The 144,179-nt window shown below is 45.0% G+C and overlaps 1 protein-coding gene across 3 annotated transcripts; it reads left to right on the top strand.

Annotated features, from left to right (window-relative positions):
• The first annotated feature begins 30,370 nt into the window (after positions 1 to 30,370).
• LOC135378880 (biotin--protein ligase-like) lies at positions 30,371 to 79,235 on the top strand. 3 transcript variants are annotated; one of them, XM_064612029.1, is made up of 10 exons: positions 30,372 to 30,487; positions 30,886 to 31,092; positions 39,883 to 40,236; positions 41,274 to 41,456; positions 41,526 to 41,803; positions 47,647 to 47,702; positions 57,324 to 57,484; positions 57,980 to 58,094; positions 69,010 to 69,226; positions 79,009 to 79,235. In XM_064612029.1, the coding sequence occupies exons 1-10, from the start codon at positions 30,482 to 30,484 to the stop codon at positions 79,172 to 79,174; spliced, it is 1,743 nt and encodes a 580-aa protein (XP_064468099.1). In that variant the 5' UTR covers positions 30,372 to 30,481; the 3' UTR covers positions 79,175 to 79,235. The 3 variants fall into 3 exon arrangements, with proteins under 3 accessions (XP_064468101.1, XP_064468099.1, XP_064468100.1); XM_064612030.1 differs by having other exon boundaries at positions 30,389 to 30,444; XM_064612031.1 differs by lacking the exon at positions 69,010 to 69,226 and having other exon boundaries at positions 30,371 to 30,487.
• Positions 79,236 to 144,179: the final 64,944 nt, after the last annotated feature.

Here is a 144,179-nt window from a genome sequence, read left to right as displayed (position 1 = left end):
CCGCGACGCTGAAAATTTCTTCGAACTCGCGGGGTCGCCTGGCATGCGTGGTCTGCCTCTCGGACGCGGTGTAACCTGACACCCGGTTTGCGCGTCCCGAGGGGGGCAGTCTGGACTGGGGTTCCGAAGGAACCGGACGCTAAAATAAACACGGCTCATAACGTAAAAGAAGTTGTCTTTCTTCTGTGACTCCAAATTCAATCTTACAACTGGTGACCCTCTACACTTCGCAACAAATTGGTGACTCCGGACTTGGAACTTTTGTGCACCTTCTCTCCACGCTTCTCTGCTCATCATCGTACGCCGTGTGATTCTGGGTTACGCTCCACTTCGCTTGGCTCTTTCCGATTTCTACTTCGTCGTCTTCGCTCCTTCATCCGCCACACATCGCCATGCCTGGTGACACCGAACCCGCCCATGGTACCGCAGCCCAGACTCCCGCCCAGACTCCAGCTCACGAACATCATATTCAAGCCGTGAGTTTGAAACTTCCCCAGTATTGGCCGTCTGACCCCGAACTTTGGTTCTGCCAAGTCGAAGCACAATTCCGCGCACGTGGAATTTGCGCGCAGACCACCAAATACGGACATGTAATTAGTGCTCTGCCACCGGAGATTGCTGTAGAAGTGCGCGACATTATCGTGTCACCTCCTCCGCACAACCCATACGACAAAGTGAAAGAGGAGTTGATTCGACGGACAGCAGCGTCGGAGCAGCGACGTCTTCAACAGCTCCTCATCGCGGAGGAACTAGGTGACAGGAAGCCGTCGCAACTTTTGCGACGCATGCAGCAACTTCTTGGCTCCAACACACTGGACAACACGATTCTGCGGGAGTTGTTTTTGCAGCGCCTGCCATCGCAAGTGCGCATGGTGCTTACAGCAGCAGGAGATATCAGCATCGATGACCAGGCACGTCTCGCTGACCGTATCTTGGAACTTTCGATTCAGTCAACATATCCGATCGCGTCGGTCGACGCAGCCGCAGCGTCGAGCTCAAGCACCGGTGCGTCACACACGCCACCTATTCAACAGGTTGTGCCAGTGTCCGAATCCATCGCAGCACTTACGACCAACGTCGAGCAACTACAGAGCACTGTAGCACACTTGACAAATATGGTCGCCAATATGCAGGGATTCGGCCGTACGACACGCCAACGCGGTCGAACACCATCGCGGTCCCGTCGCACTCGCTCAGCTTCACCGGCCGCCAACAGTACCATGTGCTGGTACCACCGCACCTTTGGTGACGCCGCCCAACGCTGCCGCCCACCCTGTGCAAGATCGGGGAATGCCACTCCCAGCCACTAACGACGGCTGGTGCTGCCGGGGAATGTGGAAGCCGTCTCTTCTTCGTTGCTGATAAGTGCTACGGTACGAGCTTCCTTGTGGACACTGGTGCTGACGTAAGCATCATCCCGCCGACCCCACAAGATCGTCGTTTGCGCTCTCCAGAGTACAAGTTGCGCGCAGTGAACCACTCTGCCATCGCCACTTACGGAGAACGTTCACTGACTCTGAACCTAGGACTTCGAAGAACATTTCAGTGGATATTCGTCATTGCTGATCTACCCCACGCCATACTCGGTGCCGACTTTCTCAAGTTCTTCGATCTCCTCGTTGACGTACGCCGGAAGAGGCTCGTGGACAATTCCACCACCTTGAGCATCCGCGGCGTGCCATCTGCTTACTCCTCCATCGGACCTACGTTTCTGCTCCCTTCGACATCTACTCGATTCTCATCTCTTCTGCGAGACTTCCCTGATGTTGTGCTTGCTACACCATCTCCTACGCCAGCGCGTCACAACGTCACTCACCACATCGTGACGAGCGGTCCGCCTGTACACGCTCGTCCAAGACGGCTCCCTCCTGAACGTCTTGCGATTGCTAAGCGTGAATTCGACCATATGTTGGAGATGGGTATCGTTCGCCCGTCTTCCAGCCCATGGGCATCCCCCCTGCATATGGTCCCCAAAAAGAATCCTGGCGACTGGAGACCGTGTGGAGACTACCGTGCGTTGAACAACGTCACCGTTCCGGACAGATATCCAGTCCCACATATCCAAGACTTCACGTCTCATCTACATGGTGCCACAATGTTTTCCAAGATTGACCTCATCAAGGCCTACTTCCAAATCCCGATAGAGCCTGCGGACATTCCCAAAACGGCCATCATAACACCTTTCGGTCTCTTTGAGTATGTCCGTATGCCATTTGGCCTCCGTAACGCCGTTCACACCTTCCAGAGATTCATCGACGATGTGTTACGCGGACTCGACTTCTGCTTCGCGTACGTCGATGACATCCTGGTCGCCAGCACGTCAGAAGAAGAGCATGAACGTCATCTTCGCTTGCTTTTCCAACGACTGCAGGACAACGGCGTAGTGATCAACGCCGCTAAATGCATCTTCCGCGTAGATGCATTGGAATTCCTTGGCCATCGCATTGATCGACACGGCATAACACCTCTGCCAGAGAAAGTCGACGTCATCAAAGACTTTCCCCTACCACCGACCTGTCGGAAGCTGCGAGAATTCTTGGGACTTGTGAACTTCTACCGACGGTTCATTCCTCATTGCGCCCGAATTCTCGAGCCTCTTCACAACCTCTTGACGGGCTCACGCAATCCAACCAGTGCCGTGGAATGGAACCCTCAAGCGAAAAATGCGTTCGACCTAGCAAAACAAGCCCTTTCCGATGCCGTACGCTTGGCCCACCCTCGTTCTGGTGCTCCAACGTGTCTCATGGTTGACGCTTCGGACAAAGCTGTCGGAGCCGCACTTCACCAACGAGATGACTATGGACATTTGCAACCACTCGGATTCTTCTCCAGGAAGATGAAACCTGCTGAAACCAGATACAGCACATTCGGCCGCGAATTGCTCGCAGTGTATCTGGCTGTCAAGCATACCGTCATTTCCTGGAGGGACGTCAGTTTACCATCTTTACTGACCACAAGCCCCTCACATTTGCCATCAAGTCCGGCAGTTCGAATCATTCACCACGAGAACTTCGTCACATGTCCTTCGTGAGTGAATTCACCACCGACATCCAGCATATCGGCGGAAGTAGCAACGTCGTTGCCGACGCGTTATCGCGCCTCGACGTCAACGCCATCGCTGCTTCCCCGTCTCCCGCTGTCGATTTTGCTGCCATGGCTACAGCGCAACGTGAGGACACCGAGTTGGAAGCCTTCCGAAATTCACTTTCCACCAACTACCAGGAAGTCGCCCTACCTGTGTCCGCACAAACCCTCATTTGTGACATGTCGACAGGAACACCACGTCCATTCGTACCTGCTGGATTCCGACGCCAAGTGTTCGACTCGCTGCATTCCCTTTCGCATCCCGGGATTCGTGCAACGCAGCTTCTAGTCACAACACGCTACATCTGGCCGGGTATCAACACCGATGTTCGCAACTGGGCACGTGCGTGTATTTCTTGTCAGAAGTCCAAAGTGCAAAGGCACACCGTCACACCCTTGTCACGTTTCATACCGCCAGACAAACGATTTGATCAAGTCCATATCGATATCGTTGGACCTCTACCGTCATCTGGCGGACGCAGTTACCTGCTCACGATGGTCGATCGTTTCACCCGCTGGTTGGAAGCTGTGCCCATACCTGACATCAGTGCCGACACTGTAGCACAAGCCTTCATGTCGGGGTGGATATCACGCTTTGGCGTTCCCTCCACAGTCACGACGGACCGTGGACGCCAATTTGAATCCCGTCTGTTCCAAGCACTTTGCAGGACGCTAGGAACGAAGCATATCCACACGACAGCCTACCACCCTTCTGCCAATGGGATGGTGGAACGATTTCACCGGCAACTCAAGGCGTCCCTTCGAGCTACTGTGGATCAATCCCACTGGCTGGAACGATTGCCGCTCGTGCTGCTCGGTCTCCGTTCGGCTCTCAAGCAAGATCTTGGCTGCAGCGTGGCCGAACTCGTCTATGGAACGTCACTTCGCTTACCTGGCGAATTTTTCGTTCCCGTACCCTCAGACGCAGTTCCCGACCCAACCTGCTACGTCACGCGACTGCAGTCCGCTCTACAAGACCTTCGACCGAAACAACCACGACAACCAGACCACCGCACCGTGTTCATCGATGAAAACTGGAACACGTGTACACACGTTTTCGTTCGCCACGATGCAACCCGCAAGCCATTGCAACAACCGTACGACGGACCATATCGCGTCATACAGCGACGAGACAAGCATTTCGTTATTTCCATCAACGGTCACGAAGACACAGTCTCCGTCGATAGGCTAAAGCCAGCGCACATCGACATCACGCCGCATGAGACTCCTCCGCCCACGACAATTGTGACACGCTCAGCTGCCCGCCGTCAGACTCTTCGTCGTGTGCATTGGTCACCAGAACTGACAACATCATGCTGACAACTTTGCATCATGACTCTCAACTATTCAACTATTCTACTCTCTGTTCAACTCTCAACTATGCAGTGCAATATTTCATGTTAAATTATTTAATCATGTTATTTCTCGAGCATTCGTACGAATTTACTATATAGTGTATATATTTACAATGTACTATGTTTTTTTTCCCCCGCAGTTTCACGCTATAAGGGACCGAAAGTCTTCCCCTTCTAGTTTGAACAACGACCTTTTTCTTTATCGTTCACGTGTTCACTAGGAGGGGGACCCTTGTAGCAGCCGACAGGCTGTATTATTTCTCGAAAACCGACTTCCTTCGCGGCCCCCGCTTCTTCACAGACACACGCCGTGCCAGACGGATCACGTGAACCCGCGACGCTGAAAATTTCTTCGAACTCGCGGGGTCGCCTGGCATGCGTGGTCTGCCTCTCGGACGCGGTGTAACCTGACACCCGGTTTGCGCGTCCCGAGGGGGGCAGTCTGGACTGGGGTTCCGAAGGAAGCGGACGCTAAAATAAACACGGCTCATAACGTAAAAGAAGTTGTCTTTCTTCTGTGACTCCAAATTCAATCTTACAACTGGTGACCCTCTACACTTCGCAACAAGAGAAAGCCTGACAAGACAAAGCGAGACAAAGAGAGCCTGTTTAACGAGACCTCGGCTTATATACCTGGTTCGTCTGCCACGCCCCCTTGCTGTCGCCGCGGCACTGCGTGCCCTGTATCTTCTGGTTAGATATCCCCCACCCCCAGATGATTATACAGACATTAAGTCTTCCGGAAGATCGAGCAGGATGTCTTCCGCGTCGGGGGGCGGTCGTGGTGCATGCGGTGCTGGAGGAGCCTGAGGGTGGTGGGTCTCTGTCAGCAATTCAGGCCGGAGGCGCCTCAGTGTGGTCAGTGCACTGTTGACATCGGTGGCCGTGCGGACAGCTCCAGTACGGGCCAGATAGAGTGGTCCCCGGCGGTGGGTGGTTCGATGCACTGGCACACTGGACACAGTAGTCGCCTGTCTTCTGCTGTCGGGCGCTGCAGGGTGTCGGCATTGGCGCCGCTCGGAGAGAGTTAGTCCCCGGAAGGGGGCTGGGGTGCGGCTGAGGTCGTCCCCGTGGAAAGGTCGCGGCTGGGCAGTCCAGCGTGATCTGGAGGCCCAGGACACTGGCTGGCCCTGGGACACCCAGGTCCAGGTGGCCACGGTGTGCTGCCGGACGGTGGTCGAGCCAGTAACCCGAAGAGTGTTCTGTGCCGGGCGGGAGCGCGAGGCTGGCCGATGAGGTGGAGTGACAGGCTCATGGGTGCTCGCGGTCTGACGACGGGTTCCTGGAACCCAGCGACGCTGCATTTGTGAGAGGTATAAGGGAAACGGTAAGAGGGAAACCCCAAGCCGTGAATGCCTGAAAAAGGCAATCCCCAAAAGAGACATAGCGGAAAACTGTGGAACAGGAATCATACTAATAGAACACTAAATCACAAGCACTATGCTTCGCGATGAAGATAGCGGCAGCTATGTGCGCCGCCTGCGGGGACACAAGTTGTAGCGGCTGGACGCAGGTCCGGGAACGAGATCCGGGTCCCGATCCTGGAGGGATAACATAACCTTTCCGTACCATCACGTTTCGGAGCCAGAACAACAGGAAAGGCCCAAGGGCTCTGGGACCTTTGAACTGCATCGGTTTGGAGCATTTCGTCAAGAGCAGCGTCTAATAAGGTTCGCTTATGAACACTCAATGGTATCGGATTACAACGCGAGGGTCTAGCGTTACCGGTGTCTATGCTATGCTGTAACACAGACGACTTACCCGGTTTTTCTGTAAAGATTCCCTCAAAGTGCCGCAGTACTTGTTCAAGCTGACGTTGCTCCTCAGGACCATGGAATGACCCCAAGACAGTTGGCAGCCCAGACCTTTCAACGGACGCTGCCACAGCTTGCTGTGCTGTGTAGTGGTCCCGTGCTGCGGCGAAGCGGAAAAATCCCGACGAGCCGTGGTAAACATATATTTCCATTGGGTAGGTACAGGTATTGAACGATCCTCCTGGGCCAACGCCTCAAGGGTAGTGAAGCGATGGGCTCTTAAATGGGGCCGGAAGCGCGGGTGGCACTGACGGATAGCACGTGCGACGCACTGCTCCTCCGTAGCAGTGGGATCCGCTCTCCTATACAGATCTTGCAATGCCCGAACGAATTCAGGTAAGCTTTCCTCAGGATGTTGAGTTCGTTTATGTAATTCCTCTAGGACACGGTATTCGTAATCCGGGGGAAGAAATTCGTTTTTGAAGCGCTTCTTGAAGTCCTGAAAGGACGTAAACTCTGACTGCAACCGAAGGCAGTGGACAGCGTCTCCGACCAAACTTTACTTTAAAAGCGATAAAACACCCGTGCCGGGGAACAAGTCAAAAGACGACACAACACACAGGCACAGACTGACGAACAAGGATTTATTATTATCAAACCTGGTTTATATCCTCTAACCTAACCAGCAACGCCCTCTTCAGCAAGGTCCCCAGTCACACCCCCAGCATGCTTAGTGACTTTATCTTTATCAAAAGCATAAGACTTATCTTGCGTCCCTCCTGTTTGAATCTTCCAAAAACTTCTCGACTGGAGCAGTTATCAGCACTGAAGGCACACTCACACACCTGGACCCCGCATTTTTTATACTTAAAGCTTCGCGATATAATAAAGCACCGCCCTTATTACTCTTATATAAAATTTTTGTCTCATGGAATTTAGCAACACAACCCTGGCAACTTTTTAAATGCTCAACCAAGTTTCCATACCCCCTGCTAACCCAATAACGATGTTCCTTTAACCTAACATTAATGAACCGGGATGTTTGCCCAATATATTCACGCCCGCAACTAAACGGCATGCGATGAACAACCCCAACTATACAGTCCACAAACTGATTTTCATGACTTATAGAGCACCGAGGTAACTGCTCCTGATTTACCTTCCTAATCAGTGATCTTAAGCCGTGTTTTTTACGAAAGACTACTTCAACGCTGTACTTGCTAGCTACTTTTTTTTTTATCCTGTGGGAGGCTTTATGGGTATATGTAATTACCCCAAAGTTCCTTCTTTCAGAGCTTTCGGTTTTTTTGCCACTACTTATTTCTCTGATGATTCTGTTTAAGATATCCCTAATGATGTTCTCAGGATATCCTGCTACTTCTAACCTCTGAATTTGCTCTATACAACCAGCTTTCACCAGGTGGCCAAAATACCTGGCGTTCACGCCAAGCACGGTTTTCGCAAGCGCTGCGAATTTTGCTCGTGTCTAGCACCCGACACGTTGAGATTTGGGAAGAAATGTTTCGTGGTGTGTCGTTTTGCACTATTAGGGACTGTGAAAAAAAAATCCTAAAAATTCGGGATCGTTTTGTGGGGTCCGAGCAGGTCAGCTGGATCATTTCGCGTGGAGTCGCCCACCTGCTAGCATGGGTCACAAGAGCAAAGTGGCCTGTCTTCTGTGTGACCGCAGCAGAGTGACCATAAACAGCAAACCATATGGGTGTGATTCTTCTCAAGGTTTATTCCTGCTCACGTCTGACAGGAAGTTCCTCCATGCTTGCTAAGTGGACTTCAGATGTGCGTGTAGCAGCATCAGGCTGGTTGACGTACACTTGTTAGGCCCTGTGAAAGCAAAAAAAAAAAATATTTGGAAAAAGCTGTGGTGCTAGTGTGACGTCCCTCGTTTCCGATGCCGTAAGGGGGACGGAGCTCAAAATTTCCGAAGAAAAAGGGATACACTCAACGTGGGCACCCGCAGGGGCGAGAAGGAATGACAATCACACACTTCGTTAACAACAACGAAACGTGATTTAATGAAAGCTCAACTGCAACGGTGTTATTCACTTTACATGAAAGATTACAGGAATCGCGACAATGATACACATGAGATAAAGCGGACCCAACTTAACTATGTCGCATGATATACTCAAATGAACAAGTATACAAAAACGCGCGGGAAATGAATGCGCGAATTATGTACAAACGAGGCAGACAGAACAAGCGGCAAGAGTGACTGACCCTGATTTTGCGCACCCCGACGACACCACATCTTCACCAGGCCATGGACGATGGCGTGGCAGACGAGCTCTGAAGACGACTTCGGCAGTGACCTACGCGGCCGGCTTTCCATACTGCGGCTTTCGGTTGCTGCTTCCGTCGATCTTCATCCGCTCTGGTCTCCATTCTTGGTCCACGGCCGGGTCAAACAATAGCGAAGACGGTGACTTGGCGGCAGGCCTACCGTCCCACTTGGAGGCTCGGTCCCAGGAGCTCGGCTACCGCCCTCGTCGATCCGTCTCTTCGCTCGCCACATCGTCGTCGGGTGCACCTCTTTCCGGTCAGTCACCGCCAGCTGGGCCTCTTGTTCGTAACTTCGGTTGCCCGGACGTCAGCGCAGGTGGAAGGAGACTTCGGGGACGAACCCTCAGGTCGAAGGTGGGTTCCAGGCATCAAGGCGCCGCCGTCGTCCATCTCCCTCCGGGCATCCGTCCGGGCTCCCGCTCTGGATCACGTCTTGATGACTGTGCGCTGGTTCGGACCCTCGACGTAAACTACGATTGTCTGTTTCGGCGACTGTCCCACTCTCTCCCTCTCTCGAAGTCACCCATGGTTTATATAACCTTCCCGCGCCATGACACAGCCCGGGTCAGTCACGTACGCCAAACCAAAAACACATGTGCGTCCGAGACTGCATTCGAAGAACGCTGTAATTGCCACTGCTTCCGTTAACATACAGTTATGCTGCCCTCTACACAAAGCCGCCTCTAGGGGAAAACAACACTGTCCAAGGGGGAGCAGATGTCACCCCTCCCACGGAGAGACACTGCGCACATGCCAACTAAAGTTTTATGGTTTTCAACTGTGCGGGAACACGAGCTCTCGCAACCGTTTGGAAGTAACAGGGCGCGCTGTCCCTTTGGTGCTAGATAATTGGAAAAAGTCTGTGAAACCGATTTTGTCAAGAAACTCGGACCGTCACACTCGCTTACCCCTGAAAGAAAGGATTTTCATAAAGTGAAAATCCGCAAAATACACACCAAACAGTACAAATCGTTACGTCGGCCACCACAAAAGTTCGGCTACAATCTTCACAAAACACGCACAATGCACAGCCGAATCACGAAATAAAATTCACACACTCACGAAAATGTCCATTGTCCTGTGCTAGGTCCAACAACAAAACTGAACTGAAAACTGAATAATACAATGAACCTGCACGGTCGCGCAACAGATGAAACAATTAAGAGCAGCCGCAAACGCCTCGATAACCATAGAACGAAACAATAGATTCACCATTCACAGATTACACGCAAACCACACTTCAGATACGTACTGTCCCCGACTTATATGACGCACAATATACACACTTAACTATCACACAATGAGCAACAAATATTCACAACATCATCAAATTACTTGTGGACAACTTCCCACAATGAGCCACATTCGAACAAATGCGTCATAGTTCAGTCAAATCACCTCGCTGCATCCACAACAAGTCGGATGTGCGGCTACCGAACTTCACATGGTCATCCGGTCTGCCTACTTGCAGCCATGCTATTCTCTACACTACTGCAACATATCTTCGCGAATACATGAGACGTGTTCTCTACATTTCTTCTGCCCGAATAACGCCGTGACGGGCGCTCTACCGCAACACTACAGTTCCGTAAACTGTACCTTCCTTCCGTGCGAATAACGTCGCGACGGGTACCCTGCAATGCGGCTAAACAAATTCTAACATTTCATCCGTGCGAACCACGTCGCCACGGGTACTCTACGATGCTCAACGATGCATCTCACAACTTCAAATCCATCCGTGCGAATAACGTCGCCACGGGTACTCTCCTACACGCAGCAATGCAGCTAATCAACCTCAAACGTTCCGTCCGCGCGAACCACGTCGCAACGGGTACTCTACGACGCTAAAAATGCAGCTAAACAGCTTCTAACATTCCATCCGTGCGAACCATGTCGCCACGGGTACTCTACGACGCTCAACGGTGCAGCCTGCAACCTGTATAATTTCTTCCGCACAAATAACATTACAGCGGGCACTCTATGACACGCTACAGTACAGATCTAAAGGATGCCATTCCTCCTCCCCGCTCGAGGGCAAAAAGGGGTCTCGAACGGTTTCCTCTGCGGACTCACAGGAGCGATCCCACCGCTGCCACCAATTGTGACGTCCCTCGTTTCCGATGCCGTAAGGGGGACGGAGCACAAAATTTCCGAAGAATAGGGGATACACTCAACGTGGGCACCCGCAGGGGCGAGAAGGAATGACAATCACACACTTCGTTAACAACAACGAAACGTGATTTAATGAAAGCTCAACTGCAACGGTGTTATTCACTTTACATGAAAGATTACAGGAATCGCGACAATGATACACATGAGATAAAGCGGACCCAACTTAACTATGTCGCATGATATACTCAAATGAACAAGTATACAAAAACGCGCGGGAAATGAATGCGCGAATTATGTACAAACGAGGCAGACAGAACAAGCGGCAAGAGTGACTGACCCTGATTTTGCGCACCCCGACGACACCACATCTTCACCAGGCCATGGACGATGGCGTGGCAGACGAGCTCTGAAGACGACTTCGGCAGTGACCTACGCGGCCGGCTTTCCATACTGCGGCTTTCGGTTGCTGCTTCCGTCGATCTTCATCCGCTCTGGTCTCCATTCTTGGTCCACGGCCGGGTCAAACAATAGCGAAGACTGTGACTTGGCGGCAGGCCTACCGTCCCACTTGGAGGCTCGGTCCCAGGAGCTCGGCTACCGCCCTCGTCGATCCGTCTCTTCGCTCGCCACATCGTCGTCGGGTGCACCTCTTTCCGGTCAGTCACCACCAGCTGGGCCTCTTGTTCGTAACTTCGGTTGCCCGGACGTCAGCGCAGGTGGAAGGAGACTTCGGGGACGAACCCTCAGGTCGAAGGTGGGTTCCAGGCATCAAGGCGCCGCCGTCGTCCATCTCCCTCCGGGCATCCGTCGGGGCTCCCGCTCTGGATCACGTCTTGATGACTGTTCGCTGGTTCGGACCCTCGACGTAAACTACGATTGTCTGTTTCGGCGACTGTCCCACTCTCTCCCTCTCTCGAAGTCACCCATGGTTTATATAACCTTCCCGCGCCATGACACAGCCCGGGTCAGTCACGTACGCCAAACCAAAAACACATGTGCGTCCGAGACTGCATTCGAAGAACGCTGTAATTGCCACTGCTTCCGTTAACATACAGTTATGCTGCCCTCTACACAAAGCCGCCTCTAGGGGAAAACAACACTGTCCAAGGGGGAGCAGATGTCACCCCTCCCACGGAGAGACACTGCGCACATGCCAACTAAAGTTTTATGGTTTTCAACTGTGCGGGAACACGAGCTCTCGCAACCGTTTGGAAGTAACAGGGCGCGCTGTCCCTTTGGTGCTAGATAATTGGAAAAAGTCTGTGAAACCGATTTTGTCAAGAAACTCGGACCGTCACACTAGGATAGCTTGTTGAACTGGAACCAGTACGTATTTCGATTTTCAAAGAGATACTAATAACTTTTCTTTTCAAGTGAATAACTTTTCCTTTCAACTAAAGCTAGACCTTCAAAGAAATAGTCTTCGAAAACTAACTAGAGGTTTCTCTGCCTTGCACATTTCAAAAATATCCTTCAGCAACACCAATTACTGTCTTGTATCCAACAACAATAAAAAAAGCGATAGAGAGAGAAAGGGAAGCTTATACTTGTGCAAAAGCAGGACTCTTCTTGTCATGCCTGTTCAGAAATTGCCTTGGCTTTGAAAGAGAAACCGAGTTCTTTATTTCATGGCTGTGTTCGGAAACAATTTAGTTGTAATGCCAACGCAATCAGAAAGTTAGCTACATCTTGTTGAAGCAGCTGAAGCCAATACTTGAACTTTGCCAGACCACAATTAGAGCAAAGTGCTAAAAACACTCACTGATGGCAACTTTATTCTGAGTCTTGTCCTGTCATGTTAGTGTTTGCCTGTTTTGTGCACATGTCAAGGTCAAGACGATGTTACCCAGAACTTACCCACAGCTCCATACAAAGGAGCTGGGAGCTGGGAGTCTGTTACCCGTGTTGGTTAAGTTTGGGAGTTTGGGGTTAGGGCGTACGTTTCGATGTTTCTGTTTTGTAATGGAAAGCTCGGAGACGTATGGTCGCAACAAAGGTGTTTCGCGGCGGCGTTTACCATGTTGAGGAGGTAGCAGAACGTATTCTGGCGATTCTGGCGGACGTGATCGTTGTACTTTTAGTTAGTGTTCGGTAGTCGGTTTTGGCTGCGTATATAACTGCAGTGGTCATCGTTTGTTGTGCGTCCTGTGCTGTCAACTGCAATAATGAAGGTCGTACATCTCTCGATCGCTGGGGCATTCCAGCATCGTGTCTTATACATGTTCGGGCCAGGCACCGTGTCGGTGTCCGCTACTTGTGTGCAAGCGCTTCATCACGGTAGGCAATACAAACAAAAAGAAAATTGGTGCAAGAGTGGCCGTTATTCTGCATCGGACTCTCACAAGCATCAATTACTGTTCTGGTGTTATGGTTTGATGTTCTTTGCAGTGCGTCACAAACTTGCAACGCGTAACAGCACCTCTTCGCTTGCTATGTTTCTAAGGCCGCACGCCTCATATGCAGAAGTACAGAAGTTGCAGAAGCCCAACAATGTGTCTTACATGTTTACAAGCGTAGTGCAGCGTTCACAATGACTTGTGTGCAAGGGCTTTGTCACGATGTGTGAAATAGACAAGTCAAGAAACAACTTGTTCCAAGACTCTGTCACACACATACGGCGGTTTATGGTGGTGAATGTGGTGTTTGTGTGTTGCCGTATGCCATTCTTAATGTGAAGGAAGGCGGTAACCTTGGAAAGTGAGTGCGTGCACTGTGATAGGTTGAGACAGCACCCCTGTGCCTTTGTGTGTGAGTGTTTCGTACAAGAGCTCCTGTTGTTATCGTCCCCTGTGGTAAAATAAGTATTTAAAGAGATTGAAACATTTGTTTTATTGAAGAACAAGCTTTCGGACGGAGTCCGTCCTTCATCAGGTGCTCAGACCAGGAAGATTTTTCTAAGCATGCACGCGATATGACTAAAGCCTTCCTAGACCGTGGTTACCCTCCCCTCTAGTAAGTGATGCCCTCCCCAAATCAAACTTACAGGAAAGAGGTGTCCTACTAGCACCTAAAACTAGAATAGAAAGCCCAAACATAGTTTTCACCACTCAGTTCCATAAATCTCTCAATAACTGTAAAGCAATCCTAAACCGCCATTTAAATATCCTTCACGCTGACAGGAAATTGGAGGAAGTTTTCCCGCAGGCACCCACGGTCGCTTTCATGCGAGAGACGAACTTGCGTAACCTACTAGTATCGTCAAAGATTCACCATCAACCCCCTAGTTGTGCTCCTTGTTGCAAAACACCATGCCAGACCTGTAAATTTATTGTTACGTGTACACAGATTGATAGCTACAAAAACAACTTCACTTTTCAAATAAAACACTCGCTTAACTGCAATTCATATAATGTATGCTACATAATCTTCTGCACCAAATGTCACGTTCAGTATGTCGGAGAAACTTCTAATTCCATGCGGGAACGGTTTTACGGACACAAAGGGGACATTGTTCATCAGCGACCAACCCCTGTTTCCTTGCATTTTAACCTTCAAGAGCACGACTTTAACACACACTTAAAGATAGTCATCTTAGAATCGGGCTTTCCTGACAACAACAAACGCAAAAACCGAGAGTCATTTTTAATTGCTAAATTCCAGTCCTTGACTCCACATGGTCTCAATGTTTTTTCTGGTCCACTTTATCACCTTGTTTCCCCGATTTTCCCGAAGGGCCCACAAGATTGCCCGTCTGCTAAACATAAAAACTCTTGACCTGTTTTTCACCTACTGCAGGAGACCACGTGTGTATCGGTCGTTTGACCACCTGAAGCAATCCCCTTTAGTATTGTATAGTGCATACCCCCCCCCCTTTTTTTTACCAACTCCAGGGCCCGCTAACTTTAAACTGTGGTACATATACCTTGTGTTCTCAGCAGACATGTCAGAATTTCTCCAGTATTTTATTTTTCTTTGCTCATTACTTTTTCTTTTCTTCTCTTTTTTTTACCCATTTTAAGAATGTACAACTTTTGCAAGACCCCTAATAGCCGATAGCCTTTTCTCAGTTTCTGTACGTTAGAATGCAGGCTAAACACGAGTGCTGCCATTGTTTATCTTTCAAACCCCAGCAGTGTAATATTTCTTCCAGCGATCTTCTTTACGATGTTCGCTCACCTGAGATCTCTCAACGGTTTTGGTCTCCGGTAACGCTCCGACTGTACATCGCTTTCTTTTATATTTTCGTTTTCGCGCCCTCAGTCCTTTCTAGTAAGAATTTGTATCTCCTCCTCACCACCTTCGCTGTCCGCTTTCTCTGATGTACATTAGTATAAATATCTCTACCAAGTGTTCAACGTATCGCACCTGATGAAGGACGGACTCCGTCCGAAAGCTTGTTCTTCAATAAAATAAATGTTTCAATCTCTTTAAATACTTATTTTATTCACTTGCGAGTGCTAGACTTCTCCTATTTTTGCCTGTTAGCTCCCCTGTGGTAGTGTAATAGTGAACCTGACCTGATAGTGTACCTGACAATGTACCTGGCTTCTTGTAGAAATCATCGTGCACTGAATGGGTTGCTCTGTTTAACTCACGAAGATTCATTTTTTCAGGATGATTGTCTCTTGCAAAGAGTGAACTACTTCACATTAGGGTGCAGTTAGTACAAAACTTACTGCACCCCAATCTGTATACTCCTCACATATCCCACTAGATAATCTGTACGATATCTCAACATTGTTAAAATAAAAGGCTGCGCTAATGCCCTCGCAATAAATCAGAATAAATCATTTATTCAGACTAGATTAACTTAAATACAAGTTAGGTTCACCTTAACTACAGGCACCAAATATCTTGTAAGGCAAGCCTTACATATACTGTCATCAGTAGTACTATGCTAGTCGTTCCGACAGATTTCATATTTACTCCTATATGGTGTTATGGCCTGTTACAGTAGGTTGCCAAGTACAGTTCTTACACATAGGCATGTAAAATATGGGAAAGATTTACCACAGTACGTTAGAGAGCAATCTCAGTATAATAATATGTGGCGAATAGGAGCTCTAAGGTGTCTTCGTTTAAGTTTTCTTCTGGGGTACCTTTCTATGACAATCAAATCCTGAGCTGGAGCACAATAACGCTCAACAAGCAGGACCTAACATACATGACAACCGTGTGACCTCGTGCATGTTAGGTCTGAGCTTGAGCTTTGACGCAACAACACTCAACAACCAGTTCATGTATTTGGATGATGAGTGTTGTGCCCAAGCTCATGCTTTCTTCATCATGGATCTAGTCTACCAGCCCGCCTACTGGATTTGCTATTTTATCTGTAACCATACCTTTCTTCTTATGTGTGATTTTCATTGTATCGTGTGGTCATGGTTATATTTGCTTCTGATATTCTGACTCATTAATGCACCCCTCTCCTGCATAGGAAAATCGTTTGGCCTGCATTATATGTAAACAAGTGAATCGAAATATAAGTGATAAGATGATAAAAAGAACGACTTTCTCAAATGTTCTCTTCAGGGAGACTTAAAGAAATGTTGAATATAGGTGACTGATTTAGAAGAAAAATAAAATTGAGAGTTTGGCAGAACTACTTCAACTAACATTCTATTGATCAGTGAGTTGTTTATTACCAAAGGTGGGGAAGCATTTATGTACTGTAGTTGAAGGAGGCGTTCTATTTATTTTATTTTTTTTGCTGATATTTTGGTCTCTGTTATGTGTAATATTACTCCGGAACATAGTGACATTACCCTCTTTTTTTCCTCTTTCTCAAAGCACGGACTTTTTTTTGTATTCGTATGCATTGTGAAAAATATGCACAGCTTAAAACGTTATCAGATGACACGCACAGATGTTAGAGTTGTTCCGCACTCTTGTCAAGATATATTATTACACAGAATAATATTATTACACTGTACATATGGTGGCTGGCGTGCAATGTCCCTTGATCGTAATTTTTGCTACTTCAATGGTGTTCATTCAGTGTTACAGCTAGCACACATATACAATTTTTGACTTAAACCAGCCGCCCTGATGCACACAGGTAGACCCCCGCAAGCCGCTAGCTTTTGGTAGCATTTACAGCGAGTCATGCACGGAAATGACCATAAACGTTTCACCAGCTTTGCGAACCCGTATGTACTGTCTCCACATTACGCACACAGAATGACTATTTTGCAGAGAACAAAGCACAAGTACATCTATCTACAGGGTGTCCCAGAAAACGTGTCATTCAATTATAATAAAAAAACTACGCCACTTAGAATCACGCGGTCGACAGCATTGGTTCTTATTAGGTTTCTGCCACCTCCTAATGCGAATGTCATGTACTCCAAGTTTAATTATGTAAATATTTGCCAACTGAACTCGGAAATTTGCCAAGTAAAGGTCACTTTTTTACCCCACCAATATGAAGAGCGTGCCGAATTCACTCAAATGCATGATAATTGACAGTGATATTCACGAGCTATCCCATCGGAAAAAAAAGCCGAATATCATGCTTTTCGGAGCACCGGACCATAGCGCGCGATGACTTTTTGAGCGCAATCGCTCTCAGTGCGACGAAAGGAGGTTCCGAAGCCAGCCCACAGATTGATAGTAGAAAAGGTAACAGTTCCTAAAATTGGGAGAGGGAAAGCATTATCCCAGCGAAAGTCGGACGTGATAAGCCGTTCCTGTTTTATCTCTTTCTGCGATGTCGGGGAGGGCTGGGTTTCCAACCTCCTTTCGTCGGACTGACAAAGATTGCGCTGAAAAATTCATCGTGCGCTATTCTGTGCGACCCCGTAGAGCATGATGTTCGGCTATTTTTTCCAATGGGATAGCTCCTGAATATCTCTGTCAGTTATCATTAATTTGACTAAATTAGACACGCTCTTCACATTGGTGAGGTAAAAAAGTGAGCTTTACTAGGCAAATTTCCGACTTAAGCTCGCAAAAATTTACATAATTAAACTTACGTTACACGACATTCACACGAGGAGGTGGCAAAAACACAGTAAGAACAAATGCCATTGACCGCATGACTCTAGGTGGCGTAGTTTTTTTATTATAATTCAATGACACGTTTTCTGGGACACCCTGTATGTAGTATACATAGTATACAACAAAGCATACATACGCTCATGTTTAATATTAAAGCTTGTCAGTAAATGATATTGACACTATCATCGTGATGCACTAATATATATAATGTCAACGTAACGTCTATATCCTCACTGAACACATGAGCGTAGAAATAAATTATGTGGCCATTTGGCAGCTCTCGATTATGTGCAAAAAAGAATAAAGCACTATGTTTGTATTCACTGTATCTAACTAAGTATGCATGATGGTGTTGTCAGTGGTAGGAAAATAGGCAAACATCTTGCAATACATCAAAGAATAAAGCATAACGTACAGACACTTACATTTGTACACAGATGCATTATACACACTGAACACGAGTCTAGAAATAAATTACATGGCCACCTGGCATGTGTCAACAATGTGTAAGAAAGAATAAGGCACCAAGCATATATGCGCACATATTCACTGTCTAAATAAGTATGGATGCACATTGTTGCCTGTGGCAAGAAAATACAAAGACAGTTTACAGCACAACAAAAATAAATCAGAGTTGAGTTTGAGTTTGATTATAGAAAAAAACGGAAGATATTGAATTCGTCACTGAGGAATTCTGCTACTCCCACAAAGGAAATGAAATGAATGAAACGAGAAAGAAAAGAAAAGAAGAACGGGTTCCCAAGGTGAAAAGCGAAAAATAGAATAGACTTACGTCGTCCAGGCCTCATTCTTCTCCCTCAATTGGTGACCCGGATTTCGAACATCTCGCACAGCCGCTACCACCTCATCATGGAAAACACCAGTTCAGGTGACTCTTCTGCATCTCGTCTCAGCGCGGTTTCCATGAAGCTTCCCCCATACTGGCCCGCTGACCCTGCTCTGTGGTTTGCCCACATTGAGTCACAATTTGCAACCCGTGGAATCGTCAGCCAGCTCACCAAATTCCATTACGTCGTGTCAGCTTTGTCCCCCAATGAGGCCGCAGAAGTTCGCGACATTATTATGACCCCTCCCACGTCAGGCCCGTACGACAGACTCAAAGCGGAGCTTATCCGCAGGACAACAGCCTCTGAACAACGACGCCTTCAGCAACTGATTACTTCGGAAGAATTAGGCGATCGAAAACCGTCGCAGCTCCTTTGGCGCATGCAACAACTTCTGGGCGATCGCGCGACATCTCTCGATGCTTCCATCGTGCGCGAGCTTTTCTTGCAACGTCTCCCATCCAACGTTCGCTTGATACTGACCAGCTCTGAAGGCATTACCCTAGAAGCCTTGGCACAGTTGGCCGACAAAATTATGGACAACATGTCCTTGCCCATGTCAACTTCGGCATTGTCGTCTATATCCAAGGAGCAGTAAGAGCTGACGAAGTTGCGTGCGGATCTCGAAAAGCTCACCGATCTTGTCACAACGAGTCTTCGAAACCCCCGCTCCCGCAGCCCAAGTCCTGCACGCACGCGCAATTGGACTCCGCAGTTCTGCCGCCGCCGCAGTCGTTCAAGGCCGTCCGATCCCAACAGGAACTTCTGCTGGTACCACGCTACCTTTGGCAACCGTGCTCGCAAGTGCACCCCACCATGTTCGTTTGCGGGAAACGAACCGGCCAACAACTGGTGGCGACCAGCTCTGTTGGCACCCCTTGTCGCCGCCCATCCCTCTTTTTCATCATGGACCGACTCACAGGCGTCCGGTATCTCGTCGATACCGGCGCCGAAGTTAGCGTCGTTCCTCCTGCACCCGGCGACAAGAAACGATGCATCGCATCCACCCTCGAAGCCGCCAACGGCTGTCCCATCCCCACATACGGCGAGCGCTTGGGTACCCTTGACCTTGGTCTCCGTCGAAACTTTGGATGGGTGTTTCTTGTTGCCCAGGTTAAGAATCCCATCATTGGCGCCGATTTTTTGGCATATTTTTGCCTTCTCGTCGATATGAACAGACGCCGCCTTTTGGACACTCAGACGAACCTTACAGTGTATGGCATTCCGTCTTCTCCATCTATGCTAAGTCCCGTACTGGTCCGCCCAGCGCCCAAATCTAGATTTGAAGCTATCGTCCGAAGTTTCCCAAACCTCGCACCGTCCCCCAACACCGAACGCCCAGTCAAGCACGACGTCCAGCATTACATTGCCACGACAGGCCCTCCGGTATACGGTCGAGCTCGCCGCCTCGCCCCTGAGAAGCTTCGCGTCGCTCGGCTGGAATTTCAACATATGCTGTTCCGCGGACTGATTCGACCGTCATCCAGCACTTGGGCATCTCCACTCCACCTCGTTCTGAAAAAGACCGGAGATTGGCGCCCGTGTGGCGATTATAGAGCCCTGAACAAAGTAACCATCCGAGACCGTTACCCGCTGCCCAATCTCCGAGACTTTGCAGCCAACCTACATGGTGCGACCTGGTTCTCAAAAATCGATCTTGTGCACGCGTATCATCAAATCCCTGTAGCTCCCGAAGACATCCTAAAAACGGCGATCATCACCCCAATTGGGCTATTTGAGTTCGTTCGCATGCCATTCGGACTCCGCAACGCCGCTCAATCATGTCAGCGTTTTGTCGACCAAGTACTCAGCGGCCTGGATTTCTGCTTCGCATATTTGGACGACATTCTCATCGCAAGCACATCCGAAGCAGAACATGAACAGCACCTCCGGTTGCTCTGCGAACGACTCGACGCTCATGGCATTGTCATTAACATGGCCAAGAGTGAATTTGCAGTCTCACAACTCGACTTTCTCGGCCACCACGTCGACAGGCACGGTATCACCCCTCTCCAGTGCAAAGTAGAAGCCATCCAGAAGTTCCCCGCCCCAACCAACCTTCGGCAGCTGCAGGAATTTCTAGGGCTGGTAAATTTTTACCGCCGGTTTATTCCGGATGTGCGCAGATTTTACAGCCATTGCACGACCTTCTCTGTCACAAACGCGCGGCAGCCCCTACTGTCACCTGGACGGACTCTGCCGCCGCTGCATTCGCTTAACTCAAGGACAAGCTATCTCGCGCCACGCTTCTCGTCCACCCGAAACCGGACGCTCCCACAAGCATCATGGTTGATGCGTCGAACACCGCTGTAGGCGCTGTCCTGCAACAACACCTAGAAGGTCAATGGTCCCCGCTCGAGTTCTTCTCTAAATCACTATCACCACGAGAAACCCGCTACAGTACCTTCAGCAGGGAACTCCTCGCTATCTACCTCGCCATGAAGCAGTTCAGATTCTTCGTTGAAGGCCGCCCATTTTTCGTGCTCACAGATCACAAACCGCTCACCCTCGCTCTGTCAACTAATGCCGTTGGTTACTCTCCTCGTGAACTCCGACAACTCGCCTTTATTTCCGAGTTCACTTCAGACATCCGTCACGTTCATGGACGGGACAATGCTGTCGCCGACGCTCTCTCTCGCGTCCACATCAACAGCCTCCACGTTCCTGGCCTCCTCCGAGTCGATTTCGCTGTCATGGCTACCCAACAGGAATGTCAGGAGCTCGCTGACCTACGTTCGTCATCCTCCTTACGTTTCGAAGAACGTTCTGTCCCATATTCAGACACCCGTCTCGCCTGCGACACGTCCACCGGCTCTCCACGACCATTTGTCCCGCACAATTTTCGTCGTCTCATTTTCGACGCCCTTCATGGTCTGTCTCACCCAGGAGTTCGGGCCACTCAAACGCTCATCACCGCAAGATTTGTTTGGTCCAAGATGAACGCCGACATCAGAGCCTGGACACGAGCATGCATTCACTGTCAGCAAACGAAAATTCAGCGCCACACCCTCACACCTGTGTCAAGCATACCACTTCCCACACGTCGTTAGATGCACAATGCCATGTTTGTAAGTCAGCACAGCTGCTAGCCTTTGACAAGTACCATAAAAATTCCTAGGTGCAGTCGTCGTGAGATACTAGTCTGGCCTTCTCTTTCCAATATCTAGCCTTTTGTTTGGCCGCTTCCAGCTCGTACGTGTGTAACAGCTCAAGGTGGCGGGCGATTTTTCCTTCATTCTCCAACTGCTTTTGTAGAATTTCCATTTGTAGGGTATGTTGTTCATAATCATACGGCTGCTGGCGTTCCAGTTTTCGTGTGTATGCAGTCCATGCAGTTGTGGCAGACCCTGCATTGTCCCTGCCACATCTTCTCCTCCTCCTCCTCCTCCTCCTAGCAATATGATTAGTGATCAAATGAAATTTTGTGTAGTTGCCACACCATACAACATACACACATACATTCAACGTATGATATCTGCTGTGCTGTGATACAAAAACGAAACAACGAACGAATCGAACGGACACTTGTTAGACGACCCCTTAAGGGCCAGACATAAACAGAAGACCACGCATGTAACCGAATACGCGGCAGGTTGGGGCCTGGAACGTGACTTTAACCGAATTGGACTTGGTGATATCTCCCAATGTACGCACTTCTATTTCCGTCTGTTGTACAATAAAGTAGTGTTCGTCTGTCTTCCTAAGAGAGCAGTCGTGTTTTTCTCCTCTGCGGAGCAGAGGCAGTTAGAAGCGATTTTGTAGGAGTGACAACCTCACTAAAGAGTCACATTAATATACTACATGCTGATTTCTTCGTATACATATGAATGTGCTCTTCTGCTTCATGTGTGATGTTAGCCAGAGTACCAGCATAACACTGTAATTGTACTTCATAATGGCAAACCTGAGAGGGACAAAATTTGGATGGAGTAATTAATCCTCCAGTCTGCTGTGTCTATGCAATTTTATATGTGCACTCTGCAGTATTGTGCAGTGTTGCTTGTTGTTGAGTTTTGTCATTAATAGTTTTTAGGTGGAACTTTTGTCACATTGAGCAAATGGCTCTTGAGAAACAACTGGGTAGGAGTGCAGACAACAGCTGGGTGGGACGACTGCTAAATCATGCACCATATGCCTCACGTATGCATGACATGAAAAATTCAGTTTTGTATGTTCACCTTCTTTCAGTTACTCCCCTGACAGCATGCTTATGAGGATGCAATAGCAGGACGAAGATATACCCATGTTAATGTTACCTGTCTGCCTTTTACATAATCGATAGCTGCCAAATGGCCACGTAATTTATTTCTACACTCATGTGTCCATGTGTGGATGTAGACTAATGCTATAGCGGGAGAAACATATGTACAGCTTAGGACAAAAGTTTACGCAACACCTGGGTGTCACATTTCTCCATTGGAGTGACACCCTAGCTGTAAACCCGAGCGGACACAAGTACTATGAGAGGGCTAGAATTGCCGGGCACCCATTTCTTATTCGATCTCTTCCTAATAGCTAGCCTGAGGCTGCTTCAAAGAAGACATAAGCCAGTGCCGTGTTCCGTAAACTTTTGTCTCAAGAAGTACCTATATATGTATACCACCAGTATATCCGAAGTGCATGCTTGTGTGAGAGGGGTCATTCTTGCGGAATTGCGCAACAACTTTTATTCGCTGAAAGAAAAAGAGTTCACAAATACAAAGTTGTTGTGATGAGATTTGTCCATAAGATAACTGGAAAGCAATAAAATGATTCCAGGATGACTGTGCTTACACAATGCAGGAAAACTGCCTGTAATTCGTCATGGGTCAACCGTTGCACCCCGAGGTAATGAATATGTTTCCAGTTTCCTTTAGCACAATCAGTGACGTTGTGACGTTTGCAGAGGGATACCTACAAATGAATATAGTTAAATACCAGATGATGGATAGATGGAAATTAGTGCAAGGGCCCTATTCTCGTCAGAGTAATTGACCTCAATTGAATATCTCGCCCGTCACACCTTCCTCCTGTAAAGACCAATGATAGGCAAAGACACGAGTAATCAAGGTCGATGACTTAGAAGAGAACAGAGCCCAGCTGTCTACTTGAATATGTTATAATATCATGGTAGTAACACATACCTGTAGATGTTGTGGTCATTGGCATTTTTGACCTCTTCTACTGGGGTATGCCAACCTCGTTAGGCGCTTGGATATGCTTCCAGAAAAATAGGGACCTCCTGTACTTCTGTTTTGGTATTTCCATAATATTGGAACATGTAACCTGCTCAGATTTCAGTGTTTCCGTGTGACTGCAACAGCATGCATAATCTCCATGCCTCAATACTATACACTATCTCCGTCACGGAAGAAGAGGCAGCAACAACTTTATTTTATGATGATAAATGAGGAGCCGAAGAGGCAAATGCGCTTTATCATCGGTTTCATTGCACCGTTAACGCAACTCTGGAAACTATACTGACTGCCAAGAGAACACACCGTGCTGGTTGATCTCAATTAATAATTTATAACTGGGTCGTAGCGATACAACTATGATCATAAGCGACGCATGTTGATATCCTCCCATATTGTGTGAGAGCCCATTTCTCCGCTAGCAACGGCAATTTAACGTGTTATTGCTCTTGCTGTGCAATTACGGGTGCACTTGCCGTGTGTATTACAGAAAACGCCATTCACAATAAGCGCTGTCATCACCTACTCCGTATTCCAAGATGCACTATGATGTCCCGCCACCAAAAATATCTCCCTGCCTTGGATTGGTATACGGATTTTATCCAACGGTACATGTCGATGTCATTCCCTTCAACAATGTTTTCTGTACGTCTGAGTTCATAATAACGAGCACCGCATTTTTCGTGTCCTTCGCCACTGTTTACTTTACTCGCGATGCAATTACAACGCTAATTTTGCTTCCTTTTACCAGTTAGACTTCAAATCGGTGCAACAACACCGACCGCAACTACTCTACTAGGTTTGTCTCATGCTTTTTCACAACATACGCTCACAGCTGCAACGTGAATAAACCGACGTTCAACTTCCCCCTCCCTTAGTTCAAATTCGTCCCATTCAAATGCGTGGGACTTAAACCAGCGGTTTTAGATCGGTCTAAGTTGCATGAGCCGGTCATCGAAATGGAATATTCGAGGCAAACACTGGTACCCATTGTGAAAAAAATTCGCCGACTGTGAGTTCCTAATAGCTATATCAATCAAAACTTACCCAGGATTTGATGAAAAATTCTCCGTGAACCGGAGATTAGGCCTACCGGCCATCGTCGGCAGACTTCTTCTTCTGGCAGACTCTAGTAACAACAACAACTTTATTTTTGGAGAGTGGAAAGGTTCATCGCCGCAGGCGATACTCTACCCCATTGCTGGTGTGGAGGTGGGGAATAAAATAATGAGCCCCGACACAATAACGATCGAAGTCCGATGGTGTCCAGAAATGTCAGAAGGACATTGAGCGCAGAGCGTTGCTGAGCTGGATTAGGCCAGGACCAAGCTATTTCGATAGGGAGAAGGGGCGAGAGACCAGCTGACGGAGAGACTCGGAGAGTGTGGTTCGGGAAGGTTGGTAGTGGGAGCAATGAAGAAGAATATGCTCCAAATCCTCAAAAACACCACAGCTAGTAAAATGCGAATGCGCCGTACATGGAGGTCGCCATGGGCTTCACGACAGCGCAGATCGGTCAAAGTCGCCATCTTGCCATGTATTTCGGCCCATTCCCCGCGTAAAACAACGGAGATCGCCATCTTGTGGGACGGTTGAGGCCGACATCGCAAAATCTGCCACCTAGATTTGTACCGAAGTAGAAATTATATGCAAACGATGTGCACCGAGCCTGCGATTTCTCAAAATAGCCACTTCAATCCGTATCCAATCCAGCTTGAGTTATGGCTGCCGTCGCTCCTCAATGAATGTGTGGGATGTGTTCACGATATTTCCAATCACTGCTTACATACGATCCTGTGCGTTCTGCCCAGTTGTGTCTGTGGACTGTGATGTTCGTTAAATATTTTGATGCTCGCCTTTCAGCTGAGGCCGCTTTGGATGATGTAGAAGAAGGTGCCCAGCGTAACTCTACGACGACATTGTGCGAAGAAGTGACTACATTTGTACATTCATACTCGTTTGTCCTGCGTATGTTGGCAAAAACACTTCTTCGTCCGTGCGCAGATTATGTTTTGTAACTGCCAATGAACGGCAGTGCTTGAAGTAGGCAGCTTCGTTTTCGCTTTCGCAAGTGAAGAATGTTTTCTGTCACAAGTGCTTCGTGAAACAATTTTCTCCTGCAACGACCCTGAAAGCTATGTTGCGAAGGTTTGCCAGTGGAAATTGTTTGAAACGCTGTTCGTAACTACAAATATTTTTGCAACTGAGTTGTGGAATAATAACATAGAGTGTTTGGTAGTGGTAGATGTGTTTGATACTGGATTTATTCGCAATTATATATTTGGTAATCGGTTATATTTGATACGGCAAGTTGCATAATCGCTTCGAATCCCTCGCAAGTACTCCATGAATCAATTTCAACCTCCATGTAACTTTTCTCTTAAAAGTCTGGTTTGGAAGTGGAGCCGCTTTCATGCACCTCTTTTTGTAACCGTTGAGACGTTTTGTAGCCGTCTCGTTTACGTCATCCCCTTCCACACTCAAAGAAAGGGGCGTAAGGACGGTGTGTGTTCAGCTGTATCGTGAAAGACCTTTCCCACCGTCCAGTGTGCTGACATTCATATTCACGCGTAGCATATACCTTTCAGTTCTCCACAATGCAAGCATGTTGCCGTAACATGAAAAAGGATTGGTTGGTTATTCATATGAATTAACAGAAAGCCTGATTGACTAGATATAACATGAAAAACAGTTAAATCTTGGCCTAGTTGGTGACTACGGGAATAAATTTGCAGAATGCCGTATTCATATAGTTTACTCTATACCACCAAAGTGTGATAAGGTATATATCGGGCAATCATCAAGGTGCATAAACAGAGCGAGTGTTTGGGCTGCTTGATACAACACTTGGATGTTTCTTAATTATTTTTAATTGAAAGGTGCATGAACACTCGTTTAAAAGAACGTTCAACTAATACCTCTAATAGATACGGTGCGTTGGGGGACCACTTATTGATATGTGTGAGATACCAGGCAGAATTTAAAAAAAAAAAAAATTTTAGGTGTAAAAACAATGTAGCCTTCTCTTTCGAGAGGCGCATGGGATCAAAAAAGCAGGTAGTAACTGCGTCAGTAACCCTTGTATTTATCTTTCTCAAAACATATCCGCATTCATGTCGACCACTCAATGATAACGGTTGTATGTGCGAGAGATGGTGGTGTAAACAGGAAGTCCAACACGAGAGGGAATAAAGGGGGAGAGGAGGTGTCTCATGTATTTAAGGCTTCGTTTCACAAAATAAAAATTATTTGGTTGGCAGTTCGGTGTGGTGTCCTCGTCTTTTTTGTGTTCCGTTCTCGTCTTTTCCTGCACAGGGGGTTTTATCGTCTTTAACTATATTAGACGTAAGATGTGAAACAGTGATTACGTTCACAAAGCATATGCACAATGAAGTTTACTTTGTTGTAGATCACTGATTATAGATTTCTTAACAAACTTTGTTTGCTGCGCTTTCCCATGAGTCGAGGCATGCATACAATTAAGAAATATGTGCAGTAGTTAAGGATAAGTAAATTGTTTGTATTACACGTTACTGATATCTGCAAAGTTCATATTCACCCACCCATATGCTTGTCGCTTTTTTCACACAAACACTTCATGCTTGATAGAAGTGAAATGTGGAACACCGTCATTGCGTACACAAAATATGTGCATGCAGAGTGGCATTACTTTGCTGGACGTAACTACTTATTGGTTTGAAGTAAAATTTGTTTATGTACGAACGTGTACAACATATCTGGCCTGAGCACTGGCTTGTGCCATGATCGTTACCTGTGTCTGAATGGCACGTGGTTCCGAAGAACTTTGAAATCACGTGCACTGTGCCTTCAGTAAAATATCTCACTTCTGCACTTCCAAAGCGTTGTCTCTATGCGAAGATCTAAAATGCACAGGTGACAAGTGGTTTCAGAGCAACATATACGCTTTTCCTGTGTGTATGCTCATCACAGTGAAGAAGATTTTCTCCAATAAGGAGGGATGAGCTGTACTGAGACTGCTTTCCATAAGCAGAAGTATGCTGTTCCCTCGGTGGTCAACCATCATACCAATATACGCTTAGTGTAGGCTACTCGTTTTGGTGCAGGAAGAGGACAGGCTACTCACCAGTGTGTGTGAGAGTTCGTCACTGCTGTGCCTTAGAAATGAGTTGCTTGAGTAATCACGATAGAGGAAAAGAGGGGCCATCAAGTCATTGATCTGTAACATTTTGGTAGATGCCTTCTGTTTTTCTTTTTTCGCTATGCCTTCCCCCCTGGTCCATGGAGGCTCTACATCAGGATTATGCCATCCAGGTGTTGTCACATTTCATAATCTTTGGACGTCTGCATTTATCAATTAGGTTTTACCCTTAGCAGTATTCTAATGCGGAGTGTTTAAAGTTCCATCCTCCCCCCTCCTTTGCAAATATATCAAAACCATTTCAGAAGATTTTGGCTCAACATCTAGTTCCAGATGTGCCTGGATATGGATATGTAGCACGCCGAAACCCGCAACCACGAAACCGAAACTGTCGTTCTAGCTTGTGCATGCGTTACAATGCGAACGTTACAACAATCGCTAAGAATGTCAAAGACAACATGGGTTAGTTATTGCTATTTTTTTACCTGTTTACTGCATCATTTTTCAATAAATTCGTTTGTTTAAGCAAATATGACAAAAAGACATCAGCGGCGGTTTGTGCCGCCGCAACGAGCGAATTTCGGGCTTCCGGGTCTGGCAACTGCGATCCACAAGATGGCAGCTTCCGCTGTTTGACGCTGATTTAACGGCAGCTTGACCCACCTGCGACAGCGGCCTTCGGCGCACTGGGTGGTGTGCCAAGATTGGCGAGCGAAGGTCACACGTGATCGATTTAAACCCGACGTCACTAAACCGATGGTTTAAGTCGGTTGGTGAATACGCGTACCGGAGTTCACACGTGTGCCGGTCACAGTCCTCGATGATATGGCGCATCGTAGCTGGGGTGTGCCATCCTGGGCACAGCGCCGTGATATGTAACCCAACCCGGAACACCGGGGTGAATATCATGTTGAGTTGTAGAAGTGATGTAAGGATGCGAGGGAAGCCACCTGGCATCTTACACGATAATGACGATTCCACTACCTGGAGGAGTCATCATTCAACAGGCATGTACAAGCGCAAAGGTATTTAAAATAAGCTACTAAATACCCAAAGTCAAAATTATTTAAAATAGGGTACAACATACTCAAAACTGAAAGTAATTTCAGTAGAGTACTAAATACTCTAAGACGTATTTATGGTACTGTTTAAAGTACTTTGTATCAACAGTAAGTGAAACGCGTATTCTGAACGTGGCCGTACAAATAAAAGGCATAAACTGTTGATATGTTCTGAGCCGGACCTTCGTAATTCTTCCTGTATGTCAGCTTGGGTCTCCCCAACCTCTGGCGCGTGTTTATTCTTTTGGTGATTAAGGAAATAAATGGTGGAATTCCCTTGTACCGAATGCGATAGGATCCAGTATGGATAGGAACCGTTTTCTAACGAACTGGGTCGGGCTATGGACAAGCAAGGCCCAGCCTATTTCACAGGAAAATAAATGACACATGCGCGAATCCCCTCCCCCCACCGAAAAAAACAAAAAAGAATAGGGGAAGAAAGGGGGCTAAGTTCCAGTGAGCTGATAACAGTGCTGAATACGGCTTGACGAGGACGGAGAGTGTACTCCTCGCAAAAAGTATTGAGTAGAGTACCGAAATACCGGAAAAAGTATTTAGGACACTGGTTTTTGAGTACGTTCTCAAGATACGTACAAATCTGCCATTGGGTGATGTCATGGAGCCATTGCTGGCCGACCGATGGCTTCTTCGAACAGCTAACATGGTTTTCACGAACGAACGTCACTAACGGTCGCGACTTGCAAGTCCCCATATGAGAACTATGCTTCTTCTGTTTCCTGTGTACTATGTGTAGTTATATTCTCCACTCTGACCGTTCATCTTTGCTTTACTTCCTCAGCTATATTCAGTTCCCTTCATTCAGCTCTAGTTCATAAACTTATCGAAGTGATCCGCAAAGGATTGTAAGATTTCTAGTCTTGCAGTACCGGGATTATTACCGTAAATTAGTTTCATCTGCGTTTATGTTTCAGGTATTCTGTGTGCGATATGACAGTTTCTGTTTCTGTTACCCTGACCCGCGGGCTATATTTCTGGTATAATAGCGCTTACGTTACATTTCCCTGCTTATAACGACAGAGAGCACTGCATAGCCCGATTAAAACCTGGATCGGTTCTCCGTCGTATGTGTAAAGGGCAACCCGTGGAACCTAGACTTCAAAAGCCTGTTTTGTGCTTCATTCAACAACCTTATTACGAGGTCACAATCATCAACTACCTCCCGAAAGAAGCACATAAAGTGTAGGCTTCTTTCGATTGATCGATTGAATGATTTGTAAAAGAAGGACTTCTTTCGCCATCTCAGACGTTGGATAGTTTCCGTATATCGAAACTATTTAAAAGCATTTTGCAGCACGCATTACGGGTTCAATTTCTAAGTTAATTATAGAAAGGCTAAGAATTGAAAATTACAGGTTATGTGGCGATATACTCGAAACTAACTCGTTACTTTTCGAAAGTGGATTAAAAACTGTTTCGTTTTTTCTTTTTTTGCACAGCAGTCTAATTAGCTGGAAACGGGTTGACTTTGTCGAGTAACTTCCTACTCAAAACAACACAGACGACGTCGCAACTTTCAACCACTGTTCACTGCATGAAATAGTACACTCATAGAGTGGACTATACACCCAGCCAAGTTGCCTCCTCTCCCCTACAGACAAACCGCGTGACTTATCATCAGACCTTCCTGTGCGGCTGGTTCGCTGCGAGCGCATAGCACCGGACTTCCTGCACGCTTCTTGTAAGCCTTCCTGCATCGCGTATTCCTTGTACTGAATATGGCGGTAAGCACACCAGTCTTTCTAGCTCACATAACGTCGCCGACCAGCTCCCGTGGCATAGTGGTTAGCATGATCGCTTTCCACGCCGAGACTGGAAGGTGACGGGGGTTCGAATCCTGTCACCGGCTGCGCTGTGTGAGGGTTTTTCCTGGGCTTTCCGAAGACTTTCCAGACGAATGTCGGCACAGTTCCCCCTGAAGTCGGCCCAGGACGCATACTAACCCCCCTGTCCTCTACTCCTTCCTGCTGTCCTCTCTCCATGTGTCCACTTCTGTACGCCGCTCATAGCCACAGTTGCTTCGCGGCGCTAACACGGAATCTAAAAAAAAAATAACGTCGCCGAAGTTGTTGTCAAAATCACGTCGATGCGATCTGTGATATGTTTTCTTTGTCTCGTGCAGCAATCTCTACCCGGCATGGCCGCGCCTACAGGACTCAAGGAGTCCGTGAATCCCGCTGACGTGCCACATTCCAAGCCTCCGAACGTGCTCGTGTTCACGGGCGAGGATCCAAGCTGTCCTCATCCGCTCTATAACGCAGTCAAACAGACTTTGGACATGTGCGTCAACCCAGACATGTACGCAGTGTACATGCTCTCTGAGCATCAGGTACGTATTCCTTGGAAATGACACGTATTCAAGATAGGGCAAGCCGCCGTGAGGAAGGAGGCCAGCCGGAAGTCGCGCGTCCAGTACTAATGAATTGCGTTGTTATTCGTAAATTCGCAAGTGAGGTTAGTTGATGTGAGGTGAAGTTGGCGTGCCATGGCAGGGGCAGGCAGAGGCCAAGTCCAGGTCGGCAAACTAGTTGTTTTCGCCTTCACCGTCGTTTTCAAGCGATCTCATTGAAGCCAAAAATACAAGACAGCTGGTGTACCGGGTGAAATAAGGTGATCGAAATCCTCGTTGCGAAATAAACTACCGTAAATAAACCTTATCTGACTATAAAATGCACAGCCGCACGCGTGAAACTGCCAACGGCGTACTTGGCACCTGTACATAAACCTGTACATAAAGATGCAAACGCCGAACTTGGACTAAACTAATAATAAACTAACCAACATGCTGCTCCGTCGTGTCCGCCCTGCTAAGCCTAACGACTGCAAAAATGTGGTTTTCGTTCGCTGAATCGACTTGAACAGATATCGAAAACCCATGAATTGGAGTGGTTAATTAGTGATGTCGCGTTTTTCAACACGACATATCATCTTACGAATTAATTGGCGCTGAAAGTAGTTGAAAATAACTGGTGGTTATTTGTTAATGAATTATCATTCAGGTGCGGGCATTTCGACCATTGCGCTTCCTACGCAGTTTGACGCCACGTATCCTCAAACTCTATGACGTATTCAGCTGAATTGCTTTCCACGTATTGTCTGGGGTGGATTGCATTGCATCCGAAGTTTTGAAGATTCTAAGCTTTGCCTCTGAGGAGATAAAAAAGCGCAACGTTGCCTCATTTGTAAAATATGGTACGTTTTGGGAACCTCACAACTCGTCCCCCAGTTGTGATACCAGAAAGTAATCAACATCATTTTGTTCGTCTCGAAATGCCCTTTCTTCTCATAGCAAGTACATCGTATTGTCAATTAAGGCTACGCCTCAACCTTCTTTTTGTGGGTGGTGTCTACGGAAAAGGGGTAAATTCGACAGCGCATATACCATAAATTCCCACTCGTGACATCGTTTATTTTACTCACAAGCGTTCTTCATGACAACTCAAAACACGACATTAAAAAAAATTGCTTCACAGATAGTCGACGTTACGTTGCGAACGACGTTGAGTCACGAAAATAACTTCGACCGTCTCTGAGGTAAAATTCCCAACCGCTTGGAGTCATTGCAAATGAGAACGGTAGAAAGCTATCTCGAACTACATTGAAAATTCTTTTAGGTGCATTTTCCTGCCAGACTCTATCAATATTCGAAATTCTGGGTATCTCCTTGGTGACACTATGCCTTATGACACACAAACTTTCCGCTGTATGTCACTTGATATCAAGGACCTCTATTTTTCCCTCGACACCGCAATCCTATTTTCCAGACTAAGGGACATCATTGAGAAGAATATAGCTTGTTTTCAAACAAATGCAGGGATCCCACTTTCCTCCTTTCTCAAACTTGTCAAACTTTACCTTTCGTCTGCAGTTGTCAGCTTCAACGATAGTCTTTTCACACAATCAAATGGAATTTGCATTGGTTCTTCTGTCGCACCCAAACTTAGCGAAATTTACCTTTCCGCACTCGACCGATCACTACCCTCCTATTCCAAATCATGTCGTGGCACAACTCTTGTCCGACGATACGTTGATGATATAATTATTTTAGCCTCACATTCAGACTCCATAACCGAACTCGTGGCCTGTGCTCAAAAGACTTGTCCTGAATTGGTCTTTACTTCAGAAGTCCCCTCAACCGACCGTCTCCGTTTCTTAGACAAAACCTTCATCCTTAGTCCAACTTTGTGTAGGGAGTATGCCGTACTGACCCGAAACCGCAACTGTCAAGGTGGAGTTGTCATCACAAAGCCGAAATGTCAGGTATAATCAATTCCGTCTTGGATTCTGCTGTTAAAAAATCCTGTATCAATAAGGTCCCTGCCGCTGCGTCCCAACAAGTCAGCCGTCTCAAAGAAGCTGGGTTCCAGTCGGATGCAATATATACGCACCTGCAAAATCTTCTGAATCCCCCGAAACCCCTAAACCTTGAACGCCCTCTCAACCGCCACGTGGTCCTACCGTGTTACCACGGTATTTCACATGCCTTGGGAAAATTTGCAACCTCGCAGGGAATCAGACTAGCCTACTCTGTTGACAACAAGCTGTCCACCCCTCACACCCTTCATGAAATTTGGTCCAAGCCAGCGATGCACCACATCCCACACAAAAAATTCGTATAGACTGCAAAAAGTCGTGCGTGTACCGTATACCCCTTCGGTGTGGGGGTTCCTACATTGGCCAGAGTGGCCGTTGCCTGACCGATGGACTTCGGGAACATGCTAATAATGCCAAAAACAAATGAATCAAAGACTTCTCAACTTTTTAAACGTCTGGAGGGCTGCTCCGGTTGTTCGGCAGGCCTTCCCGGAACCGACTGTTTAATCTCCTGCAATGACAAACTGTCCCGCACTCTTCTAGAATAGGCCTAATAGCAACTACAAAAGGATGTGTGAACCAATCTAGCATTGTCCTCCCAGAAGTCTTGGTCACTCTTCTTAGTCCCGTTAGCCCCTTCTTTAATCTTGACTAATTTCATGGGAGAGACTCAAACACTGCTTATTCCGTACTTTGTTCACTTCTGAGTTTTACTTGTATGTTTATATTTGTATATGTTTTACTGTTACTGTTACCAACATTTTTACTTTTTATCGTCCTTTTAGTAATTTGTACTACTTTGGAGTACCTTTCCATTTTTTGCAAGCACACAGGTTCCCTTGTGCAGTTATCGATGCTACCACCAATCGTTAAGAGGTTCGTATTACGCGCCTCATATTCACCTACACTGAGACGCCGGAGTGTACACTTTCTTTTTACCCTGTCTGCCTTGGCCTTTGTGTATTAAAGCTTCATTGCCGGAGTAAAAGTTATTTTCTTCTGTCTTTATGTAATCCCCGCGGCTGGCCAGTTGTCGTAGACGATGACGGTTGAGTTGCAGGTACTCGACAGCAGACGATCTTCAACACTCGGTAACAGGCTTATTTACAGCAATATATTTTGTTGTAAGATTTACATTTTATGGCAAAGTCACCCCGAGCCTCCGAGCAGGTTCGTTTGCTACGGAGTCCGCAGGCCAGGTCCCTCTAATTTCCCAAACTCTCCCACTCTCTGTGTTGTTTTTCGTCCCCCAGATGTCCTCCTCTCCAAACGAACACTCAGCAAAAATATAACAAAACGACACCCCTCGCAAAACCGTTAGATCGACTGACCCAAAGTCTTGCAACTCAAAATTTATTACCTCCTGTCGTCGGCTACGGGCATGTGCGAGGCGCGGCTCCCGATCCTGCGTGTCTTGGAACCAGAATCTGGTGACTACTTCCAGAGCACGTGTGTGGGCGGAGCGACCGCAAAACCTCACAGTGGCCAGTCGTTTTCCACATAGCGCAGGGAGAAGTAAAAACAAAAATAATGAGCCATTCTGTCGCACAGCAAGTTTCCACTTTACACCTCCCACCACAAGAATGTGACAGGGAATTTTTGTTCTGACACAATAAAAACTACTTCCTGTGCGACTCTCTCTATAGTGACAATGACGAAATACATAGTATACGAAACACGCAAAGAGAACCAGCATATACAGAGAAGACCTCTTGCAAAAATTAGGGGTCCAACAAATATGCACAATATAAAAGACCGCCTCACACTAATCTAGAGAGCACGTTTGCATTCGTGTGTTTGCCTCCCCTCCGGTTCATAACGGTAGGGTTGTCACTTTTTGTTTTCCACCGTTTCCTACGGCGGCGTTGGGACCTCGACAGTATAGGCTTTGCAGTGCGGTCAGCGAGTGTAAGCGCACGCTGATCCTGTTGGCCTCAAAAGACCTTGAGGTAAAACTAAAATTTTAGCAAAAGGAACGCCGGAAGCTTATATAAGACGGCCAGCCCCAAAGGACAGCTCAAGTTCGCTTTGACTACTGATTTCCCTTTTCGCGCTTGCCGCCATACTGCTTAAAGTATGTCTATAAGTTTCGACCTTGTACACCTTCAGTTCCTTTTTGCGCCTATCCTTCCTTAGTACCTTTGTTAGTACGTTCTTATCAGTACCTCCCTTTGGATATCACCCGCTCTGTAGTTAAAGGGCGGGCGGTTGTATGAGCAAAGTCTAAGCTTCCAGTTCAGTTTTGTTTATGGTCACCCAGATCATCAGGGGACAAGGTTTGGTTTTTGAATGGGTTTTGGTTTGAATGGTTTTTGAAGCTTTTGCTGCGAGCCTCTTCAACGTTCCGCCGATACCGTCACAGGGACCCTCAACACGCGATATCGCACAAAAAGTGCAAAGAAGCTGATACCAAAGTCATATATATTGGGCGGAGATTGACGATTTTTTTAATACCATGACGCAGCACCATCTGTGAAATACTCAATGTGAAACTTTCTCAATGTGAGGATTGTCCGCGGTGAAGCGTTGTAGGAGTTGCCTTCGAAAAACGTGCACTGCTGCGTTGTCATGCGTTAGTGAGTCTGATATCACTTATAAGTCTTGTGCTGTAGGTCGTTGTCCTGACACTCGACATGGCGCGCATAAACAATGAGAGGATGAACAGTAGCTGGCTATCGTGCCAGTACGCATTTTCTGTCGCGCCTGGACCGAAGGCATACGATGTGCTGAGCGGCAATGCTCAAATCGCAGAACTGAAGTAATCCAGTGGATTTCACCGTGTGCGCTTATGGCAGTGCAGTGGCCCAAAGCTACACGACGGGGGATCATTAGCCTCATGCCTGAACACATAGACAAGAAAAAAAAGTTTTACAGAAACGACACGCACGATTAAAAAAAAACGCCATGGACGAAAATGGAGTGACTGTGACATCAGGAAGGAATAAAATCAAATGATATGTGAAGAGTGAGTTCTGATACACTGCAGGTTAATTTTAGGGGCAAATATATATATCGCCATATGTGCTGTAGCTGAATATCCTTAAAGACATACTAGTCGTTGTAATCCCCTAGACGAACTTTCACATGGAATGCCAGTCGCGAACAAATGGGAAGGAGAGAAAAGCCAGGTAATGGAATATGTTACTCTAATTCGTTGTTTCCCGTGAAACGGTTACAATAATACAAGCTACGGTAAAAGGAGGAGAGCGATTCGGCACCCACAGCTGTGGGTGTCCTTTGCTGGTGCTAGCAGTCGCCGAAGTGTCACCGGCGTCCATAGGTTCAAGGCATCCGACAGTGCAATGACGACCACCATCAAAACGTTGCGATCTAACAAACCAGCAACACAAATTGCACGTGTGCAAGTCTGTCGAAATTGAAACTCACTCTTAAAACTGCAGCTACTATAGCATACTCCTGTGCAGAATGTGTTGCGCGTGCGAGTTCCAAAAAGGAACAAAGACGGAGTCGAACTGCCGCCATAAAAGACTGTAGGTGTACCACGCTCCCTCCGACCAAGTCCGCGAGGAAAGATAAACAAGGCAGTGAACGAATGCAGAAAAATATAGGCGGTGTCAAGTTGCCGGTGATGAGTAGATCAAAGAGTGATATTAAACGGTAGGAGCAACTTCTTTATTTACACGTGGAAACAAGAGTTCCGTGCGTGTGTTGCTCCTATACCGTTTAATATCACAAGGCAGTGAACATGAGAAGCGAAAGGAGGGCCTTGGACCTACTGTGCGAAAGCATGTGAAGATGAGTCACCCGGCTTGGATCCCAGATATAATAACCGATGCTCCACACCGTGTCTACTTCCAGAATGCTATGAGACATATTCTCACAAGTGACCATTCTTTCGTGCATCTGATCGAATGGGTGGTCGGTAGTTTCAGCGAACTGTGTGCGGCCCCGATATTGAGATGGTCGAAAGAGCTCTAGCGAAATAGGCAAATTACCTCTTCAATGTTGACTCACTCTGCTTGTATAACAGCTTCCGGCATTCCTTTCGATAAAATTTCAGTTTTACCTCACGGTTTTTCGAGGCCAGCAGGTTCGCTACAAAGCGTACGTCGCGAGTATGGCGCCGAAAAAATATTTCTTCAGTTTATCAAAAAAATAAATAAATAAAGAGGAAGAAAAGACTCCCTGATATTTTCTCTACGCATAAATGAGGAGTTCTTCTACAGTTCTGCGGGAAGCGTACCTTCCTAGCTTGTTATGGCCATTAAAACTGTTAACCCTTAAATGTGCACTTTTTAAGGACATCGCGAATTTACGAATTTTTTACAAAACCTAGATCGTTGAGAAAAGGGTTAATATTTTTTTATTACAGACTACTCCTGAGGGGCTTCACACCTAAAAAGTTTCGTTCTGGTAGATAGTGTTGTTATTTTTATAAAAAATGTCGAAGTTGGGCAAACCGGGCTCCCAGCCATTTCACCTTGTAAAGCTCCTGGTTTGCTTAGCCATCCAACAAGCAGCTGCCTTGAAAGCGCTCCTACGTTTCGTTTTTGTAGATGGTGTAGTTATTTTTATTTCACAAATGTTGAAATTGGGCAAATTTCGAAGTGTTTCCCACAATCCTGCCAGTCCAAAATTTTGCGGTAGACTATTGAGACTCGGTCAGTTGGTGGCATTGTCCTTCTAGAACAGACGTTTCGGTGGTGTAGAGCGCTCACATCACGCTCCCAAAGGGGGTACGGTTTTTGCTCGAAGCGCGAACTTCAGAACCCCCTAACGTCGAAACGCCTCGCTATTCGAGGATAATATTTTGGATTTGGGAAACGTCTACCACCGTAATGATCCCTCACTTTTTTTCGCGAAAATCGGAGGTGGTCGAGCAGCATGGCTGGATCACTTGCCGTGCAATGACACTGCTACGAAAGGGAAAGTCATGAGCTGAAGCAGGAAAAATGGGCAGGCACCCGCAATCATGAAACCTTACAATGCAAAATACAAGGGAAACCGGTTCAGAACACGAAGCACACGAAGTATTTGGTAGTGGTGGTGGTGTCAGCAGACCAGCAATACTTGATTGAGCATGAGAAACAATTACGAAGCAAGGCTACTAGATATGTTGGAATGCTCAGGGTTGGAGCACTGTGGTCCTTTAACCGTTACGAAGTGAAGGGAACGTTAGGAAGTGGTCAGCCGAAAGTCGGGTTTAGATCGGAAGTGGAGACCCGGAAGCCAAGTATGGGACCGGAAAAGGTGCTTGATGCTAAAGCATTTCACGCATTTATGTGTCTGTGTGTCCGTGTATTAGATGATGAAGCCTCACCGAGGCCTCTGTCTTTTCTTTTTTCCTTAAAGGAATAGCGAGTCGGCCTACGCCTCACTAACCTTTCGCCCCTCCCTTTCTTTTTTTTTTTTTCAATAAACATGTCCTTCCCCCCTCGCCGAGGCAGCGGTATAATTGGACATGTAAGCGTACGTAACAGGGTAAATGTAAATGGAGGTAAATGTTTGAAATTGAAGTAGTCGAAGGTAATTAACAGTAAGAGTAATTGAAGGTAATTACAGGTAATTAATGGCAGTTACAGCAAGAAAGCTCAGTTTAAAGGTAATGAATGTAAGTTATATCTAATTAAGAGAAAGATTATATTAAATTAAAGATTACCGCATGATTACCGGAGGTAACTAAATGTAATTAACGTCAATTAAAAGATATTTTTAGACTAATTAAAACTAGTAAAGAAAATAAAATGAAATTAAATGAAATTCAAGATTACCTCATGTAACCCGGGGTTACCTTTCGTAATAAAGGGTAATTACATGGTAATTGAAAGTAACTGAGGCTAATTAAAGCTAATTAAATGGACTTACATGTAGGAATTGAGACTGTCGAACCGAAAGGCAAGTATAGACTGGAGGAAGGGAGTTGCCTCAGGACAGAAGCCGCCGATATTTCAAACAGAGATATTTCAAACTCTGTTCGAAACCCTCCTCGGTCCCGTCCCTCGGCCTACTCAGTGAGCCATCACCACAGCCCTGCTCCGCGTCTTAACTGACTCTGGCCGTGCGTCTGCCCTCTGACTGGACGTTCTTCGAACTTTCCTTCGTGCCTGTGCTGCACTGCACTGCGTCCTGTTTTTCTGTCATCTTTTCCTTTCTTTTGTTTATTCTCAGTTCCTTTCTTCATCTTTCTATTAGCTTATTTTTTTTTCTTTTTCTTTCCTTTTGTTTATTTTTCAGTTCCTTTTTCTTTTCTTTCTCGGAATAGCAAGCTGGCAATAGCCAGGCTGACATTTCCGTTTTCTTTTTTTTTTCACTCTCTTAAACATATCCCCCCCCCCCCCCCCTCTGTTCGAAGTATCGGCTGCTTGTGTCCTGAGGCAACTCCCTTCCTACATCTCTACCGGTTCGCTGGATTTCTACCCATCTAAGTATAGACTGGAGGTGGACATCCGAAAGTCACGTCAGACGGGTAGTGCAAACCCGGAACTCAAGTTTAGTCCCGAAGTGGATACCCGGAAGTCAAGCATGGACCGGAAAAGACACTTAATCCTACGCATTTCTCTCTCATTTACCTCCTCTAAATCCCCACTGGATTTCCTTTAAGTTCACCCTCCACGCATGCTGTTGGGTTATAATGCATATGAATCCTTAGCATGTGGTCTCTAGAACTCTAGATGGATAATGCCCAGAACATCAACGGTGTTCGTTCGAAATATCAACTGCTTCTGTCCTCAAGCTCTGTCTTTAACATTTCCTTATCAGTTCGCTGGATTCTCTACGTTTGTATAATCGGAGATGGATAAACGTGTTTAGTTTTCACCTTCGTTTCATTCCTATACATTTGCAGATAAACACTACTCCGTGGCTGCAGAATACACGACTGCTCATTGTTGCATGCACGGAGCTAAGTTACACAGCCAACAAGATATTTCTGGAGCATTATCTTAGTGGCGGGCGGCTACTGGTATTGTCGTCGAAGATCGCGTTTCCTGGCATCCGCTTCGAAGAACCTTTGTCTGAACCGCAGCCAGTGACAGTTCAGTGTGGAAACTTCACAAGTGCTTCCATCATGCATGGACGCATACGGTATGGACTGGACGATAGTGTTCATGGCACTAGTCTTGCAGTGGATGAGAAAGGACAGCCTGTTGTTCACGAAGTTCGGTGCAACAGCAGCACAGGGGTATTACTCCTTTCACAGGTGAGCTTCCTTCTGAAGTACAACTATGTATATCACGGCACCTATGTACAACTAGCGTATACCATGGTTTGCCAGTATTTTAGGGAAGTGAATCATGTCCTGATACAAGAGAGAGAGAGAGAGAGATACATGATGACGATGATATGGGGATGACTTCCGCCCATTGAGCAGAGTGCTACCCCATTGCTATTGGGGAAAAATGAGTAGATAGTGATGAGGATGACGCTGACGACGCTGACGGGGTCTTAGAGGGAGTCGATCAGGCTGGTAGTTTCAAGTAATTTGATAGAGGTCGCAAGACGGACATCTGCTTTCGTTTTTCCCATGGTCCCAAAACGAGTCTGAGGTGAATGGGCCGGCTGTCAATCCGTGCAAAGGCGTTTGCCAACAAGTGACGCTCCCTCCTGTAAGTGGCACATGCGATAATCACATGGTCCGCGGTCGCTGGCACACCACACTTCGGGCACAGGGGGCTAATGGCACACCACATCTTGTAACGGCAGTACGGCGTAAAGGCAACATTCAGCTGTAAGCGATGTAGGAAGGACTTAATGACGCGCGGTCAAGATGACGGGAAGCGGCACGAGAATGTTGGGTCCACCATTCCCAGTATGGCACTGACCGGGACATCCCGACGCCATTGTTCGATGGATGAGGAGGCAGCCCAGTCGCGAAGAAGGGAGCGTGTGTACCCGCTTGGGAGTACAACCGGGACGCACTTGCGCTGGTGGTGAGCGCCTACTGCCGCAGCGTCGGCAACGTGGTTGCCAGAGATTCCGCAATGACCCTGAATCCATTGAAAAGCGATGGTGCGGTCGTGGGCAGTTATGGACTTCAGTAGGCGTAGAATATTTATCACAAGTGTGGCCAGTGAGCCGCGGAAACCTACGCTTTTCAGTGTCCTGATAAAAATTTTTGCACTCGCTCTGTGAATTCTTATCAGGAACAGGCATGAAACCTTTAGGCTGTATTAATGCTGCTCCAGCTCTGATTGCTGCGGACAGTAGTTCCCATGCCTAACAAGTTCCGTGCTTCAGGTGCACCTGGAAGTTGACCCACTATATTTCTCCACATCTGAAGCCACTTTCGCGAAACTGAAACAATCCAATGAAGCTAGAATATCTATGCTACGACATCTGCTGTCAACGAGATTGGAAGTAAACTGTGAACCTAAACGTCCATGCAGTCTTTCAGTGGGTTACCTTTTTGCAGCTACAGAGGTAGGCCTCGCAGTTTGTGCTCAGTGATATCATTTTTCAACTTTGTCATGTACTTGCATGTTGTTGCAGGCTGAACTTAGCTCTCTGTTGTTGGAAATAGAGTCCCACAGCAAAAACAATGAGGTTGTAACTGAAGGAATCACGTTCCACTACGTGCTGACCGGTCCCATTGCAGACGTTAGAGCCACAGAGAGCTTCCTTCCTATATATGCATCACCTACAAGCCAGATGCCAGATATTGGTTCCTTCAATCACAAGGCATACTTTGATACGCTTCAAACAACAAGTCTTGGCCGAGTTGTCCTCTATGTCGAAAATGCAACCACTACGATGCTGACTATTAAAGGGTAAGTATCATCTGTATACAGCCCATCGGTTTGGGGCAGCACATGAATGGAGTATATTAGACAAGTGATTTTTTTCTTCTTGCGAAATAAGAACAAGAGTGTGAATAACGTGACGTTAACTTTGGTGACGACGTCAAGAAATCAAAGCTATGTTTAGAAATTTATAACATTACTTCGTGGTGCGTGGCGTTATACTGACTCACTAGGAAATACTCTGGGTCTCGAAAAAAAAACGAAAATATTCATCCCACGTGTGAATCCTTGACTTTCGCATTTGTGCAGGGCTAATAGGCTTGTGGGGAAACGCAAGTCCGAATTGCTATTTCGGGAGTAGGGGGGGATATGTTTGTTTAAAGAGAGAGAGCCGAGACTGCTGCTGGACACCAACTAGAGACAAAGTCCTTTGCAGGGAGAGTTTGGCCATTCTCCGGTCTTTTGCCGCCTCATGGGTGGAGCCTATTTTGACGTCAGAGTCGTCGTTGCGCCGCCCAAAAAGCCGGAATCCAAGCGGAATCCGCGTATCAGCCACCTAGTCCGCGCCATATACGCTTCGTGCAAAGCGTCCGCCGCGAATCCTGGCGGCAGCCGTAGGAACTTGTTGTGCGAGTCCGCTCCGTTTACGATGGCTATTCGTACGCTTTCAGTCGTCACCTTGCTTCGTGACGCCGCGCCTGAATTGATAGCTGCTCAAGGTAATGCCGTACCGCACAAACTGTTGCGTCGTTGGGTGCACAAAAACGTATGATAATGTGGGTCATGAAAAAAAAAAAAAGACCCCTTGTTGTGTAGGCAGAAAAACGGTCCCCCAGGCTCCTGTGCGCCCAAAAATACAGGGGTCTGGATGGGGTAACTGATGAAACACATCACAGCCGACCGAGTGTTACCACTCGCTCTCCCGATTTGTTGAAAAATGAGGCATACACCTTTTTCATCTGTTAACAGATAATAAAATCTGCACGACATTCAATGAGTAACATAAAAGAGACATCATTCGCTGCACTAGATCGATAGCGATATCGTTCGCTGGATGCTAGTATTTTTCTACTGGTGGTCAGACACGCGTGCTTGAATGTAAAAAAAGAAAAAGGACACACGGGCTTTACAGTTGTCCCTTGCAACTTTTCCGTTGTGATGTTTATGGACAATAAAAGCTGTCGCCCTCTCATTCGTTGTTTCATTGGCTTTACAGCTTCGCTTCTGCTAGAGATACGGTTCATCGACATAGAAAGTATGACAGAACAACTGTAAAACCTGTGTGACAAACAATTGGAAAACACTAGCATCCAGGTTGAATTGGGAACTGCACCCAATGACCCCCCCCCCCCCCCCCCGCCGTACAGAGAGTGTGAGGTCGGAGCCAGGCTAGTGAGCTCAGTGTAAAGCGTTTATGTGTGTTTTATTTTATTGGTACGAATACAGAAGGCAGCGTGCCTCTTTGCTTACTCTTCTGTAATCCGTTCAGTACAACAGGTGCAGAGAATATAATCGCTTTTATGTTTCTCATTGAATGGCGTGCAGCTTTTATTGTTAATTAACATCAATGTTAATTAAAAAAACCTTCGCCTCCCAAATTCAACAAATCAGGAGGGTGAATGATAGCATTTGGTCGGCTAGGATCCGTTTCATCGACCTTCCAGGAAGACTGCTGTATTTTTGGGCGCACGGAACCCCGCTGGACCATTATTTGCGCCCACGCAACCGGACACGGACACCATTTTTTTCGGGACCCGATTACGCCCAACGGTGTACAAGGTTCTAGAGTTTCCCGCCAAATCCACACGAAGTTGACATGAGAAGAAGATGAATGTCGGCCGTCAAACGTATGCGTCACAAAATAAGCTACTCCGTGGACTCTATCTGTCTTCTTTTATGCCAATGAGCCTAATTGCTTGCCATAATCAGACCGTATATCGTTCGTGTTGTTTTGAGCGACGTCGTGATACACTCAATTTCGATGTTCATGACGCCCGCTACATACACTTTTGACTGGTTTCGATATCGGACGACTCACACAAAAAGTTCGCTTTCTCACCGCTACGTGGCCGCGCAAAGCGCCACCTTTGGTCTGTGCACGAGGCGTATTGATGCTGTCTCCCAGCTGGTCGACAACTTCGCGGTCGCGCTGAATGTAATCTACAGGAATAAACGGCTACAGGCGCCAGTGATAAGGCTGGCTTTGTTGCCATACTGAAAGAGTTCAAGGACGAAAGGCTTTCGGAGCATGAAGTTCGCACGTGTCTTATCACCTTGGATTGGAAACAATGACCAGCATCAATATGGCGTCGGTGGAGAGTGAGGGTGAGAGTTCGGCCATTAGGAGGAGCCTAGCTTAAACCGCATCAAGAGTCGTCACAGCCCAACGACTTTTCTCGACACGCTCAACTGTTGTGCAGTCGTCAACCGGTCGCCGACACCATCTTGATGTAAAGCGTTGTTCACGATGCAAGAAGGAAGATACGTGCATATCGCGTCCTTCGAGGCCCCCTTCGTCCGTGAACCCTTTTAGTTTAGAAACGAAGCCCCCATAAGTCATAAGCCGGTGATTCTGGAAGGTTACATTGAGCGCGACAAAAGTGCCTGTCGAGCAGCCGGTTGAAATGCATCAAAATGGCGCCTACGTGGTGGCAGATAAGCGGATTCCGTTTGGATTCACGCTTTTCTGGCGGTGCAACAACGACTCTGACGTCAAAACAGGCTCCTCACGTGTGGCAGCGAAAGATCAGAAGATGGCCAAACTCTCTCTATAAATGGCTCTGACTACATAGGGGTGGTGGCGCTCCCTGGCGACCATTTTTTGAGTGCGGGGTGAGAGGAGGATAATGAGACCACAGCCTTAAAGTGGCTATCGCATCCGTCGCAGTCGACTACGAGGCTATTGAGCCGTTTTACTCCTCGTTCGTCACCGACAATAACGTCGAAAAACGACGCAAATTAGTGGAGTTGTTTGGCGTAATGCACGATAAGAGCAGACGAGGTACGTTCAGAGTATTCCGGGATGGACCATTTTCATATTCCCGTGTGCCCCGAGGAACTCAATATCGAATGTCGTAACTTTCTCCCCAACGATGGGGACGATTTCGGATTTGCGTAGGAAAGTAGTAAGAGAAGATTGCAAGAAGAATACAGTGCTTATGAGTACAAAGCATCGTCAACAGTCGAGCTTGAACCTCCACGTAACTTTGAAACCGGTTATCTCCTCAAATGAAAACGGTAGTCTCCTGCCGGTGGCTGCGCATGCGCATATGTTCGCCCGGAAAAGATCCATTCTCTCTCTGAAAATCAGAGGAAACTTTACTTGGACAAGCCCAATCGGGGAGCGGTCGGGCGGCCTTATGTGGCGATAGACCGGGCGGCCGTTGGGACGGCGTCTGCAGGTCGTGGAGTCGCGGAGTTTCCATCATCGGTTGTGGAATGTGTCATTTCTGGGTAACCGTCGCACGTTTCGTGCAGCTAGGAACATAACGCCGTGCTCCACGTGACAGGGTCACGTCAGGGCTGCCACAGGTGGGGTGCCTCAATACGAGCTCCCTCTGCATAGGGTGAAGACAACTGCGTCGTCTGCTACGAATTGCCGCCATATTGACTGCCACGCACAGTTCGCGATACGCTCACAAAGGTGTAGCGATACGCATAGCGACACACTACATTTTGGAGTTGAGTAAATTCGTAGCAAGGAGGTTTGAGAAAGCTGGTGAAATCCGTACACAGCCTTCATGCATGGTTACTCGTGGGAGTCAATATGGCAGCTTTGCAGCATTCGCTAGTGCAAAGGGTGACTCCATCCTACACAGAGGGGACTAGTATTCAGGCACCCTAGCCACAGGTAAGCGAAAGTAGTCGTATTTACTGAGGTCTTTTCACCCAGTACGTACACTGCGGTGCGAACATGAAGCAGACGACCCCGTTGACAGTCATCTGCGCTCCGCTACCATTTGTCTGCCTGACTTACGTCATCACGATGTTACTATCGCTGGGGCTTCCTTGGGCGCAGAGCGAGTGGCGAATCTTCGAAACTCGTTTTAATATGTAGGCTGTTTTCGGAAGATAAACTTGGCAAAGTAGACTATGAAGCGGTGTGGAATTACCGTATCCATGTCACGCACGCCATTTCTGGATGCGATAGTCTCTTTAAGGCATGAACGTAATGTGATTCCAATAAACCTCTACCCGAGAAACGTCATCATGACGTTGGTATACACACTGAAACCGAAACAAATCGGAAGGGGAGGGATGGGTTCCGCGAATGGGCACTTGTTAGCTGCCCCCTACTGAAAGAAAAGTAAGACCGAAGGTTGCGCCCCTTTCAGATTCAAGATTCAAGATTCCTTTATTAGTGCAATTTACGATTACAAAGTACAAGAGGACCGTGAGGGCGAACCCTGTAAAACGGTCCTTATACCCACGTGCATAATTTTACACAAATGACTTGCGGGAAGCAGAGAAAACAAAATGCATACATAACCTATTAGATAACATACCTCGAAGGAAAAGAAGAAAAGAAAAAAAAGAGAAGACACAGAAACTGCAAAAGGTAACGGATATGTACATAACCTATACATGATTATACATTTTTAAACACAAGGGTCAACATAACTGCCTCGAAAATAGGCTCGGCAAGAGTGTTTAAAGAGACCATACTAATCCCCTCAAGACCATGCCTGTCGGGCGCGGCCTTGTTCGCCCCTATCTTCAAGCGTAGTTCAACTCTACCGAGTTGGTGGCGCTGACGAACACTGTTACGTCATTTGTTTACAGACAGGAAGAGGTCTATTATACTACGATTTTAGCACACAAAGGCAGTCTTACAAATGCGTAATTATTTACAAGAACGTAGCTTCGTCATGCTACAGTCTGTCGCGATGCGAAACGAGGCAGTGCTGAATGCCTTACACCACCTTTTGGTTACAAAACAAAAATAATATGAATATCCTCACACCACTCGTAACACCATGCTTGTTGGTGATCACCCTAATGTTGTCATCACCCTAACACTGGTTAGGGTGATCGCTTTCCACGCCGAGACTTGGAGGTGACACGGGTTCGAATCCTGTCACCGGCTGTACTGTCTGAGGTTTTCCCCTGGGTTTTCTTGAAGACTTTCCAGACGAATTTCGGCACACTCCCCCCTGAAGTCGGCCCAGGACGCATACTAACCCCCACTCCTTCCTGCTGTCCTCTCTCCGTCTGTCCACGTCTGTACGCCGCTCATAGCCACAGTTGCTTCGCGGCGCTAACACGCGATTAAAAAAAAGAAACACCATGCAGTCCGTCATTTTGGGGTGGGATGAACCATTCTATGAGGTAGATTGCAATGGGGTAGAGTATCGCCCCCACGACGATACTCCCCAGCCACCATCCCGTAATAAAGTTGTTGTTGTTGTTGATGTTTAAACTGTGTGTAATGTTTTTCTGAAACTCTGTATAATATCCATATATACAGGGTGCGTCACGTAAGGCTCCCCAGATTTTTATTAAATTCGCTTTTTGTTTTTCTCACCGGAGATGTCGTTGAATATATCTATTCCCGATGGGGCCTACACAAAGGTGGTGGTGTATCAGTAATAAGTGCAGCCGTTAGTTAACTATCATAATTAATCTTCATAATTAGTCAAAACAGGATCAATAGGTCAATTGCAAAGTTGTAGAGTCCAACCCTGAGGAGCCTAGTCCCCTAGAATCGAAACCGCTGTGTCCTACTAAAAAATGAAGCTTACTTCATGAGAGTAAGCATTTCAGCTTACAATAGGTACAATAGTGCTCTGTATTGAACGAGCAGAGACTCTGTCTTAGCGTGACTGTTTCTTTGTTTCCCTTGCATTAAAAGTTTGCGGTACAAATTTCAGGTTACAAAGTGCACATGGCTCACTTGCAGTCGCAACACGTCAGCTACAAGGCAGAGGTTAGTCTTTGATGAAGAAATTGCAGTGAACAAATTAAAAAGGGAGGTAATGTGCGTTAGACAGAGGCAACGCTTCCTTGAGTGTGAAGATCAAACGCAGAATATACAAGGTGTCTTTTTTTTTTCAAACTGATTTTTTATTCAAAAACTCTAAGGGCTATAACATTTTTTCACTGTCTGTTTTCACTTCTATCACCTCTGGGCAGGCGGACGGTGTTGATCTTATGTTGTTCGACCGTCGAATGACTAATAACCTAAAAATAGTTTGTAGTTACTTTTTAATTATAAAAGCTACGAATTTGTCCCAATGAGAACATCTGTTCCTTTCGGTCACCTGATGTCGGATCTCTATATTTTTCTTTATTTTGTTCATTGTGCATCTCCGGAGACGAGTCTTTTCTTCACCCCCAATGTGAGAGCGTGACGGAGCGTCATGCGTCGAAGATGAGCTTTATGAGGCCATACCAGTCGGGGGGCAAACTACGATTCACGATTTTCCCGATTCTAGGTGGCGCCACGCTTGCCGTCCTTATCACGCCGTTCGCCTCCGAAATAATCCCCATTGTGCACGGTTGAGGACACTTTCGTCTGGGGACATTTTGTCCGGATGCCTTGTAAAGCCTGTGTCTGACCAACAGTAGAGAAATACTAACATCCCGCGAACGACATCGTTAGCGAAGCGAACTAATGCAGTGAATTATATCCATTTATGTTGCTCGTTGAATTGAAGGTAAATTTAATTATTCATTTACACATGAAAAAGAAAAAGAACCCCATGTCTCTCAATTTCAACAAATCGGAAAAGTGAATGATAACACTCGGTCGGCTGTTATGTGCTTCCTCGGCTATCTATGTCAGTTCACAGCAGCATATTTCAAGGGCTTTTAGTGACAGAATTATCCGCACTTTACCCACCACACACTTTCTTTTCGTAGTAAACATGATGCAGATTATTTTTTTAAATCTTCTCTGGCTAGTCTATTTCCGAGCACCAAATGCTATGCATTCCAGTTATTTGATTTGTAATACAAGAGCCACGACTTTTTCATAATCTGCACCATTCCATTCAGTGGTCATTGACTGGGGCGTCCACCCTGTGTATCTTTGGCCTTTCCATTTTCAGCCTTCTGATTTTCGGCCTTCTGAAAGTTCGGCGTTATGATTTTCTGCCTTTCGATAGGCTCAATACCACTCAATCAGTCTAAATAAATGCATTGCATTTAGCAACAGCTATTCAAAAAAAGAAAAAAAAAGAGAAGGAAGCTCTTAAAACTTCTTGAACTCCGTCTTTATGTATAAATAAACAAGATAAAATGAAAGGAACTTGACGCGCGAGAACGTCTCGGAGCACAAATTCCGTCTCATAATGCACTAATTATTACCCTGACACTTCAGTACTATATTTTTAGACACTCCTTGGTTTTCACAGGATACTTCACATTACACCAGACCTTTCGTTCAGCGTAGAGTCACTAGTGCAGCGGAGAATCCACAGTGACCCGGAGCTTTTCCTCATATTCGTCAGTAGGCTCCCTTTATTCGCGGTGCAAAAACAACGGATACAGGTTTTGGGTCGTCCCACGCGCAACCAGCAAGGAGTGTCTAAAGTTGAAAAATCCAAGGAACCGGTATCGAAAAATTGGGCGTACCTCAAAATAAAGTGATCGAAGTCCCTGTTGAAAAATAAACTACTGTAAATAAATGTTGTCTGGCTATAGAATACACAGATGTGCGGGGGAAACTGCCAAAGCGCATTCAGACTAACCTAAACATGAAAATGCAAACACCGAACTTTTACTAATCTGATAATAAACTAACCAGCGTGCTGTTCCGTCGCGTCCGCCCCGCTAAGCTTACGCCGCCAAAAATGTGCCTCTCGTTCGCTAAAATGACTTGGACAGACATCGAAATTTCGTGAGTTTGTGTAGTAAATAGTGATAGCGGATTTTTAAACACGTCATGTCATCGTACGAAGCAATCGAGCATTCTCGTTGGTTTTCCTTGTTTCGAGAACGCGAATTTGCGTTCCGGAGAAGATCGTTCCTCATCGCGTGGGCAAATATAATGGTGCAGCGGTCGCTTGATGGATTTTTCTTATTGGTTCACCTGGAACGTTGATGAAAAAAAGATAAAAATAAATAAATATATAAAAGAGGGAAAGAAAGAGAAGAGCAGAGAAAGCTTGAGTTGTATATGCGGTTATCCTAAGGAACATTTATCTCTGTGTAACCGCATGCCATACAGGTCTTTCATCCCTAGTCCCCATCCTCTTTTCAAGTAATAATTGATGTCAAATAATAAACATTTTTGACAAATAAATTAGTCAATTGAATAAATAATATCTTTGGATGACGCTCACTGGGTGGTGCTTCTATATCGCATATCGTATCTCCTGTATGGTATTTTCCTATTGTAGGTCAGACACAGACTTTGCAGCTGTTGTCTCATACTTTCGATGTCCATGAACCGTATCTTCAGCAGAAGCGGAGTTGTACGGGCCATGAAACAATGGGAGGGGGGGATATGTTTAATGCGAAGTTAAAAAAAAAGAGAAGGAAAAGCTTAGCCACGATGTGGGCCTCCTATTCCCTAAAGTGTTCAAGCAAAGAAAAGAACATACAACCAGCTGAGGTACAGAAAATTATTAAAAATACCGCAGAAACAGCTCCTTCACTAATCGTAGTGCATAGGACGTATCAGAGAATGCCCAGGAGTTTAGATTCCCGAAGGAATCGTGTCAACGCAGAGGTGACTTCCGCGTGCTGGGTAGGGTCAAGTAGCACCGTGAGGGAAAGCTCTCGGTAGCCTAGATGAGCAAGGCGGCGCCGGAGACTCGATCGGTGATCTTAGTACCGCTGGCAGACAATGAGAATGTGTGGCACATCGGCTTCTACGTTGCACGTTGGGCAAAGAGATGATGGCTGCTGATTCAGATTAAATAGGACGAGCGGTGTTCGTGCCACATTCAGCCGCAGCCGATGAAGCAACGATTCCTCGATGCGCGGGATGCGGCCAGGCACAGCATATGTCATTAAAGGGTCAATGGATTTAAGGAAGGCATTGGTTCGTATAGCTTCTTGCGAAAAGAGCTGTGTGCGGTTGGCAGTGAAGCGGAGGATTTTCAGCTGGGACATAGAGTGCGCAAGGGGAAAGACAGTTGGTTGCTCAGTGTCGTGGGCTTGCCGAGCAAGAGCGTCAGCACGATCATTGCCTGAAATTCTGACTTGGCTAGCAATCGATTGGAAAACCACTTCGTGTCCCAGCGATACAAGTTCAGAGTGCAGGGCGATGATCGTGGTGTAGGTGTCACTGATGACTGCGGCAGAGTAAGAGGCCAGCGCCTCCAGAGCCACTTTACTGTCTGCACTGTGCTGAGGCATGTCTCAAAGTGACCAGCTGTGCGAATGCCACGGCCTCAGCAGATGACATAAGAGGGAGCTTGAAGCCGTGCTCAGCTCCATCCTTTGGGATGCAGAAGGCAGCAGACGACCCATCTAGAGAAACTGAAGCATCAGTGCATATTTGGGTTCGATGCCGGTGGTGACTGTAGATGTGGTTCAAGGTCAGTTGGCAGGCCACAACTGTTGGCACAACCTTCTTTTTCCTAAGGCCCGGAATTGACGTTTGTACAATGGGGTAGTGGAGTGTCCACATGGGTGGCGCAAAGGAGGTCCGGGCGGAGGTTGAGAGGATGTTGCTTCGTAAACGCAAATAGCTTGACCGAATGCAGATGCGGGATAACGTTGCGCAATGTCACAGAGGTAATGGGTTGGATGGCGGGCAAAATAGCGTGTGTACGCGTGTAAGGCGACACTATCGCGTAGAATAAGCACCGGTGGCTCGCGTGCCTGCGCCAAAACAGAAAAGGTTTCCGTTCCGGCACTTCCAAACAGAGACGGAGGCTTCTGGCTGAATATTGAGCAGCTCCCGCTCGTGAATGTTGGAGATCCCATAAAGGACAGGCAGGCTATAGCGCATTACGCCAAGCAACAGCGAGCAGTGCACACGATGGAGGTAAGCACAGGACGGGCCCCATGTGGATCCACAGAGGTGCCGGAGCCCATTAGAGTACATGCGGGCGCTGAAAGTAGAAAGGGAGTTGATCTGCCGCGACCATGTCAGTCCCCTATCAATGATGATGCCTAGATACCGATGATGCGAGACGTAGTTCAGTCTAGAGCCAGCTAGCAGTATGGGGTATTTGGTGAAGGAGCGGCGCGTGAATGCCATAGCTACTGTCTCAGCCGGCGAGACAGACAACCCACAGTCAGCAAGATGCGCCACAAGGTGGTCTAAGGCATGTTGCAGACGACGCTGAATGGCATCACGGCGCGCTGCTGAGGTCCATATGCAAATGTCATCGGCATAGATCGTGGGTATGCATGGGCAGAAGAGAAGGGAGATGCGCCAGGATGACATTGAACAGGAGCGGGCTGAGGCCGCTCCCCAGTGGAACTACACGATGCACAAAGTATTTGGCACTGTCACCATCTGATGTGCGCACGAAGAGAGACCTGTCAGAGCGGAAGGCTTGCAACCAGGCAAGTGTACAGCCGCCCACACCAGCTTGTTGAAGCGACGCGACAACAACATTATGGAGAACACTGTCGTATGCTTTCGCTCCATCCAGAAAGACAGCGGCCGATAGGAGCCCATCAGACTTTGCTTGCTGGATGGAGGAGACGAGATCGATGACATTGTCAATCGCGGACCGCGCTTGCCAGAAACCAGCCATAGCTTCAGGAAAGAATCGGGTGCTCTCCAAATACCAGTTGAATCGTGCGGATATCATCCGTTCCATAACCTTCCCGACGCAGCTGGGGAGTGCTATTGGGCGAAAGGCATCAATGGCGTGTGGGGCCTTGCCTGGCTTGAGGAGCGGCACTATTATTGCATTCTTCCATTCTGCTGGGAAAACACCATCCCGACAACAATTATTGTAGAGCCTATGGAGTGCGTGTCGGCCATGGAGTGGTGTATTTTGGAGGGCCTTGTACGTGATACAGTCAGGCCCAGGAGAGGTGTGAGGGGTTGATTTCCTTAGGGCAGCCTCCAACTTCATGATGAAGAACGGAACCATTGCTCCTGCGAGGATTCCAGGACGACCGGAATGGCACGACCTGACGATCACTGCGACATCGGAGCTGTCGTTAGACGGGCACAGTATTAGTTTGCAACGTCGATTTCTGAACGTGAGATTGCTAGCGCGAGTGCTTGAAACGGGCGCCGTTGAGCAACAGGTGTGGAGAGTGCCCTGAGTATGCTCCATATTCTGGAAAGTGGCGTCCGCGGAGACAAAGAGCTCGCAAAGCGCCGCCAGCGGTTTCTTGCAAGGGTGGCCAGGAGTCTCTGTATGGCCTTCTGAATGCGTCGTGCTTCAGCGATATGACACGGGAGACCGGAACGACGAGCTTTCCGTTCAGCCCGACGACGAATAGCACGCAATCTTTCATACTCTGCACCAATAGCTGAGAAGGCGATGGGGACACGGCGCGCCGTTGTGGTGCGAGTCATCGCATCGGTTACGACTTCAACAAAGGAGGAAGAAGTCAGCTGCAGCTGCTGGTCTCGGTCTGCTGCGGCTGGACCGATAAGCGTTCCAGTCAGAGCTCTTGATGCAGCGTGTAAGCGGAGAGCGCTGCGCACCACGAATATTAATCAGCACAGGGAGGTGATCGCTGCCAAGGAGTTCTACACCAACTTGCCACGAGAAGTCCGCGCTATAGATGAAGACACTGCCGTAAGGTCCAAGCACGAAGACAGGCGCATTGCCTGAATGAACGTTGGTGACCCACCACTGAGGAGGCACAGATCCAAACGCGCAAGCAGAGACGCTAACTGCCGGCCCCTCGCACCAGAACGCGTACTTCCCCAGATGACGTTGTGGGCATTAAAGTCCCCGCAGAGCACGTCGGGAGGAGGAGGAGAGTGAAGTATTTCTTCGAGACTGTCTGTGTTGAAGGCTGACGCCGGCGGTAGTAAGGAGACAGAACAGTGACGTCCATAGAGCCCAAACGGACTGTGCAGCTGACGCACTGTCCTCTGCCATCCGTTGCAAGGGTCTATGTATGACGGGTATGTCAGAGCGAACGAAAAAGGCTGCAGAGCTTTGACCTTCACGAGGCTTGGAGACGTACGTTGTATACCCAGATAAGCGAAAAGACTCGGATATCATGCATCCAGAGATGCATATCATGGGGAACTTGTTCCGCCACACGAACTGGCGGAAATCGGGGAGCTTAGACGGCAAACTCCTCGAATTCCACTGAAAGATGGTAGTTGACTTGTACTCCACTGCAGCTAAGCTAGCTCATGCACTGTTCGCTGAAGATTCTAAGACAATCCGTGCCTACACAATCAGTAAGGAAGGAACAGTAGCAGGTAGGGAGAAGAAGAGATGCAGAAGACAGAAGAGAGAAGGGGGGACAAGGTATGGCCGATGTGATAGCCGTTATGACCAGCTATGTCGTTGCCTGCGGCCTCTTCGAGGCGACACCATCGTCCACTGAGCAGTATTTCAGTCCGCAATGTCGGACGAATCTATGTCGCCCGCAGACTTCAGCTCTTCGTTAATAAGGGTGTCGCTCGAGTGCTCCAAGGGCTCGCTGGGGGGTCAAGCCTTAAAGCTTTGACGACGATCCCAGCCGGTGACGTCGATGGCTTCCGCTTCGAAGAGCCATCACGGTGGTCCATAGTATCTGCCCACGAGGATGAACTCGTGCACTCAACCTCACCGGCGCATGAAGCAGGAACCAAAGATGCCGCTTGGGCCACTGGTTCCCGTGGAATGTTCAAATCACCAGCATCAGCATTCACAGCTCTCCCGGTTTCTGGCGCACATAGTACACTGGCACAGAGGTGTTCATTCACCACCTCCACACCCTCATCAGCATAGTGGTCCATTAGCTCTGTCCCTTGATCCTGAGCAGCTACAGCAGCCGCATAAGGTTGAGGACAAAAGGTGGCTTCACGTCCAAATCGTCGACAAATGCTGCATTGGGGAACGCGGCAGTCCCGACGAATATGTCCCAGGCGTTTGCATCGCAGACAAAGTTGAGGCCGATCTTTGCACAGGACCAACACTTGACTACCACGGATATTGATTAGATGGGGGACGTCCTCAGGCGTGATATCTCTCTTCAGGCGGAGCTTTACAGTTCGGGAAAGAGAACCAACGTTCCCCAACTCAGGGTCGGACCAGGTGATCTTAGCTGTCTCCTCGACGTTGCCGTAGTTCACAAACGCTGCTCGTATATCGTTATATCGTATTCCTTTACAGCAGTGGGAACCCTGTTGAATCGCAAATGAAGAACAGGATTCGTCGCCTCTAATACGACACACTTCTTGCCCTTAACTCTGAGCGCACGGTGAGACAAGAAGCTTGTTTTCGCTGCAGGGGTTCTGAACTGCAAGAGCCAGACGTGGGTGTAGTGGTACTGAACCAGATCTTCTAAGTCAGAGAATTGGAGAAGGGGCCGAAAAGCGAGCTTGAATTCCGTCACAGTGTAAGGCCTACCGGTGACATCGGCATCGAGAACGAAGCAGAGACTGAAGTCCACAGAGGAGTAGTATGGGAGGATAATTTTGTAGTCTTCAGAGGGTTCCACAGAGTCAGTCGAAATAATAGGATGGGAATTAGAAACAGGTTTTACTGGAAAACCTGGCCATGGGCCATTGAAATTGAGGAGCTCTGGGAGAGCGTGACCGCCATACACGTGCTGCTGTATGGTCCTGTATCGTGAATAAATGGATGTACAGCTTTCGTTGTAGGTACATAAACATCGACACAGAAAAGATGCACGGGACAGCTGCAAAACCCGTGTCTGACAAATTGTAGAAAAATACTAGCATCCAGAGGACGCTATCATTAGCGAACTAGTGCAGCGAATTATATCGATTTTATGTTACCCATTGAATTGAATTTCATATCACGAGAGCGAATGGTAACACTTGCATGGTCGGCTGTCATGTGCTCCATCGGCTATCTGCAACTACGCCTCTGTACTTTTGCCAGCGCAGGTGCTTGCGGGACCATTTTTTCCGTCCACACAACCAGGGACCTTTTTTTTTTTCTTATAGCCCGCGAATTAATTTCGACATCGTGGATTTCGGAACCGGGAATATCCAGATCCTCCCGATAACTTAAGATGTTCGGAGCTGACTGAGGCGTGCACTCGTAGCGAAAAGACAGGGAAACGGGGAATTATTATTATGGGAGGCGACGGTAGAATTTCTAGCATTTTTCCAGCATTACGAACATTACAGCACAGTCCTGTTGAAAGTTACTGTAATGAATGACTGTAAAGCCCGGCTTGCACTAACCGGAAATACGAGAGATTTTCGTTAGCCTTATGAGACCGTTCAAACAGTTGACTGAGTCCGCACAAACTCGGACCGGCAAAATCGGCCGAACTGACGTTTTCCGTGAAGCTAATAAACTCATCTCACTGTTATATACGCGCACTGTGCGCAGGTATTGATGTGATGCAGGCTCAGAGCATAATCCCTTTACGAGCAACTAAGCTACCTTTTGTACTGGCCTCCAAGGCCATGCCCTAAGCCCATGAAACTAATGAGAAGAGAGAGAGAGAGCGAGAAAGGGGATGCAGGAACCAGCAGGCGCACCGCTTGCGCGGCGGAAGGGTACGTTCCGCGTGGTTTGACACAGGATGACGTGTTTCACTGGGCTTTCAGTTGGTGTGTATCTGTACTCATGTTTACTTGTACTTCTTTACCTTTTTTATATTTATCTTTTACCTGCACTTCTTTATGAAAAGAGGAAGTGGTAAACATATAAATTTGGTATCTATCGATTCCTGAAATATTTTGAGAGAAAGTAAATGGGAAGTTTTTCGAAATGGCTATAGAAGTTTAATAAAAACCTGTTCAAAAAGGGAGCAGAAAAATTTGGTATTTTTTTCACATTCGTGACCGTAAAATACATACGACATGTATCAGAAATGTATCAACGTTGTCCAATTAATCTCGTCTTCCGCTTTATAGTGAAACCACTTGCGTTAAAGCCTGCGCGTTACCGAGAAAAAGCATAAAATATGTTCCATAGGAAATACATTGGGACGGAGAGCTGGTACGCCCTCTTAACTTGCGGAAACAAAGACAAAAACACGTCTATCGGGTGCCGCTATCGTACCCGCCGTTATCTTGGGTTGCAGTTTCTGACTTGCTTTAATCTTTTTCCAGGATGCAAGAGGCGACAGTGTGCTGTTTCACCTTCTCACATTGGGGGTGAAGGAAAGACGGGTCTTCTAAGAAGCTCAATGAAGAAAATATAGGGGAAAAAAAAGGTTTTCCTTCACGAATTTTTTGCGGGGCGATCTATCGAACGGATTTTTGTTCTGAAAACGGCTACGATATCAAGGGACCGAAAGGAACAGATGTTCTCATTGGGACAACTTCGTAGCTTTTATAGTTAAAAGTTAATTAATGAGAGTTAATGAAGACGTCGCCTTATGACGTTGCTAATGCCCTCCTAGGAGTGCGCTTCAGCATATGCTGTATTGCAATAGAATATGTTGGCAGTTAGCTTGGACACCGTGTATATTTATATACACTACAATATTTCTATATTTTCCTACTAACTCTCACCCTTTAATGCTTCAGGTCGTGGCGGCAACGTGTGGCTTAGCCCAACAGGTTGCGCCATGTTCACCGTGTGTGTACACATTTCCGTACAGTCCTTGCTTGGCTGTCGCAGCTCCTTCATACAACACCTGGTTGCTCTAGCCGTTGCCAAGGCAGTACGGGGTGCAAAGGGATATGAAGTAAGCTCTTTCCCACTTCAGAAGTGATGTTTCTGTGGGAAAATATAATAGCATATAGGTAGAAAGAAAGAAACCGAAACGTAGGTCGCACGGGTGCGACCAGCGACGTGTGAAAGCACCGAATGATTTAAAGGATTAGTTCAGCAAGTGTGTCATTGATGTATGTTTCTGTGGGGGTCGTGCTTTTGCCGTTGCCCTTTTGTTTACCTGACATTCTGCGCTACTTGTTGTTCAGCGAAAATTTTAAATAATTTTTAATAGCTAAGAATGCCACGTGGAGCTTAATTATTTTCTCAGGCTTGTTCCATTGATAAGCTCTGTGCAAAGCTTGTAGACCCGAAGAGTAGTAACACTGCTTCTTTACAGAAAATACTTTAGAACCTAACGAATTAACATTAATTTTTTTTACATATAAAGAAAATTTGTTACTTTGGCATTTATTGATGTGACATCTATAGATGCAGCACAAATTGATTTAATTATTATTTGTTTCAGATGGTCGACATTCGGATAAAATGGCCAAATGATATCTACTACGGGAGCGTCTCAAAAATTGGCGGCATACTGATTTCATCTACAGTGAACACAAATGAAATGTGCTGCTATATTGGTAAGACTTAGTTTTGTCCGAAATTGATTCATTCGATCATTGCTTGCCCTATGTCAACTACAATGGGTAGCATCTAAAAATTTCTCCTAGCAGAGTGCTTTGAGCATCTGAACAGACATTGTTTTTTTTCTTTTGTGTGTGTGTGCCCAATGGTTACAATAGTGTAATTAGACAATTATTTAGCATTTATTCCATTGCACAGTGTGTTACCTCTCGCACTTACAGGACAAGCCACCTGACACACCATATAAAATCACACCTATGTTTGCCATCATTTTTGGTTTTTCCTTCTTCCACTCACCAGTGCTTCCCAGTATAGTGTAATATTTTGCTTTGAAAACTAATGTTTTATTCACTTAGCTGATTACACATTTTACTATTTTATTGTTACTGAGGTTGAAGAGACACCCCCTCGGTTGCTCTTCAAAGACAAGCCCTCTCCCATTTCCTTTTCACGCTTTCAAGCTCAGCCATTCAGTATACATCATACTTCCTTTTCTCTATAACATCAATTAATTGTAGGGATGGGCCAACCGAATCCGCGAATCCTTGAATCCTAGGCGGGGATTCGAGATTGGCGAATCCTAATCCCAGTGCACAAAACGGAGAATCGAATCTTTCGAATCCACCAACAACGATTGTCTGCTGCTTTTTAAAATTCGCGCCTACGGAGTCCGCCGAAAACCTGATGAAAGCCCAGCGCAGTGGTTCCCAGACTTGGCCGTTCCGCAGTCCAGAAAACTATAGACAGACGCCAAAGCGGAGAAGCGGACTTTTCGTTGGCCGCTCTCCTTGGCCCAGTCGCCTTGCACCCTAACCAGTGGGCTGTCACTGCCGCCCTCCTCGGTGGTCTCGGAGTCTCGTGAACGGCATGTGAAATGCATGTGACGTCGTTCTAGTGTCTCTTTTCTTCTTCTCCCTCCCCCCGGGGAAGCAAAAAAGCTCGCTTAAGCACGTTGTCGCAAACGGAAGCAAAATTTTCACGGCTTACTTTTCTGGTCAATATGGCGGGTATTCCGTGGTTAAATCTGCTCAAAATTCCGAAAGTTGTCAGCGCGGAAACAGCAACCTCAAACTTGAAACGGAACTGAGGTCCATATGAACTGCTCTTCGTCTGCTGCACTAAAGACCTCGGGAAGAGAGATTGTGCCAAATAGATCCCCGATCCACTCATGTCTCTTGAACTGGCCCTGCGGGAAATAATTCTCAAGCTGAAGCTTTAGAGCCGGGATATGTCCTTTAATATGAAAGGGGACTTGAGCTGTGTCGTCACACAACTCTGCGTCACGACTGCGCGGTGCGCCGAGAAGGCAGGGCGCCTGTGTATGCCGCGATAGCCGCAGACGCCTGTAGCGAGGGCGAGCGTCGTTCGAACGACGTAGATTTTGGCATTCGTGCACGAATGAAATCAGGCAGCGAGGCTGCGTGATGCATCGAAAGCGTCGCGTACCTCGCATGCAAGCGCATTTATGACAAACCTCCAGGTCTGCTGCGACCCGGCCTTCCTGGTAACGCAGAATAGCCAGCGCAGCGTGGCATTCTTTTCTTGTGGGCCGCCTCACGACCCGTTGTTCCGCAACCACTGGCCCACCGGTTAGGTGTTTTCTTGTTTGTTTCTTAGCTGGTTTACATTGATCTGGACTAAAAGAGTTCACGCAGGAACTCTTATATTACACTTTAAAAGTAACATGGTTTTTCTTTGGACTGTCTCTTATTTTTATGGATAGAATTCAGACAGGAGTGGTTATGTCCTGTAGCCAATGGACAGCACGTTACACATATTACATTTAACAGGAACCGTATGCCGGCATGTTTTCTCCTGAAAGTAACCTATTATATAATGTCTTTTTCGTTAGACAGAGATATCAAATTCTGCTTCAAAACACTTTTCAGTAGAAGCATTTTCCCCCTGGCTTCATAACCACTCTTTAGAGGAATGATTCGTAAGATTCGTGGATTCTCAGGACCTTCCTTGGATTCTGATTTGGATCCGAGTTGAGAAAATTCTCTATTCGCCCGTCTTTACTCAATACACATTATCTTTCAACCTCGACAGTCTGTGTGAAGGAAATGTACTGTAAAACCTTTATTGTTCGCGTGCCCATAAGTTTCGGGAATTTTAAAGGTACATAAAAATGTCCAGGAGGATTTGGCACTTCAAACTGGTAACTATGCTGTCAACCATTTCAACTGCTCTACCGCACAAGCGAGAGTGATGTCGATTTTATCAAATGCGTTTGGGAACAGCCTTGGACTCGTCACGAAGGAAGCCAATTAAGCTACAAGTTTTAGCATTCCGAAATTTCCAATTTAACTTCCTTCGAGTATGTCCCCTCTATACGCGATTCACGAGAAACTGAATTCGCAAAATTAAAGGGCTATACAATATCCATTTGCCTTTACTACTAGCAGTCGTAGAATGATACATTTGCCCCTCTTAAAGAGCCACTCTGGACTGGGAAAACAGCGTGTATTTTATTTAGTTCAAGAAAAGAAGGCGTCTCCAGGATTCTATACGCGAAATTTCAACCCAGTTTACGAACGTTGTGCATTACTGTCAATTTTAAGACCTGATGAGCCTCCACACGTTTCGATGACGCAATGAGCGAGTGACGTAATCATAAACTCACAAACTGCAATGATGTCATGTTCTGGAGATGGCATTCGTCTCCCAACACCGGCTTCCGGGGAGGGTCACGTGGTGGACAAGTCATGTGAGGCTTATCAAAAGTGGGGAAAATGGGAAATATGTCTTCTCCCTCCTTTGTGCTTTCTCCAAGGTCGGAGCAGTTGGACGGTATGTCACGTGGGGCTCCGCTACCGGAGTGCAGAAAGTGAGCCCCCCGGAAGACACAAGGGCAACAACGTTGCCAGATAAGAGCCGGGCGCATAACATGACGTCACAGATCTGAAAAATAAAAATTTAATTTATCTAGCTTTCATAGTCACGTAGAGCCGAAATATTTTGCAGGAATGTAAAGTGAGGCAGGAGGATGTCAGTAACATAACTATGGTGGGATTCTGAAGACACGAGATTTAGTCCGCAGTGGCACTTTAACTCATTACACGTTGCATCCATGTTATATTACATACACCCGGCACAGGACTTGTGTCCACCTCCTCGTCCGGCTCACCAAGCGGAGGCCTTTACTACTTTCCTTTCACTGTTGTGAGTTTAGTACTCCACTACTCTACCCCATATTTGTTAGTGACAACTGACGAGGCTAGGTACCGGTCTCGAAGGAGGAAGAATTAACTCTGAAACGCTCCGGGAGGAGCTCCTGGGATTTGAACGTGGCCAAGGGTGTCAGCAATTTAAGAGAGAAGGCTAACACAAGTGGATCTCAGCCTCACCCTGCTGCAAAGCCTAAGACAAGCGTGTGGGAAACAGAAGACACCAAGAAAAGGGTCAAAAACCCCGTGCAAGCCTCCGAGACGTAAAAGGCGCACTCAACTTGAGCAACACAACAGAATACAAAGCAAAGAGGCATGCAAGACAATGAGGCTGTAGCTTCACACGACAGCCGCCGAGATGCCCGCCAGCAAATAACCCCATTTGATGGATCCACACTGGTTATGCAGATAATACCCCTCGTAATAGCTGCACTCAAAGCAGTAGTAGCCTCGCTCCCAAATACACGGGATATCCCAGAAGTCAAGCAAGTTCTCGCACTTGAACCGGAGCTTCTCAGAGTATTCACCGCAACCCATCACGGATAGCTCTACTCCACAGCTTTCGCCGTCCAATGGAATACAAATGGACTGCAAAACAAGCTCAAACGACCTACGAAACTTCCTACATAGATACCTCGTCCCAGTCCTAGCTATACGCGAAGCAAACAGCAAGGGGACTATTCGCCTGGCTAACTATGAAGTGTACCTCTCACAAGGCAACAACCCTCGTACCTTACTGGCAGCTCGCAAAGACCTCCCTTCCTGCCTCCTCTACGTCTCCAATGCATGTGATATCGAATACGTCACCGCAAAGATCAAACTGAAAGGGAGAACAGTCACCGTTATCAAAGTTTACATACCCCCTCATTGCACAGTCTCCCTACGGGAAATAAATAACCTACTTGGGAATCTACCCTCCCATACTGTCATCTGCGGAGATCTAGACGCTCACCCACAGCTCTGGGGGGGGGGGGGGGGGACACAAGACAGACAGAAGAGGACGGCTAATCGAGTCCGCAATTGAGCAAAACGACCTCTGCTTGCTCAATGATGGCTCCCTAACATACTTGAAAGGACCCACATATTCTTCTTCACTGGACCTCACCATATGCACACGTGACATTGCGGCACACTTAGGCTGGACAATTGACGTTGAGACAAGAGGAAGCGACCATATACCAATCCTCATCTCCTATGATGAATACAAGCCAAAGCCTCACAGGAGAACCTTAAGAATATACAACTGGAAAAACTTCAGACAGCACAATACAGCATCCCTTCATGAAGGACACACGCCGAAAGAATTTGCCCAGGAAATTGCAAATAACCTAAAAGCAACCAGCAAGCAGATCAACGTTCCAAAGTCGTATACAAATATCGACATAGAGTATGAACGGCTGCGAGCAGTTTGCCGCCGCGCAGACAGAAAATACAGGAGAAACGGGGACATAAACTGCTGGATCGAAGCCAAAGCTACAAAAGCCAAAATAAAACGACACTTGAAGAAACTATCGATCAAGAGCTGGACAGATACCTACAACAACTTGTCCCCGACAACTACCGCGAATAAGATGTGGACCATAGTAAAAAGCCTCAAATGTGTCCCCTCCCAAGCAGCACCCTTCCGCACCATCTCTCTGAAAACGAAGAGCACAGAAAAAGCAATTGCCAACAGTTTCCTGGTAGCCCTAAACAAGACGTCAAAGGCCTCCACAAGTGCCCTTTACCACCAGTTTCTACGGTCAGCAATTGTGGACAACAGTATGCAAGGCAAAGCCGCCCCCAAAGAACTTAAACGTGCTATCCAAGCAGCCTCAAAAAAAAAAAAAAAAAAAAAGACAGCCCCAGGCACAGACGGGATATCCTGTAAATGCCTAGCAAACATATGACCCAAAGCCTTGAGGATCCTCCTCAAAATCTACAACAAGAGCTGGAGGACAGGTATCGTACCAGAAGAATGGAAAACTGCACGCATAATTCCAGTCAGAAAACCCCAGAAGCCAAAGGAGGAAATTACCTCCTACAGACCAATCAGCCTCACAAGCTGCATTGCCAAAATCACGGAGCGAATGGTTCTGTCTCGAATACAATGGTGGTTGGAGCAAACAAACTACCTACCCGAAGGATTCGCCGGATTTAGAACACCTCACTGTACAACAGACTGCATCACAGACCTCGTAACGGCCGTACAGCATAACAAAGCCTCGTCCATCGTCACAGTAGCAGTCTTCCTTGATATCAAATCAGCGTTTGACTCTGTCAGCCATGCCTACGTACAGAAAGCAGCAAGAAAATCAGGGTTGAATGGAAAAACATTCGCATGGCTCATCAGCTTTCTAACCGACGGAAAAGTGTTTATGGACACCAACGAAGGGAGTACACCCCCAGTCACGCTTGTAGAAGGAGTTCCGCAAGCAGCAGTTCTCAGCCCGACACTCTTCAATCTGCTCATGTCGGAGCTCGCCAGCTTACTACCACTCAAAGTCAAATATACCATGTATGCCGACGACCTCTGCATATGGAGCAGTGGAAGACAGGTCCAGGCAATAGAAAACACACTTCAGCATGCCCTAGTAACCATCGTCATCTTCCTTGAAGAAAGAGCCATGGACCTCTCAACCAGCAGAACAGCCTACTTACCCTTTACAGGAAAACGGCTGAAAAACCTTAAACTCACAGTGGCCGGAACCGAAATTAGGCGGGTCACCAAGCACAAATACCTGGGAGTCACCATCAATAGGAATACAACATGGGGTGACCAAGTTCAACACCTGGAAAAATCCACAAGAACCTACACAAACATAATGAAAATCATTGGCGGATACCGATGGGGTAACAACAAGGATCTTCAAACAATGCACCGTGGCCTCATCAGACAAACAATAGCCTACAGCATCCCTTGCCTTCCAAATCTCTGTCCGTCTCAGGATAACAGACTGCAACGTATCCTAAGTCGCAGTCTACGAATCTGCCTGGGACTTCCTAGAACTGTCAGAACGGATATAGTACTTGCCGAAAGAAGAGAGCCACCCATCCAAACCCTTCGCAAACAAGAAACTGCGCGCCACCTTATCCGTCTCCTCACAAGACACTACGTGCACCCACTCATCGACAAGATAAAGCAACGCACCAAATGTAGCATCTACAAGGCCATCCGATACAGTGACCGCATCTTTCCTAAGCATCGAGCAAAAATACACTATCAGGACACGGCCCCCTGGCTCCTACTCCCACCAAAGATCTCCACTGAATTACCAGGGATAGACAAGAAAAACGAAACACTACAAGTGGCCCTAAAATAATAATAATAATTGGTTGTTTACGTCGCGAGACAACTGAGATCATGAGCGACGCCACAGCGGTCGGTCTGTGGAAGTGGCCCTAAAAGCACAAGCCATGACACATATTGAAGAAAACTCCCCGGTAGCAATGCAGGTGTATACTGACGGTTTCACATCGAAAAACAGATCAACCAGTGCTTTCGTAACCGACGGCATAACAAAAGCGTACAGGTTGTCGCACAAGACAACATCCACGGCAGCAGAGCAACACGCAAATGTGAAAGCTCTACGCCACATCAGAAAATCCCAAGCCGGGACATGGGTAGTGTGCTTCGACTCCAGAGCGGCCCTCTACTCCATACAAAAGCAGGGCCCACAAGACCGTATTGTCTACAACATCATGAAGGCGCACAGCGAAGCCGAAGCCTTAGGACACAATATATCACTCCAACGGATACCGTTTCACTGCGACATCTCCGGAAATGAATGCGCAGACAGAGCTGCAAAGGAAGCCCTTAGCAAAAGTAGGATATCTGCACAAAGCCAGATCCCAAGAGCCTTCTCCGTAAAAGTACAGAAAGAAGACCACGCACAATTTGGAAACAATCAATGAGACCAAAGGACTACCTTGCATTCATCGACCCTGAAGCAGACAGCATAATTCCAAATGGAATTGAACGATCAGCCAAAACAGCCATACATCGCACACGACTTGGAGCGCTATACACAGGAACTACAAGGCACCAGCTATGGCTCTGCGACTCAGACGTTTGCAAACAATGCAAAGTCCCAGAGGATACACACCACATAATCATGCACTGCCCAGAATATAGCCAAACCAGACTCTAACTCCAACAGACTCTAGCGGCACTGGACAACAGACCTTTCTCCTTTTGCAAGATTACCGGAAGATGGCCCACAAGGCACCAACAATCCAAAGCACCGACAGAGGTCTTAAAAGACAGCGGTATAAAGGACCACTTCTAAATTCCATCACTCCCGATTGTTATATTTTAACACGTAAGAACTGGAGCTGCAGGCGCCCTTAGGACAGCCACCTAGCTCCAGTACACCACAATCCAGTTAAACTTATCTATCTATAAGAGCATACTAGAAATCGCTTAGACATGTTGTCCTCCATCAGTGATGTGAAGCGTGATGTGCAATGTGCACGTTAAGTGAAATCAACTCACGAGTCAACCACTGTTGGCGTTGCTCATGATCATGGATATCTCGTGATATAGAGGCATACTCGAAAAACGTTATCATGACGTTTGTAGACACACTGAAACCGAAACAAATCGGAAAGAAGGGGGCTGCGTTCCACGAATGGGCACTTGTTCGCTACCCCCTATTGACAGAAAAGTAGGACCGAAGGTCGTGTCCCTTTCACGGACCATTGTAATCCCCTCAATACCGTGGCTTTCGAGCGCGACCTTCGTCCTAGCTTCGAGCGTAGTTCAACTCTACTAAATTGGTGGCGCTGTCCAACGCTATGACATCATTTGTTTACAAGCAGGGAGGGGTCTACTCCTATGGATATATTCATGCCATAGAGCCAAGTTTGTTGTATACTCGTTATCTGATAATCTTGGTGGTTATTTCCCTTGTATTGGGTGAATAACGGAGGGTAACACACAAAAGCTACCATCACAGAAGTACACTCGCTTAAAGGGACGGTCGTATCTGTTCCGGTCGATTTCGAAACTATAGTGTCGTTTAATTCCTCGCGGACCAGTGACCACGGTATCGAAAATCCCACTCGAGAAATCGCGTGGTGTAGTTTGACTGTTCTTCCACGGAATGCATGACAAGACTAGAAGCCGGCTGTTGAAAGCATGCCGGAATTCCCTCTCTGGAACAACGGGAAAACGCCATTCTGTAACCGGCCAATGATGGCACGCCTTTGAGAAAAGGAATCCCAGTCAGAAAATTATGTCCCACGTCCCAGAATTATGTTCAGACAATTATGACCATTAGGTCCCAGATTATCCCACGGCTGTCCATCGGTCCCACTTTCACGAAGATACGGATATCCACAGAATCCAGCGGACATCCTATTGAGATTCACTTGGCCGGGCTTCGAACTTCTTCCGAATGTCCACTTCGCGGACATAGCCGGGAGATATGGGAACAGGAGCTCTCTTGGATGCAGTATATGTATCTTAAGTGAATGTTACTTTTTATTTTTTAAATGTAAGTACGCCGTGTAGCAGAATATTTAGTGTCTTTCTGCCATTTTTTACCATCTGCCACCGTCGCCGGTCCCTTCATTTTCTCTTGCTCCGCTTTGTTTCCCATGAGGGAAAATGAGCGCGGCTTTTCAAACCTAGAAAAAGAACAAAAACAAAAATAAAACTACACGTGATTGACCACCCAGCGAAAGAGTTAGGAAATGAAGTGCCAATCCCTTGCAAAAAGAATGCATATACTATACATTGGTGTTCTCGCGAGCTTCTACACACTCGAGAGCCCTGTTCGCCTGTGAGTCAAAATGAAGGGTTAGATGTCTAAATTAGTTCTATTGCGTACACAAACAATGAGGAACTGCTTCGCGTACTAAGTCACCATGGAGATAATGTCTGTGTTTCTTACTCATTTGGTTTGAGAAAGTGAGTTGGTCCATGAAAAGTCGAATATATGCAGTGCCTACATCGTCTCGCGTTTATCGCTCTCTTGCAATAAGTGATCCATACAGCCTCGTATCCCGGAGCTGAGTAGGACTATCCGTGGATATCCCAGTATATCCCTAAATATCCCAGGGAAGTCCCACGGAGGTTGATTTTCGGACATTGGGATTGGGATCTCTTTCGGACGTCCGTAGGTGATGGTGTTCTGTCTGGGATGTGCCACTTTTCGAAGGAAAACAATAGCCAGGTTGGTTTGCGGCCTATCCTGAACATCGGGGTATCGCTTTCATGGATGGGTTTCCGGATGCAAGCATCCCATTAACTACAACTGCCACTACGATATCCCAGAGCTCGCTAACTGTTTCGGAACGTGACAATTTCTCTTTCTTGTGTAGCAAACAGCGTTCTGCGTTGTACTGACATCGCAATTCTTCGGCGGAGTTCCTTGCGTCCTCAAATATCAAAATGCCAGAAGTTATTAAACAAGTCGAACACTTTGTAAAAAATGTGAATAACATGCACACCTTTTTTCTTAAACGCTGCCTCCCCCACCCAATCATTCTAAGCAATTTGGAAGGGTACATTGCCCGTACATAAGTATGGAAGATGTGAAAGACCAGTCAAGTAGGTCATGCTTGCTCTTAAAGGTACTGTCAAGCAGCAGGCATGCTGTTAATGTTGGCAGCGGCATTTGAAAGCTTATTACTAGAGAAACCCAAGCTGCAAATTTTATGTGCGCCAGAAAACTCTTAGTATTTTTAATCACGACTAAAATTGGTGTGAAAAGACGAGGGGCGACGCCTGGTGGGAAAGAACCGCACATTCGCCGAGCAACAGTGTTACATATCCTCAACATTCTAACGAGTCCTTTGACCACCACCACCATTACCCTCTATCGGCTAAGTCTTGGGCTAAGCAGCCGTCTTCTTGAACCTTCTTTGAAAAGTTCGTTCAAACGAGATGTTTCCTGACATATATTCTCTCAAAATGCGAAAACGTTGGTGTATCGTGCGCATGAGTAACAGAACTGTCAGCAGAATCACCATGAGAGTCACCTACGCAAAAATGCACCACGTCCGGCGAAACGGCGGGGTGATGGCAGCGGTCCACAGATGTCGCTGTACGCTCCCATTGTTATTGGCATGTCTATGTTCGCCGCCCTACGTGGCGGGAAGTGCGAATTTCTTATGTTTTTTTATGAAGGGGTTGCAATACTGACACGTATGGTCAAGCGTAGGACTAGCCTATTGTACAGGAGATGGCACCTGCGCAAATAGACGAGTTCAGAAAATCCCAGTGCTCTTTGCGCACGCATTGCATCCTGGGCGCTTGCTGAGCGGGGGAACAGGGAATAATTCTTTACATTAATTACATTTATCTTTACATTAATTACATTTCGCTTTCGCTGACCTTGACACGTCGTGGGCAATGGACCGGCAGGGGAGAAATCGGAATCGTTTGGAGGCCACCCCTTTCTTTCGTATCAGTAATCTCCCACAGTTCTAAGCGATGCTAAGCGCTCTGGGATTTTCTGAACTCCTCTGTTCGAACTATTCAAAAAAGAAAGAAAGAATGAAAGAATATAACTTAGCTGAAAATCTGTACACGGTGGGGAAGTGTGCTGGATATGGCTTGACGAGGAAGGAAAGTATTCTGTGCACCGAGCTTGAAATACTTTAGCAATACTTGTTGCCGAAAGTATTAAGTAGCAAAATGCCGGAAAAGTATTTAAAATACTGTATTTTGGGTACGTACTCAAGATACGTACAAGTCTGCATTTATTATATGCTGGTGATTATAAATACTGATCATTTCCCTGTGTGCTTGAAGGTTGCGGCATTAATGTGTCAAACAGTCAGCCAACAGTATGCATAAACGATGTTGCCAAAGTGGTGGCAGAGAATAGACAGATGCCAGCACCCCAGCTGCTGCTCCCTGAAGAAGTCATTGCAAGAATACTGAATGAACTGGAGATCCTTATCGCCCGTTTCCAAAGTGGACAGATCGATTCTGTGTTACAAGATTACTACAGTGTCTGGCTTCACAGGTGAGTGAAATGTTTTTCGTGACACATGAAATCTGTCTGAAACAAAACATAATTGATGGACAAGGGCGAAAAACAGCCTCCAATACTTGGAAGTTGAACTTGTTGTCAGCCTCAGCCAAACAGAACAACCATGGACTAGCTATTAAATTGACGAATGAAAATTTGAGACATGATGTTTTCTTTCCTTTTTTTTCTTATTGGCAACACGACAAAATATTCTGAACTTAGTACCTTGGAACATCGTTCCTAAGACTTATAGTCTTTGCTAGCGTGTTGTCTTCTTTCGTTTTTGTAGAAAAACGTTGTAGGTTTGTTCCTTCCATAAAAAAGCGTACGTGGACAAAAAGCAAATATACTCATACTAATAAGGAAAGTACATTCCTCCTGTCGAGCATACAACGCAGCACATTATTGTGATATCCAGTGTCAATTACGTCAGCACCGCCGCAAGGCTTTGGTAGCTTATCCAATATCACTGCGCCGCCATTCCCTTGATATACTACCCAGTGTTTAAGTTCTCGACTGCGCGGCGTACCTTTGTGTTGATCGCGTTTCACTCTTCCTTTACGAAATAAAGTTCACGCACAGAGAGCACGACGTTGCAGTTGCTACGCCGTGGCTCGAAGGCATACAACTCGCCATGATGTCTGTGTGTTTCTATACTTACGCCATCCCGCGACTATGATAATTATGTGTTGCGCCACCTTTTAATAGTGCAAATACAGCATAACAGTGAGAGCAATCTTATTGCTGCATTTCATTAATTTTTTACCTTCAAATGTTTTTTTTTTTATTTGCGCTGAGTCTTCCTTGCAACGTTTGTATAGAATCATGATTTACAATCGCCTGATTTAAAAAGAGGACACTGAAAGAAAAAAATGTAAGATGATTCACACTTGTGTCTGATGTTCTCAGGAAATGGGTAGTCTTCATTCCTGTCATGTAAGATGTGCGCTCACATAGGTGATCACTTCATGGTGTGCACAACAAAAGGCACCCTGTGCACATCACATGGGAGTCATCTATGAGCTCTACAAATGTGCCATGCTCACATTTCTTCCATGAAAATATTATCCAGTGCTCAGACGTTGCAGCACTCAAAAACAGATTTAATTTCTAGGGACTTGCAGTGTTTCTTTCGGACTGCACTCAACACTGGGGTTGATTAAATTATTGCGTGTTATGAAAAGAGCATTAGGTTTCACTGTAACGTTAGTAGAAATTTAAATTTCTGAATTTAATTTAAATTTTAATTTCCTATTGCCAATATCCAATAACATTCTCAATTGCAATTCATATTGGTTGCATCGTTTCCAATACAACCTAACTGGATTCCAATATGCCCTAATTGGAAGCAAATTTACCAAGACTGGAGTCCAATAAGTTGCAATTGGAAGCCAATTTGCCGAGACTGGAGTTCAGTAAGTTGCAATTTTGAACCAAATTGCTGAGATTGGAGTCCACTAAGTTCAATTGGGACGGATCGAAGGAGTGGTAGCCCCCATGCATGGAAGCATATGCACAGCCAAGCATAGAACATTTTTTGTTGAAACGGAGACCTCGCAACAAATTGGATTTAAAGCTCACAATCACTTGCGCCAGCAGAACACAGTTGTGAAATATCTCACATGAAAAGGAAGGCGGTATCATAAAAACGACTTTTGAAACTTGAAAAAGTCTGTCTCCTACCCGAGCGTCGATTCAAGTATTTCTTCTCTCTTCCGCTGATTGGCCAACTTGGCCTTGCATTAGTCATACCATTCCTGCGCTATTTCCTTACTCTCAGTGGAGCAGGTGACCGCTTTCTTTCTATCAGTGTCCGCGCAATCTGATCTCGAATCTTCGCCCATTGTTTTGTTTCGGGAATGTAAGACAGCTACTGCGACCAGCGCTGTTCGCTCCACGCAGAGTGATGTAAACGCAGTGACCTTGGGAGAGAAAAAAAAATCAGCGGCCTCCTCTCCACCTTCGTGTTTCGGTTTGATTGCGTCCTTATGTGAGGCATAAAGGCCGAAACGCATTGGACTCTGCGTCAAAACGTTGCGCGCACGCCATGGTCTTGCACACGCGGCGAAGAAACGCTAGCGAGGCGACCACCCAAAATGCATGGGACGCGTACGGAGCGAGTGACGCGCGCCACTGTTGCTATAGTCGTCGACCACAAATATCTGTTAGAACGTGCAGATGCTCTTCTTTCCTGTTGTTCCTGCGTTCCTTTATTCCAGATACCATTAAAATGTTCACGTAAATTCAGTGTGATGGATAATGTCCCAAAATTTATGCGAGCTGCTCATACGCCACCTTGTCTGCCGCACGACGGCCATGGTTCTGTCTACTTCTCGGAAAACGCGTCCAGACGCGGGCGAATATCTGTAGTCGACAGATACAGGCGTACGCCCTCCGCGCGCGTTGAAAAACTGGTTTTTACGAAGTCATACGCGCGCCGAGCGCGCGCGCGTCCTGAAAACGTCGGGAAACGCTCCATGCGTTTAGCCCTTTAATCTTCACATGAGAAGGACGCAAAGTTAACGGTAGGTAGAGAGTGAACGTTAGGCACCAAATACGATGTGCAGCAATTTTTTTTCCCGATCGTTCCGAAGTATCCCTTTCAATTCAATGCGTCACCACACTTACCACAATGCCCATGCGCATGGCCCTTCATGATGCCAACGCCATCTGCGCCGGGTTCGAGACACTGCACCATCAGAGCTATGTGCCCCCCTAGTTTTCTTTCAGCTTTGTTTCCTTACATTTAATATTTCTTAATTTCCCACGCCACTGAGACTTACGCTACATACAGGGTGTTCCACAAAAAATTAGCAAAAGTTTTTTACAGAACGGTTCATCACACACCAAAAAGACGGACTACATAGTTTTACAGTGGTGTGAGGGCACTCAAACTGTTTGTTTTGTAATTAATTAACAAATTACGTGAAATTGATTAGGAAGTTTTAATTGCAAGGATCACAGCCAAAATGTCAATGAGAAGGTGGTTGCGGGGGACACGATGACACGAAACCCACTGATTGCAAATTTGTACCTCGAACGGATCCTTTTTTTTTTTTTTTTTTTAGGCTCCAAAGACTAACTGCGGGGTTTTTTGTCGCGGGACTTGTTGAAGACGCGCGAGGAGCGCGTTCTTGAGCGCCCTGTTATGGAACGAAGACTATGGTCATATTATCATTGAAATTTTGACATTTTGGCCTGACATTGATTGCCTCGGGCGTCTGCGACAGCTCCCGCATTTTTTTTTGTGCAAACCCCAAAGTTTTCGTCTCGTCGGCCCCGTGTTGCACCCCAACCAGTGGGCTGTCACTGCCCATCTCCTGGGTTTTCTCCGAGTCTCAGGACTCGTCAACTGTATGCAACGTTGTGCTAGTGTTTATTCTCTTCTTTCTTTCCTTCCTTTTCCTTTCTTTTTGTTTTGCCCGGTTTTCTTTTTTCTTTCCTTCCTTTGTTTCGATTCCCCTGTTTTTATTTTTCTCCCTTTCCTTTTTTGATTACCCCTTTTAGTTTTTCTTTCTCCTTTCTTTTCTTTTTGCCCTTTTTTTCCTTTTTTTTTGGAATCACAAGCCGGCTCTTTGCCTGACTAACCTTTCCTTTCATTTTTCTTTTCTTAATAAACATATCCCCCCCCCCCAATTTAGTCTTTGGAGTGGGGGGCAAAAAGGATCCGTTAGAGGTACACATTTGCATCAACGAGTTCCGTGTTGCTGTATCGCACGCTACAACTTTCCCATCGACATTTTGCCTGTAACGCTCGTAATTAAAAGATGCCAGTGGAAAACGCAGAGGAACACCAGCAACGAAGATAACAATTTTCAAGTGGAGGAGCCCTTAGGCTTTTTCGGAGCGTTTTGAAAGGAGCATTCTACCGTTTCACGGAGCGTCCAACGTCGGTATGACACTTCCCACAGGTCAACAGGTCCCCGCCAGCCCTGCCAGACGACAACGGATAGGGAGCCCTTCCTCCGGTGATCCCGAAAATACACAGGCCGTGAATGTTCCCGATAACACCATGGACACTTCAGTACCGGCAGCTCATCAGCTGACAGATGAGATGAACGATGGCAACCTTGCCACTTCTCTTCATGACCCGTTCACCACTGTCACCTACAGGAAAAACCGAACCGGCGGTATTCCCATACTCTTTCGATCAGCAACTAGTGACTACTCCTTCTGGAAGGTGAATCCGAATGCGGTCGCTAGTGAGATACGCCTGCTAGCCCAACAACAAGTTATGCACCACCGTTTCCACCGAGATCGCTCTCTTTTCGTCTCCATACGGTCCGAAGCAGCTGCCTGAAACCTTTTGTCAGCTAAATGATTAGGTGGGATTGCGGTTATACCATCAATACCCCAATCGTATGCCAGGAATATGGGCAAGATATATAATGTTCCCAGAGAGTATTCGAACGAGGACCTCGTGCTCTACCTCAAAGACACAGGTGTTTTATCTGCACGTCGATAGGTTCGGCATGCCATGGTAAAAGATGGCAGTGACGTGTTTACCCCGTTACGGAGCGTTATCCTGATTTTTGAACCTACAGTCCGTCTTCCCCACCGAATTGCCCTCGGATTTCAGACCTTCACAGTCCAAGAGTACATAGAAGGCCCCATACAGTGTTATAACTGCCAACGATTTGGCCATATTGAACGGAATTGCCGAGCTTCTATAATGTGTGGCATATGCGCGGGGCCTCACCAGAGATCAGACTGCAACAATAAAAGAGAGCCAAACAGTGCTAACTGCAGATCCAGGCATCCCGCATCATTTTCTTTGTGTTCTGTGAAGACCGCCGCCACCAAAAGGCACCAAGAGCGCATACTACGACTTCCGTCTCACGCTTCTAGGGGTGGTAGTGCCACACTCCCGCCTGGTACAAATGCACAATTTCCTGCTCTACCACCTCGATCACCTTCCTGGAAGGAGGCATTGGTTGTTCCCATCTTGAAACCAGACAAGCCCCCAAATGCCCTATCCTCCTTTCGCCCTGTGAGCCTGACAAGCTGTATGGGAAAACTGATGGAGAGAATGGTTTTGCATCGCCTCTACTGGTGGCTCTAAAAACAACGTGCGTTCCTTCAAGAAATGGCTGGATTTCGGCGCCACCAAAGCTCCAGGGATCCAGTTCTCGACCTAGTCTTACAGTCCAACATGCTCGTGCCCATCGGCGGATCATCTGACCGGTTTTCCTCGACATCAAGCGCGCATATGATACCGTCTCGTACATTTGTGTGCTGCACGCCTTGCGCTCGTTTGAGGTATCCGGTCGCCTCTTCATCTGGCTCCAAGACTTCCCTACGGACCGAACTGTCGCTCTCCGTACGTCCCAAGGCAAAAGCCCTCAGCATCCTGTTCCTCAAGGAGTCCCCCAAGGAAGTATTCTGAGTCCGACACTCTTTAACGTGGTGATGGCCAGCCTACAATAAGTAATTCCCCGCAAAGTGTCCTTTTCCGTGTATGCCGATGACGTCGCCCTCTGGACAGTAGGAAAATCGTTCCCATCCATACAGCGCCGCCTGCAGCTTGCTTTAAATAATGTACATACGTACCTCACGCACCTTTGGATGGACCTTTCCCCCGAAGAGTGCGTCGAGCTCCTTTTCACACGCAAAGCTGTGACCAATTTTCCTCTTCCAATAAGCTTGAGCCGGTCCGCTTCCACCGCTTCCTTGGCAAGGTAATCGACTCGGACTTGCGCTAGGCTCGACACATTAAACACATTGAAACTAAAGTGCAGCGATGGCTCCTCGCAATTTAACATCTTTCTGGCTCAGGATGGGGCTGTGATCAGCGTTCCCTCCTCTCAGTTCACGCGGCGTTGGTGAGGGCGACTGTGCTTTACAGCCTCAAACACGGCAAGTCCTGGCTGATGCTGGTGAACTACCGGTTGAGGTTCTACGTGAACGTGAAACGGCTCGGCACTTCCGACGTTTGCGAGCTCACATTCCCCGGCACCCGCTTCTCAGGAAAATTCGATACCGCCTTGAAAGCGACTTCTATCGAGTAGCGCAGAGGACACGCCAGACTCTCACTGGCTTCATAGCTGAGGACATTGTACCGCCGGAAGCCCCCTGGTCTCTGCCGGTACCGCCGACTTTCGTAAGCCTTCCGAACCTTCTGGAAAGAAGAGATCAGGTTCCCCTCAAGTCCTTCCAGCTCATTTTCATGCTCTGGTAGACGAGGAGTTTTCTACGTTCACGGCAGCATATACAGATGGCGCATCACGAAACAACAAGTCCACCTCAGCATTTGTCATCCCATCCGAAGTCGTAGTGCACGGAAGACGCCTTTCACATCCAACCTCCTCGACATCTGCGGAACTCTATGCCATCCTTTTCTTTCTACAACACATCGCTGATTTTCTCCCGCGGGAATGGGCAGTTTTCACAGACTCCAAATCTGCACTGCAAGCTGTTGAAAATTCCGGCATACGAGGCCCATCCGCACCCCTGGTCACAGATGTGTTAATGGCTTACCACACTGTCTACGCAGCAGGCTACAGGCTAGTTCTCCAGTGGGTTCCAGCCCATTCTGGTGTCGTGGGAAATGAGCAGGCCGACAGCGCCGCAGAAGCAGCACTCTCGTATCGGAAACGGACCAGTATTGTTCTGCTTAGAGGAGCCCGTCATTCCATTCTGCGACGCCTCGTGACACCCCTGGCTTCCCGCCAATGGACAACCGACATTCACTCCCCATCTATGTTGAGCAGATTTGATCCAACGCTCGCTTTCCGCATGTCACGCAACACCTCTCGTCAAGAGGCTGCATTAATCCACCGAATGCGACTCGATGTGGCCTTTACAGCTCAGTGGCGTTACCGCTTGAGACAAGTTGACTCTCCCACCTGCTGCCACTGTGGTACTCTAGAGGATCTGGAGCACATTCTTCTTCATTGCCCTCACTACCAACCTTCCCGAACCGCACTCTACGAGTCTCTTCGTCAGCTGGACTCTCACCCCTTCTCCCTCTCGAAATTGCTTGGTCCCTGGCCCAATCCAGCCCAGCAACGATCAGCGCTCAAAGCCCTTTTGACATTTCTAGGCACAATCGGACTCCGATCGTTATTGTGAATGGGCTCAGTATTTCATACCCCACATCCCTACCAGCAATGGGGTACAGTATCGCCTCTGGCGATGAACCTCCCCACTCACCTTCTGAAAATAAAGTTGTTGTTTGTAAAACATGACAAATGAATTATAGAATTAAATAGAAAACAAAATACTTGGAGTATCCTCAAGAGGCTTCTTACCGAAGAAGGAGCACAGGCTTCGTGAAAGTTTGTACGTCATTAAATAAAGTTATTCCACGTCCAAGTTTGTCTTTAAAGGGCGGATCCGCAACGGTTGTGCCCAAAATTAAGTGAAGGTTGGTTTCAGCAGAGACCACCCCCCAGATGCTGACAACAGCCTTCGTTTCGTATAAACGTGCGCGTATAATTTATAAACAGCGAAAACGATAAAGCGAAACCGAAACTTTGAGAGCAGGCGGTGGCATCGGAATTGAGGAGCGCCACGCCGTGACGTCAGTCGCGAGATTCGTCTGCCTTGATTCCCATGTGTTGTATTGCATTGAAGAAGCAAGGAAGCAAGTTACGCTCAACGTGCAATCATGGAAACCGACTCCGCATCGGAATAGAACTTCACGGGGCTTCAGCCCGATTCAGACGTGTATTCTGATGAGGAGAATGTCTTGACCGTCACCATAAACCACAACGACTCGCCGTATTGACGGACCCTGTACCAGTGCACGCGTCGCTTGAAACCGAGTCTTCGGACCCATACACTGAAGACTGTCGAACTCAAAGTAACTAATGATGAGTTTCTAATAGGTTGTCGCACATTCTTATACAGGGTGTCCCAGAAAACATGTCATTGAATTATAATAAAAAAATACTACACCACCTATAGTCATGTGGTCAATGACATTTGTTCTTACTGGGTTTTTGCAACCTCCTCATGTGAATGTCGTGTAGCGTAAGTTTAATTATGTAAATTCTTGCGAGCTTAAGTCGGAAATTTGCCTAGTAAATGTCACTTTTTTACCCCACCAATGTGAAGAGCGTGTCTAATTTAGTCAAATTAATGATAATTGACAGGGATATTCAGGAGCTATCCCATCCGAAAAAATAGCCGAACATCATGCTCTACGGAGGTCGCACAGAATAGCGCACAATGAATTTTTCAGCGCAATGTTTGTCAGTCCGACGATAGGAGGCTAGAAACCCAGCCCTCCCCGACATCGCAGAAAGAGATAAAACAGGCACGGCTTATCACGTCCGACTTTCGCTGGGATAATGCTTTCCCTCTCCCAATTTTAGGAACTATTACTTTTTCTATTATCACTCTGTGGACTGGCTTCGGAGCCTCCTTTCGTCGCGCTGATAACGATTGCGCTCAAAAAGTCATCGCGCGTTATGGTCCGGTGCCCCGAAAAGCATGATATTCGGCTATTTTTTCCTATAGGATAGCTCGTGAATATCACTGTCAATTATCATGAATGAATTCGGCACGCTCTTCATATTGGTGGGGTAAAAAAGTGACCTTTACTTGGCAAATTTCCGAGTTCAGTTCGCAAAAATTTACATAATTAAACTTGGAGTACATGACATTCACATTAGGAGGTGACAAAAACCTAATAAGAACAAATGCTGTTGACCGCATGATTCTAGGTGGCGTAGTTATTTTGTTATTCTAATTCAATGACACGTTTTCTGGGGCACCCTGTATATGTGCCACGGGTGCGCGCGTAACATAAAACGTTGCAGGTGCACGTGCGGTCGGTGCCTCCCGCAGGTGCCACTCCGAGTTCCCGCATGAGCCGTCTTTTCGTGTCGAACATTCCTGGCTTAAAATGATGAGAACATGCTCTCGAGCTGGTCTTCCTCCACTTGATTTTGCGCAGCGCCATTTCCCACTCCAAACGACGTTGTTTGTCCGTCGGAAACTGGAAATATGCTACGTCTGTTGTTGTATCCGACCTGTTGCCACAACTGATTATACAGCATGTCTTACCGGCCATCGTGGTGGGTGTAAGATCAGTGTGCGACGTAACGAACACAATTGCTACGGAAAATTTCCTTCGTCAAAACTGCCAAAACACACAGCGAAGCAAGGCGGACGGCGCGGGATATCTCGCGACTTACATCACGCTCAGTGTTGCTTGCAGAAAAGCGCTCGTCGCTCGCATTACCCTGTCACCGAGCGCGTCATAAAAGAAAATCTTTTTTATCAAGTTTGACTCAGTTTTCGAAGGAGATATTTTACGGTCATGGTCGTTGATGGCTAAAGGTGACGAATATTCGAAAATCCCGGAAGAGACCTTATGCGGATTCTCCCTTTAAGTGTGTGTCTTTATTTGTGTGTCCATCCTGGTGTATTTGCAACCCAATGCAACTTGAGGCGTAGGCTGTGTGCACATTCATACAGCGACTATTTGCCAAAAATTTAGGAACAATACATTGCGAATCCTTTTCACCAGCCACGAATCCATACTTCACAGTATTAACGTTAAAAGCTGCTTATAACTTCCTTGTGGAGCTTCCTCATCCAAGTTCTGCATATGTGGCAGCGCATGTGTGAGGACTCGTCGTGTGGTTAGTCATATAGAAATTCGGTAATGCTGGATGACCGGCTGCGGAACCCAGTTTGAGAATCCCTGACTACGGTAACCTATTTGAAATGCATATTAGTTGTATAATTGCAAACTACGCATCATGCTGGCCAATTTAACGTTGTGGCAGTGCCTCAAGACAAATTGCATTGTGCTTTCTTTTCAGTGGCAAAACAGTTACAGTGCAAAGCTTGGGCTGCGAGGCTGTTATCAAAGGACTGGATGAATATGGTTACCTTGTTGTCGAGAGCATGGGGAAAGAGTACAAGCTTCAACCTGATGGAAACAGCTTTGATTTGATGAATAACCTCATCATAATGAGACCCACGTGAACAAAAAAGCGCATCCAGATGTATCCCACAACAGCAACAATAAATGAAGAAGTGATGACGACATGGAATGTTTCCCCGTGGTAGCAACGGGACCCAATACGCCACTTCACTGAGGTTAATACGAGAGGATGAATTATGGTGAACGCGAAGCGATGACAGGTCGGAATTTGTTTTTAGAGCTCTTCGAGGAGGTCAGTGGCTTGCACCAAAGCAAAAAGGGAGCGAAGAACCCGGCACTGATGCGCAGGGGAGCTCCATTGGCTAAGTACTTTGGACAAGCTGAACTGTCTGTTGTCGAGGGGCTTAAGTTGGCGTCGAAGCATCCGGCGTTCACACGTGTAGTGGTCACGGTCCTTGATGATATGGGGCATCGTAGGTGGGGTGTGGCAAGTTGGGCAATGCGCAGCTTAACTCGGTACTCAGGGGTGAAGTCGACGTTGAATCGTAGACGCCGCAGAAGGGATGTAAAGCTGCGAGGGAAGCCACCTTGCGTCTTAATGATAATAATAATAGTCATCATCATAATCAAAATTTATTTTGATAAGGTGCCCATTAACAACCCGAAGGTCTGCGAAATGGTGCACCAAACATGAGTGAATTCAAAAATTCAAAGATAAACACAAATACACATAAATACAGAGAAGCTGCACATCAAATACAATAGACAAAACAGCAAATGTTAAAGTCAGTCGTGGAAAAGACGAAACAACTAAAGCGAAGACTCCATACACTATACATGAAAAATTGACTTGATGGGATTAGCAGCATCAGAAAAATCAGCGAATATGGCAACCACACGATTCTCGAACAGTTTGTTCCAGCACGTTAGCAGACGACTCATCGGACTTAGCTTGTATGCGGTTGACATGAACGATGGGATGAGATCGAAAAGAACGAGAAGGTGCGTGGTGATGATTTATTAAGTGGAGTAAATCAGGGGAGTTGGAGACGGGGTGGACCAGTTTCTACACGCAAACACCATGTTTGAAAGTTCTGCCATTTGACAAGGTTTGCAAGCCAGGTTTCTCCAGGACATGCTCGTAGTTGTAATATACTCTGACACCAATATGTCGGTCATAGAGAATGGAAATGAAGCGGCGTTGGACATGTTCAATATCGTCAGAAAGCGTCTTGCCTGTACAGTTCCAGGCGACACTGACAAATTCAAGGATGGGCAGCACAGCATTAACGAATAAGCTAAACAGACACATTGGTTGAGCAAATGAATTGGATGAGTGATTGAGCAAATTGGTTTGAGCAATGCGTGCGATGACACCAAGTTTGCGCATCGCTGAAGTTGTTATACCCCGCACATGCGGCTGAAATGTTAGTGAGCTGTCAATGAGTATACCAAGATCACGAACTCTTCTCGGAAACTCTTCTTATACTATAGTTGAAGTCGAGCGTGTAATGGTGAACAACGGAATTAGTGTTTCTTTGTTAATGAATGAGATAGCGAGAGTTTTCTAAATATTAAGGTATAAAAATTATTAGAACACCACATATGAATGCAAGAAATGTCATCTAGCAGTAGATCACAATCATGGTAACTATCAATGCATCTGTACAACTTGCTATCATCGGCGTAGCACCGATGAGTTACATACGCAGGCTGGTAAATCATTAATAAACGCATAAAAAGGGAAATGACCTAAGGTCGACACCTGTGGTATAACCAGAAGACATATAGTAGGGACGAGAGCAGAAGCCCTTGTGCCGAATAGTTACAGCGATTATGAATGATGAAAACCCCAAGCGCACAGTTTAGGTGCCATTCCATAGTATGACAATTTGAAGGTCAGCAAATCATGGTTGAGATTATCATGTGCCATAGATAAATCAAAATATACAGAGTCATCTTGCTTACGATTTTCAATGTTCATGCTTAGTTAGTTAATTTCGGTAACAGGATTTGTTTCAACGGATCTGCCAGGTGTAAATTCATGTAGTGCAGTGGTTAGACAAGAGAGAAAAATAAACGATAGATGTTTTAAAAAACTTTTCCAAAAATTTGAGAGAAAGACGACAGCAACAAAATGGGTCTGTAATTTGATACTTCAGCTCTCAACCCCCTTTGTGTATAGGGACAATAAGCGATGATTTCACACAGATGGGAAAACTCAATAACGGAGGAGTTTGCTAAAAAACCCCGTTGATATAGGAGCCAACATTTCCCTACATCCCTTAGCAATGAAGGAAGGAATCATATCAGTCTCAGCCGACGTACATGATTTTAGCTCAGCAATAACACATCTCACATCAGACTCATCAATATGAATTTGTGATGGGGTGAGACAGGAATCGACAAGTGGACACATACTTGGCGCATCAGTAGCAGGCTTGAACACGGAAGAGAAGCAGACAGCAAACCTGTTATCTACTTCAGATGGTGTAGTAATACGACAGTCGTCTTCTATCAGAGGAATAGTATCTGTTAACTGGACGGAAGTACGCAGTGGATCAGTCGTTCGAAGAACAAAACCACATAACGACCGTCTTCTTTGTCAGGCATGAGACAACTGCACCATTTTATTTTGTGACAAAAAAAAATAAAACGAAACTCGTGCCACGAAATAGTAAGTGATGCTGCTGATGATGAGTGGTTAACCAGACGGGGGATATTGGTACACCAACAGTATATCCGTAGCAGAGGCGTTCAGTTCCCTCCCCCCTTAACGTATTTCTAAAACGAAGCAAAAGTACTCCAAAACCCGGGAGACTACATAACTGGACAAAAAAGTAGAGTTATTATCCTGCACCGAGTTACGTGCTTCTGAGCAGTGATTTCCCCAGAAATTCACTGCTGAGGGGGTGCCGATCTTTCAAGGGGGGGGGGGGGTATGCTTTGTGAAGGTTCCACTTACGAAATTTTTCTTAGACACGGAAAGAATCGGGGCACAATTGTGACATATCTGCGGAGCTTTCCCGTTTTATTTGTACATGTTAATACGTTACAACACAGTACAGTAGAATACATATTCATTATGAGCGGCATCTCAACATTAAGATGCATAATCGCACGACCGACAAAGAAAAAAGACTTTCACTTTGGCTCACGAAACTCAATGAATACCTAGCAACCAACGGTGAAGACCTCAGACGAAAAAAGCAGAATACCTCGCTTGATTGAGTTGGGCGCAAATGATTCCTTGTGATCCACATTGAGTTTGCATGCCCGAACGCATTTTTTCTCGTATACGCGTACTATATGAATGGAACAGTGATTTTCAGGTGAATTTGGACAAATGCATGGTAGGATCATCTGCATCACTGTGGTCCTACAGCCCAAGTTTGATAGTACAGGATGTAATTCGCTGCGCCGGACTCACTACTAGAATGTGTTGGGTGCCGAGTTGGGTGGTGTCACCTGAGAAATTTCAGGGGGGGGGTGTTCCAAAAATGCAGGGAGGGTGTACACCCCCCCCCCCCTGAGGGGGGTGTAGGGAAATCCCTGCTTCTGAGGACGCGACGATCGCCGATTATCTGGACAAACGTGGCTATCCAGGAAGGTTTATTGAGGACACTCGCAAACGTATGCAAGCATCTGGACCGCGGAACGGGAACCGTCAGACACGCGTTGTCATCCCCAATGTCAAAGGCGTTTCGGAATCCATCCGCCGGGCCCTGCTTCCGTTGTATATCAGGACTACGTTCAAATCACATGTTAAACTCCGAAGTCTCCGAAGTCTCGTATCGAAATCGAAGGACCCCGTCCCCCCGGAATACCAGTCTGGAGTAGTCTACAAAGTACAATGCCAAGATTGTGACACGTGCTACATTGGCGAGACAGGCAGGAAACGGAACATTCATTTCAAAGAACATAAGCGGGACATAAAGAGCGCGAAGCACGCCTCATGGTTTAAAGACGGAGCTTACTGAGCATTGTTGGGACACGGGACGTTGTTTTGACTTCCGCAACGCGGTGACCTTGGCTCGAGAACAAAGATGGCGACCCAGAAAGCTTCTAGAGTCTTGGCACATACGTGGTGACCCCTCGGTTAAAACCGTGCCCCCTTCCAGAACAATACTCCCGTCTCCTTAAATAGCGACCGGTTGTGTAATCTCTCATTCAGTTTGGCACTGATGTCAGTCTCATGACGGACGAAACGTCTGAGTAAACCTTGTTATTTTGTTATGTTAAGCCGGAGGGGTGGAAATCGTGAGGCCGAAACTCATAAGGCGGAATTATCAGAAGACCGAAAATTAAAACACCGAACAATCACAAGGCCGAAAACCAGAAGGCCGAAAATTCAGAAAACTGAACTATCAGGAGGCCGAAAAGTCAGACAACCGCATTATCGAAAGAAGGAACCCACGATACGAAAACTTTTATTCCAACTGCGATAACAAATTAGCTCTAGAAATTAAGTAGGATAGACTTTTTGTGAATCAATACAGCGAATAAATTATTTCACCGGACTTCGCGTTAATAACGTACTTTCGATCACTTAGGGGAAAACAAAAAGGAAAAGTAGACATATGAACGTCTGTGTTAATGTATGTGTTTATTTCACACAATGGCAATAAGTTAAAATGAAAAATTACGACCTATGCCGAGACATTTCCCATTCTCATCCCTTTTTCGACAACGACATCAACCTCGGTCATTCCCAAAAACCAGTTCCCTATCATCAGCTCTGATTCAAGACCGCGCCTAATTGGTCGGCCTTGCTGACGCTGAAACTGACGCTGCGGACTGTGCGGGTGTTCACAGGTTCATATTACGACGACCCTGAGAAAAACGAAATCATGACCTATGAACAAAGTGTGCGCAGTTTTCCAAAGTGACCTTGTTCCCCTCTCGGTACGCTCATGCCCGCGTCACCAGGATCTTCCCAGACACGACACGGGGAAGATTTAAAATCACATCACGATTTAACCACTAAAATTTACGAGTTTGCTATATCTGTCCAAGTCGGTTTAGCGAACGAAAGCCACATTTTAATGCCCGTTAGGCTTACCAGGGTGGAAACGACTGAACAGCAGTCTAAGTTCGTTAGTCTAAGTTCGTTGTTGGTAGTTTCCCGATCGCGACTCTGCATTGTATACCCAGTTAACATTTATTTACAGCAGTATATTTTGCAATGGGGGTTTCGACCACTTTATTTCGAGGTACGCCCAAGTTCAACTAACAAAAAAAATTCCAGTATATGAGCACCATAAACGATAAATAAAATCACATCACATAACAGCGCGAAATAAACTAAAACAAAAATAAGTGCGGTGAAAGAGGCAATGGACCTTTTCCGGAGCGGAAAAGCGCCTCTAGCGGGAGGAGTCGGAAACACGGTTGGTGGCTCGCGCGACGCGCGGTGTCTGCACATTTGGTCGAATGCCGTGTGACTGGAGACATCTCATCGAACTCCGTTTGGTCGAAAGCTGGTTGGTCGACACCGTTTGCTCAAAATACTTTTATTAGAAGCGAGTTCAGTGTGTTGTCCACACCTATTTTTCTGTAACTTTTGACGGTACTCTCTCTGAGCGTACGGAGCAGGCAACCAATGGCATGTGCTCTCTTTCTTTTCTTTTTTTTTTCTTTCTTTCTTTTCTTTGCTGTTTAAGTTGAAGAGGGGGAGGCCACGGGTTATTTGCATATCTTAGTCTTTCACGAACAGCACAGTTGAATAGAACAATGCGGAACAATCCGGCGAACCAGTAGGACACATCTTGGAGAAAATGGCCTCATGTTGAGCACAGCCGATAATCCGTGCTTCCTCTGTGCACCCCTCTCATTGCTGGCGGCATATTTAAAGGGAACGATCTGGAATGGGATAGCCATATGTGCGCGAAAGCCACTTAAGTCTGTGGATGCTCAGAGGGAAATTTTGCCATGGTTCAACGAAAGGTATTGAATTGTCAGGCATATAAAACTTTCTGCACGCAAAACCTATGCATCTGCACTGTGGGTCCCTACACATGCACGCTATCAAAAAAGAAGAAAAGGAAAGACAGTACAAAGATTATATTGTCTAAGTTACGAAGCACTTCTTCGCTAATATGTATGTTGAAAGAAGCAAATTTAGATTCACTTGAACATAGGCACAACGTAAATAAACCAAAACTCGTCTTTCTCCTATACAATGGTCAGTTAAATACAAGCATTAATACATTGCTAAAATATGCCCTCATTCTACGCGAATAAGTCATCCAAAAATGTCATAGAATTATTTGATTTATTTATAAAAGTGTTTATGATTTCACATCAGTTATTATTTGACAAAGTGTTGAGGATTAGGGGTGAAAAACATATATGGCATGTTTAGTCACTATGTGCCAGAGCAGAAAAACCTATCAAGCTGTCGAACGGGCTAGGGTGAACAACCCAGGCTCTTGGATCGCTTCTTGGACTTGAAAAAGTGGGTTAGCATGAGGAATGTGTTTACGGGCAAGTGGATTACACACGGCGGATGTTCCTTCAGATAACGGCAAAGAAATGTGGAACAAGGTCCATGAGGGCCTAGTATACTTTTTCAAGGCAGCAGTCGTACCAGGCACATTAAACATCTCTAGGGTTTCTGTACACAGAATGGGTAGGGTGTGTTCCCTTTCAGCGTTACAAGAATGGCTTTTATGTGGTTGACGGCAAAAACAACCCATGAAGCTGAAGATAACAAGGCTAAAATAAGGCTGCTAAGAGCTACATGCACTTGTGTAACCAACGGCAGCACATCGTTGAGGCATTTCTCGCAAGGAATACGCGAACCAAGGGCGCCCCGGCCGTGCCATTCAGACCACCGAAAACCACCAAAGATGATGGCGGCGGAGCGGCGCAGCTCGCGCATGCGTTGCACGTCCAACTGGAAAAGGTCCATTATGGAATTCAAGAAGCAAGAACTTGTATGCCGAACCTATAATAGTTATAAAAATATGTGCACGTCAACATCGGAAGGACCACTAGGATTTACGGTAGAGTTGTTGAGGTTTGCTAACGAAGAATTGCAATACACTAGACCAAATGTAATTGTAATCATCGCAATGGGCGTTGCATTTAATCAAGAAAGCAATCAGATCAATTATCATATACAAGCAGTCTATGTCGCGCGATTCATTGAATACGGATTTGTTGAGGTTACACCTAACGGTTGAAATGGAAAGTACATAAAAAATCTTATCACGTGATATGTTCCACTAGAGCCTCTACACATTTATTTTCTTCTATCAGTTCTCGCAATGATGTCGAATGAACAGAAGTTCAATATTGTCGTGCAAGGTCTGATGTATCATCACTTATTGAGACTCAACAAACATATCAATTGCGGTGGACCATCAGACGATTTTCATCTAATACTCTCTTGTACGCCATTCAAGAATATTCGTACAAAGAAAGGAAACATCAATAAGTGACTGTGCAAGTTGTTGAAGCTATACAAACAGAGCGACAACATATCGCTTTCGTAAATCAACGCTGGATTCGAGCGACCAATAATCAGAATAAACTATTTGATGTCTTCGGAATTCATCAATCAAGACAACAAACGAAAACTTCAGTGTTTAGAATAGAATTGTAATTTATGGAAATAAACAAGTGTATAATTGAAATAATAATTGTAATATTGGTCATCAATGTAATGTATTCTACACATCGCAACGAAAAGAGCTTATGATTATATTGAAGATTGCTAAGGAGACGTTTATTCCACACTATGTACAAGGATCCTCGTGTGGAATCAGCGCTGGCAATCAAATAGATTTTACACGACCACACTCTATACAACACCGACATCAGAAGGATAGAATTGTAGAAGAATCGCTAATTGAAATTTAGAGGTACGTTACATTCGTATATATTTGTTTACAAAAGAGGATCACTAATATATTGCGAAGGCCCATTTTATGAATTAAATTGCACAGTGTATATATTTCTCAAATGGTTGGACAGTTGACAATATATATTGAAAGGAATCTATTATCAAATGACGCGATGCAAGTGATGGACAAGCATGATGCGCAGGCGGAGTCTACAATTCTAATCATCATAACATGCGGCACACAGTTCCAATAAGATTTTGGGAAAATCGAATCACACAACTGTCATCAGAAATGTTTAACCACTATACACTGAAGATGAGCACTATGCATAAACACAATGGAAGATATGTAATTATAATAAATATTCCTTTTGCAAACTTAACCAAAGCAGCACACATAAACGTAGATCCAATTCACAGAATGTACCCGAGGTTTTCATTAGCTATACTGAAAAACTATGAGTCTTTCCATTATGTCACGGCATATGAGGCACTACAAATGGAAAGGGCATACTTTAATTTTAGAAGATTTTGGCTCATAATGAAACAAAATGCAAACTCCAACACCAAAGGTTCTTGTTCAAATTTTCAAAGTCAAAACTGTACATCTTTTCTTACAATTTTTTAAGATATAGATTAAAAAGCTGTCAATATAGTAACACATTGTATACTAGATATTTGTTTGTACATTAATTGCTCAAGTTTATCAGATCACATTCCGGAGCAGTGGTGACTATCACACATCAGTAAGTGTTTAATTAAAATTTGAACTGCTGCCGCAATTTACGAACTGAGTTGTAGAAAGTGTGATTTCACAGCTTTAGCTGGCTCACCTTGATACACGAAGGTTTTAAGAACTCTTTCACGATGACAGAGAATTTAATAGAGTGTATTGATATTTTCTATATACTCTATAACGTAATGTGAATTCTCCATGTCGATGATAATAAAAGTTACGAATATTTGTCGAACGAAATTTACTTAAAACTCGAAGAAATGGTCATCCACGTCGTCGAATGCGTTTCGGCAACACGCCGGGCAGCATATCTCCCAATACGACCATGTCTAGGACGTATTGAAATGCTGTGATAATAGAATAATTTCGCAGTTCTTCTTTTTCGAAGCAGCTTTTTATCATGTCCTCCCATGACCTATGGTAACGAGTACAAAATACGTTCACCTCTTCAATGTATAGCAAATGTCTGTTCTGTTTTGGAGTGTGTTTCTACACTTAATTAACTCGTATCGGTGCTCATTTTATTTATTAAAAATTTATTATGTTGTCGTGTTTAGAATGTTATTAATATCCACCTGTCGCGAGAATTATGAAAGTCAATTTACAAAATGATGTGATGAGTAAGAAAAACGCGTGCTTTAAACGGGCTAGAACCCTCAATTCCCAGCTTGAGTTGTTGGAGTCAGACTTTCACCACGACAGTTGTGGGATCCCCCTACTCCCTGCGGGCGTAACCTTGGCGAAAGTGCATGGGAGCTCAGCTTCCCTCTCTCACTTGTTTTCTTTTTTTTTCTTGTTGTTGGTGGGCTCTGAATGAAAACGATGTGTTCCTGTGATATATCGCCCTGCTTGTTCAGAAAGTGCTCGCCTAAATTCGCAAAAAATAGTAAATTAATTACTGCTTTGAGTTTGGTTCAGATGATCGCTCGATTGATATTAATAAAAATATTCTACTAGTTGGGAAAGCATTTTTAAGTTGTGTGCGTTGATTTTCACTGTAGCAAACTGTTACATTAATTTGCATTTCAGATGAGTTGTTTGTTTGTTGCTTCTGCGTGTAGAAATTACTATTGCAAAGTTATCATAAAACGACGTAATAAATTTGATTCTCGTTTTAGAATGAGTATTGTTACTATCATTGAATAAATTTGACTTTCTCTCTTTCCTTCAGATATCCACTCGATTGATAGTTTGTGAGTTGAGAATAATGTATGCATAATAGTTTTGTCAGATCTGAAATACATTAAATGCAGCGTTTCTCGTTTTGGTTGAGTATTGTTTGCACCGATAATATTTCTCATTTGCTTATATAATGTTTCTCTAAAACCAGTTTGCACTGACATAAAAGTCTATTCTTAGATTTTTTTTTCTTTTACGTGCTATTGTTTGTTTGTTGATATAATTCTTATTGTGCTCTTGGTAATCGAATAATTCCAATGTCTATTTGCGATAGCTGATCAATAAAAAATTTCGCCTCTGTACAGCGGTCCTAAGAATAGTTCCTGTTGGAGGAAAGAATGTGAAAAAGAGAGGGTTTGCCCACCCCATAGATTGACAAAGGATGTGCGGTTTCTTTGGTTTTGGGGTGTTAGAGGGAGAGAGTGACCCAACCAGGCTCAAGTAGCATAGATTGGCTGTACCGTGTAAAGCTTAGCTGTATTGCGTGTTTGGATGCCTCTGGCAAGATGATGTTTATAGTGCCTGAGTAGGACGAAATTCTATATTGTTAGGTCGCAAGGATGATTTTATGATAGTTCAAAAGATAGATTACTTTCATTTCAATTTATTAAATTTGTAATGTTTGATCATTTGTTTCAATGATATTTTCCTGTCTGTTGTTTACACGTTGGCAGATGCGCCGTTTAGAGTGTTTCTCTGCTATTCATTCATCCGTGCATGTTTCTCGTGTTAGATTGTTTTTCAATTATTTATCCTTTGTGTACCTCTTGTTTGGATTGTGCATTATTTTGGCTTTCTGTTAGCAGTTGATCGTGTTTCTCATTATTTCCTTGCGTGTATGCTATGCACATCATAATAAATTGCATAATAGTGTCGTGTTAGAATAATCAACTTAGCTTTCCCAGACACGGATTATTTCCATTTCAATTTATTAAATTTGTAATGTTTCTTGTTTGATAGTTTGTTTCGATATTAATTTCCTGGGTGTCTGTTGTTTACACGTTGGCAGATGTGCCGTTTAGAGCGTTTCATTGCTATTCAGTGTTAAGTGCGTGCATGTTTCTCATTTTGATAGATTGTTTTTCAATTATTTATCCTTTGGGTACCTCTTGTTGACGTGATGGGTTTTGGTTCTGTATTAGCTGTTGATCGTGTTTCTCATTATTTCCTTGCGTGTGTGCTATTCACATCATAAGAAATTGATTGTGTCGTGTTGGAATCTTCAACTTAGCTTCCCATATTCTTTATTATGTGTATTGCGTTCCTTCTGCTTCCTTTTTTTATGAATCTTTGGCCTTCACGCAGAGTTACAACATAATTCCTGCCACTATTTGGTTTTACTATACTTGCATGTAAACCATCCACCGCACAGCTGTTGTAGTGGGAAAAAATGATGAAAGAAGTCAGCCCAGGCCGAAAATCGCGAATGAAGTCGGCCCAGGTGTGACGGTATCATCGCCTGGCTGGCATGAGAGTGTGCATGTCACTACTTACATGTAAAACACTCACGCACCGCCTGAAAAAAGTGCGAACGAAGTCGGCCCGGGGTGAAAAATCGCCAAAAAAAGTCGCCCCGGTGTTGTCAGTGCTCATGCCCCTACTTGCATGTAAAGTGCCCACGCGGCACCTGAAAAAGAATGTCAACGAAGTCGGCCTAGGGTGCACAACCATAAGTGTACGCTCAGCTCTTCGGCCCGCTGGTAAGCACACGGACAGCCCCTCACCTGCGCGCCACCCAACGTGCGCTGGTAAAAAAATCGCTAGAGAAGTCGGCCCAGGCGCCAAAGAAGTCGGCCCAGGGTGCACAACAATAAGGGCGCACCGAACCCGTCGGCTCGCTGGTAAGCATTCGGACAGCCCCTCACCTGTGCACCAGCCATCGCGTGCTGGAAAAATAAAAAAAATCGCTAGAGAAGTCGGCCCAGGTTGAAAAATGCCCGACAGTAAACAAAGGCCCTCCGCCAACTCCACCGATCACTTCATAAGAATCTGATTAATTGTCCCATATTGGAATATTATCTGTTGCGTGTTGAAGTTACGTACATCTGTGAGAACTTTGTAATTAAAATTCCGCAACGGTGCTCATGTATAATAATGTTGCGACTTTTTATAATAAATTTTTATTATAAAGCTTTTAATTTTGATTGTAGTCGTATCGATTAAAAATATCTTCTTTGATTAAAATGTGCTACCCCTTCTGCTTAATTGAAAACTTGCGTGATTATCACTAATAAGAAATACTGTGTATGATGTATGATACTCTTTCAATGCTATTGCATCATGCCTGCAATAAGTATAACTTTTGTTACGTGCATTGTGTTTCTTCTGCATCGGATTTTTACCTAAGTTTATCTCCTTCACACAGAGTCATAACATAATTCCCGGCATTAATGACTTTAATCAATATATTTTCACTTTTGTGTATGGCTATCCTTTGCATGTAAACCGCTTACTGCACACCTGTTGTAGCGGAAAAAAAATTTGCGATTCAAGTCAGCCCAGGCTGAAAAATGACGAAAGCAGTCGGCCAAGGATGAAAAATGTGTGAGGGTAAGCGCTCACACAGCCCTCCCCAGCTCATAAGCGCTCACACAAGCCTCCGCACACGCGCCGCGCGGGGGAAAATACGCGAACGAACCCCATTCGATGGTGGCAGGGGCGCCGTAGTTTCTGATCCCCGCTCCTAGAAGTCGGCCCAGGACGCACATTTCCCCAGGGCGTCAGTCGTGACGTTGCCCACATACGTGAGGCCGACAACGGCAAGCCTTTCACCATCACCACCACCCCGCTCCTACGACAGGACTGAATGCTACTCATCAGGTCACCAGCTAACGTTTGTACAATAAGACTTGAGCGTTAACTTGAAGTTTTTGCGACCCTTGATCTCGGTTTAGGATAACCAACGTTGATGAAAATGGGCCGTATTCACGGTGAGCGAGGGATGTCAGTTTTGCCGTTTGCGGCATTTGTCTGGCGTGTTTGGCAACATTGGTGTTATTCCACACTCTATTCCTTAGCTCGCGTGTTATTCCTAATAAATCTAATTTTCAATGGCGTAAAACACATTGGGAACTGTAAGTTCGGTTTTATATCGTATCACTGTTTGCTCTCATTGAGATGGCTGTGTGAAGTAGTGTGTGAAGATTTGGAGATACGATAGACCACAACTCTCCGCTGTGGAAAAAGTTAATTTCGTAGCCAAGTTTAAACATTTTGCATATTTATGCACATTTTTCCATATAAAATATTGGAATTGCATGCGGAGACTGGGTGCATTTCATATTTATGCGTTTTTTAATTAGTTTGTCTTCCAAGCAGCCTTCCGGATCGTTACTAAACGGTGTCCGGCCAATCAATTCATTGTCTGTAGATGAAGATGAGGACGGCAGACAACTCACGTCCTATTTCGAAACGGACTGCCCCATTTGCAACAGCTTCAACCTTGCATTGTTCAGTTCTTCGAGTACAGCCACAATACTTGCAGGGACTTTTCCCGGAAGTCATCAACAAGTCGCATTACTCGGGGGCCAACTCCACCCACGCATGCACTGGAAGATTCGTTTGCACGCGTCAGAACAGGCGATAAATTTTCGCCGGCCGACGAAAGCGGCGGAGCAGGCGCCCCTACGCATCCTCGCCCCCCAGCCATGAAGGGGAAGAATGCTCGTAGCTATATTAATTAAAAAAAGAAGCAACGGGTAAAAATGAACATCATATAAGACGCCATGAAACACACGTGTGCATGACGACGGCATTTTGGCCTTTCGATTTCGTCTCAAATAGCCAGCCCGTAAAACAGTCAATTTCACAACTATTCCGGAACGTTCATCTGACAACATTTCGCATTGTTCGCGCGCAGTTGCAACGAGGTCAATAAGCGTGTGAAGGTCAATGGCAAGGCAAGCCATCTGGCTTGTGTACAGGAAAGCGTTTCCATTCCTACTCTATAGGAATTCATGAAACTGAGATGGTCAGTGAGCAATTGGCGCTCCGTGCCGAGAAGCGGGTCAGGGAACCAAATGCGTAGCTTCTGCGCCAAACGAACGCGCGTGAACGCTTGTGATTCTTGTTAAGAAAACACATTTTAACTTGGGACCTACTTAGCAGGTCCGAACCTTGTGCGCGCAATAAACAAGGGAACGGAACTACACAACCCAAGCTCCAACTGTCAACACTTTACTTGACACAAGTGCACAGGTATGTACACGCAAGTGAGGTCACCTGAACATGAATGACAGTCACGTGCCACACATTAAGGCTGGGAAAGACAGGGCGAGGTGTAATTTGAGTAGATTTGCACCAAAGGTGAGTGAGACTATTCTGGCGACATGCTGCACGTGCAAGAGGGTATGACTGCTGATAATTTTCACCACCTGGGGTTGTTTTGACGTGCGAATTAAACCTCCGATGCATGGTGCTGGAAGCAATTTTACCTCCCCGGCATTGCTATTTCAGAACGTGTCGTGTTGACTTTTTTTCTGTTCCGTGTCTCAGGTTTTATTGTCGTTTTATACAATGTACCAGCTCGCTGGCGGCCTTGCATTTCTATCATTGCTACCGTTCTCGGGAGGAATTGGATGAAGAGTGCGCTAGAAATATGGAAGTCGTCGAAAAAGCCAGGAAGCGGCTTTATTTATACTGACCTGTTCTGAGATGGCATGTGTTGTGCTTGTCTATTTGTGTTCCAACCTCAGAACAGTTGCGCCGAATTCACAGGTCGTCGTTGTGCCAAAATGTTGCAACGGCTCGAACTTACAGCGCGCATCAGGGTTAACTTGAACGCCATTCTGGCATGCGGACCGCGGTGGCGCTTTGTAGAAATAACGGCGGAGAGTGTTTTGAACCCCATGAAAGCTAAATTGGAGGAGCGTCTCAGGATATAGGAGCCGTCAGTATTTGCAGCACTTTTTTTGTTAGATTTTTGTGGTAATTGATCGGTGAAAGTGACCGAGGATTTTATATATTTCATTGTTACTGTAGATACCGGATTTCTAGGCAAATGCCTTTTTTGTTGTGGCTCTTGTAGAGCCTATTCGATACAGGGTGCTTGGGAACCTCTTGTATCCATTTGACAGTGCCTATAAAGGCCTGTCCCGGCGTTGGGGCCCATTTTGAAGCAGATACCAAAAAAAAAAAATCCGATTAAACATCGGTACGAACAAAAAGCGGCGGCGACACACAGTTGTCCGCGCAAAATTGTAAGTTGAGAATTGAACATCGATTTACTCGGTACAGAGCTTACACGTTCTTTCACTCCATTCTAGAATTGCGTTGTCTCGTGGGTAGTTATGAAAAAGTATAGGCACGTTTCGTAACGGTTTCGTCGCAATCTAGAACACACAGCGCTATCGCAGGGTTACATCTTGAAGAGGCCCCGAAGCTTTTATTTATTTCGTCACTCTATGTAGTTGTAGTTTAACCTACGGTTAACTCATATGCGGTTTTGGTTTCTCGGTGACGTCACTGTTGTTCCCGACGTCACAATTGTACAAGACGACACAACAACAATCGGCGCAAGTTGAGATTTTCAAGTGAGACTTGACCCAGTTGGGATTGGCGATTCGGTTTAATGAATTACGTTATTCCGAACTATGCAGCGTATGTGATTTGTGATGCAAGTGTTGCTACCCTAACTCAGAGAGACACGTCTGACAAATGTTTATGCTGTGTAGGCCAAATCTGTGACGAGAACGAGGTCGACACTTATAAACACTTATCACTTCAAAGTCCTTTAGTGATACACCGAGCTTTCATCCAAGACGAAGAATACTGGCTATCTGCAACTGTTTTAGGGGTTCGGCCTCCGCAAACCCCCCCAACACACCCAAACACCCACGTTGTGCTTTCGTTCTTGTCCTCACGATGCACCAAACAACACATATGCCTCATCATTCAACACCGTCACATATGCAGTAACCAGTCACTACTAATAAAAAGCAGGAATGCGTTTTGAGAGTACGGGAACGAGCAACGCATAAAGCACAACACACAGCCCGCCGAGAGGAGCAGAGCCAGACAAGCAGACGCCAGAAAGACCGGAAGAGAACGCTCCTGGCGCCCCGACTTTTCTTCGAAGTGTGTCTTTCAGTCGGGGGCGAAAGATTAAAGTTGAAAAATGCATTCTAAATTCTCGGAGCCGAATACAAACGAAATATTTTGCATTGTGGCTCGGAAAGATGTAAGGAATTATCTGATAAGGCATATTTAGTTGATATCTGGGGTCCAGACTGTCCGTTTAAGAAGTTCGGAGACTAAGAAACTTCGCGCATATCGCTCGTATGTTGCCACATCAAAGTCCTCTTGAGAAGTGCCGTGGAACCGGTGGCAATGGCTAGAAGCCTTGTGACCATAGTGGGATCAATAACAACGACAATAACTTTACTGCGAGATGATGATTCATGAATTTGGAGTTTCATCGCCATGGGCGATACTCTATCCAATTGCTGGTGGTGATGCGGAGAATGAAATAATGAGCCCCCTTCAGAATAAGGATCCAAGTCCTGTGGTATCCAGAAAGATGAAGAGAGCTTTGAGGGCAGCGCGTTGGTAGGATGAATAAGTTCTGTATTTCGTGCAGCAAACAATTGGGGAAAGTCCCATTTAAAGTTACAAGTCCCATTTACCGTATGGTTCCGGCTTACGAAACTGATTTATTCGCTTTCATTTTCCGCTTTTAGTGTTACAGATGAAACAGATAAACAATTTGTAGTGCCTATAATGCCACTTTTAGTGCCTAAATCGGCATTTTTAGCGCCTTTTAAGGGCGCGTAAAACAAGGTTTTTCCGTCCCTACAAATCCGGGCTTTAATTATTACATTTGATTAAACTTGATTAGTCTAGCTTAGCGGACAGGTTCGCGATCGGAGGCGTCGTTTCTCGTCCGTTGCCTTGAAGGTTAATATTCCTGTTCATTAGATCGTTGTCGTGCCGCGAATGTGGCCATTAACGGTGCACAGTCATCAACAGTTACGTAGAGAGCCCAGTATGCAAGAATACGAAACTGCGGAGTAAGATTGCATCGTCTGCTGTCCTCAAGGGATGCGCATAAATACGTTTCTCACACACTTCAACATAAATACACCAAATACATAAAACACAAACATTGCAGTTTCGTCCACATTCGCATTTTCGGTCCACTCCTGCCTTGGCCCCAGCTGGCAGCGTGTCTAATTAATGAAAACAAACACACGAAATAATGGATCTGAAAATACATTTTAATATTCAGTATAAACATTCTAAGCCTCCTTTAATTACAAAATACAGACATGGTGCTTCACTGCATGGAGTACTTCCACAGTTCTTGAACGCCACCTAATTAGCGCACCGTAATCTCCGGGCAACAATTTGCACACGTCGAAAAATCATCTAAGTACGAGTGTCCCTAAGCAGCACCGACGTGTAACGTCCAAAACCTCATGAGGTCATAGGTTAAGTTCGGGCCTCAAGGAAGCACCACGCTGAGGTGGACTATCCAATGTTAGTCAGATATTTTTTCCACTCCAAACTCTAAGAAAAAGAGGTTGAAAATGGGTAGAAATGCCACACTTCTTCCCGACCTACTTTTTATCTCCCCGTCGAAGGTCGGAGTACTGCATTTCTGCCCCTCCACTGACCTGTCTCCCTTTTAGGGGTCAGTAATTTTGGGGACACAGCCAAGGATAATGGTGGAAATGAACAGTTGCGTGGGGTACAGTGTACAGGGTTAGGTGTATTTCGCTTCCCTCTCACTCCCTTTTCCCCCTTTTCGTTTCCTGTGTTGAGTATGTTGGGGGACATCGTCGGTTTTTGTACTTCAGGAATCCGGACGAAACATGCAGCAATGTTAGGATATGTATATGTAAAGAAAATTGAGTACATTAATCTGATGTTAGTATGTATTAACACTTTGGTGCTTGGAAGGTAGAGCATGTCCTTTAGACCGAGGAGTTACGGCTCTTGCGTCTTAGGAAATATTTAGAAATTAATTTTCGTCATGATTATTATATTGAACTTTGATGCAGAAAAAGCGCGCCATTGCGAAGAAAGTCTATATAGCGGATTTCTTGGACACGGTAGTGGCAACGAAAAGTATAGAACCGTTAAACCGATACAATTTTCTTCATTATTGATGTATCTTTGTACACCGACATCAAAGACCGATACCATTATATAACAAGGAAAGAAGAACCCAATAGCGTTTTGGGCTGGACCAGATCGAAAATGTACTAGCCTATAGTACTGGGCCGGTATAGGCCTGTACGGCTGGCCAGAGGGCGCGAGTGCGCATTGCTTTCAGAGACGCCTGTGGCAGTTTTGTGCAACTCTGCTAAGTACACGGTGTGCTGTTTGGCATAGCCACACAGTACTTCGTACGGCTGGGATATGCTTCGGCTCTCTTACTCGTTCTCTGAAGTGCGCGGGATTGACGTTTTTTTCTAGTTTTTTTTCTCTAGTGAACATGTGGATAGTGAATGGCGAACTTGCGAGTAGAGCACCTGAGAAGTAGTTTTTGGGGGTAGGGTGGGGTGAGAATTTTGTTAGGAGTAGCAGAACAAATCGGGAGAAGAGTTCAATTTCTCCTTGTTTTTTTTTCTTACAGACAAACAAACAAAACGTTTTTTTTTTTCTTCTCTCCAGCAAATGTCAAGAAAGGGACGCTACTCGTAAAGCAATACGCAACATAGGAAGGGTTTTGTAATGTGAATATGCAGGATGCAGCGGGATTAGCGGCATGATAGCAGTCTTGCCCCGCTGGTAGTTTTATAGGCTTAGCGCCGTATAGGCAATAGGAAATGTTAAAAGAGCCGCGGTTTTTCCTTTTTTCGAATTATCCACGGCAAATTAAACAAAAGCAAGGCTATCAGATGAAATTCTAGAGCATTATTCATCCTCTGATATGCGATTTGGCTCTGAGTGTCCCGCATAATTCATTTTATCAGCACTACAAACCCGGGAGTTTATCTTGGCGGACCCTGTATATGTCACAAGTCAGTATGTTCTCAATGTTTTATTTCACGTCTCTCGGCACCCCACTTCCATGGAAGTTTAGCAGGCCTTGGTAACATTTGCAGAGCAGTAGGACATTTAACATAGCTACGATTTTATAATCGGTGCCTGGAGGTTGACAAGGGCCCCACACACTTTCATTACTTTACCCATGTGGGGAATTAGGGCAAGCGGTGCGCCGTTGTTCAAGACATTATACAGTTTCAACCTCTGAATTACACGCTCTACATGGATTCTTGTGCTATGACAAGTGTAGAGTTCATGTCCTCTACAGAAAGCTGACCTCCCCCAGTGTTGAATGGTGGCATCAGGAGAACAGCTCCCTGTTCCCCCATTATAGTTTTTATAGCGGGGAAACCCTTGTCGCTCATTACCAGGCAGAACATGTGTGAGAAAACCAGACTGCCTTGTTGTGAGGGAATCTGAGTGCCGTCCCCCATAGGGCTCAGAAACAAACGCAATCACGCCATTGGGAATGATACCCACAAGCCACTTAAGAGTGTATCCCCCCTTATAGTGAGAATAAAGGTACTAATGTTGTTCCTACGAACGCTTGTGGCACGAACGGTAGTGATTAAGCGAAAAACTTGAACCAACACGTGCGACTGTAGCCGAAGCGAATACGAGTGTACTTAGCAGAGTTGCGAGACTGGCCCACCAGGGGAGAAAAGCAGCGCTGCTGTCGCCCCCCGAAACTCCAGCCGAACATGCCTATCGATGGGTCAGTGTCGCGTGTAGCAGTGTCCGGTCCCAAAATCACAAATACAGACCCGGACTAGGTCGCCAATAACTTTTTGGCGGGGTACACGTCACTTTCCGCGAGAAACGTTCAGTACGGGGTGCGGTGCGATGAGATTTCATCGCGTGTTTAAAAAAAAAAAAAACAGAAAGTTTCACTTTACGGTAATGGGAGTGCATTGTATCCGTTTCTTCAACAACGCACGTATAGGGACGTTCGCCTGGAGTTTGGCAGCGCGACACTAGCGCCGCGTTTCTCCCCTGGTGGTACGGGGAGGCAAAGTTTCAAAGTAGACTCGTCGGGCGACGAATGTGATTACATGCGCTGTGCACGACCTTCCACCTGCTTCTGTGCAATATCTGAGAATTTACAGCCCGTGGAAAGGGAAAAATAAAAGCCTGGACCACGTTACTGTTATAAATCGTACTGAAGTGCACAAAGAACACCGGAGCGTACCTGTATCATATCTGTTATTGTTTGCATTCAAACTCAAGCTGATAGCTGTGTGATTCTGCAAGCTTATAAACTTGAGCTGTTCGGTCTCTTTGGATCTGCTTCGTGCTCCACGCTCAGTTTTTTTTTTTTTAATATAATGAATTTCGTCCATCAGCTCGTCTGCGTCTACGCCATTCTGTCGTAGACGTAGACCCATGCGTAGACCTATATCTGGGGCCCCATAGTACTATGTGAAAATCATGAGTAATGTGGAATACGCATTCATTTTTTTTAATTCTTAGTTACATATTCTACAGATATAGGTGGAACAAATTCCTAGGCAGCGAGTGTGTGGGAAGCATACGAGAAGTATGAGATGTCACGAGCGCATGTAAATCCCAAAAGGATCAGACCTGTGCAGGATGCACCGGGAGTCATTGCAATTGGTCATTGGATTATGAAAGTTGTATTGCACTCGAGACATGTCTCTCGTTAAGTTAGTGTCTCAAAGTCAATAATCTCAGCCACAAAGACATTCAAATTTTTGTTCTGATGACTGTTCTGATCTGACTCCCATATTCTTCTCTTTCGAAACAGTCACGGATATATATGTGACAAGTGGTAGCATGGTTTCGAGTAAGCGAAGATGGAGTGTAACGCTCATAAAAAGACCCAGCTACTGGCTACTGACAAGCAGACATGTACAAGATACTCAAAAATGTATTTAAGATAAGATAATAAATACTGACGTTAGAATGTAATTAAGATAGAGTTTAAATACATGAAAATTAAAGTAATTAAGATAGAGTACGAAATACTTGAAAAAGTATTTGAACTACAATTAAGATACTATTTATCCTTGAACGCAAAAACGTCACCGGTCACTGGTCAATGCGGCAAGTCGCCGCTATGTGACATGTATCACCTAAAGCCCGCGTACTACGCAAGCCGCCCCTGTGTGATAGGAGTCATCTAAACACATGTCCCCAAAAGATGACAATGAGATACCACATAACACCACTAAGCACATGTGACCCAGAACAAAGCAAACCTCAACAGGTCCCTGCCCGGCGAGGTCAGAATTCGGCGTTACCGCGTCAGGGCACACATAATAGAACCCTCACTTGGCGAGGATTAGTGTACACGGGGCAAGGTCTCTAAATGGGGACTTCCAAGGAGGGCCAATGTCCGGGTCAAGTCCGAGGGACTCAGGAAATTTTCACAGAACAAGCAAGATAATGGAAAGACGAGACACAGAAAGTTTGAGAGGGAGATCCAAAATATGTAATTAGAGTATTGAGTAGAAAATACCATAAAATGTATTTTAGATAGAGTACAAATACACAAAACCGAAAGTATTGAGTAGAGTACCTAAATACCGCAAATTGTATTTAAAATACAGTATTTTAAATACAATACTCCAAATACGTACAAGTCTGCTGACAAGTATGCATGGTGCTCGCTCCGTTAATTTTATAAATCATTTCTCCACCGGCTCTCACACCTTCTTCGTAAACCCGAGTAAAACATTTGAAACCAGAGATATCCAACTGTATGCATTCATGCTTTATTCTTCAGTTAGGTTTCGTTCAGAGCTAGTAGATCTACGGCATCTGGGGAGCACCAGCATTTTACTCGTATTTCGAGCCTGTCCGATAATATTCTGCCATGCGCCAAAAACGCGCCGCTATTGACGGTTTACCTTCTTCGGACTTGATGGGGAAACAATCCCCGGTCTCTTTTGCCTTATAAAAAGCGCTACACAGCTTGGCCATTTTGACACAGCACATACCGTGTGCGTGATCAGAGGACACGCTACTTTGGAAAACTTAGCACTATCGCCACAAGTGGCGCTGACTGCCGTAATCAGGAGCATCCTCTGGCCCAGCCGAACAACCCTATTGTAGCTTATTTTGCTAAATGTGGTAAAATGCAATACAAAGAACGAAATAATGATTCTAAGCAATTCAGAATCTATGTACAATTGTTCCCATCTGAAACGAGGACGTCAATATGACAAAGTGCCTTAAAATACGTTTCATTGCAAAGTATAGGTTTCATCTTGGTTGCATGGATAAAGTCCACAGCATGCACAACATCATGACAGCTGAAGCACTCATACGTTCACAGTGGTGAAGGGTACCCACAGCTTGAGCTTCAACAAAAATTACCTTTAAAAAGTCGGAGAATGGAAACAACTGTTTTTACCGAGCTTTTTTATGCGGAATAAGGCGTTAAAGAATTAGCGCTGGTAAGAGACGTTTTGTTTTATTTAAAGCGTAATTTGATCTATAAAAAGACAGAATTCGTTGGACAGAATTCCGCTTTACTGCTGATAAATATTGTGGATTGACTTAGCGCCACCACACCTAAATTTCAGAACTCGTTCGCGCCAGCCCTGCAAATTGGACGTAATTTGGTAGACTTGCAGATATGTAAAAAACAAACAAACAAAGAAAACAGTCAACATTAAAAATGGTACAAAAAAGAGATCGGATTTAGGTCTAAACCTCATTTGAAAAGAGGTGGCAAATCAAATGCAAACCAAGCTGTGTTATCAAATCGAATCATGTTTAATCCGCACATAAATATCTGTCAGATCGGTTTTTCTTTGCTTTTAATGAAGATTTAAATTCGGATTTACATAAAATATGGTATTTCAAATCCACACTACTGTTTTCCACATGTCATGCGAATTGCAAAACATTTTTAGTTCGCATCCTGCTGATGCATGCGTAGTTACTTACTGTAACAAAAATAAGGAGAGGTTGAATTAATCCCCCGATTAATTCTGCCTCTCCTGTGACAAAATTAAACTAAAAAGAAGAAGAAAGAAAGGAAAACGTAATAATAAAATAAAACAGACACGAGGGGAGATCCCCTTCATACATGGGTATTTTAACCTGGAATATGCGGTTGTGCAGAACTGCTTTCTACTCTCCTTCTCTGCTTGACTATTGTTCTCCCTAGAGATATTGGGGCACCAACGCCATTCCAGAAACAACAGCCATAATACTCCAAAGGCAGTAATCCGGGGGGAACGCATTAGCTTCATCCTGAGGAAACACTCAAGGCCAGTGTACGTGGTCTGCTGCTTTTGTGTTTCTTTGTGAAAATGGGCGAGAGACGAAGGCAAGAAACTGCATCACTCTAGGCCGTCAGTTCGTTCCAGACAGTTGTGCATACCGCATGCAACGAATCTAGCAATGAAGATTAGAACAAGTTACGGTGAAAGAATGGCGGTGGTGTCCTGCGACGGCATCTCAACGGTACTCTGCCTGAGCCCTGAGGGAAGATGAACTAATGTGCAAGCGCCTTACAGTGAGTAGTGTCCTGTACTCTTTTTCGTGATAAGTGCTTGACGTAGCCATCACCTATATTCTGGTCAGTTCTTTGCTGATGGCGCGATACGTAGTGTCTCAGTGGGATAATTATGCTGTCTTTCGTTCCTTACAGATCTACGATGACGACTTCGACATCTGTGTGGAAACACAAGCAGGTACTTTTCGTGGCTGCATAGCTCCCACCTTGGTTCTCTTTACTACGAATTTACCATTTGTACGCCTTCGTGACACTTTTTGTTCGTTCCGATTAGGGAATAATGAAATGCGATCACAGGGACTGTCATTGAAACTGCCTTGGACAGAGTTCTGCAGGACATTTCGGAAGGGGTTTTGAGGTACAGTCGAAAGAAGCGCCAGTTGGAAGCGTTCTTTGAAGTCTTTAGAGTCTGAACATGGTGACGGTAAGGTGATTTGTCTTCCGAGATAGTCTACAGATAATTCGAACGTTTCACCGTTTTATGGCCTCCATAGCGCATATGCATTGCGACACATGCAGGGTGTTTCTGTTTAATTCTTGTGTAATGTCGGGTGAATATTCATATTGTGATTATGTATATACCCTTACAAAAATAAGTTTAGCCAGTCTATTTACATCATTTGGACATCCTGTTTCCTGAATAGATTTCCTTTGGACTACTGAATAAACAGCCTCTATATTTCAAGACATCTTTTGGACTATCGTGTATCTTTTCTTTGGCCTGTCAATAGGAGATTGGCACCAACAGTCTATAGGCAACCTGCTATAGAAAGGAAACAAATATCTGCCATTGCCTGTCTATTGACTTTCTATAGACTGACGATAGACTGGCCACTGGTCAACATTCCCCGTCAACCATCATATGGCCCCTATTCGGATTCATGAGCCGTGATCAGTTGAGTCCGAACCTGGAATTTTGCTGAGATCGAAAGTGACGTTTTTTCCCCCCTGTGTTGAGAAGCAATACATTACCATCATTGGCACACGTCTAGGATCATTGAGAATATTCCTTAGTGCCACCTGCAATAGCTTAACCAGTGCAAGGACGTAGCACCGTCATCGGTTCCAAGCAGAAAAGAGATATCATATATTACTTGACTTTCGGGCTTCCGCAAATTCGAATGCCCTGCTTGCCTCTGACGTGTCAGAATGCTTAATTCAATTATGCATACATCTAACCCCGAGTTGAGGAATTGCTTGGAGTAGTAACTCAACACCAAGATAACGCTTGTGTTTGTAACTACTTTCGGTCTGAGACATTGAGTAGGTCCATTGAAAGTCAAAGTTGTGGAGTGCGTAGTTTCCATGCAGGTTCACGTTGATGCAGGTAGCATTCTCACTGCATAAGTTTCACTTTCAATGGACCTGCTGAATGTCTCAAACCGGAGGCAGTTACAAACACAGGCGTTATCTTGGTGGTGATTTAATACTCCAAGATATTCCTTACTTAGGTCTTGGATGGATGCGTAATCGAATTAAGCAGGGATACCTCACCCTTCATTCTAACTCAGAGGCAAGCATGGCACTCGAATTTGCGGAAGCTCGCAAGTCAAGCAATATATGGTATCTGTTTTCTCTTAGGAAGGAGATGCCAGTGCTACATGCTCAGATGTGGACGTCCTGAAACCACTAGAATTAAGTAATTGATTTTGGAGGAAGACGACGAGGTGGTAAGACGTGCACTGTTGCTGCTCTGTTGTTGTTCGGCCTAACCGAATTCTTTCCTTTATAATTTTTTCACTTTTCGTTGCTTGTAACTGGCACTTTGTTGTTGTTGTTGCGAAGCCGTGTCTCCCGGTTGAGACACCGGCTAAGCTAAAATGTTCGACAAGCAAGATGACCGCATCTTGGTGTTCAAAGTGCGAGCACCGCAGGGTTATTTCGGAAAAGATGTGTTGGATGCTTGTAAACGTGTCGCGCCTGGTAAAGTTCGTGGTGCGCAGAATCAAAGGTATGGTTATTATGAGGTGGTAATGAATGATTTGGAAGGAGTGAGGTTGCTTAAGGAGGAGGGATCGGTTGTGATTGGGGGGAAAAAGTTTATGCGTTTTATTTGGGAGCAAAGATGAGGAGGGTCACGGTGTTAGGTACCCGATTGATTATCCTGACACAGACTTAGGGAAGGAACTTGGGAACTACGGTGTTGTAATTAAGACACAGAGGGAGAAGTACGGTGGTGACCACGACGACTGCGAGACGGGTACGCGTTTCGTTATCATGGAGCTCAGAGGGGAACTTCCCAACTTTTTGACGGTGAGAGGGACCCGTGTTGAATGTCTGTACCACGGTGTTACACCAAGGTGTGCTAAGTGTGCCGCGACAGACCATTTAGCTCGTGACTGTAAGGCCCTTAGATGGCGGTGGTGTAGCTCCTTCTATGAAGGAGAATGTGGGAAGTGTAAGGCAGGAAAGGAGAGGAAACGGAACGTCCCAGCCGACGTTAGAGTTTCGGTGTGGGGAGGAGTTCCTGATCCTGTTCACACTACGTGGATTTCCGACGAGAATTTTCCTTGTTTGGGAAACGCGGAAAAGGACAAGGAGGAGAACAATGCCGTCGCTCAGGATGTGGAAAATTCGGTAGATGTGGATGATGGTGGTGAAAATTCGGTAGAAACGCAGGAAAATATCACGGGAAAAGAAGATAAAGGAAATCAGCGCGCACTTCAGGAGGAAAGTGCAGTGGTTCATCAGCTTCAGCATCAGAACAAGCAAGATGCTGAGGATGACGAAAGCCAGGGTACGGAGGAGCCGGTGGATGTAGAAAGGTGTAGTAGGGTGGACATAAAGGAAGTTGAGGTGCTCGAAAATCGTTCTAGTGGTGACCCAGGGAATGTGTCGGACGCATCAACCACCGCAACGCTTTGTGGGTCTCCTGGGTCAAATAACGAGTCGTCGGATAGTGGAGAGAGCGTAGCTACTCTGGCATCTGAAAGTGAAGGGCGTGTGAGTGACAGTAGTGAAAGGAATGATAGGGGTATGACTCTGAAAAGGAGGAGGATATCGAAGAGAGATCAAAGTTATCAAGTTTGAGAAAGACCTGCACGGGAGAATAGTAACCCTAGACATAGATAATGATGGCACGTTGCTTAGACTGATCAATATACAGGGTGTCCACGCTAAGTGTGAACAGATTTTTAAAAAATATATCAATCACTTTTTCCGAGATGAAATCAATTGCAATATGGCATATGCTGAAGGGCACTCCCTAGGAATACTACTCATCAGGGTTAACTTGAACGCCATTCTGGGATGCCCACCGCGGTGGCGCTTTGTAGAAATAACGGGGGAGAGTGTTTTGAACCCCATGAAAGGTAAATTAGAGGAGCGTCTCAGGATATAGGAGCCGCCAGTATTTGCAACACTTTTTTTTAGATTTTTATGGCAATTGATCGGTGAAAGTGACCGAGGAATTGATGTATTTCATTATTACTGTAGGTACCGGATTTTTTGTTTTTGTTGTGGCTCTGGTAGAGCCTATTCGATAAAGGGTGCTTGGGAACCTCTTGTATCCATTTGACAGTGCCTATAAATGCCTGTCCCGGCGTGGGGGCCCATTTTGAACTAGACACAAAAAAAAAATCCGATTAAACATCGGAGCGAACAAAAAGCGGCGGCGACACCCAGTTGTCCGCGCAAAATTGTAGGGATCACTCCGGTTTACACTTCGCAAAATAAACTTCGAAAATAAACTCCTCGAAATAAATCACGAAAAAATCCACCGTGTAGAGATAAAACCGTAAAAATCAACTTTTGCGATACAAACACTTCAGATTCAAACTTTCAAAATAAATCGTCTCTGATTGGTCGACACGCACGACAGCCTCAGAGCAGCGAAGGCTTTTGGCTCCTGCGTCTGAAAATAGTTCCCCGCAGGGTGAGGTTTTTTGCGGTGGGCTGGGATCGAGAGTACCGAGCCTGGACGAATCGTTTACTGTATTCTCCGCCGGCTATCAGGATTCTGTTGACATTGCAGTGAATGATTTGTTCTGCTGCTCGCCTGTCAAATTTGAGTATGTCAAACTCTGAATTCGTGTCGTGTCATCGAATGAGTTCCCGGTGTTGGTTCCAGGTATGGTGGACACCTGCTATATTATGAACATTGTCGCGAACATCGCCATTCTCCTGCAGCTGCCTTGGTTGTGAAGTCGTAGAGTTGAAAAGTGACGATCGACGAAAAAGCCTGATTCCGATACCTTGTGGATGTGTTGTGTTTGTCCGTCTGTATGTGTTTGTGTGTGTTCCAGCCTCAGAACCGTAGAATCGTGAAATCGGAACCTGCCTGTGGTTTTCCTTGCGAGCCTACGTTCTTATAAACGCAGGGAACAGGTACTGGACAGACTCTCGAAATGCATCTTTGCAAATAAGCTGCATATGAATGTGAAGAAATTGTTTATTTGTTTGTTTGCAAGAAAAAAACTAATTTCTCTCGGATGAATAACTTCAGCAGAGGTGCCCTAATTTTCTGTAACCAGCATACGGTAGTCTCAAAGTGTAACGAAATAAGACTCTAATTTCAGGAACATCCACATTGATTCGCACACATTCTTAGATAACGATAACAAAAGCTGCAAAAGATGTATCTAGACATAATACTTCAAGCACTTTGTTTTCATTGGTCTGTGAATACTATGGAAACAAAGAATGCCATTTTCTTAAATACCGTGAAATTTTCTCATAGAAATTTTTGCATCTTTTTTATTCACGTGGATATACAGTGCAAATTCAAGTTATCAAATGTCGGAACTGAAGAAAACCAAGCGCAATAAGTAACTGAAATCAGGAGTGCGAGAAATGAATGGCACCCTCTGTTGTATTTGTTTGCCTTCCTTTCTCTTCTATGATCTTCACATTCAGAAATCCCGAAATACGTTTATTAGCAGGTCACTCTTTATGCCAAGCACCCACGCCAAGAAGAGGTCTAAAATTTACGGTACCAGCTACTTCATTGTATGGTACCCTTGCACCTATTTTTACAGCTTATAAATATTGTGCTGAAATATGAAATCACTGTAAAACTTGCATCCTGCGCGACATTACTGTAGAAGTGGTTTTTTTCGCGCGGAATTATTTTTCGCGTTTTTCGCGCACACCTCCAAAGTCGCGAATTTAAGTTCCCGCGAATAACTCTGGTCATATGAGGGCGAAAAGCGTTCGGCGTTCGACGCTATACCGTGACTACCTGACCCCTCTATTCCATGCAGTGTAGGCAGTTTAAGCAAGCGCAGAAGATTGTCTTATCCCATCAGGCAAGATGCAAAGAAAAGAAAATTCATCATGCTTTTGTTACTCCTATAAACGCTTTGCACTATATATACAATATACCACTATACCACGAAGCCGGAACATGCCTTTCCCCGCATTATCAAAACCAAATCTTATGATAGTACCACATCTCAACCGAACTGTTCAGTGCCGAAAGTGATAATTAATAAGAACTGCTAAAATGAACTGGCTGACCTGCACACGACCAGTACTATGGCCTCCTACAGGGCCTTTCCTCCCATCGCTGTCAGGAGAAGAAAGGAATAGACCTAGAATGCCGCAATACACGTGAACAACGGATGTCTTAGTACGTGCCAAAATATGCCCGAGTATTGACGGCGGCGCGATATGCAAGAGCAAAGCACTCCCGGAAACCTGTGTCGCGAATTTAAGTTCTCGCGAATTAATCCTCAAAGCAGGTCTGGTCGAAAACGCGAAAATATTTTCCACGCGGAAAAAACCACTTCTACAGTACATTAAATGTGCTGCTTACAGTTCTGCAGTGTTGTTTCTTCCTCACGTTCAAGTAAACATGACCAGAATTCAGGGACACCTCCTTTGATGCAGGTTCTGCCTGATAGCAGAAGAACATGTAAGAAAGCCAACTTGAAAGAAAAGTACGAGGTGAGGAGTAAGGAAGATGGAAAGAGGCGTGGGCGGACGAGAAAGGGAATTTGTACATCAGCTATCGTGCGCGGAGCCTGGATATCAGCAGCGATTGCCTAACGCAGAATGAAAACGTGATGAATCAGCTCTGATAACTTTTGTCAAGCTTTTCTTTGCTGTACTGCTGCTCAGAATTCTGGGTTGCTACTCGTAGCGTGTGGAACGGCAGGATTGGCACTCGTAAGGCTGGTCAATATCTGTTTTTGTTATCTCTGTGGGGAATGGGGATGCCGTCAACGATGAGAAATGTGCGTCCTGGGGCGGCTTCTAAGGGAACTGCCGGTATATGGTGACAGTGTCGGAGGAAAACCTGATAAATTACCCTACATTATGAAGACAAAAAAATATGCTCTATAAGCTACGAAGACGAATTCAGTAACTGCTGTTCACTTTGTTACTTGCACCTTGTTACTCTGTTATCACTGTATCATATAGTCTCTTCCCGCCACCATCGAGAGTTTGTCGGTTACCAAAACCCTCCCCTAAAAAATAAAAATAAACAAACAAACAAGCAGAACAGTGCTTATTTTCAGAACATCTATAGGTGGCAGCAGGGTCACGTTCGACATAAAAAGTGAATGGTAAACTAACACCTCCTATAGATAGCGGCGGGCCTACGCGCTGACGTCACTTTTGGAGGCCAGTCCAGCTATACTATCTGCTTCGAGCTTTCTTCTCGTTCGCTCTTTCATTTACTTCATAGCAGCATCCGCAATAGTAACATCGGGCCTTCCTGTGTGACGCAGGGCGCGAGCCTTCTCCTTATCTTGGAGCTCTTGGGTAAACTCTGCTCAAATAAGTCTGAGAAACCGAGAAAAAGGAAGAAAGGTGCAATCGCAAACTGTGGTGATAAGATGGTAGGGAGCAACCGACGTCATATCAAAATTTTCCTTTCATCGCACCAAGTGTAGAGTCGCGCAAACGTCCGTGATGTTTCCCGCAGATAATCGCCATTCTTCTGGTATTTTTGCGGGCGTCTAATTCGCTTTATTGTGAACATGATAGACAATGGAAATTGATGTTCCCAGGCTGGAACACATAGAAGGGACAAATACATACAAAGCCTCAAGTGCCTAAGAACAATGAATGAAGAAAGAAGGAAGTCACTGAAAAGGTTAGCCAGCTGCAGGACTCGAACCCACATCTTCTGGATTGCCGGTCCAGGGCTCTACCAATTGAGCTAAGCTAACACGCCTCTACAATGACTTCCTGGACCGGCAATCCAGAAGATGTGGGTTCGAGTCCTGCACCTGGCCAACCTTTTCAGTGACTTCCTTCTTTCTTCATGACAGACAGTTTTACCAAACCGTTCATAACGTGGCTTGCCTGAACCAATCAGTGGATAAGGTTCTGAGTCTTACATGACTACAAATTGGCACCGGCAAGTGTGATAACCTTACAAACGGTCGGCTAAAACTGATATTGCGCTTGTTATTGATAGCGTGAAATAAGAGACTTCGACTAGCAAGCAACGACGGTCCTCGCAGTCCCATATGAAGACACTTTGTAATAATCGAGAAGCGGTAAATAAAAACACGGATGCAAGTACAAGTTTTCTCACCCGTCGGAAGCACTGTGATGGTTAACCCGCAGACTTCGTGGGACGTGCATGACTTGACATGACACTTTGATTAAAATGCATGGGAGGCCTTGTGAGTGATCCTTAACAAGAGCACATTGTTAAGGATGAACAAATAAAATGTAAAAAGAGAAACAAGAATTTCGACCCCTCGCGCCTTGCTGTTGCAAAGATAGCGGTTGAAGATGATCTGTCTGCTGTTGTTTTGCAATGTTAACACCTTGGCATTCCGCAAAGCAGGTACTTCCTATAACGATGTAGTAAATTCGGATGCAATGAAAAGTGGTCTACCTTTCACATACTAGTCATGCTATATCATAGTGCCTAACAACAGGCCATCCAGGAAGAAAATTGTGACGCTCTTGCCTTGCCGTAATCTCAAAACCATTGATGGCTAGTAGTTAGCTACATGTAGTTAAACTACCTGATTGTAGTTAAAAAGTAGTTATCAACTCCTTGCAGAAAAGTAGTGGCAACTACTAGTTAAACTACGATTTCGAGTAGTTAACTACAGTAGTTAGGTTACTGCAGGCGCCAACTACTTCCGATTTTGCCGCAAGCTTTCCGGGAAGACAGTGCTTCCAACTTTTACCTTGATCTACTTGCTTGATGAGATGAGAAAGTTTGATGACGTGCAATTGTGCCGTGCATGCGTACTATATCTTCACTTTTACCACCGCTTGTGGTTCATATTTAAGTATCCGAGAACACTATACAGGGTGTCCCAGAAAACGTGTCATTGAATTATAATAAAAAAACTACACCACCTAGAGTCATGCGGTCAATGGCATTTGTTCTTACTGGGTTTTTGCCACCTCCTCGTGTGAATATTGTGTAACGTAAATTTAATTATGTACATTTTTGCGAGCTTAAAGCTCAGCTACGCCGATTTTCGAGTGTCACAGAATGGAATGGTACTCACACGATGTGTTCATAAGGGAACACTGATTATGTATGCAAAATAGTTATCCCAAACTCCTCGCGGTTTTTCGAAAAAGTGAATTTGTAGTTTCACTGACATCCCGTCTTGTGGCCCGCAAACCCTGTGTCGACGACACATTCGTGGTCTGCCCGCGCTCCGGCTTGGCATGACTTTTGGCTTGGTTTCTTCCGCCAAGCCGGCCAGTTTCTTCTGCCGAGCCGTCTGCTGCTGCGCAGATTCACATTGGGGAAGTGATGAACAGTTCGCTATTAGGGAGCCAGTATATTTCTGGACTTCACTAAACCCACGAGGAACGTGAGTTTTGTTTCCTTCGACTGCAAAGCATTTGCTAGGCCAGTACAGACTTCCTGGTGTGATTCCTGTTCTGTGCTGCGTGCCGAGAATGTGTGAGCGTTTTGCTCCCGTCTGCGAGAACACTTCAGCATGCAGTTCCAATGTTTCAAACCACAATTTTCCGAAAGGCGAAAGAGAAATCTATTGACTGCAACAATCGGTTACAACTCCGACTGGGTGCCACCTTCGAAAGGAGCGATTTGATCTGTTCATCTGGCTCATATACGAATGTTACGGAAGCAATGCGCAACTTGTTTCACAAGAAGCCGAAGATGTCTCGTCCGGGATCCTGTGCCAACCTTGTCTGCAGCAGGAGATTGCAGGGGCAGGACTAGGCAGCAGATAAAGGTAAGACGCGTAATATGTTAGACAAGTCAGTCATGCGGTGCAAATTGCATCACGTAGAAGAGAAAAATACGCTATCTGTCGGTTACTGCTTCATCCTTTAGAGATTACGCCCCAGCGGGTGTATTCTCAGTACAGATTTGGAATTGCCTTATTTGTTAAATGATTTCGCAGGCATGCTGGCACCACTGAAAAGCTTGCACTCCACGTCTCAACTATCACCGTCTGGGTTTCAAGCTGAAGGCTGTCACCAGTGCCAACCAGACGCCCCTTCAAAGTTCATCTGTTTTTGTTGACGGAACAGTGACACCTGGTACTGAGACATTTCATTTTCTGATTAATCAAGTGCATTCCATCACTTGTGCTCGACTTCTTGTGTTCGTATACCCTTGCTGTTGCTCGCTAGCTTAGAGCAACCATGCCTGAGGTGGCAGCGCTTTCAGAGTAAATTTAAGCAGTATCATCGTATCATATGCACGGCAGCAAATCTTGTGTATTTTGAGTAAGGTATAAATTCAATGTTGGCTCAGCTGTTGTATTTTGGTCATAAGGTGTTTTTCCAGAGCGCTCGAGGGCAGTTCAAGCAGTTTCATGTGTGCAACAGCACATACTTTTTCTCAGTTTTGACTAAGGTAAATCGACATCTTCCAGTTGATGTCTTTTGGTCATAAATTATGTTTTTCGAGACATTCAAACAGCATCATGTGTGCAACAGTGCATACTTTTTCTGAGGTGAAGTAAGGTAAATCTGTCCGCCGTGGTGTTCTGGCAGTGCAGCAGAAGCTTGTGTAGCATTCAAGTGGTATCATGTATACAAAAACTTGTTTTATGCCTTTCTGTAGCTGCTGTACTAATATTGTGAGTACAGAGACATTCCTGCAGAACATATCGGAGCATCATGTGTGCTATTGTTTGTATCATCTGCAGCAGTATATTGATAATGTTAATTATTCAATGACTTCAGCTAACATTTACTTTCCTACTTCCAGGTAAACCTGTCACGCAGATGCCCTACCCCTTGGTATGCATAGTTCAAGATTGTACCGAAACAATCCACCTGGAGCATTATTCTTCAATTGGCAGTGGCATTACTATCACAACACACCACATACTGCATGTGTATGGTGCGTGTACAATGCATCAAACCTATTCTCAGGTACAGGCCAGCTGCTACGCAATTACAACATGAAACAACTGACACAGGGATAGTAAAGTCAAGTAAAGACCGTAAAGTGAAACCTTCCTATTTTGTACACCCGCGGTGCAGCCGAAGCGTGTCCGAGTTACAGAATATGACGGCAACAAAAAATGGAAGAGATCACAGCTGTGAGAAATGTCCCCTTCTTCAATTTAAGGTCCTTAGTGGTACCTGGTGGTGGTGCCTGGTAGTGGTACCTGGTAGTGGTACCTCTACCCACTCTTCACTGATAATTATTACTGATTTTAGTATATTCAATTCCGTTCAGATTCTACTCAATGGCATTACCTCTGGAGCTTTTCGAGCAGCAAGGACTTGTCTCTGAAGCGTCAGCCCACTTCTGATAGCTTTGGTGCAGTGCTCGTTCAAAGGCTCTAGACAAACTGAAGACAAGTGCTCACATAAAGAATTACAATGTAGACTGACAGCACTTGTTTTTGGACTCTAAAAACTAATGCATCAAAATGCTGTGACCAGTATAGGGAAAAAACGGGCAAAAGTCAAGGCCACTGGCTCATTTTGGGTCTTTTTGGTGCAAAGATGGGCCTATATTGAGGTAATTTGACCAGGGTTTTGTCCGACTTTGCAGGGAAAACCCTATCCTACTTCCAAGATAGGGAGGTGTCCGACATAGAGAATTTTGTCCCCATGTAGTTTCAATGGGAGCCTGCCCGTGCAATGAAATCGTGGGGAGTTGTCCGAGGTAGGGAGGTGTCAGACTTTGGAGGTTTTACTGTACTATAGAGCATTCTACATCATGTAATCTAACAGTTGTTCACGTTTGGATATTTTAACCATGGAATTTACCCTGCATGCACCATACCATGTCCAAACACGAACAACTGCTAGAGAGCAGCATGTACTGTTTCCGTATAGCATTTATGGCTTGCGTCCTGTGATCGAGAACAGTGATGTCTTTTTTCTGCTACAACCAGTAAACTACAGTAAAAATTTAGAAATACTGTGTCATACCATAAAGCACTATGGGAAATGGCAGTTTGAAAAACTGGAGAAGACTGTCATTAGAATGGGGGACATGTTCTACGGTGAAATTTTTAACAGTGTGTGCTGTACCACGTAATGCACTGCAGGCCTACCACAGTATGGTAACGCTCTGAATACTAATTTGCTGAAAAAAGGAATGTGTGCGTTTCTTACTAACTTCCCCTTATGCAAGGTTGTAGAAAAATGTTTTCAGCTAATGGGGAGGGAGAGGACATTATTCTGGAGTCTCGTTGACCTACAGTGTGTCGTGTGTGAAGGTCATTTTGAAGAGTGTAGGTGGTAAAAGACTGTGTTCCCACATTCTTGGCAGTGTTGACTAAAAACCATAATGAACTAGAGAGTACATTTGTTGCTTCATATATTTGTGTCATGGCAAAGTATGTAGAGATACATCTGTCTCAACATGCAGGTGCCAAAACTGCTTTTTGTGCCTAAAATATGACAAATAGTTGTCTGTTCAACACCACTAATCATGTGCCGGCCTCCATGACCTGTCTGTGACATTCCAAAGTGATTAACATGTCCCATAGATGTGTGCAATGCTGAAGATGATTGTGTACCTTCTATGGATTCTTGTTTCAAGAAAAGTACTGTGTGATTTGCTAACAGCACCTAGCTGTACCTTCACAATTCTACATAAAAATATGTCAAGTTTCCGGAAGGAAACATCATGAAGGTCCATAGTGAAAAACCCTGAGACGAGGGATAGGAAGGGACATACACAATGTCTCAACATAGCGTGTTTATGTCCCTTCTTGTATCTCCTCTTCAGGTTTCGCCATCATGGACACTATCACCAGCTCGCTTGCTGTTGAACCGTTCTTTCAACGATAAGGGTCACTTTCATGGACTGGATGGCAGCCAACATGCTGTCAATAAAAAGAATAATGGAAGGAGCTAAATATGATCCTTAGGCTGTGCGTGGTCATTGCTTTCTGACAAATGGTGACTTAGAATTTCAGGACAGTGCCTGCAGTGGTAGTATTCTTGTGTTCTCACCCTTGACGCCCATTGTGTGTCATCGGTCACCTGTAATCTGCTAGTATGCACATAGCTAAAACAAAGTATATTTGTATTTCTTTGAATACAGTTGGTACAGCACATCGTTTTTTACATGTTCTATGGAAAATATAAATAAAAAATTCTCTACTCTGCAAGTCTGCTGTCAGCCCTACAAAGCAGCTTCGAACTTCACTAGAAGCCACGTGTGAAACCTGGACCAAACTAGTGGTGAGGGTCCATATAGGTCATAGATAGATACTATTATTATTATTATTAGATCATAGGTCAGGCTTAGGTCCTGGTTGGTAGCAACGCATTTGAATCTTATTAAAAATTGGTGCAGGAGGTGACCAACATAACTAAATACACCAACTGACTCTCACAAATTTTGTGGTGTTATACTTTCGAAACAACATTAATACGCCGCAGTGGTCTTTTCTCTTTTGTTCCTTTTAACATAGAAATATTAGGTCTTCGGCATCACCAGCCTTAGTTGCTGAGCATGCAGTTATTTACGTTGAGCACTGCAGTTTCATATTTGTTTCTCTGGACAAGCAAGCCCGCTTCCCCATTTTGATAAGGGTCTTTCAGCTTTGACAGGGCATTTGTGGACAAGGAAAGCATTTGGACTATTGTGTATTTTGCTATTAAGTGCACCGTACAAGGCAGAGGACACCATCAACCATTTCCACCAAGGTTATTAAATTTGTGATAAAGTACATATACCTTTTGTCACTGACTAATTTGGTGGCAAAGTTACTTGAGTGGCAGTTGTGGAATTTTAAGCACATGTTTAAAAAAAATAGGATATGGGAAGTGCTGACTGGTTGAACATGTGGAGTACCCAATATAATAATTGGGGGTTTACGTCGCGAGACACCTGAGTGTGGAATACACAGCACAGTGTAATGTTCCTTATCCTGGCAATGTTAGCATGATTCAAGAAGTGGGAAATGTTGCACTACCCTTAATAACATCTGTTGGGCCCAGCAAACAGGATACACATACCCTGATCTGAAGACACTATGCCTAACTCAAAAGCAATATAAGATCGACCCGTACGTGTTTATTTGCGAAACTATTATGAATGAAATATGGCCTGTGTGGTATAGAACAATGCGCACACTCAAGTAAACATGCATAAAATACGTATAAGGGCTCTCGACCTACATGCCGCGATGCGCTCTACGAGATAAACAACACACTACAAAACTACATCCAACACTATTTGTGCGGGGCAACTCTATTGAGCACTTTCATATAACCCACGAATGGTTCAACGAGTGCAGTTCGAGTGGTCACGATACATTCCTACGTCGTTCATTGCAGTCGCGCTATGATGCTGCACAATATATGTATCTCGTATAACAAGCCTGGCAATCGCACGATGTGCATGGGCAGAAATACGGCCTTCTTTCTTTGAAGACCAGTCCTCTGCAGGTATATGCTCAAACGATCACCAAGTCTCACATTGTTGCTCAATCGCTGCCATTCCTGCACTTGTAGTAAAAGCAGCGAACGGGTTGACGTGAATGGCACGCCGAAAATGATGTTGAGGTGAGTTCGCCGTTGTTGTTTCCATCGTTCAATAGTTCTCGGGATTACCTCGGACGAAACGCTCATCGTAGCCGGCGGCCATAACTGGATTTCCTCGCAAACGGGAGAAGACGCCAGGGAAGTCAGAGAAAGCCTCAGCTTTCATCCAATCAGACGCACGATTCTCTATCTACGTAGATGGAGCAGGTTTATCCCATCTACGTCACAAAAATGGCTGCGCCCATGGCTTGTTTTGGGTTCTTTGATGAATTAATCTTCGTAATAGGAAGACAAAATTGAGAAACGAAGGTGCGTTTCGGGGGCAGTTGGATGTGCTCGTTCTGAATATCACAACCGTTTCAACACATCGGGAAATCGGCGTAGCTGACCTTTAAGTCGGAAATTTGCCTAGTAGAGGTCACTTTTTTGCCCCGCCAATGTGAAGAGCGTGTCTAATTTAGTCAAATTAATGGTAATTGACAGGGATATCCAGAAGCTACCCCATCGGAAAAAATAGCCGAACATCATACTCTACGGAGGTCGCACAGCATAGCGCACGATGAATTTTTCAGCGTAACCTTTGTCAGTCCGACGAAAGGAGGCTGGAAACCCAGCCCTCCCCGACACCGCAGAAAGAGATAAAACAGGAACTGTTACTTTTTCTACTATCACTCTGTGGCCTGGCTTCGGAACCTCCTTTCGTCGCACTGCGAGCGATTGCGCTCAAAAAGTCACCGTGCGCTATGGTCCGGTGCTCCGAAAAGCATGATATTCGGCTATTTTTTCCGATGGGATAGCTCGTGAGTATCACTGTGAATTTCAGTGGATCTGAGTGAATTCGGCACGCTCTTCATATTGGTAGGGTAAAAAAGTGACCTTTACTTGGCAAATTTCCGAGTTCAGTTCGCAAATATTTACATAATTAAACTTGGAGTACATGACATTCACATTAGGAGGTGGCAAAAACCTAATAAGAACAAATGCTGTTGTCCGCATGATTCTAGGTGGCGTAGTTTTTTTATTATAATTCAATGACACGTTTTCTGGGACACCCTGTAGAATGGGTTTGGCATTGATGGACAACGTTAATAAGTAGTTATAGATGTAGTTAAAATACATTGCAGTAGTCAAAGAAGTAGTTTTAACTACATCCCCTGAAAAGTAGTTGAACTACTAGTTAAACTACTCTATCGCGAAGTAGTTAGTAGATGTAGTTAAACTACTGTAGAAGTAGGTAGTGGCCATCACTGCTCAAAACTCTCTTCATAGAAAAGAAGGAACGCATGACCCTTAGATTGAACCAGGGAACACGAAACTAGAATCGACGTCTGCATCACTGAACCACCAGCCCAGAATGTTGTCATCGTGAGGGACGAAGACGCAACCGCTTTGGAACGCACACTCAACAGCCGTTACTTCTTTAAAAAAAAGCGTCGCGTAAAAAAAAAAGAAGAAAAACAAATAAAAACTGAGGCATACCACAGTGCCACGAAAAGAACCGTAGAAGACAGGTTCGCCTTTCATGCCTGACATGAACGCTTTCGAAGATGACAATACTTTCTGGGGAACAAATTTCTCGAAATACAAGCACAAAGGCACGTCAATGTATTTGAAACGGCGAAAATTAGTACCACACACAAAAAAAAAAGAAAAGAAAAAAAACCCGACGCCCTTGCGCTTCATTCCAGTTGTACACCATCGTGGGACCTCTCATAGAAGTACCTGGTGTAGTAGAAGTACCCAGGGCCAACGAATATTCCAAGTGAAATGCATAGCTTCATTGAAGGGTAGCGTGTACGCCGTTCAAGTCAACTTGGGGAGGGTGTGTCGTGCAATTCTGGAAATAACTGAAATATCAGAATCACGTAAAAATCTGTTCATATGGCGAGGGTAATCCGCAGCGCTTCCAATTGAAAATGGCGACCTGTATTGCGATGAAACTAGAGTGAGTGATATACTAGTATATATGCACTGGGGGCGTCACTTGAGACTGACCAGAATTTTATTAAATTCGTGGTTAGCCTTTCTTTCCAAAAAGTCGTTGAATATATCTATTCCAGACGGGGCCTATACTCAATGGTGGTGGTGTATCACTAATTAGTGCAACCGTTGATTACGTTCTTCACAATTCCTGAAAACAAGTTGAACGCGCAATTCCAGATTTGTAGATCACAACCCTGAGAAGTCTAGTCAACAAGAATCGAAACAGTAGCACTTTGCTGTGCCCTTAAGAAATATGCGAAAATGCACCATCGTCGAGCATTGCGCGCGGTCGGCGGCCGCTTTTTCCTGCCGCTCTCTCACTGTTAACCTTTGACAACACTGACATCACGCTGTTCATCAAAACATGGGGCACCCCCGCTTCCTAGCGTCCTGGTAGATATCGTTGTTTTTCTTTTGTTAAAATCTAGTAGAACGTACACACTTATCCAGCAGCAGAATCGGTTATTTTATTTTTGTTATCTCCGAGGTAACACATTGGTAGTTTTATTGCCTGACATTTATCACATCAAATCGCAAACTGCCTTGGGAAGTGTTGAGCAGATCGAACGAGATAATGACGGAAAGAAAATCAAAGACGGCATGTTTTGTGATAACGTAGACTGAGAAACGGCATCACTTATTCTCCTCACGCTTACTTCTGGGGACAAAGCGGGCTGTTTCATGATTTCAGGAACAACCTGATGTCAGTTGAAAAGGATTGAGACCGAGGCTGGGAGAGGAGAAATTGGCCGCAAAATCCGCACAATGCTCAATTATTTTGTATTTTCGCACATTTTTTACTAGTGCACAAAAAGGCGTTGTGGTTTCGGTTCTTGTGGGGTAGACACTCCAGGGTTGTATTCTCCATCTTTGCAATTACGCGGTCAACGGATTCTCACTAATCACAAAGATTAATTACGAAAATTAATTAATGGCTGGGCTATTTACTGATACACGACAACGATTGAGTAGATCTCGTCCGGAATAGATATATACAACGACTTTTGCGGAAAAAAAAGTCAGTAGCGGATTTAATAAAATTTAGTCGGTCTTACGTCACGTACCCAGTATTTATGACAATAACCTTGCATGGTATTTTAAATATATTCATATATTTTGGTACCTAGAACGAGTTAACCCGTAAGGAGATCACGGCCTTGCACAATGCTGAGAAAGAAAGTTTTGGTGAGTTAGGAAATAAAGGAAGTTTAGGCCACATGTCCGAAATTTATGCTAAATGATTGATATGTATTTACACTGCAAGAAACACGCGCGGCAGTTTGTTCATCTTAATTCCCTTTACGATTAGAGCGCGTCAAAGTTGACCCGTATAATTGGTTCCGTGGTCACATCGATCTCGAATGAAAATTTGATGAGTTGCACCTTCACAGAGAACAAACGACGCTTAAGCCACAAGTTCGGAATTCATGTTAAAGGATTGATAATCATTTACATTGCAACAAACACGCGCGGCACTGTGCAGAACGGGGATTCCTGTAACGGTGAACTAAGTCGGAGTGCAATGGAAATTCATTTGCTATTCACACATTAAGTGCACAGGCGATCGCAGATCATTCCCGCAACTAAATGAGACCGAACAGTATGCTGTATGACATAGAGCCAGTACGGCATTATTAAGCCAAAACTCTGACGCTCTCGCCCTGCTGTTACTCTCATAGCTCCCACTACAAAAAAATAAATAAATTAATAAATAAAATAATATTTTAAAAAACCTAAACAGTCCGCGGATCGAACCACAGACCTCGAAAGCTATAACCAACATCTCCCACCAGTGTGCCAACACCGCCCGTTGCTATCCCCTTGAGGGGATACAGACGCTACAGACGCTTCGCAGACCACACTGAGCTTCTGAACACTTCGTTTGTCGTGGGAACAACATTGCAGCGGCCCACAGTTGCTCACAAAATTGCAATGCGTAAGAGACAACTTCGCATTTCATGTCTGACATGGGCATTTTCTGCAGAACCCATTGTTTTGGCCAAGTACGAGAAAAATTGCACACCAATGCATTCTGCCACGAATCTAACACGGCGAAAATAAGTCCTCCAGGAACAAAACTGTGACGTTCTTGCGCTTCCATTCCACTTGTACGCCATCGAAGGACCTCTCACAGCAACACCCTTGTGTGGGCATTTCTTTCTAAGGCTCAGTGTCAACAGATATTCTAACAAAACCAGATGGAATGCACTGCTTCAATAGAGGGCAGCGAGTACGCCGGTCAAGCCAACTTTAAGAAGCTGTGTCCTGCGCTTCTGGGAATGCTTTGGGAAGTTATCATCAGTGTTTGCAGTATAATTACGGGAACACGCACTGCTGTGTTGTCAGATGTTCTTAAAACCGAATGGCAATTGTCGATAAACAAAAAGTCTACTGCTAAAATTTTCTCAAATACGTTAACACAAACGAATTCATCGAACAGCGACACCTTAGTAATTAATATGACAATAGATTACACTTCAAAATTCGTGTTCCACCCGCGGGCGTATAATGTGTCAATCATGCTCTCAAAAGCCTATCTAACTCAAGAACTGAAGTCAAAAACAGTTACTAAATCTAAATATGCAGCGAAAAGTTCAACGGACGCGTAAAGGTAACTTCCCTGCTACACACCGCTGCAACGCAGAGAAGCCACATTGACTGTTTCCGAAATTTGGCATCTGGGCCAAGTTTGCCGCACAAGGGAACCGCAGACGACTGAGTGACTGTGGCACTTCTTCCAAATGTTGAATCTAGTGGTACCCTACAACGCATATCCTCGGAAATATTACGGTGCATCATACATTACCAGAGATATTAAGCGATGAAATCGTCTCCTGCGTGAAAATACCCATACCTCCCATGCAGACTTGTGCCCGTTACCGAAAAAAAGGAACTAAATACCGTTACCCGTTACTTCAGAAAAAAGTAACTAAATACGTTACTCGTTACCAACTTACAAAAGTAACGAGTTCTCGTTACTCACAGGTAACGAGTTACTTTTACGTTACCGCAGCATAGTTAAAGGAGCCAACAAACATGCCGTCACTTGCCTTCAACCCTTTATTAATGAGGAATTGCACTTCAGAAGACGCTGATACTCGAAATTTGTCGTCCGTCCTTCGTGTTCCGTGTCTATCGGCCCATTACCATGAATCTATATCAGTTTGCCTGGACCTTCTTCCTTGTTTCCGAAGTGGGGGGGATCGGAGATTACGAAAACACAAGAAAAAACACTGGTTTTCGTGCCACTGATCACCAACGGTTCCCAAAAACAGACGAGGGGCTGCGTCATAATTTAGAGCGCTCTGAAGCTTAGCAAAGACCAGAAAAGGCTAGAAGTCGAAATGCGTTTTTTCTAGCCATAGCACAATTAGCGGCCATTCTTGGGAAGGAGTGATGGTCGGAGATTACGGAAATAAGAGAAAGGACAACAACACATCCAGTGAGGGACTGCAGTAATACTTTGAGTCACTCGTCACGCAGGTCAAATCTGCACGCATTGCGCCACACGGAGTGCCGAAATGTACTCCTCCGCGCTCAAGAAAAGGAACGAGTAACGTCAGTAACCAGTTACCAACTTTTGTAACTGATTCTGTTACTATTACAATTTTTTAAAAAGTAACTGAATCGTTACTTCGTTACCAAAAAAAGTAACCGTTACCAAGTAACGAGTTACTTGTAACGAGTTAGGCACAACTCTGCTCCCATGTATTGACGGTCCGAAAAGCGGGATGTCTGGGGAACCAAAGGTATTTCATGTATAATGATATTTTTCATTTATATAAGCTTAGAATAGGTGTCAGAACGTGTATCCTCGGGAATATTACGATACCTTGGATAGAACAGCTGCTACCCCTTATGAAAATGATTTTCTAGTTTCTATACAAGACCTATAGAGAATCTATCTATCGTGTCTAGTGTGAATCTTGAGCATAGGAAATAGATAGAAGCTGTATAGGGTTTTTAACTGGTAAACTCTATACAGTTTCTATACAGGATTCAGACTCTAGAATGTATACATTTTCTATACAGTCTCTATAGAGCTAATAATATAGCTGCCCCGAAAGATATCATTTACGAACATGTGCTACTTGTTTTTTGCTGTACATTTGAAGAACAACTAATACATGTGATGTGTGCATGTATGCACACGGATACAAATGCTAATAGCAATATTGTGACTTATCACTTCAGACAACGTGAACATTTGCCGTTTAGTGCTTTTTAATTTTGCACTTGAAGAACTGCTGCTTCTACACTGTCAGGGGAAAAGGTATAAAAAGCGTATGTATAAAAAGGTAAACGAGGGCGGAAGTAATATTTTTGTACATATTTCAACTGTCTATACCATCGTTTAAACCAAGTGAAACTCACTGATCGCAGTAGCTAATCGTATAGTACGGGGCTGGCTCATTCATTAGGTGTGGAGATTGTGCTGGTCTAGTTGGAGTAATTTGAATAATAAACACAGTCCTTAATGCAGTAATATATTAACAGCTGGAGGAAATGCTTTCAGTGACTGTTATTCGCTACAGAAGTAACAATCTATGCGTGCTCCCCTCGGGTGGTGACCGAAATAAACCGTCCAAAATAAATCGTGCCGAAATAAATCGTGCTGAAATAAACCGTGTCAATATAAATCCTAGTAATACTCCCACGGCGTTCAAAAACCACCGCCAGCTATCCCGACACCGAGTGCCGGTCGCCAATAGCCACAGGAGCGGTGATGGCCCGCACCCTGTGCCGACGGGAAAAGCAGCCGGCACGCAGGCAATAAGAATGATTTTCTAGTTTCTATACAGGACCTATACATAATCTATTTATCGTATCTAGTGTCAATTTTCTGCATAGGAAATAGATAAAAGCTGTATAGGGTTTTTAACTGCTAAACTCTATACACATTCTATACAGGATTCAGGAACTAGAATGTATACATTTTCTATACAGTCTCTATAGAGCTAATACTAGGCGCCGAAAAGGTCTTTTTTAGGGACATGTGTTACTTGTTTTTGCTGTACATTTGAAGAACAACTAATACACGTGATTTGTCCATGTATGGGCATAGATACAAATGCTAATAAAAGGCTAAGGCAACATTTACCGTTTATTACTTGACGAACTGCTGCTTCTACACTGTCAGAAGAAAAGGTATAAAAAGTGCATGTGTAAACCAGGGCGGAAGTGCCATTTTTGTACCTATTTCAACTGTCTATACCATCGTTTAAACCAAGTGTAACTCATAGCATGTAGCTAATCGTATAGTACGGGGCTGGCTCCACGCATGCGCAACGTGCAGCACCACATTAATTTGGTGTGGAGATTGTGCTGGGTTAGTTCGAGTAATTTGAGTAATAAACACAGTCCTTAATGCACTAATATACTAACCAGTTGGAGGAAATATTTTTTGTGGTTGTTATTCGCTACCGAAATAACAATCTATGGGTGCTCTCCTCACCCGTGTGGTTGTATCTCGAGCTAAGACGGCTCCACATGTGGCCTAGCCATTTCGTTGCGTGTTTTATTAGTATCTGTTCCTCTGCAAACACGTCACAGGCGTGAGCGTGTGCAAGCGTATTTCTTCGGTTTCTTTTTCGTTCCTTTTTTTTTCTTTTTTTTTTGCGGTTTGGAGTTTTGCGCAGTGTGTGGGATGTGGCGGTGAAATAAATGGAAAGTTCCTGGTTTTTGAAATACAGAAGAAGATTATCGAGCTACTGCCATCGGCTCCCTCTTCAAAATTCTTTCGTAATCCGTTTCGTGACGCACCATCTATTGACAGTAAAGTCCACTTCATATAGTACATAAATACAGTCAGTATAGAAAAATGAGGCAACTTTGTGTCCTACATGAACACAATCTGTGTAGAAAAATGGGGCAACTTTCTATCCTATGTCTAACTACTTTGTTTTCAATGTATATATAAATGCTTTATCTATTTTCTATCCGATAGTATTCCCATTTATTCATAGAAACTCCATTCGGAGTAGATACAAGTTTTAATCTATTTCTTATGCGCTCTATCTAGGGTTTCCTATAGAAATCCTGTAGAAAATAGATTTTTTTTTTCATAAGGGACAGCCCTTTTCTATTGTCTTTGCGGCAAGTTTACTCTCACACATTCATCATGTCGGGGTCATGTGTTCGCACTAAATGGTCACGAGCATACTTTTGAAAACTATAGCGGCACATAGGGAAACCGGCGTTGCATTTGCACAGACCTTCTATTTCCAATAATTAAACGAGACCTAATTAGTACATCCACTTCGGATGTACGACATGTTGTCAGCTGATAACTGCAAAAATATGATTTCTCTAAGAATAAAAAAATCAGTTCATGGACACGCTATATGCATCGCACCTACTAGAAATTAACCAGTGCTTGCTGAAAATATACTGGTATTTGTGTTTTATGTGATGTATGGCCCACATTTTCTTTTTGACCAGCTATGCCAGTGTGAGAGCTCCTACGCCAGACTAGCTAATTCCTCCTCTTTGTCCTCCATGCGGTCACATATATATTACACTACAAGGAAGCTAGCTGGTACCACAGTACGAAACAGGTGAATTAACATGAACACAATCACATAGCAGAGTGAATAACAACCACCATTATTGACTTAGTTAGCTTGGTCGATGACAACTGAAGGTGGCATATTTCTTTCCTCATATATCTTTTTTTATTGGTTTGTTCCAGCTAAAACCAGAAGCTATACAATGAGCAGCAGGGCATAATAAAACCCTCCATAAGCATCACTTTGCCTTTTTGGCTTTGGCAAGCGTGGCTTTGCCTCCACAAGCATAACTTTGACATAATTGCTTTGTGCCGTGATATAGGGTACTATGACTGTGTTTGCAGTACCATTTAAAACGTTGGCACCTATAGGGATAGATTTTAGCCCCCTATTGTGTGCAGATATTCTGATGCCTGCAGAGCTGTAAGCTGTTCTTCCGGGTGAAAGAAAGCTTGAAAACTGCATACGTTGTGGCTCACTGCCAAAGAGATACGGTTGGAGAAGAAATTACTGGACATAAAGCACAGTGAGGCATGCTCCACCCAGGCCACAAGGAGGTACAATTAATTTGAGCCACTTCTGTTAATGCACCAAAAACACCTATTTCCACTGAAAGAAAGACTGTGGGCTTTTTTTCTGTTGTGGTTGAAGGGCACACGAGATCCTAATAAATTGTTTCCAAAAGCTGTTGCGTCGCATTCTGACATGATCTGAGCCAATATGGTCAGCTGATGCTATAAGATCTACAGAAAACACATGCCAGCAGATTCTGAACATGCTATAGGAGAGAGTATGCCCTTGAAATGATGAGATTTGTTCACTTTCCAGATGACTACAGGTTTGTGAAAACAATCATAAATGTTGACAAAGCTGTTATGAAGCAGCGACTCCAACTAATCTGTAGAACTGGGCAGAACGGTTGAATGCAGAATTTGTTCAAAGTGTGCTATAGCGTCATACAGATGGGATATGAATGAGCTGACGAAACATTTATACAAACAAATACACCTGTAGGTTCTCGAAATCCTATTATGGACTAGAGGACTAGTTATACAAATAAGGGAAGATTTCTTTTAGACGACCTATATGTGAATATACTATCTGAAAAACAAAAGTAATTTTTTGCAAGTGCTTGATATTCTCAAACACATCGTTAAACAATGAATATAGATCAGCTTGATATTTTTATGTGAAGCTAATCACAAGCAATCAGTTACAAGCATAAATAATCTGGGGCTTCTTCAAGAATGCTAATTTGTCAGAAATTTATTGTAAACATGACCCCAGACGTACTCCTTTCTCGAGTTCTCACTACGTCACCAGATTTATTCTCGTTCTACATGCCCTTTGGGATGGCAGACCCGTGCTTCCCCGCTAACACCAGGCAAGGAAAGCGCACAAATGATGTATATGTAGATGTCAGAAGGAAGCTCGTAATGGACAACTTCATATTTCGGCACAGTTCAATGCGCCCCCATTGTTCAAGAAAACAAAATGATGAGTTACATTCGATACATGCATCGTCTAAAAAATGCGCACAATTTTTTCCAGTGATATTTAAGAGAGGCAAGCTACATCTCTGGCTGGTTTTGGCTGGAATAGCCCAGATTGACAGTTACACAAGATGATGTATGTCAGCATTGAAAATATAAAGGAAAAAAGGAAATTTAAAATGCCTCACTCAATTCACTACTTTTCATAGCTTACACCTTGACAGGTGTTTTTTTATCCTAAAGTGGTTTCATTGCCAAAATCCACGAGAATGACCGTCATCACATTAACAAGTTTCAACTGCATACCAAGTAATAACAAACATGTGCTTACTTTTTCTGCAATCAAGATGTGAATTACATCGTTGAGTTGCAGGCTTCAGTGAAAAATCACTGCTTGTGATGTCGCTGCTGAGTGAGTACGGCACTGCTAGTGATGCAACATGTGATTCCAGTGTCTTTCACCCCACCCCATGTTATTTCGTGAGCAATTAGCATCAGAATCAATGAGCTTGCATGATACAGTTATGAAGGGTAATTTAAGGAATTTTACACTTATGAAGGGTAATTTAAGGAATTTTACACTTATGAAGGGTAACGATAAACTTACTGCAGTGCTAATTTACAATGTAGTTTGTGGCTGTGGAGCACACGCATATTCAGTATGCCATGTGAACTAGAGGAGCATTTTCTACCATAAACAGAGCAAAGACCCCAAAAATGTAGGCACTGTATACATGCATTTGACAAACTGCATTTTTATTACTGAGAGGCCCTCTTCGTCGCTAGAGTAAAAGGGCGCTGGCAATGTGGCGCATGTTCATAAGATGTAGAACCAGAGACACAGAAGAAGATTGGCAGCATATCATGATCTCAATCATGTCATTGTGTCCGTGTTACTGCCTCCTGTTCTGCATTTGTTAATCTTTTTGTGTAGTTGCTGGATTTTAGCCCAACAGCAGGGGTCAGCAATTAGAGCACATCCAGAACATGCAAGGCATACATTTCCTCATTCTCCGCATTCCTCATTCAGGTAACGTTGAAGAAGTAACCATGCGAAGAAACAATACAACAGTGAAGCTGGCTTCAGTACACTACAACATGTCACATGTAACAATATACAGTATGCCTCAGTGTTTCCCAAACCGTGTGTCAGGACCCCCATTGAGGCCGCGATAGCCCAAACGGGGCCCAAGAGAACGCAGATGAAGTGAGCGCAATATGTCACAAAACCAAGGAAACTACCTCTCTACGACTGCATGATATTGAAGTAGTTTTACAAAAATGCAAGTTCAGTTCAGCGCACAATCAGTCGGCTAACTTGCACCAATGCTTTCAATCAAGTGTGTCGCAGTATTACTCACTGTATCATGACGAGACCGTGGACCTACATCAGACGCTACTTGCAGGCACGAGTATAACATTCATATTTATTTATTTCGGGAACCCCAAGGGTCCGGAGGACATTACATGGGGGGTGGGAACTGGAGTGTGAGATACATTACAGCAACTTGATAGAAACAAACAAGCAAGCAGAAAAGAACAACACAATTAGCAGTAAGTAAACAGGAAAATAAAGAAACGACGACAGTACAAACTTATATGAAAACCAGTATTAAAGCGTGAAACAGGGAGTTTGTTCGCATAAGTACAGATAATTAACAAATATGATAAGGGGAGGTGAAAATTTTCATAGCAACTGACATAGAAGCGTGGTGGTCTTGTGGGTGGAGTGAATGGGAGAGGGTGTTACAAAATACTGTATGCTCGATAATAGTTGTGAGAGGTGATGGGAGGTTGTTCCATTCGATGGCAGTTGAACAAAAAAATGATCTCGATAATGCATTGGTATTACAATGAAAGCGTATGACCTTATTAATGTGGTCGATGCGAGGAAAAATGACACTCGGGCAGGTGATGGGCGATTGGTGCGGTGGCAAGATGAAAAAGAACCAATGGAAGAGGGCTAACTTGGCAAGACGGCGACGATGTTCCAGTGAGTAGAGATTAAGATTTGATTTTAACGCGGTTACAAGGGATCGAATTAGTAGTCGTTGGAAATGAAACGGGCAGCCCGATTCTGGATGGCTTCTAGGGCGTCGCAAATAGGTGATGCATATTCCAGCTTCCTTCGTACAAGAGCCGTGAAGGTTAGGAGCTTAAGATGGAGGCCGCCAACCTGAGGGTGCGTCTAACAAAGCCTAGGGAGCGAGAAGCGTTAGTTATTATGTGGTTGATGTGCTCGTTCCAAGTTAGGTTGGAGGAAAGGTGGATTCCAAGATATTTGTAAGAATCTGCTCGGGTTAATGTGATATCAGAATGTAGGGGAAGGGAGGAAGACAGGAGACCCGTCTTCGAGAAAACGACAAAATGCGACACTTTGCCATGTTCAGAGGTATATGCCACTCATTGCACCAACGCCGGATTAGTTAAAGGTCGCTTTGTAAGGTTAGTTGGTCAGAAGGAGAGAGGATTTGCCTGTACACTATACAGTCATCAGCAAAGAGACGAATCGTGGAAGATATGCCTGAAGGAAGGTCATTTATATAGATAAGGAAAAGGAGAGGGCCGAGGACTGATCCCTGAGGGACACCAGAAAGCACAGGTACATTTGGGGATAGGTGGTTGTTGCAAGTAACAAATAACATACGATTAGTCAGAAATTGAGCTATCCAACGGACGACATACGGGTCGAGGTTAAGCAGATACAGTTTGTATAGAAGCTTAGAGTGCGGCACCATATCGAAGGCCTTGCGAAAGTCTAAGAAAGTGGCGTCAGTCCGATGATTATTGTCCACATGGAGAAAGATGTCGTGAACAAAACTGGCTACTTGAGTTTCACACGAAAAGAGCTTTTGAAACCCGTGCTGCAAGGGATAAAAGAAGCATTTTTCTTCAAGGTACTTAACTACGTTGGTGTATGCGTTCGAGAATCTTACATACTATACAAGTGAGTGAAATGGGGCGGTAGTTATTAACGATGTGGCAGCTGCCTGATTTGTGAATAGGGACAATCTTCGCCGTCTTCCAGTCCTGCGGTATGGCAGAATCTTGGAGTGACTGAGTAAATATGCAACATAGAATCTTGCTGGAAATAGATCTTGTGTTGTACAGAACCTTCGGGTTAATAGAGTCTGGACCAGCACTGGACGACAGCTTAAGTGACACAATGATTTTACAAATGCTATGAGTGCTAATATGAATGGGGACCATAGGTGACGAGGCGATTACTGATAATGGAGTTTGGGTGTACGTACCCGTTATCGGTGTTGAAAACGGATGAAAACAAGGAAGCGAAAGCGTTGGCGCAGTCGTTGTCGGCGGTGTCAGTTAGACTGATAAGGTGGGATTTTGGTGGAGATAAAATTTTCCAAAATTGTTTTGGTTTATTCGTCAAGAGAGACGGGAGGTCGATGGTAAAGAACTTATGTTTCACTTCCTTGATCGAGCGCCTGTATTCCCATTCACAGTAGTAAAATTTAGCCCAATATACGTCGTTGCCAAGACGCTTTGCCTTCCTGAATAAACGCTTTTTCTTGGTTAGCAAGATTTTAAGACTTTTCGTGAACCAAGGATTGTGATCATAAGATTTCACTCTTATCTTTGGAACATTGTACTCAGTAAGGTAGTTTATGTTGCCACGAAAGAGGGACCAGTTATCCTCAATGGAGTGAGGCGAGGTGCTAAGAAAGGAATCTTCATACAGAGCTTCAAGACCCTCGTTGATGGCTTGGAAGTTAGCTCGAGCGTAGTGGTATATGGTTTTATCGTTGAATTTATGAACATTTGGACTACCTGAAGAGGTATCTTAGAAAATGGCCATGTGGTCACTCAGACCATCAGTGACGTGCAAACAAGTGATGTGCTCAGGATGGGAGGTTAAAACCAAGTCAAGGGTTGACTGCGTGGCATGAGTTATTCGGGTAGAATGTGGAAGACATGCGATAGATTAAATGTAAGGCATAAATCCACAAACAGTGTCTCTTGTGAACTCCGGGAAAGATTGCCGTGGAGCAAGTCCCAATTTATTGACCGTATATGTATCAGCCTATATTGAAGGTATATATTATTGCATATGTATCAGGGCAGATTTCGAGCTTCCTGAGCGCGCACAGACGGTGATCTCGGTTGTCTCGCGACGTAACAGACGGAGAAAGACACCGGCTGTCACGCACACAGACATCCCGAAGGCTATGCCCATCTTTGTTGATGCACCCACAAATCCACAGGAAGACTGCCGAAGCTCTCCCACTCGTATTAAGTACCTGTAGCTTGAACTACAAACAGTTTGGTGCACACTCCACAAAACGAGAACAGCTGATTGCTGATTTCATGGGCGCGGCCATGCGAGCCGAGAAGGACAGTTCAACAGAGGAGCAATTTTAGGTAAGTTCGAACGTGGCACCAGTCGTCGGTGCAACAATTTCCAGAGTGAACCGAGCTCGATCAGCTCAGATAACGCTTTTTCCATTATTTTTCTTTTTAGTATTATTTAGCATTATTTTTGATTCATTTCCAATTCTAATTCCAATTCCAGCTCAACCGCTCAGCGCGCTGACATAGTGCAACGTACAGGCAAATAAATCTTTCGCTTCCTCGCTTCCCTAAGGAGAAGAGTACTTGAAGTATATTCGTGTTGTGTGATTCTTTTTTCGCTCTCTACGTTCCAGAAAAATACGGTTTCTGAGCCAAGACAACATAGTTGCGAGCGCAATTGACATGCAAAAGTATCCCGTACCGTGAAGACCACCACCCCAAACGTGGTTGCCACGGTCTCGGTTTTTGGCCTATTTGCATGTCAAAATTCAGGGAATGATATTTTAGTACACGTACGTGTTTCGAAATTTTTAAACGTGGATTTTAACTAGGACAGTCTCCCATGTCGGTATCCGTCTTTTGTTGAAGACGTCCTCGTTAGAGTTAATTAATGAATTTAATTGATTAGTAATCCTTATTAGTCATTATAGTCTCTCTTGGAAAAGATACGCGCCCGTAGAACTCAACTGTGAAAATGACGTGCTCTCGTGACTTTTTCATAAAAGCTTGTCCAAGCTGAAACACAACTGCACACACAAAATAAACGGGGTGCCACAAACGCATACTTCGTGGTCGTATAGTCATTTTTAATAGAGATTTTTTAAAATAAAACACCTAGGAATACGTGTACATTAGATTCGCACTTACGCGCACGCGAGTGGAGGAAAACCTTATCTGCAAGGTATTTGGGCATTCTGATTTCCATAATTCACTAAGATGTATTTTTTTATGAAGCTTTTTTCTTTCTTTCGAGAAACAGAAAGAGCAGAATTGCTGGCAATCGGTTTAGATATGAGATGAATCCTTCATCTATATGCTTCAGATTATTATCCACTGAGATGACATTTGTTTTTAGTGCACCGTTTCAGATTTTCCATTATGGAGATACCTCGCTCGCACTAACTCGGAAGTCGGCAAGGGGGAGCCACCCCTAACCTAACCTAAACTAACCCAACCTAAGCTAGCCTGAAGGAGAGCACTGCGGGACATGGAGTTAGAGATTGAGAAGTACGGCATTTTCAAAGAGGTCCTCCGAGGGAAAATTCGGGGGGGATGGGGGGAGGCAGAGCCAGCACCGTGAAAACTCGAGGAGCGGTGGACTGTTCCCCCTGCCCCCACATTCCGATTTATACCAAACTAAACAGGAGCAGCTTTCCAAGCTAGGGCTCCGGAACAAACCGACAACAGTAAAAAACAATAAAGAAAAAAGAAAAACAAGAAAGAAAAAAAGAGGAAGGAAGCACAAAAAAGGTATATTCGCTTGAACCGCAACGGGTCAAAAAACATTGCAAACACGTTTTTCTTGTGCCGGTCATCGGCATTTAGCAGCCTTTCTGAACCGTGATGTGGATTACAGGCCCAAATAATGACAAATGAGCAAGCAAGCGTCCTCGCTGCACACTTTTTGGTCACTTCACGTCGTTTGAAGTGCAAATTGCTGCGCCTTCCACTAGCGCCACACTCGCGTTCAAATTGCTTCTCTGTTGAACTGTCCTTGTCGGCTCTCATGGCCGCGCCCATGAAATCGGCAAATCGGCAATCAGCTGTTCTCGTTTTCTGGAGTGTACATCAAACTGTTCACAGTTCAAGGTACAGCTACTTAATCCGAGTGGGAAAGCCTCGGCGGTCTTCCTGTGGATTCGTGGGTGCATCAACGAAGATGGGCATAGTTTTCGGGATGGCTGTGTGTTCGACAGCTGATATCTGTGCGCTGAACTAACTTCTATTTTTTAAAAACAACTTCAATATATTGCAGTTGTAGCGTGATAGTTTCCTTGGCTTTGTCGCATATTGCGTTCACTTCATCTGCTTTTTCTTTTCGCAAAGTGGTGTAACCCCCGCTTTGACTATTCCGGCCTCCCTAAGGTTTATGTGTCAGTTTTGGAAACACTGATTTTGTTACATGTGACACATTGTAGTGTACTGCAGCCAGCTTCACTGTTGGACTGATAATTTGCAAGGTTACTTCTTCAATAAAATTTGAATTACTTTCACCTGATACTGTACCATTAAATAGGATAGGAATCCATTATGGTTTAGAATTATTTTTCCTTTGCAATGTTCCCACACTGATCTTGGTGACAAGTTGTCTCTCATTAAATTCCTTTTGGGTTGTATTTCACACTGCTTACAGCATAATGTGAGAATGAGAAAATGTATGCTTCACATGTTCTCAGCATCCTCTAGAGCAACTGCTCCTGGGCTTAAAATCCAGAAACTACACACGAAAAAAAAAACACCTGTACAACAGACGACACATCAAAAAGGACACGACAAAATGATTGCGACTGTGTTATGCTATACTTTTTTTTGTGTGTGTGTTTCTCTGGTTCTGCATTTTTGTGAACATGTGCCATGCTGCCGGCACCCTTGCCCTCTTGTCACAAAAACACCCTCAGATATAAAAATGCAGACAACAAAGTAGAAAACTCAGAGAGAACAAAGATGGGGACACAGGAAGCTTCTAAGTCGCGGTGACCCCTCGGTTTGTAACAAAAACCGTGCCCCTCCCCGAACAATGCTCCCATCTCCTTAAATAATGACCGGTTGTGCAATCGCTCATTCAGTTTGGCACGATGATGTCCGTCGCATGACGGATGAAACGTCTGAGTAAACCTTGTTATTTTGTTATGTTAAGTCGGAGTTCTCTACTTCATTGTCTAGTTATGTCGTCTCCCGGCTTTTGGAGTATTTTTGCATAAAGATGCAGGTTGTGAGAGGCACATAAACACTGCTTACATTGCTAACCTGTCTATCACAAGACATGTGAAAGGATTGCCAAATTAAAATTCAGTAATACAAAAATGATTCTGAAATACATAATTCAAATACAAGGGAGAGTAAACATTGGAATAACAGGTAAAGGTAAAGCACTGAAGTGTTGGCATTCTTCTGATGTATAGATATACTGCTCTATTTAACCCATGAGATATATGTTGTCAAACATTAACTTCTTGCATTCAACATCAAGATGCTGTACCTATTCCATCTAAGCGACTCGTCTTTACACGGACGCGTGGCGCACCATTTTGGCACAAAGATTTGATATCTCTGCTTGTTGGAGATATCAAGCAAATACTGTGCCAAAATTGTGTTACCTACATGACATGCTGCATCTGCCGAGATATGTTACGGGAGAAATACCCCTGAAGCGATTAAAGGAAGTGCATACGAGTACATATGCTTTGCAAAGTTGTTCCAAAGTTCCAAGTAGTTGTTACAAAGCATGTTCGTGTTGAATTGGCAAAGCATGAGTCATCTCATAAAAGAAACTAGTGAGAAATGCGAAGCCGCAAGCACTGTTGCATGGCCATGTTCACAATGGGCAATCACGCTTTTCACTTTGCGTACCGCAGACTGACTATGCTCAATGAGTGGTTTGCAGTGTTTCCTATTGATGTAGGGCATGGCAACTACCAATGAACTTTGCAGAGTGTGCAATGATATCTTTTGTGAACGAGACAAACCTCAATATATTCCCATGTAATTTTGATCCTACGATTAATTGAGTTGAGGGTTTCAGGTATTTAGGTGTGCACCTCTCTTCCGATATTTAGTGGAAATCACACAGTAGTTACGCATCCTCTAAGCCTCTTAAAAAAAATGTCTTCTTGAAGTGGACACGAAAACTACCTTTCGCAGACAGTACGCTGCTGGCATACAAAGCCCTTTTACAAAGTGCCTTAGAAACGGTACAAATGACATCATACTATGAAAGATGAAAGTCACTGAAAAGGTTAGCCAGCTGTAGGAGTCGAACCCTAACCTTTTTAGTGACTTTCATATTTCATCGTTAATTGCTTAGGCAAATTGAGGCTTTGTATGTGTTGTCCCTTCTATGTTGTTCCAGCCTCAGGACATCAGTTCTCTCATGACATCATACTGTTCAACAGAGCCACCAATTTGGTACAGCAGAGCTACGCTCAAAGCTAGGAGGGACGAGTTCGCATCAAAATGGCACGGTCTTGAGGGGATTATGGTGGTCTCTGAGAGAGCAAGCGACTTTCGGTCCTACTTTTCTTTGAAGAGGAGGCAACGAACAAGTGCCCATTCGTGGATCCCTTTCCGATTTGTTTCGGTATCAGTGTGTCTACCAATGTCATGATGACATTTATATTCTTTTGATTTTCTTACGTGCTGTCCGGGACATGTATGTAGGTAGGTATGCCGAGAAATTTTTTTTATTATTAACCTTTTTTGTAGTTTGAATGCCTCGAAAAACCATTGCACAGCACCAGAACACAAAGGCTACATAATGACCCAGTTTCTCCAACCTTTTCAGCATCTGAACTAAGATGAACGGTCATTAAACTATCTGCTTCACTAAAGGAGTTATTACTGAAGTATTCACGGCATCACCGATGGAAAAAAAGAAGTGTCTATTAAGTTCAAGAATTGGCAGCCCTTGATATTGGTTCAGTTAACCAGAGTTTGCGAAACCGGGCCTATGGAAGTCACCGAAACATTGATCACATCACAAACCAAAGTTTGTGAAAAGAATTGAGTGCTAGCATGAACTTTCGGCAATTGTGAGTAGCATTTGAACTGATGCCTATGTAGCTGCAGCGGAATTACAAGTAATTCAGAAAAAGTGGTACAAAATTTGAGGGTGCTCTACTCTATCTTCCTCTGCATGGTACTAAAAACTGTGATGATTCCAAGTGCTCATCCTCTTGGCCCAGATTCTGCAGCAGATTTATCAGCCATTTGTGTTCCTAATTGTGGTACTGTGGCAAACTAGCCACTCCACCCACATACCAGCAGTCCTAGGTTACACATAACATGTAGTTGAAGTGTATACGAAGAGGGGAGTCAAGTCCTGTAGATCACATAAACAACACACAGAAACCGACACTGAAGATTTTTGTTTAAGTTTAATTTGTACAAGCTTTCGCGTGGAGGTCCACGCTTCCTCAGGTAGGACCTGAGGTTTTACCTTAACCTGACCGAGGTTAAACCTTGTTATTTGGTATGTTAAGTCGGAGGGGTGGCAATCGTGAGGCCGAAACTCATAAGGCGGAATAATCAGAAGACCGAAAATTAAAACATCGAACAATCACAAGGCCGAAAACCAGAAGGCCGAAAATTCAGAAAACTGAACTATCAGGAGGACGAAAAGTCAGACAGCCGCATTATCGAAAGAAGGAACCCACGATACGAAAACTTTTATTCCAACTGCGATAACAAATTAGCTCTAGAAATTAAGTAGGATAGACTTTTTGTGAATCAATACAGCAAATAAATTATTTCACCGGACTTCGCGTTAATAACGTACTTTCGATCACTTAGGGGAAAACAAAAAGGAAAAGTAGACATATGAACGTCTGTGTTAATGTATGTGTTTATTTCGCACAATGGCAATAAGTTGAAATGAAAAATTACGACCTATGCCGAGACATTTCCCATTCTCATCCCTTTTTCGACAACGACTTCAACCTCGGTCATTCCCAAAAACCAGTTCCCTATCATCAGCTCTGATTCAAGACCACGCCTAATTGGTCGGCCTTGCTGACGTGGAAACTGACGCTGCGGACTGTGCGGGTGTTCACAGGTTCATATTACGACGACCCTGAGAAAAAAAATCATGACCTATGAACAAAGTGTGCGCAGTTTTCCCAAGTGACCTTGTCCCCCTCTCGGTACGCTCATGCCCGCGTCACCAGGATCTTCCAAGACACGAGACGGGGAAGATTTAAAATCACATCACTATTCAACCACTAAAATTCACGAGTTTGCTATATCTGTCCAAGGGCCCTATCCTCGTCAAAAGTAATCGACCTCGATTACTTTACGTCACAAGCTGTAGGGCGGGGCTGCCACGGAATACTCCGCCCTTAAATCCCGCCCGTTTCAATTGAAATTTATACCTAGTTTTCCTTCGCAGCCTCTCGGCCCTAATCTCGGACAGTGACCCAACGTCATTTTGACGTAACAATGACGTAAAAGATTAGTTTCAAAGCTGAAAAGTAATCTAGCGAAAGAGGGTCGATTACTTTGAGCGGCGATGGGTTTCGTGATGGGTCCGTATGTGCATTTCCGTTTATTGTGTTGTATAAAGTCTGTGTGTGCTCGTCACAACAAAAAATTCATGTCTTTCTTCGTTTGTGTTTAATGATGAGAAAAAAGCACCGCGTAACACCGTTTCTCTGCGCCGATCGCGGCATCGTATATGCGTGAAAGCGGCGGGCTTTTCGAAGCGTCGTCCGAGCCGTACGTTGTACAATCAATGTTATTGCATCGTAGCGGTGTGCACACAAAAAACTCATCGATCAAAGTTCACTGTTTCTTGAGTAAAACTATCAATGCTCATTTGCGGTATCGTTACCACCCCCACAGCTCACGAGCAAAAGAAGCATATTGCAATGCGAATTATCATTTCGCATATCGAGCACACGAACACACAGAAGAATATAAAGAAAAGCTCATAAATAAAGCTCAAGATTTAAAGCACGAACCGATTTCTCATAAACGCGTTTACGGCTCGCGCCACACTGTCCGTTCGATACTTTGCAATGATCCTTCGCGCTTTTACCGTTTTGTCAGTTTTGTTGCCTGCGTTCAGCGCCATCTCACGGGTACATACCGAATTATAAATGCCAAGTACAATCACGGTGTCACACAAACATTGCCGTCTTGCACACCTGTACGTCAAGAAAAATGACAAACAGCAAAAAAGGAAATTACGAGCGTGCTTTTCCACGCATTTTCCACGAAATTCAGTTTTACGCCGGTAGAGTTTTCTGTTTCCGACACCTAAGAACCGAAGCAACAAGGCCTGGCGGGCAGATCACAGGTGTGGTCTTCGCATTTTCAGGAGGAAACACCGATAAGGCGGGTCGCTTTCCAAGATAACACGTGGGGCGATTGGTTGATAGAAGGTGTCAACCGCTTTTAATATTCACGCCTTTTTCGATTGTGCACCAATGACAGAAGAAATTTCAAGTAATCGAGGTAGATTACTTTGACCAGGATAGGGCCCCAAGTCGGTTTAGCGAACGAAAGCCATATTTTAATGCCCGTTAGGCTTACCAGGGCGGAAACGACTGAACAGCAGTCTAAGTTCGTTAGTCTAAGTTCGTTGTTGGTAGTTTCCCGATCGCGACTCTGCATTGTATACCCAGATAACATTTATTTACAGTAGTATATTTTGCAATGGGGGTTTCGATCACTTTATTTCGAGGTACGCCCAAGTTCAACTAACAAAAAAAAAATTCCAGTATATGAGCACCATAAACGATAAATAAAATCACATCACATAACAGCGCGAAATAAACTAAAACAAAAATAAGTGCGGTGAAAGAGGCAATGGACCTTTTCCGGAGCGGAAAAGCGCCTCTAGCGGGAGGAGTCGGAAACACGGTTGGTGGCTCGCGCGACGCGCGGTGTCTGCACATTTGGTCGAATGCCGTGTGACTGGAGACATCTCATCGAACTCCGTTTGGTCGAAAGCTGGTTGGTCGACACCGTTTGCTCAAAATACTTTTGTTCGAAGCGAGCTCAGTGTGTTGTCCACACCTATTTTTCTATAGCTTTTGACGGTACTCTCTCTGAGCGTACGGAGCAGGCAACCAATGTCCTCTCTTTCTTTTCTTTTTTCTTTCTTTTCTTTGCTGTTTCAGTTGAAGAGGGGAGACCACGGGTTATTTGCATATTTTTGTCTTTTACGAACAGCACAGTTGAATAGAACAATGCGGAACAATCCGGCGAACCAGTAGGACACATATTGGAGAAAATGGCCTCATGTTGAGCACAGCCGATAATCCGTGCTTCCTCTGTGCACCCTTCTCATTGCTGGCGGCATATTTAAAGGGAACGATCTGGAATGGGATAGCCATATGTGCGCGAAAGCCACTTAAGTCTGTGGATGCTCAGGGGGAAATGTTGCCATGGTTCAACGAAAGGTATTGAATTGTCAGGCATATAAAACTTTCTGCACGCAAAACCTATGCATCTGCACTGTGGGTCCCTACACATGCACGCTATCAAAAAAGAAGTAAAGGAAAGACAGTACAAAGATTATATTGTCTAGGTTACGAAGTACTTCTTCACTAAGATGTATGTTGAAAGAAGCAAATTTAGATTCACTTGAACATAGACACAAAGTAAATAAACCAAAACTCGTCTTTCTCCTATACAATGGTCAGTTAAATACGAGCATTAATACATTGCTAAAATATGTCCTCATTCTACGCGAATAAGTCATCCAAAAATGTGATACAATTATTTGATTTATTTATAAAAGTGTTTATGATTTCACATCAATTATTATTTGACAAAGTGTTGAGGATTAGGGGTGAAAAACATATATGGCATGTTTAGTCACTATGTGTCAGAGCAGAAAAACCTATCAAGCTGTCGAACGGGCTAGGGTGAACAACCCAGGTTCTTGGATCGCTTCTTGGACGTGAAAAAGTGGGTTAGCATGAGGAATGTGTTTACGGGCAAGTGGAGTACACACGGCGGGTGTTCCTTCAGATAACGGCAAAGAAATGTGGAACAAGGTCCATGAGGGCCTAGTATACTTTTTCAAGGCAGCAGTCGTACCAGGCACATTAAACATCTCTAGGGTTTCTGTACACAGAATGGGTAGGGTGTGTGCCCTTTCAGCGTTACAAGAATGGCTTTTATGTGGTTGACGGCAAAAACAACCCATGAAGTTGAAGATAACAAGGCTAAAATAAGGCAGCTAAGAGCTACATGCACTTGTGTAACCAACGGCAGCACATCGTTGAGGCATTTCTCGCAAGGAATACGCGAACCAAGGGCGCCCGGGCCGTGCCATTCAGACCACCGAGAACCACCAAAGATGACCGCGGCGGAGCGGCGCAGCTCGCGCATGCGTTGCACGTCCAACTGGAAAAGGTCCATTATGGAATTCAAGGTGCAAGAACTTGTATGCAGAATCTATAATAGTTATAAAAATATGTGCACGTCAACATCGGAAGAACCACTGGGATTTACGGTAGAGTTGTTGAGGTTTGCTAACTAAGAATTGCAATACACTAGACCAAATGTAATTGTAATCATCGCAATGGGCGTTGCATTTAATCAAGAAAGCAATCAGATCAATTATCATATACAAGCAGTCTATGTCGCGCGATTCATTGAATACGGATTTGTTGAAGTTACACCTAACGGTTGAAATGGAAAGTACATAAAAAATCTTATCACGTGATATGTTCCGCTAGAGCCTCTACACATTTATTTTCTTCTATCAGTTCTCGCAATGATGTCGAATGAACAGAAGTTGAATATTGTCGTGCAAGGTCTGATGTATCATCACTTATTGAGACTCAACAAACATATCAATTGCGGTGGACCATCGAACGATTTTCATCTAATACTCTCTTGTACGCCATTCAAGAATCTTCGTACAAAGAAAGGCAACATCAATAAGAGACTGTGCAAGTTGATCGCGACAAAGTGCAAGTTGTTGAAGCAATACAAACAGGGCGACGACATATCGCCTTCGTAAATCAACGCTGGATTCGAGCGACCAATAATCAGAATAAACTATTTGATGTCTTCGGAATTCATCAATCAAGACAACAAACGAAAACTTCAGTGTTTAGAATAGAATTGTAATTTATGGAAATAAACAAGTGTATAATTGAAATAATAATTGTAATATTGGTCATCAATGTAATGTATTCTACACATCGCAACGAAAAGAGCTTATGATTATATTGTAGATGGGAAGATGAAGAAGAAAAACAGTCGCTGTTCGAAATATCGGCGGCTTCTGTCCTGAGGCAACTCCCTTCCTATGATTATATTGAAGATTGCTAAGGAGACGTTTATTCCACACTATGTACAAGGATCCTCGTGTGGAATCAGCGCTGACAATCAAATAGATTTTACACGACCACACTCTATACAGCACCGACATCCGAAGGATAGAATTGTAGAAGAATCGCTAATTGAAATTTAGAGGCACGTTACATTCGTATATATTTGTTTACAAAAGAGGATCACTAATATTTTGCGAAGGCTTATTTTATGAATTAAATTGCACAGTGTATATATTTCTCAAATGGTTGGACAGTTGACAATATATATTGAAAGGAATCTATTATCAAGTGACGCGATGCAAGTGATGGACAAGCATGATGCGCAGGCGGAGTCTACAATTCTAATCATCATAACATGCGGCACACAGTTCCAATAAGATTTTGGGAAAATCGAATCACACAACTGTCATCAGAAATGTTTAACCACTATACAATGAAGATGAGCACTATGCATAAACACAATGGAAGATATGTAATTATAATAAATATTCCTTTTGCAAACTTAACCAAAGCAGCACACATAAACGTAGATCCAATTCGCAGAATGTACCCGAGGTTTTCATTAGCTATACTGAAAAACTATGAGTCTATCCATTATGTCACGGCATATGAGGCACTACAAATGGAAAGCGCATACTTTAATTTTAGAAGATTCTAGCTCATAATGAAACAAAACGCAAACTCCAACACCAAAGGCTCTTGTTCAAATTTTCAAAGTCAAAACTGTACACCTTTTCTTACAATTTTTTAAGATATAGATTAAAAAGCTGTCAATATAGTAGGCCGGTTTCACGTCAGTTCAGGCAGGGAGGTCCCATCGACCTCTTGGATTTTCATTATTTTTTTATATTTAGAAGCTCATCGTACATGATGACCAACAGCGGTAAAATGAATAATTTCTACGAAATAGTTTTCGCGCAAAAAAATCCAGAAAATCCGGCCCTGAATTCGAGTGTTTCAGTTTTGCCCTGTTTGCACGCGTATATCTCCCGAGTTTTAAAAGATACTGCAGTGAATTTTTTTAATGCTTTAGTATGCCTACAGACCAGCAGTCCAAGTGCAAATTTTGGCGCGCAGGAGCAACGCTGTATAATATAAGAAATGGCTAACATGCTCTCTCGTGCGGTTTTGTTCCAACTTAAACGCGTGATTTCTCTGACTGTACATATTCCTCATTACTCTATTTGATATCATTTCACTCAGCTTTTAATGCTCTTTCATCTGGTAGATATATCGTGCGTATACCCCCTACAGGTATCTGCTGAAAACAGGCAAATGTTAAGGTATATTTCGAAAAAACAAGGATTTTGAGCGTCCGTTTCTCGAAAAGGCCCCTTTTTATTTCATTTATATTTTGCCAGGACATGGCCCGATGTTAGACCTTTCATCTTACGTAAAAACATCCTGCTTCAAAAGACATACACTGGCGATTAGACCATTAAAACGCGGCCCTAGTCTGCGTGCGTATTTGTCGGAGCTCGGCTGCCGGTACCGTGGGATGGCGGACCTCCTGTCGATGTCGTACAAGAAAGGGACAACTTTGTGTAATCAAAAGTGGTAGTTTATGTCGATATATTTACAAGACTGCGAAAAAGCAGTATTTTGCAATGACAGCGACAAATGATTTCACTAATTTTCTATGAAAATGTCACTCTTCTGCACTCACTGTCCACAGTACTAGCTATAAATGTTTCTCGGCCTAGACTTTCCGGTGTCTTGCTTTGCCACGCATGCGAACCCTGTATGCCACTTTGATGCGGTATAGGTTTACCCATTGTTTTTTCTTTCTTTCTTTTTGCATTGTAAAAGAAGCCACGTCCTCAGCCCGTACATGGAGTAAATGGACGCGCGTTAGGTGCTTTGGCAAGCACGTTATCACATCTTGTGACTCTAGATGACGTCTCGCTCGATTGAACGCAAGTTAGGTGGCATGGCATGGTGCTTGATTCCTGTCACACCGATCCTGTCACACGCACTTTTGTCGTGGCCTGTTCCTGAACAGCCATGTCGCGCTCACAAAATAGATTTGGAGAGCTCATACAGCCTATGCCGATTTTTAAAATGGCTCGCCGCTCCATCTGACACGTAAATCATTAGCTGCAAGAGGAACATTCTCGTCAAGACATTCTTCAATAGCTATGGAAGCTAACAGTGACTGTGCTGAATCGTGACAGAAGTCTTCGCTCACCACAACAAAACTGTGTGTTTCCGTGCCAGCTGTTACCACACATGTGAATATGGAAATCTGTTTTCCGCAGTGGCACGCTTGTATTTCGCTAGGTATGGCTATACTGTCCAGTTTTGAGCGAAATCGAAATGCATTAGGTGTGTATCCCGTATGGCTCTGCTCTGTATGTATCTAATGTAACTATGTATGACAAATGCGAGAACCCGCCCACTTCCCTAGCTCTGACAAGGAATGTACTGCTGCAAGTTCAGCACACACACGCATTTCGTGCTAAAAGCCCTCTGCATAACTTAAAAATATCGTAAAATGAAGTAAAGTAGGCTTCGCAGGAATTTGCGGGAACCCTGGAAAAAAGCAATTCCTAACTCGATATTTATTTGTGCAGTATTGGTATCACCGTGTACGGAGCTTGCAAGAGTGAGGTTTTACCTTCGCTGACCATTAAGTTTGACCTAGCCTTTGAAATACGGCTTTACGGCAACATAGGATTTCATTATGATGCTTCGTTGGAAATCACTAACTCCCAGAAGTGAATTATTTCTTCAGCAGGACGTCAAAAGTTTGCCTAGGAATAGCTCAGGTAAGGCTAAGGCAAGACAACCTTGCTCAAACAAAGGGAGCATCGACACGAGGCCCGCCATCCCGCGGTACAGGCAGCCTTGCTCCGACAAATACGCACGCAGACTAGGGCCGCGTTTTAACGTGCTAATCGCCAGTGTACGCCTTTTGAAGCAGAATGTTTTAACGTAAGATGGAAGGTCTAACATCGGGCCATGTCCTGGCAAAATATAAAAGAAATAAAATTGGGCATTTTCGAGAAACGGACGCTCAAAATCCTTGTTTTTTCGAAATATACCTTGACATTTGCCTGCCTCAGCAGATACCTGTAGGGGGTACACGCACGATATATATACCAGATGAAAGAGCATTAAAAGCTGAGTGGGTAGTGAGGAACCAAATAGGGTAGTGAGGAACATCTACAGTCAGAGAAATCACGCGTCGAATTTGGAACAAAACCACACGAGAGAGCATGTTCGCCATTTTTTATATCACAGAGCATTACTCCTGCGCGCCAAAATTTGCGCTCGGACTGCTGGCCTGTAGGCATACTACAGCATAAAAAAATTTGACTGCAGTATCTTTTAAGACTCGGGAAATATACGCGTGCAAACACTGCAAAACTGAAACACTCGAATTCATGGCCGGATTTTCTGGATTTTTTTGCGTGAAAAATATTTCGTATAATTATTCATTTTACCGCTGTTGGTCATCATGTACGATGAGCTTCTAAATATAAAAAAATAATGAAAATCCAAGAGGTCGATGGGACCTCCCTGCCTGAACTGACGTGAAACCGGCCAGTAACACATTGTATACAAGATATTTGTTTGTACATTAATTGCTCAAGTTTATCAGATCACATTCCGGAGCAGTGGTGACTATCACACATCAGTAAGTGTTTAATTAAAATTTGAACTGCTGCCGCAATTTACGAA

This window comes from Ornithodoros turicata, chromosome 1 (assembly GCF_037126465.1).
Source record: "Ornithodoros turicata isolate Travis chromosome 1, ASM3712646v1, whole genome shotgun sequence".
In the NCBI taxonomy this organism is placed as follows: Eukaryota; Metazoa; Arthropoda; class Arachnida; order Ixodida; family Argasidae; genus Ornithodoros; species Ornithodoros turicata.
The sequence above is the reverse complement of the archived record's forward strand: the minus strand, read 5'-3'. Positions and strand labels throughout refer to the sequence as shown.

Bases quoted from the DNA above. Each gene is read 5' to 3' on its own strand.
- LOC135378880 (XM_064612029.1), top strand. The intron at 57,485-57,979 runs GTAAGCTCTTTC...TATTTGTTTCAG, and splicing joins GGGGTGCAAAGGGATATGAA to ATGGTCGACATTCGGATAAA. The intron at 58,095-69,009 runs GTAAGACTTAGT...GTGTGCTTGAAG, and splicing joins TGAAATGTGCTGCTATATTG to GTTGCGGCATTAATGTGTCA.